The following is a 144,179-nucleotide window of genomic DNA, read 5'->3' on the forward strand; positions in this document are numbered from 1 at the left end:
TGGTTTTTGTTTATTATGCAAACCCAACAGCATTCAGTATTTTTGCACTGTTGGTAATTGCTAATTATAGAAGGAAAAGTTATCTGACTGTCAACCATGGAATCAAATGAATTGAAAATATTCCATGAAGCATCTAATGAAAGTGCAGGGAAAAGACCAACTAAAAATAACAATGAACATGTTCTTTGCATTGAAAGATCATTGGCAGAAGTAAATTGCACAAAATTCAGATCCTTATTGCATAATCATCTCACATTTCATTAGCCACAGCTGTCAATTGTCTTGTGCAATGTGAATTGCTTTACATAACCAAAATAAAAAGTTTCTTAGGCTGGAAATCAGTTTCACTAAGATGCGGCATTGGAATGCAAATATTCATTTTTTAATTAATTCATGACAGAGGGCTTGGCCAACCTGAGCTAATCACATCCCTGGGGTCCTCTAATCCCCTAAAGCTGATTATTTTATGATTGTCACACCCACTGGGAGTTCCCTTTGTCATTAGCAAATTCAAACTGTAGTTCAAAAAAATTAAAAAAAAAACAACTTGTTTTGATGCTAAGGTTATGAATAGCAGCTCCATCTCTAATCCTTTGGCTAGCTGACAGGAGGAAATTAATATGTCTCATTGCTCCTCAGAATTATTGGGATTCACAAAGAACCAAGAGAAAGTAAGCCAGATGGCAAGGTTATATACTGATAAAACAGTTTTTCCCTCAAAACTTAAAGCAGATACCCATAACAAATACATGATTTTTTTTTCCTTTTTCTTAGTGTGTTTGCTTTAATGGCACATTGGTACTGAGTTGTGAAGAAATTTGTATAACATAAATTGCAAATATGCTGTACAACACATTTCATGGTGTCCTCTTCAAAATCTGTCTTCTACCCAGACTGTAGAAGCTTCAAGAGGAAAAGACAAGTTCATAGTATGCATGTGAAACAACTGGAAGTGAACAAGTGACATCCATCTCTGGCAGGTACTCCTCAATGCTACTTACTATATTACATTTCATCAACAGCAAACAAAGGTCAAAGCTTAAAGCCCACTGCTGGGGATATTACACAGTCAAGCCCTGCAGAACACGGTTTGCACATTTATCCACATTGAGCAGAAATTCTCCATGTGAGACAATTTTCCATTATTGAATATGAGTTTTGTGTGCTGTGAAACTTGTGTTGTACAAATACTATAAAATTTGAATTTGTGTTAATCTGGAAAATGGTGCAGAAAAGCTTGAACTGAGGGTAAGCTTTGAATTATTCATCACAGTTGTTGAATTTGCATTGTTTTTACCAGCATTTCCAAGCTGCTGGAATTTGCTTCATACATTATCTGTCTAGTCACTATATTTAAGTGTACCATAGCAACTTTACACTTCCTAATCCAAACATTACTTATCTGTCATCTGAACTATATACATTTCTAATAATTACTGTATTTGTGAGAATTTGAGGAGGGCTCTTTTTGTTTTTTAATTAAAATAAATTCAGGCGGGCAGATTAGAATGTGCAAGAATGTAAAATCTATTGACTTTTCCTGATAATATATGAGAAAAATGCTGGTACTTGTATGATGTTATTAGAAATACTAGTGTGACATACTCTCACGTAATTTATTTTTAATCCATCCATACATGTAAGATTTCACTCAGCCGTAGAGTGTCCAATATGCAGCTTGTCTTGCTCAGGGAGATTCATACTGATCCCCTGAAATTTGTATTACAAGATTTAACAGTCCTTCTGCATGAAAGCTTTTAAGGTGCAATATAACGTGTATTTTGTGAAAACATGTAAAGTGACGTGGAATATACATAACTCAGCTCATAATGTTCTAGTAACATAAAGAAGCATGAGATGTGCTGTAAAAATTTGATCATGTGTAGCTTGCAATTAATTTTGCATGCAACATCAAACTTATGCTACTAAATTCAAGCTCTTTCTTGAATGGGCTGAGAAATTTTTATCAGGCAAGTTAAAGTACGTTACACTTCGCATACTGAAAATCTGTTCTCTGAAGTTGGTCCTGCATGCACACTGCTATTCATGTGAATATTTGCACTTCCCCCAGGTGTGCTCTAGGGACTGTATTAAACACTTCAAATTATATATGCATGCTGAGAAATCTGAGCTACACAATGAGAAATTTGTGCTGAGTTTACTATGATGGTACCACTTATCTCTCCCACAAGATATTTGCAACGAGTGTATTCTAAGATATTGTCATGTAAAGAGGAGAAAAGGTTTTATCAAAGCAAAGAAAAGTAGTTCTGTGGAAAAATCATGTAATTGCTACCCAAACAACGGACACGGATGCACACACAGATAAGAAGATATTGAAGATATCACAGACTTCCCCATAACTCTTACTACCTACAGTAGTAGCAAGATTTTTCCTTAAATCTTTGTATGATTCTGCATGAAATTTCATATGGAAATGTTATTAAAACATTTGTTGGTAAAATTATAATCTCAAACCAGTGCTGTCAATCCTCAATGTTTACAAGTCTTAATATATATGGCATTTCCATACAATCACAACTCCCTACAGCAAACACTCATGGAAGACTTTAAATTTAATTTTAAACAAATTACTTATGTAAAAATTAAAAAAAACCCAAGAATTGAAAATGCAAGGCTTTATGCACATGGATCAAATAAAAATCAGCCACCACCAGAGAAAACTTATTGATTTAAATTGCTTGAAAATGACAGTAAAGCTTTGATGGAAAAATCTGAAATATTAAAACCATTATGTTAAAAGTGATATATATCAAGCAAGTTATCTTGGCATTCGAAATGATGATTTTAAGAGGATGCTTTTCCCCCTAAATTTATAGCGTATATTAAGTTAAAACGGTGGAAAATCTAAACTTCTAGAATCTTAAAAGAAACTAACATTGGAGTGAATGAATTATCAGAACTTAAATATATATCCATTTTACCTTAAGTAGCAGTTTGTTGGTTTTATTTTTTGAAGTTACAGATATATGTTTTAATTGTGTCTGTTAAGACATTGTGAAACTCCCATGGGGAATGATAACACTTAAACTAGTATCAACTGTGTAGTGGTTTTGCCTGGGCCAGGATTTTTGGTAGCGGTGGGGCGGTGGGGGGGGCTACAAGGGTGGCTTCTTTAAACAAAAAGTTGCCAGAAGCTTCCCTTGTAGCTCACAGGGAATTCCCTTGTAGCCAGTCAGTTCTAAGCTAGACCCTGCACCTGACCTAGGCCTGCCCAATTTATGATGGAGGTAACGTATCTGTGAATAACATATTTGTGAAGGAGAAGTTGTTGTGCAGCCGCAAAACTGCAGCAGCAACAGGGAGTGAGAATGTGAAAACATCTCTGCAGACACCAAGGCAGTGGAGAAAGAGGAGGGTGCTTAGGCTCTGAAAGAAAAACTCCCCTGTGATATGTGGTGAGGACCATGATGAAGTGAGCTGTCCCCCTGCAGTCCATGGAGGTCCACTAGGAAGGATAGACCCATTCACAGCCTGTGGATGCCTAGCAGGACCTGGGAGTCTGTAGGGATAGAGGAGTCCACACTAGAACAGATTTGCTGTCAGGACTTGTGATCCTGTGAGGGACTCAGGCTGGAGCAGTTGGTACCTGAAGGACTGTTCTCCTGGTGGATGACCCACGTTGGGTCAGGGTGTGAGGAGCTGCCCCCATGGGAGGCCTCAAGCTGGAGCAGTTCCTGAGGAGCTGCAGCCTCTGGGAAGGACCCACACTGGAGAAGTTCATAGAATCATAGAATCATAGAATGGTAGGGGTTGGAAGGGACCTTTAGAGATCGTCTAGTCCAACTCCCCTGCAGAAGCAGGGTCACCTAGATCAGGTCGCATAGGAACATGTCCAGGCAGGTCTTGAAGACCTCCAAGGAAGGAGACTCCACAACCCCTCTGGGCAGCCTGTGCCACTGCTCTGTCACTCCCATGGTGAAATAGTTTCTTCTTATGTTTAAGTGGAACTTTTTATGTTCCAGCTTCATCCCATTACCCCTTGTCCTGTTGCTAGCTACTATAGAAAAAAGGGATGTCCCAGCCCTTGACACCCACCCTTGAGATATTTATAAATGTTAATAAGATCTCCCCTCAATCTCCTCTTCTCCAGACTAAACAGCCCCAGTTCCCGCAGCCTTTCTTTGTATGAAAGATGTTCCATACCCCTGATCCTCTTGGTGGTCCTGCGCTGGACTATCTCCAGAAGTTCTCTGTCACTCTTGAGCTGAGCAGCCCAGAACTGGACATATGACTCCAGATGAGGCCTCACCAGGGCAGAGTACAGAGGGAGAAGAACCTCTCTAGACCTGCTGGACACACTCTTCTTGATGCATCCCAGGATGCTATTGGCCTTCTTGGCCACAAGGGCACATTGCTGGCTCATGTTTAGCTTATTATCAACCAGGACTCTAAGGCCTCTTTCTGCAGACTTGCTCTTCAGCAGTTCTACCCCCAGCCTGTATTGGTGCATGGGGTTGTTCCTCCCCAGATGCAGGACTCTGCACTTGTCCTTGTTGAACCTCATGAGGTTCCTCTCTGCCCAACTCTCAAGCCGGTCGAGATCCTGCTGAATGGCAGCAAAGCCTTCTGGGGAATCAGCCAGTCCTCCCAGTTTGGTGTCATCAGCCAACTTGCTGAGGGTACACTCTGTCCCCTCATCCAGGTCGTTGATGAAGATGTTAAACAAGACTGGCCCCAGAACCGATCCCTGTGGAACTCCATTGGCCACAGGCCTCCAACTCCATTCTGTGCCATTGATCACAACTCTATGTCATTCAGAAAGTTCTCGATTCACCTCATCATCCACTTATCCAAGCCACACTGCTTGAGCTTTCTGATGAGGATGTAATGGGAGACAGTGTCAAAAGCCTTGCTGAAGTCAAGGTAGATGATATCTGCTGCTCTCCTCTCATCTAGCCAGCTGGCTATGCACTCATAGAATACTATCAGGTTGGTCAAGCAGGATTTCCCCTTGGTGAAGCCATGTTGACTCCCCCTGATAACCATCTTTTCCTTCATATGTTCAGTGATGACATTCAGGATGAGTTGTTCCATCACTTTTCCAGGGATGGAGATGAGGCTGACTGGCCAATACTTTCCTGGGTCATTCTTCTTGCCCTTTTTGAAGACTGGAGTGACACTGGCCTTTCTCCAGTCCTCAGATATCTTGCCTGTCCTCCATGATTGTTCAAAAATGATGGAGAGAGACTTAGCAATCACATCAGCCCGCTCCCTCAGCACTCTAGGATGCATCCCATCTGGATCCAGTGACTTATGAGCCTTAAGCTTGGCCAACAAGTCTTTAACCTCTTCTTCTTCCACCCAGGGCAAGTCCTCTCCTGTCCTGGCCATCCTGTTATCCTTGCCAGACTGGGCTTCCCGAGGTTCAGCCTTGGTCGTCAAGACTGAAGCAAAGAAGGCATTCAGTAGTTCAGCCTTCTCTGCATCCTCAGACACCAGGGCACCCTCAGTGTTTAGCAGGGGGCCCACATTACCCCTCATCATCCTTCTGCTGCTGATGTACTTGAAAAATGCCTTATTACTGTCCTTAACATCCGTGGCTAAATTTAACTCTAGAAGGGCTCTAGGCTTCCTAGTTGCACCCCTGCATGCCCTGGCAATGTTCCTATACTCTTCCCAAGAAGCCAGCCCCTGTTTCCACCTCTCATAGATGGCTGCTTTCTGCCTGAGTTGTCCCAGCAGATCCTTGCTCATCCATGGAGGCCTCCTACCTCCTTTTCCTCTTTTCTTGTGCACTGGGACACACTGATCCCGGGCTTGGAGGAAGTGGTGCTTGAAGATTGACCAGCTCTCATTGGCACTTCTGTCTTCTAGAATCATATCCCATGAGATCATCAAAGTAGATTTTTGAAGAGGCCAAAGTCAGCTCACCTGAAATCCAGGGTCATGCTCATGCTTTGTGTCCTGCCTCTTCCACACGGGATGTTGAACTCCACCATCTCATGATCGCTGCAGCCAAGGTTGCCTTCAACCTTCACGTCCCCAACCAAGCCCTCTCTATTCATCAGTACCAGATCCAGCAGCACACTCTTCCTTGTTGGTTCCTCGATCATCTGCGACAGGAAGTTGACGTTAACAATCTATAGGAACCTCCTGGACTGCGTGTGCTTGGCTGTGTGGCTATCCCAGCAAATATCAGGGTGGTTGAAGTCCCCCGTGAGGACCAGGGATTGTGATCGTGAGGCAGCTCTCAGCTGTGCGTAGAAGGCCTCATCCACTTCCTCCTCCTGTTCAGGTGGCCCGTAGCAAACTCCTACAACAATATCACCTGCCTTGCCCTGGCCATAAATTTTTACCCATAAGCACTCTACCCGCTCCTCATCCCCACCCAGGCACAGTTCGGTACACATTAATTGCTCTCTCACATAGAGAGCAACTCCACCTCCACGTCTAGTTAGTCTGTCCAGTCATGGCAGCTGTCCCACCACGTCTCTGTGACCGCGATGAGGTCGCAGCCCCGCATCCGCACCCACATCTCCAGTTCCTCCTGCTTATTCCCCAGGCTGCGTGCATTGGTGTAGAGGCAGCGCAGGGGCTTACTCAAACACACAGGTTTCCCTAGGTGGGTGCGGGAGGTTCCTCCCCATTTCGGCTCTTCCTCAGGGTGGTCAGCCTTCCGCATCTCAGCCCAGTGTGCAGATGAAGGGCGCTTATCATTTTTGTGAGTTTGTGAGGGACCATCCACCGTGCTACAGTGTTTCCCCCACACTGCAGTAGTGGCAAGTGTGAGGAGGCCTCCCCCTGAGAAGAAGCAGTGGCAAAGTCCATCTGTACCGAACTGACTGCAACCCCCATCTCCTGTACCACTCAGGTGGAAGGAAGGAGAGTCCTGGGAAGAGGGAGGAGTGGGGGAAGGTGTTTTTAAGACAGTTTTATTTCTCATCTCCCTGCTATTATTGTTTCTTTAATAAATCAAACCTTTTTCTCTCTAAGTTGAGTCTGTTTTGCCTATGATGTTAATTGCTGAGTGATCTCTCCATCCTTATCTCAACTCAATATGACAGCAAAGTAATTGATCTGAAAGAACTGAATTTACAATTGTATTGGTGAACTCAAGTCACCTTGGGTACCTCCGAGTGTTTTATGTCTTCAGCTTTTATTGCAAAAATTATTATTTTCTTGATTGCTTTCAAATCTAAATCTTCAATCTGTTTTGAAAATCAAAGATTGCAAATCACTTAGGAATTTATTATGATGCCAGCTTAGTTCTCTAAAGTATAGATGTGTTGAACGTGTGTGTACGTGCACGTATACATGGTTGTGAACATACCTTCCTCAACATGTCACCACAAAATGGACTGTTTGTCTTACAAAGTATGAATGAGCTTCTTCTAATTTAACTACATTACAGAAAACAAAAATGGTGTTTTAAAAAAACTCTCTCACTTCTTTTGAATGTTATGTATAAACCAACAATTTAGCATAGAGAGAGGAAGAATTCTGATAGACAGGACAGATTTGGGTAAAATCTCTTTTTTTTTGGTACAGATTTTTCAGAAAAACTTTGCTCGACATTGTTGTAGTGCTCAGTGTTACCTGTTTTGTATCTACAACAACTGACCTGGAATCATCTTTAATAGTGCATGGGTGAGCATGAAGAGAGAGATATGATTGATGTTCAGTCATGACACATCACATTTCTTCACCACATGCCTCATGTAGGGAAAAGTCTTGTGAGGAAACTGAAGCATCAAAACTGTAGCAGATTGCGTGAATGAGGTGGTAAAAATATCTTCCTAACTTGTGAATGCAACAGTCACATGTACTTATATTTATTGTGGTACAACAAAGGTCTTACCAAAAATCAGGCTCACTTTGTGCAAGAAACATGCTTTTTAACACCAAAGGAGAGAGAGAACTAGATAGCTTATATTGCATATTCAATAGCCAGTTATGTGGACCCTATTGGCTTCTGTATTATTTTGAAAATGCATTCACAATAATATTCTATTTCCACGCTAGTAATGTCAGTGGGAGTCCTGGTAGTATGCTATTTAAGCACATTGAGAAAATAATAGGATTTACAATAGCTGGCAATTTGTTTTCTACTGCCACAGTGTCTGCTTTTGTTACAGTCTTTGTAGCTGTGAGAAATTTCTTTCTGTTCATCTTTTCCACAGAAACATTTCTTCAGTGTGAATCACTCCAGTACGAATTGGAGTGTTTTTGCTGCCATATGTTTTCATTATTATATCTAATATAAATAGTGCAAATGTTTTTCCAGGAATAGTCCTTCACATTTTTAATGTTTACAAGTTCTGTTTGTGGACCTGATGGATGGTCTTACCAGCAGTGGTAGCACACTATTTCAAAAGGTAGATTTTGAAATACTAGTAGCAAGTTGTTTTATTTTTTTCAATCTAAAAAAATTTCTGTGAAATATTCAGTCAAGGAAAGTGAATGTGCAAGGAAGCTTGAGCATCATCAAAAGTAATCAACAGAAGTTCGTATCAATCACTGGCAATCACACATCAGTTGGCTGTACAATTTGCAGAATTCAAAGTAAAAAAAAATACTGCCACCAATAAATATATTAAAGACAATTAACAAAATCTGACATGTTAGAAATCTAGCAAATGTTGTAATCCAGTAAAACTGTACACTCAAATTCCACATGACACCCCTAAGAACAGCCAGGACATCTGAGTTTGTCAGTCCAGTGTTTGCTGCATATTTATATGTTGCATGTTGCAAAGAAGTATATTACCCTGCTCCTCTCAGGTTTGCATATCATCACATAACTATTAACGTTTACTCTAAATGTTAAACTTGTTTTAGATACTTCAAATTCCTGTATAAATACCATCAGATCTGGGAAAATAAATGATACTGTAAGAATCCATAATAGAAAACTTGTGAATTTGCTGTAGATGAAAAAGTATACATTTAATTATGAAGAGATAGAGACAAATACTTTAAAGCTGTTACAAATTATGTGTTGCACATTAATTTAGATAATACAGGAAGTAGTAAAATTAAAACATCATAAAATGCCAAGATAAAAATAATTGAGGTCTAATTTCAGACTTTTGATACTTAGACAGTAATGTTTCAGTGTAAATATCTCATTCATGTATACATATATGCTTATAATTTTTTTATAAGACAGATTTTTTTTTTTTTTAACTTTCCAAGAATAGTGTTGCTAAATATTTGCTGGACCAGGGATCTAGCTCTTCCAACTGCCTCACACTGTTTTTCTAGATTGCCACCTGCTGCATTGTCCCAGGCATGTAAATACATTAATATAAGAATGTGACCTATTAAGCTGCAACTTTAATTTACCCAGTAACCATTTGGCAGATATAAAATGGGGAAGGTTGTCTTCTCTTCCTTATTCACCTCTAACTATTAGAGGGAGCCTAGCCTCCAGGTCTTCCTTCACCTTTCACAAAGCCATGTTGAGGATCTTTGGTTTTTCTATGTGTATTAAAAGATGGAGAGAGGGGAAGGAAGAAGGAGTATTTGTCACATTTTAAATGTAGAACTATCATCCTAAACTTTTTGTTTGAAAGTCCATTCAAATTCCATAGTGAATTGAGCGTTGCTCTGGTTACCTACCACTTGAGGATAATAGTAATTCACTTTTTAATTGCTACCCACTTTCTTCAGGTTAGTTAATTGGAACTGTATTCTTACCTAAGTACCCAGAAGAACTTAGTCTAATGCTTGGATCCACAGACCTAGTCTCAGACCTGTCAGACTCCATCTACTGACAAAATGATGCTTGTATCTACTGCCTGACTCCTCAAGGTGTGTTTCATTCTGTGATCTCATAATTTGACTTACCAACCAAATTTCCAGATGGGTAGGGGGGAATCCAGGAGAAGCCAGAAAACAAAGTGCCCCTGTATTCTGGGACAGCTTTTTCTGATGAAGTTTAGAAGCTGTCTAGCTGAGCTAGCACCATGGGACACAGCATTTGGTCCAAAGGCTGGGGTCTAGAGAGTGATCCCAAGGGCATAGTCTTCAGTAGTACTCTCTGTGGACTAAGGTTAATGGATTTAAATATTCTGGGTTTCTACTCTCAAAACAGAAGGAACAAACACATTTAGTAAAAGCTGATTATTAGAAGTTAATTTGCTGTATTTTTTTCTGCCAAATTAACAATTAATGTAGCTAGAAATAAATATTTGACAGATCTATAATCAAATCCAGAAAGAAATTAGTCTCTAACTATGAATGTGTTAAATTATCTTGGAATTGAGCTGATTATATCAAGTACTCTTCTAGAATTTGAGAAAGTAGTAATAAATTAAATCATAGATTACTATTGATTATTTTTAACTAGTTATCATCCTCTAGATTTTGATATGAATATTGCAAACTGATGTTGACATGTGGTGAACACAGGCAGTGGTTTCAAACAAATATTTACATCTGCATAATAATAGTGTGTTGGAGTTGCATTTTTTTTCTACTATGTATTGCTAGGTATGATGCATTACTGCCAGTCTTTTTAGGCATGTATGTATGCATATATACATAACAGCAAGTTCTCTTCAGATGCAGAAAGATGGCTAACTGAAATGCGGGAGGTACAGAGGAGGAGGAGAAGTACAAACTTACAGCTTTCCAGGTCTCATTGCTTCACCATGTCCCTTTTGAGCTGCAGACCATATGCAGCTATTGCCAGGAAAACTTTTTCTGAAGATAATTAGTACTTTTTTTTAAAAAAAGAAAGGGACCAGTTTTCACTTTCTTTTCTCTCCTCTTCGCCTTCTGATACCCACAGAATGAGTGTAAGAGGGAACAAGTATGTTCTTTCCTTTAAGTGAGAAGGACTTGCTCCAAAACATACTTTCTAAGTTTGCTTATTTCATTTAAAAAGTATAAATCACTCACATAGAAAAAAAGTAGTTATTGATCAACACACATCCTACATACTAAACAAAGATTGCCCAGGTATATAGTTGTGGAAGCACCACAAAATCATTGCAAGGACTGTATTTTAATAAATGTTTGAAGATTTGGAAGTCAGAAATGTTGCTAGCAACACTTTTTGTGAAGTGTGATTACAAAAAAAAGTCCTGAAATGTACACAAAGAAATATTGTTCTAATCAGCAATTTTCTAAATGCCAAGTACTTCTGGTTGCAAAAGCATTTTCTTAATCTACACAAAACAGCTATTGACAGTAGATTTTCTTTAATGCAAAAAACCTACTAGGATAGCTAATATATGATACCTAAAAAGTAATATTCAGGTTATGGCAGTAATTCTAATAAATATACAATTTCTTCTTAATTTGTGGCATTATAAATTCAGCCATTTTACAGCATATGAGTGCTTTATTTGCCATTAAAAAATTACTTTTCCTTTCAGATAGCTCCCTGCAGTTTTGTGTCCCAGTTACAGAAATATCCTTGAATTCAATTTTAGAGAGCCACAGGCCAAACTACATAAAAAGACAGCTGCAGACCATCTGAAAACTGACTTTTAAAAGTGGCCAGCTACCTGACTTAGTTTTCCTGAGTGAATTCGGCCTGGAAATGTAGTCACAAATTTAGGTCCTACAGGTTGCAGGAAAAATATCTTTATATCCTAATTGTCCCAGGCTGTCCATGTAATAAACTTTTAATAGGAAGGGAGAACCACATGCAGAACATTACCCTGCCTTGAGAGAGACCTATGTGGGCCCAGGTGGTCATGTGACTTGTGTACTGCAGTGGAGAGCAACTACAGTTGTCACACCAACAGCAGATACAGAAGCCTCCTACACAGACTTTATAATATTCCACTGTCCTTGGCACAGTCCAAACACACAGTTTTGGCTGCATTATGTCCTTGCATATAATCACCTGGAGGACACAGATGTGTGATGACTAGAATGAAAATGAAGAAGATTCTGAAATAATAGTGAATAGTTAATTATAGTTAATTCTATTAAAGGATAGATATTATATATACTCTGAGTGAAGAACATGTAGGATAGAGCCGGATAGAGCAGTCATTCAGTGAAAACAGAAAGAGTTTACAAAAGCTGAGCTCTAAAATAAAATCTATTTTGCTGTCATTACAGGAAGCTAGAATGTTAAATATGACAAAAAGGCTAAGCAATATCAACTGAAATTTGATCTCATGTATATCAGGTCAAATTACACATTGCAAACAAGATTTCCTATAAGTTTAACATTCATAAATCATTTGTGAATACTTTCTTTATTTGCAGGCATACGCCAAATTGTTCCAAAGCAAGCATGCCACAATCTTCTGCATTGTTTGTGAAATGCTCACACTATTCATAGCAATTGATCATTTAGCTTACAAGCCAAAATTTCCATCCTTGAAAGATGACTTAGAATGTTCAAATAAAATAGAGACTAAAAAACAAAGAAATGATAGGTATGTCTGGATGAATACTTGTATTTTCTGAAATTTTACTAAATATTCAGAAACTGTACAAATATGAAGACCAGACAAAAAAAAGAGAATACACCATAGTGTTCATTGATTAAATCCATAATTAAAAACTGGGGTTTAGGTATGATCCTAAGAATTTCACAGGAATATCATGTAGAAGTATTAAAATTTCCCCCAAGGAAGGAAAAAATAGCATTGAACAAAAACAAAAAAAACCCACAAAACCAAAAAAAGCGCTGAACTATTACTTAATTCCATGGAGAAAACACCAGAAAATAGCATAATAAAACAGCTTCATAAGAAAAAAAAATGAAAAGACACAGGGCAGCAGAATACTACTCTGAAAACCTTAGGTACATCAAGAAAAAAATCTACTTCACTGCAAGATAAAATAATTTAGGCTCCATAGCCTACGTACTTCATAGAAATGAAGATATATCCAGCATTTTTTATGAAAAAGGCCAGCCTACTACAGAGAAACTGCAGAGATTAGAAAAAGAAGTTGCATAAAAACAATTGAAAAGTGATCTAAGAAAACATGAAAACAATTCCGTGAGCACATGGAACTTTATCTGAACAAAAAATCTACTGATAATCCAGGAATGTTTAATTTGGAGAAAGCTTTTAAGGCAAATCTAGAGTATGTGTCAAAAATCACCACAGAAGAAGTTTAGTTTTTGCCAGACACAAATTCTTTCCCCATCAGTCCTCAGTCTAGAGATCCATCACCTTAATGACCTCGTCATCAACCATAATCATCTCCTATAGTGATTATTTGGAATCTAAATTGAAAGCTGTGAAAATTAAAACAATTTTTCTACATGCCAGCACTGCTTTTTTTTTTTTTTTTAAGTGTGATCATCAGCTTCAGAAACCTTGTGAAAATGTTCTGGCCAGAAGGGGAAAAAATTAAGTTAAATGACAAACTGTTAAACAGAACACACTGAGAAATGTAGTAGAGTGATTTTACCAAAAAACTGAAATAATTACAAAGTTTAAGAAGTCCGATTAGTCAGACATTTCTAAAATGGTGTCCTAATCTACAAAAGAGATTTAAGTATCTTCTGCCTAATGTGTAAAATCTTGTGAGATAAAATTAAAGACATTTATCTTATTCCATACTTGTTAACTTTTTCAATAAGTAGACTTAATGAGCCTGTCATCAACACCATATTCTGACTGCCTGTTTTCAGTACAGAAAGAGAGAAAAGTATTTCCCTTTACCAAAGAGCTTTATGAATTTGGGTAAATCAGTGAGTCTTGACATCAATAGTTCTTGGGGTTTTTTTCCTACTTTTTCTTGTTTGCTTTACTCTTATACTGGTGAAATACTGAGCATGAAACAGTGGAAGTAATGACAATCTTGAAAAAGTCGCCTGGCTCAGAAAATATTATATTGTAATGTCCACAACAGTAGAAACCAAGACTGAAATAGCTCTTATGAATAAAAGCCTTGTGTGGATGATGGACTCTTTCTAAGGGCTCAGGACTACTTGTTTTTCTGGTCACAGTGGCCTTTTTCCTTCCTAAAGGACATGACCTCAAAGCAATGGTAGACATTCAAAAGGTTTTTGTGAAGAGCATGAAAAATGTATTAACTTCTCATGCAGCATGACATCTTACCTGCTGTTATTCATTATTATATTCAGCAAGAGGAATCCAAAATTCTACAGAACCTCCCCCACCCCCCTGCCCCCGAATAGATCCTTCAGCTGAAGTTAGTGGAATACTGTTGTGTTAGAAGGTTTAGTTCAGTTCAATTCCAGGGGTTTATATAGTCACTAACACACCAAGAGGGATAAGAATCAAAAGAAGAAAATAGCAACGAGTGGCACAGAGGTAACAGATCATTTTGCAATTGACATTCTAACAGGGTGATGACATAGCCAGTCACCGTTCAGAGCAGCAGAACTGTTTCGGGAACACTGTGCACAGAAGAGGACGTACAGAGAATCTAGCTGGTGCATGTAAATAGGAACTGAAGATAGATAACCATTTTGTTTAGATAAAGAAAAACAGATAAAACCAGGATGCCTCATCCTGGCTTAAAGCAGACCAAAACAAAGTGAGCAGTGTCTTCAAATTCTTAAGCCTGTTACCAGCACCGACATTAAAAAATATTGCACAAATTTGCACAGATTTTTAAAGACATATTTAGGTAGTTTTCTATTAATACGGCACTATTATAACATTGCTATAGCAACGCCAGAGTTATGGTTGAGAAGACATTCTCTAAGCATTTCTACTCAGCTGCTTCTAACTTTTAAAGCTTTTGAAAATGCTTTAAAATACTTACCAGTTCAGCTTAAATATTTCAAGTTTGTTGTTAATTGCAAACACTTTAGAAAAGTTTTTGGAGGCAAAATGTCAGGCTTGATGAATTGCAGTGCATTAATATTACACTTATTGCACTAAGAGGTACATTCAGAAGATGAGGCAGTATTCAGTGAAAAGGAAATGAAAGGCAAGAGATGTTGATATGATGAGTAAGATAATTTTATACAAAACTAAGTAAATTTAAAAATGTGACAACCTCAACACCTATAATGCTGCCCTCAGCAGAGAGACTAACATACTAAGCAGTGCATGCATTAAACAATGAAAGTTAGCAGCATCCCAGCAATACAAAGCACTATGTAAATAAGTTAAGGTTATTTTGGGAAACAATTTCTCCACATGTGTGTACAAAACCTTATGCTGACATAGGACCAGATATACTTTTTGACAGAAATGCATCAGAGATAAGAAGAAAGCCTATATGCCTGTCATTGGGAAGTTACCCTGGTCAACGGGTAGTTTCCACTCAAAAGCTGACAAGTATTCACTTACAGACCTATGTGCAGAGCCAATGGACCAGCTCAGTAGCTCTTCTTGGCAACTTGCTCAAAAATAGGGTTAAGCTATTTCTGATGGGTATATTCCTCTAAATGCTTCTCAGACATCCTCAGCGATTCTACAGTCTCACAAGACAAACCGCTCTATTGTTGTATTACACTTTTAGGGCTAGAAAGCTTTTCTTGATGTCTAACACAAATCTCTCTTCCTGCAATTATGCTGAATTTATCTCTTGAAAATAACTATGTTCAGGAGGAGACGATGTTTGGATGATGTGGTGACTTGTGAAGCTAGACAATCACTCTTTAATGTGCTATTTTCTATAAGAACAAGTGGTTTATATTTTCACTAGTCATCATGTAGCTGACAAAGACATAAACAAGTCCAAATGTTAGTGAAATCTAACTTCCTACTACTAACTTTTTCCTGTTTTACACAGGAAACAATATACATCATTGTATATATTACAATAAAAATATACAACTTCATTAAGGTATTCTTCATGGAATGTTTTCTCTTTGCATATAATATAAATCAGATATTGAAGGAAAAAATGAAATAGTTTTTATTTTCTCTTTGTTCTGGTTTCAGCTGGGATGGAGTTTCTCCTTAGTAGCTGATACACTGCTGTGATATGTATTTAGCGTGAGAATAGTGTTGATATCCCACTGACGTTTTAGTTGATTCTAAGATGCACGTATCTTAAGTGGAACCTTTCTGTTTCCCCGTGCTCTGCCAGTGAAAAGGTGCACAAGAAGCTGGGAGGGAGCATGGCCAGGACAGCTCTCCGAAACTGGCCAAAGGGCTATTCCATATCCTGGAACACTACACCCACTACATAAACTGGAGTGACGTGGCAGGAAAGGGTGCATCACTGCTCAGGTATCAGTGAGTGGTGAAGAATTGCATTGGGCATCACTTGGGTTTTGTTTCTTGCTCTTTTTGTTATACTTCTTTTCATCGCCACTATTATTATAATACCACTATTAATTTAGTTATTACGCTGTTCTTTAAGCACAAGTTTTGCTTTGTTGGTTTTTTTTTTCTCCCCAATTCTCCTCCCCATCCCACTGGAAGCAGAGAGGAATGAGTGAGTGGCTGTGTGTGTTTAGTTGCTGGCTGGGGTTAAAGTGCATCCTGCATTTGAAAACGTTTTCCATATGTACTGAAAAGCCTACAGAATAAGTCCATTATAAGTAGCAGATACATACTAATAGACATTAAGGACCAGAATGTTTTCAAACATCTCTTTGAAAAATTCACATGGCACAAGTTCCTTGATTCCTGCAGAATACACCTAGCAGAGACCCTGCTTTCATAGCATTTGTTGACAGAAAATAATGATTTCCCATTTTAGGTAGGTTGACGTTCTACATTTCCTAAGGTTAAAGTTTCCTAAACACAGCTGTCTCTGGTGTAATCAGAGAAGAAATACATATGGAAAGGACACCAACTGAAAGATTATGTTTCTTCCCTGCTAAGTGAGCAGTTTATCAAAACATCTGCCTTTGTCTTCCTTCAGTAAGAGATGGCCACATTTAATTGGTTAAATGCTTTTCGGACAGCTCTTGCTGCATTTTATATCTCTGGATACCGATTAAACATGACAAACAATGGATGAGAAATGTGGAGAACAATATACAGGCCAGTACTGCTCAGTTGTACATCAGAAAAAATGTCAGATTAGGGGATAGAAGGGGACTCAGACTAAAGTTTTTACATCAGAAACAGTGAGTTCGATGTGTACATCAGCCCTCAAAGAAAAGACTATTGTAGGTTTGGCTGGAATGGAAAGGTTGTGACTAAAGACATCAGCATAGGATGAATGTAGGTCGTAGTGAACATAATCTCATTTTTAATCTCTTTTTAATTGAAGATGCTGTTGTCAAACGTCTATATTCAGTCCTGCCTCAGCAGTCCAAAGAGATGATAACAGCATGAACTGTGAATATAGTTGAGAAAAATAAAGAAGCTGGAACATCCCAGAAACAGAGCTACGTTTCTGCATTGAGGCAATCTGGCAATTTAGTGACACCAAAAGCTGATAAAGCAGGAGAGGCAGCTGACACACACTGCCACAAAGAACCCTTGGCAGTGTAACAGCTCCTGGCAAGGAACTTGTACCCAGATCCAGACCTGCTGCACTGTAATTGCAACTCCATGGAAATCAACCATTTAGACTGTGTAAATGATGTCTGAATCGAATCTTTTGGGTTTTATAGTGTTTTCAAATGCGCCTTCTCATTTTTTCCCACAATAACAATAGTTGGTCTAAGTGCCATCAACAGCACGGAAAGATGATAAGTATCAAGAGACACTCTGGGATTCTTAACAATTCTTCTGTGCTGCTCACGAAGGTGCTGAATTGGTGACAGCATCACCATTGCTTTTGTTTCCTGGCTAAAACGAAAAGTGCTAGGGATTCAGCTAATAGCACACGAAAGAGTGATTATATAGCTTCACAAGTCACCACATCATCCAAGTACTCCCTAAACCAGTAATATGCTGTGGGTTAATTTTCCACATGGAATGCTTCACACAGTATTTTCCGTAGAAAAGGAATCCTCAAAGCAAAAAGAAATCCATTGACTAGAGATGAGGGCTGAGGAGGTGGTGCATGTGTATAAACAGACTGGTTATATTTGTAAATATCTATATCAATCAGTTAACACTGAATCAGAATACATTGTGTTTTCCCCCTCTTAGGATTTAATAAGACCTTTTTCCCTGCCAACCTGTCGATGAAATTCTACAGTGTAAGTTTCACAGAGTCAGTGAATAGTTCGCAAGTAAATTTGATAACCAGTCATTTATTGTGATTTCACTTACTGTGAAGAAAGTTACATAGAATCATGTTTGCTGTCAAAAGTGCTCATTTATCACTTAGATGACACCTGGGAGACGTAAGTATGCTGAAGCATGAAAACAGAGCACTGGAGTTAAAATGTTTTCACTTCTTCCTTTTCTTCACACTTTCAAGTATGATATATGATGTTCCTATTGAAAATCTATTAATACTTGAAACCTATCAGGTCTGAAACATGTTAAACATATTCTAAGTGAGGGAAAAGACAATAAGTAAATAAGGAAAACCATTTATTTGTTAAACCCCTGCAGCTACTGTATTAGTTATTGCAGTGCAAAATGTTACCAAATAAGAACTGTGACATTTCACACAGGTGTCAATGATTAACTGCAGACAGCACCCAGAGTGTACAGTGCACTGCATAGGATGCAAAAAATTTCCCATTTTTTCACATTCATTTTTAACTGTCACTAAATCCACCTAAGTTTAATTTCCATTTTTTTTCATATCTTTGGTTTTGGTTTCTTGTGTGTCTGTGTGTGTGTGCGTGTGTGTGTGAAAATATCTCACTTATACTCATTAGTCTTATACAGTTCAGAACAAAATAGGGTGAGTGACACAGGTGCATCAAGATTCCTCCAGAAATAATTGCATACAAAACCCAGATTTTTTTAAAATGTTTTCTGATGTTGTCTGACTCGGTATTTCTGTCCAGGAGTCATTCCCTGCCAGTTTTGTATGACCTGGGCTCACTTCCTGCTGTCATTTCTACTGTAAAACATAGTCACTTCTCATAATTACACACTACACAGCTACTTTGCTGTAATGCATGTCTTTTCAAATGATTTAGCTATTTTCTACTTTGATTTCAACTGGGATGCTATTACTTATCATTTTTCCATTACTTCTTACATGTTTCGCACTTGTAAATTCTGTATTTCTGAGAAATGCCTGTATTAAGAATTCCACAATACCAACTTAAGACTGAAATGTTCCAAGCACATGTTAATAAAATATCAACTTACTACTTTCAAAAGACAGTGTGACTGAAAGCATGTGCTTTCTTTAGTCTTTCCAAAACATACTTAATGTACAGAAATGTTTAACAACTATATGAACCATTTTTATGACTATTATAGAATCACAGAAACATAGAATGGTAGTCATTGGAGGAGACCTCTAAAGGTCATCTCATCCAACCCACCTGCTCAAGCTGGTCCACCTAGATCAAGTCACACAGAAATGCGTCCAGGTGGGTTTTGAAAAACTCCAGAGAAGGAGACTCCACGCTCTCCCTGGGCAGCCTGTGCCAGAGCTCCCTTACCCTCACAATAAAGAAGTTTTTATCTAAGTCTCAGTGTAACTTTTCACAGTTTTTGTCCATTACCCCTACTCCTATCACTGGGCACTACAAAAAAAAAAAAGTGTTGTCCCATCCCCTTGACAAACACCTTTCAAATACTAGTAAGTATTAATGAGATCCCCCCTCAGTCTCCTCTTCTTCAGGTTGGATAGCCCCAGATCCCACAGCCTTTCCTCTTAAGGTAAAACTTAAGGATTCTTTAAATCCCTCTACTTACTCCTCTTTCAAGATTTGCTAAAGGCATAATACCTTATTCACAGTGAAGGACAAATACCTACTTGCATTCATACAGTATAATCAGAGAGATTTTGTTTCCTGGAGAAACTAGGTGTAAAACTGTATGAAAGAAGCACTAGCAAGGAGCAGTTGTTTCATTATGGAGAGGGTGACAAGGCTGGACAAGCAGATATTTAAATGAGAAGAGTTCATCTAGAAAAAAAGGGCAAGTAAGGCAGTGAGGTGAGTGGCCAACTGGCCAAATGAGAATTTAAGGAGACGAAAACAGAGAAGGACAAGGAGAGAGAAAGATGAGAAGAGAGGGAAGAACAAATGGAGGGGAGCAGGGGAATGGATGAGAATATGGAGAGTAAAAATTGGCTCGTAGGGGAGAAAAGACTGACACTGTTTAACAACTAGTCCCTCTGGAGAACATAGCCTCAAATTATTTGTAGGCATAAATTTGTTCATCTTCATGCAAATTATGCAGGGAAAAAGAGGAGGGCATCTCAGAGGAGATGTTATCCACTCAGTCCTTCCACTTCTCTGAGGAATGAGCATCTGCTCAGCACTTCCAAGGCAAGGAAGTGAAAACTGGTTTTATACAGCAGTTGCACATGTAAACTGCCAAGAAGTCAAAGCAGTTAATTGTTCCTTCAAGAGTCTGAAAATTCACAGCTCCTGTGATCCAACTGAAAGTTTGTTGGGGCCACAACAGTTTGAAGAACTCTCCTGGGAAGAATATAGGTTGTGGGAGCACAGAGGAATGATGTGAGTAATGGAATCTACACAAGGAAAAAAAAATCTCAAAAAAAAAGTCAGTTGACATAAGAAATGGCAGTGACCAGAGGCTCTGAATGTCATTGATTCTCTCCAAGATGGAGTAGAGGGAGCAAAAAAAAAAGTTTCATACCGCAACTACTAGAATGAGAAGCACAGACATTTGAATGATGTTTGAAGATATATTCCAGTAAAAGAAGGGTCATGCTCCAGGATTGCCTTGGAAAAGAGGACATGATGACAGAGGTTTATGACAGCTAATGAGTATGTAGCTACTGTCACTATAAATGGTTTGGAATTGTTATAAATGTATTAATAATTTTAAAGATTCAAATTAACCTGATCTGAGGATGAAAAGGTCTTTCGTTTTATTTAGTAATTTATTGTGGGTGTAATTTTAATTTTAAACCTAGAAATGCAACTGGATTATTTTAATCCCTTTCTTGACACTGGCTTAATGAGGGCCAGGCCACCTCATCAGCTCTGGTACTCTACTTGCTAACAGAAGTGTTGTGGCGAGTAGTGCTGAAGATGATGTAAAAGGCAATCTCCTCCAGAATTGTCCATGTCCACCAAACTCTTCAGAACCATGACAGTGGCATAAAGCACCTCCTGCAGAACTATGGAAAGGCAGATGTCAAGAAAGGATCAGAGGCTACAGTTTTGTTTATAACAGCTACTCACACAGAGGTGAGACCTCTTCACTTCTCTGTTCCAGCAATGCCAGTTTGACCTTCCCTATGACAACAGCTGCTCTTTTTTGGTAGTAAGAAAAGTATATGGTATGGAAGGAAGAGGTAAGGTTGACATCTTATTTTCAGCTCCTTTAAAAACATTCTCTCTTGCCTTCAAAAAAAAAAAATGTAATTTCTTTTTGCAGAGAACAGTCCCATGAGGACTCCAAGTAGTCTCCAGAGGCTTGTTTGTATTTGATGGAATGGGGAGAAGGGGACAAGAACCACAGCAGACAGGACAGCACAGTAGCAGCATTTCTCTGCTTTAAAATTAGACATGTGTTTCACAACAGCTCTTCCTTCTTCTCACTTCTTTAGAGTTGATTATTTCTCAAGAAACTCTGAACTGACAGGAACTATTTATTAAATGAATTTGGCTAGAATATAGATAGATTGGAAAGACAGACCAGAAGACACAGGTTATTATGTATTTCCAACTGGTGGTCTCACCAGTTAAGGCTCAATAAATCTTAAAAATAAGCACCATTTAATTTGAGGACCCTGAAAAGTGAGTAATAACAATCCTCATTTTACAGATGAGGAAACTCAGACACAGAACAGTTCTGTGACTACTAGGGTCAGAGTGTAGCAATGCTATCTATCTCATCTGTCCATCTATGCTGCCCTTTCCCACAGTATATGATCTTCTCTCAAGAATTAATAACCAATATTACAACAGGCCACAAGTCTAAATTCACTCTTTCCCGTCCCCAGACAGGGTTTATCTGACTTATTTCCTCTTCTCACTCTCCAATCTGACCTTTTCTGCTTTCCTCTTTTTCTTCATTGCTTCTTTAAGCTGTGTTCATGGCAGGGCTAAAATAACATGCTATACATTACCCTGAAAGCTGTGAAAGCTGTGATCATTCTTATCTATTTCAGCAAGGGGGTTGAAAGTCTTCTGTGTCTTCTACTGTCAGGAGAACTCCTTGAGGCTAGGAGAAATGCTGTTCTTGAAGTAAAGTAGATGGCAGGAGAGAACATTGTCTGAAAATAAGCTGCTCTCAGTAGTGGCTTAGAAAATAAAGCTTTTGAATTTAATAATGATATCCTAACAACCCCCCAAATTCTGTGGGGGGCAGCCTACAAAGAGAAGCAAATGTCTCAGTGAACAGTTACACCTGAAGACAGGATAGAAAACTCCCTTTTCTAGTTCTTGACAGAAAAAGTCTATTTATTTGTTAGTTGGAAGTTCCATTGTATATGGAAATGTCAGGAAAACTGGTCTAACTTGAGCACAGTGCTGAACAAAATACAAGTTTGTACATGTTTGCTTCTTCAGATACAATCTTGACAATCTTATAGCTCCCTTGCCACGTGCAAAAGCATCCTGCACCAAAGGTGGACATGCATCACCCAAAATCACAAGCAGGCACATTATACATTAGCGAGTACCTTTTCCCAGAAACCTGCTGGTGTCTTTGCAGGATATTAAGTCCTATGCCTGATGCATGACTACTGCCTATTAAAGAAGGTTGACCTGTTCTGCTCATGTCTCCTTACTTCACAGTCCTTCCACAGTTTGCCATTTTCAGCCCAGTGTGAGGTATTAATCCACAGCTTCAAGATACTACAGAGAGCTGATTTTCAGACTGGAGAATGCAGTGATAAAGTTTATTTGCCAGCTTATCTGCAAGTATCACATGACCTGAAAACTATGTCACAAATTGGATTTGCTTTATTCTTGTTATATCTGATAATACTTTAAGAAAATGAAGGAAGAGACTGGAAGAAAAGTGAAATATTTTTACAAGTGCTGTTCACTTGCAGGAGACCCCACATTCTCAGGAAAAAAAAAAAAAAGTTTAGTAGATGCTTAAAGTAATTGAACTGAAAGATTTTCAGTGTGAGGGCAGACACATCAATGTAAGTGAGCAACTTTACTTTTCAGGACATGCCTATGTTTGTAATGGAGTTCCTGACATGACCAACATATATCAAGGTGATTACCTGAATAACAGTCATGTGACTGATTGGATAGATGATTTGAAATTGTCTCAGTACAGTCTGTGTGCATATCAAAGTGTCCTAGCTTCACTAGCATGTAAATCCTACAAGTACCAATCATTGAGAACCCTCTCTTGTGCAGAGATCTGGGAGCTGGCTTAAAGATAAATATATTCAAATTATGCTACTACCTTTTTAACATTTGTGGCTGAATCTTGTAGCACACCTCCTCTCCTTGTTTTCTTGAACAGCCCAGTGGATTGACTGGCACCATCTGAGAGACTTTTGTTAATGAATATCAGGGTAAAGCTCTGAGGTCAAAATTCAGCAGTTTTGGATTTTGCATTCAACAGTGTGATTTTTCTGTTAATAAAGTGAAAAAAAGAAACAGATATAATCAATTAATCTATAATTATTCAAGAGAATGGTGCATTTATGCACCTCAATAGGGGTGTTTTTTTTGCATCAACGTGTAGTATAGGGCATTGCTAACAGGGATCTATACATCTGAATGCTATGGAGTGCTAGATATTTTCTCCCACTCATTTCTAATTTTCTTTTTTTTTTGTTGCCAAGAAGAATGACAGCTTAACATCTGTTAGCCCTGATCCTCGGCACAATAGGTCTTCCAAGTCTGCTGGACATTACTTGTATGAACTATGCTTTTGATTGTTCAGAATCACCCCATTAATAGCATATTAATTGCTAAGAACACAAAGAAAATAGGTTAATTTGCACTTTTAAAACTATTTTTTCATGTACATGTTGAATTGTTGGGTAAGATTCTGTGACATAAATTTGAGAACATTAAGACTGACTTCACTGTTTCTTTGGTACATGAAAACAATGAAAAATAATGTATAATTAAAAAGATTTTTATCTGCTTCAGGATTTCACACACTCTGAGTCACTTGTCTGTGTCACCAAAGTTTGATAGCTATTAATTTGATAAAATGAATCTTAATGCCACCATATTTCTTTATGGAAAGAGATATCAAACAAGTGTTTCAGCCAGAATTATATTAGCACCATACTATTTCAAAGTTAAGTTTGAGAAAGATAATTAAATAGGAAAAATGTAATCTAGAGACTTAAAGTGCACACTGCAAAATGTCCACTGGTAAATTAATAGGCTTTAACTAATTCTGACTAAAGGAATAATTTTGATTCTACACATCCTTTATCCTTGGTTTGATGCTGAGACAGTAAAGTGCCACACTAATATGTCAGGTATTTATACCAGATATTAGAAGATATCATATGTAAAACATTGATGGGAATCACTAGCTTTTTTTTTTTCAACAATCTGGCCACCTGTTCATGTGCTGGCTGTTAAACACTTAACTCCAAATACCTATATTTCAGTTTGATGCTAAATTAGATTAATTTGCTTCCAATGTCCAAGATGTTCTGTATCTTAAAATGTCCACTAGTAGGATTAATATAGTCTACTAGAAAGAACATTACTGTTTAAAATCATGACCAGCCTGGCAGCAAAGGTCAAATGTTCATTTTCACACCAAGCTAAAACAGGAACAAAAATAAGTGGACCTCAGGAATGATAATCTCCATTTAGCTAATTAATTAAAACAATGTAAGGTAAGTTAGGAATAAGAATTCCCCTGAGAGATTTCTTTTCATGGCTTTCAAGATCATGGATACAGTACAAAGTAAAGTAATCTTTTGATGTTAGATAAGTGGAAGCAGCTTCATTGGCATATTTTTTCTGCTGTTTTGAAGTTAGCACCATGTTCTTATTTGTTCTGGCATAGTACAATCTCCTCTATTTTTATTTAACCAAAAAGCACTCTAAAAAACATGGTATGTTAATATTCATATTAAATATTAGTAAGAAAATAGTGAAGTAGTATTAAAAGATATGTTCAAAATTTAAGCATGAACAGGCAAGGCTATAGGTAGACCTATCCAAGCAGATCTGGTATGAATTAAGCTTGCATTTCCTAGTCTTCCTCACCAGTGCTGCACAGAACACAAAAGCATAATTTCAGCTTAACTCGGTCTGGAAACACCAAAACACTTTAAACTTGGGCTTTAACTGACACTTTGTGTTAATTATATTTCAAACTTCCACCTCAAGCTCCTGCCCCTCCACACTGTGCCATTTTCATGAATAGCATATTCCATGACATACAAGGGCAGTCATAAAACCCTCTCACCTGAAGAGATAGAGTAGGTTAATTTACATATTTATTAAACATTGTAAGTAGAAGCACGCACTGCAGTGCCACCTTGCATTGTGACATAGGGTTCCAGCAGCAGCTGGGATTACTGCACTGGAAAACACACAAGTCAGTCTGTTGACATACATGTGAATAAAGGTGGGGAAATGACACAATGAGTATTTAAGACAAAAGCAACTTGAGAAATAACTACACTAGGCAGTGCAGCTGTGCTCTGCAGGAGCACAGAGAACATCCTTGATCTCTCATTCTCTGCTGGGAGTGCACTAGAAACGATAAATGTGGCTGGCCAGGAAGGACACTCATCCATCAGCTGCTACCCAGCCAGCCTAGCAGTAATGAAGGATTCCAGAGGGAGTCTCGTTCAGGTCTCACTTGGGAGGAGGATGTTGCATAAAAGTGTGAAATGGAAATACTCATTATAAAAAGAATCAAAAAGTTTTTTAGTTTACTGTTGAAACAATGGGACAAGTCTAAAATCAGACTGATCTCACACCTGCTAATCATAATTTCTTTCCTGTCCAAAGATTTTGTGCTTGTGAAAAGAGCTACTTGAAGATAGTTACACCCTGACATCACACAGATGGGGGTGATAAAAATTACTGTAACACTAAAAGCAGATAATTTCTAAGTCTGCACCACTTCACCACTCAAATACTTCAGAGAAACGTTTCAACATGCTCAATGACAAATATAAACCCTCCATCTACCCTGCAGGATTCAATCCATTCTTGCCCTTGAGTTTTTCCAGTGTATCTCCAGGGCCTGACTAGTGATCTCAGATGGCTTTAGCTACAATTATTTAAGACAGCACCACCCAGGCTCTCTGCTTAGGTGTGACTGCTGCAGAGGGGAAAGTAACAGAGCGAATACACGGAAGCTCTTCATGCCCTCTCCTCTCCTGTCCTCTCCTCTCCATTCTCATCACCACCACCACAGAGATCCACTCCTGACACACATTTAATCCAGTTTCAACTGCTATGGGAATCACTCTCACTAAACAGGGCACAAGAGAGACTGCTGGGAGTTGCAACACCTACTCCTGTTGCAGAAGGTGCCCAGCAAGCTCAGGAGTCCAGGTTGTGGAAGATCAGCCTTGCCTAGTTATTTGCAGAGGTGTTTTATCATGATCTGGGCCCTGACTTATCTTTCCCGTCCATTTGTGTGGGGTTAGGGCTCCTACAGCAGGAAAAGAGTGGACAAATTCAGATAGTAATGTTCCTAGTCAAAAAGCAAGATGCCACAATGCCACTCCTCGGGAGTCTTTGGTAATCGTGATCTTTATACGTTAAAAAGGGTATTGCTTCTTTATTGTAGAACGGGCAATCAGCCAAGATGGCCTCTTATCCAGTACAGACATGAAAATAGAAATATAATATGGGCCTTATCCTGTAATTAGGGTGCATTCAGAAGTGTCACAGGCTTTCCAGACAGGCAAATGTAAAGCACTGTGACTCATCACTAAAGGGTGTGACCCTTCTCAGGGATAGGTAAGACTTTTTTTAAATGCTGATCAGTTCCTTCCTCTTTGATGGGATGTCAGAAACCAGAATTTGAGGAGCCTGCTGGGGGCCACTGAAGTGTCAAACTGCTGATAAACCAGATAAGGCTGTTTGCATCAATTGTCCCCTCCTCTAAAGGTGATGAAGGAAATCTTTTATCCACCTAAACCCAAGGAAATAATTTAGACTGAAGCAGCAAGGAGCTGTCCGGGATGCTTTTTTTTTTTTAATAACACCCTCAGGACAAACCAATTTAATCATGTAAATTTTAATATTTATTTTTTGAAAAAATATCAATCACTCATGAAGAATACCTGCCCCATGTGTACGTTTAGTTCAAAGCGCAACTCAAGTCAAGCCAGTTTGACTTTGCAATTATCTCACCTTCTCTAGCTGGCATGAATGAAGATATTAGCTCTATTACTACCAACATATTAACTTTCTGCTTTCACTCAAACGTTGGTCTTTTGTAGCCAAAGGTTTTATGGAACTCTAAGCTCCAAAGATAGCACTAAGATATGTGCTTGTGTATACATTTATAGATAATTAAATCCCAGACAGATTAGAGGTGGAGTATCTCTATTTGTAACTGGGAAATGAGACGTTTACTAGGCCTTCAACGTTACTTACTACAACAGCTACTACTTTCACAGTAGAATATCACACACCACTAATTGCAGTGTTATTTTACTATGCCCTTTGTGCAGGAAAGTGGGTTTCTGAGAATGCTGGCCTGCCAGGGCTGTATCTGTACAGCCAAGTTCTCTCTAACTTATGCTTTGCACAATGTGATATACATCATAAAATCAATTTATGAGGTTTATGAAGTTTCTTATAGACCTGTAATTCTCACACATTGCTACAGGTAAAACTCTGACAGTATTTGCATTTTATTCTACTATAATCAAACATTTGTGATACTGTACTAAAAATTAAGTCTGTATTAAAGCAAGCTGAAACTACCCATACGTATACACATCAAGAACATTTTTTCAACCGAAGTTTCAAGGAAAAAAATTATCTTAATAACACTGTTTGCAGATGAATACTGAGACAATGCTTAATTTTAGGGAGAAATATCCTCATGAAGTACAAATTACTATTGTCCAGTCGACAGACCAATGTCACCCTAATTGTACTTAATTTTTCTCAATTTTCTTACAGTTTTCCAAATGAAATGAAAATTATAAAGGTTAAAAGCTGCCTAAAACAAGCTGCTTTCAACAACAAAAAATATATGTTTTTTTAAAAGTACCAAGACCCATTTGAGATGCACAGACACTGGATTCATATGAATGACTGCAGGAACTCCAAAAGGTCCATCATAGTTTTTACTTGCATCAGTCATCCACACATGAGGAAAGAAATTACACAATAGAATACAAAGACACCACAGGAACATTGAAATAAAAACATTTCCATGTGACTCTGGGAAGGAACAACCCCATGCACCAGTACAGGCTGGGAGTCGAACTGCTGAAGAGCAGCTCTGCAGAGAGAGACCTGGGAGTCCTGGTTGATAAAAAACATCAATGTGCCGTCGTGGCCAAGAAGGCCAATGGCATCCTGGGATGCATCACGAATAGTGTGGCCAAGGTCAAGGGAGGTTCTTCTTCTCCCTCTACTCTGCCCTGGTAAGGCCTCCTCTGGAGTCCTGTGTCCAGTTCTGGGCTCCTCAGCTCAAGAGCGACAGAGAACTTCTGGAGAGAGTGCAGCGCAGGGCCACCAAGATGATCAGGGGACTGGAACATCTTTCATATGAGGAAAGGCTGCGGGACCTGGGGCTGTTTAGTCTGGAGAAGAGGAGACTGAGGGGAGATCTTATTAACATTTATAAATATCTCAAGGGTGGGTGTCAGGAGGTTGGGACATCCCTTTTTTCTATGATATCTAGCAATAGGACAAGGGGTAATGGGATGAAGCTGGAACACAAAAAGTTCCACTTAAACATAAGAAAAAATTATTTCACTGTGAGGATGACGGAGCAGTGGCACAGGCTGCCCAGAGGGGTTGTGGAGTCTCCTTCCTTGTAGGTCTGCAAGACCCGCCTGGACATGTTCCTATGCGACTTGATCTAGGTGGACCTGCTTCTGCAGGGGGTTTGGACTAGATGATCTATAAAGGTCCCTTCCAACCCCTATCATTCTATGACTCTATGATTCTATGCATTCATGCTTCAAAAACATTAATTTACCTATTACTTTTTTTAAGTGCTCAATACTAATCTGCCCAGTAAAAACTAGTATTCAACTGACCATTTAGTCTTTTAGCATGTACAAAACAACTGTCAAACACATTGTATACAATACGTTATAACTCAATCTCTACTTTATAGGATTACAATGGAGATTAATTCATATCTGTAATGCTTTAGCACATATTAAGTATTTTTCTATGGATTTAGATACAGCAGTGTTCAACACTGGGATTTTTCTATCCCTCATAGTTTTCCTGTGAAAAGCAGAAAATTCTTTCACCCTAGTTCTGATGCCAGGCATTCAGTTGTTTGCTATCACAGAATTTCATGTCAGATGGAGGAGACAGAGCTGTGAATTCCCATACCTAGAAAAATATTTTCAGATGTCTGTGAAGCCCAAAGCAGTTGTTAAACCTCAACATGCTGACAGTAGCTTCATACCTGTGCTCTGACAAAACAGGGATGGAGACATATCCAGTTGAGCTTCTGAAAAAACTCCCCCATCAACTGCCTTAGGGAGCAGGGCTTGTAAAAAAAGACCCAACAAAATACAAACAACAAAGGCAACTGATTGGGGAAAACAAGTGCAGGCCACACCCACTCCAGAGTGCCCAGGACTGTTCAGACAAGTCTGAACCATCCTTAGGAAGGCTCTGCACTTCACAACACCAGCTGCACTTTCACAGTTCAAGTACTCAATAAACTGGTAGAGGAAAAGCATTCATGATGGGTACATCAGTCAAAAGTACACTGACGTCAAATAAGCAAGCATATGAAAAGCCAGAGAGATTGTGATATGTAGCTTTGTAACAATGGCTATTAAAAATGGCATTTCTCCCTCTCCTTCAAACTGCACCATACCTCAGCAGCATAGTACTTTTTCTATGGTTGACAATGTAACAAACGTACCCAAGGAAAATATGACCTCGGAAGAAGAAAGTGTCATCCTTTGAGACCTGTTGTCAAATGAATGCTTATTCAAATAAACATCTGTTATATCCACATGTTGCTCCAGCAAACCTTGTTTAATAAGGTACAAAAGGCTGGGAAAACATAAAATCCAGGCTGGCTTTTCACTTTGTCTCTGTTAAATGGGCTTTATTTTCACTTTGTATTCTGAAAGCCACAGAAGCCACGCAACGTGTAGCAGCTGATGTGGTACGCAACCCTTGGCCATACTACTTACTTTCATTCTGTAGATGAACACTCTTCTAGATTTTTTGGTTTTTGGTTTTGTTTTTATTTTTTGGATGCTTGTATTAATTTGCACTTGAAATAGAACAAAAATTTAAACACTTAATCCTGATTTTCAAAGCTCCTGAAAGCCTCATCTTGAGCATCATCAACCAAATCAGAGGGGCGGTGGGGAGGGGGGAGGAGGGAGGGAAGCTCTCACTGCTGACTGATAGAATTTTTGATATTGCCATGCTTCCCTTTCACTAATTATGCCCAAATTGCTCATCATGCCAGATACTGTTTATGCTAGGAATTTTCTGCAGCATACCTCGGGGGCAAATTGCCTGTAGTGGTGATTTGGGAATTCTCTATAGCCTACTTAAACAAACAAACCTCCAGTATTCCTCCTCATCACATCATTCAATTCTCTCACCAAACCTTCAGCATACTTTCCCACTGAGCTAACTTCAGCTACCCAGAGAAGGGTATTCCCTGAAACACCGACTGTTCATTCCCTCAAGAGGACAATATATGCTCTCTGATCCCTTGATCCTGCACAAGCTAGGAAAACACAGTAGTTTTAGGTCATTAGGTTGTTGGTAAGGAAAGCCCTTGAGGTAAAATCAGTGGAGGTGAAAGCCTTTGTGCTGGACAGCAACATTAGCCTGAGACTTCACTTAGCTTGCACAAACATTTACAGTAATTGTTAATTCATTCTCTGTTGAAGACAGTTCTCCACAAACTCATCTATTTTTCACAAAGAGAATAAATCTTCTTTTAGAAATGGATTTTATTGCCAGTATGATCAGACTCCAAGTTTGGAATATTTACATTACTTTAATCGGTGGATTGCTTTTACCACATGGTGTGCTCTAGCTGTACAGTGTGACAAGCTGCTCAAGTACACACAAGAACAGTACCTTCATGATGGACCAGAAAATGAACCCTCTATCCTATATTGTCTTCCTGTGACATCTACCTCAACTGCTAACGATTATCTCCTTTGCTCCTTAAAACATTCCGAATTTTGCATGCCAGCTGCTTCTGGAACAACCCCTAATTCTGTTTTTAATCCAGAATACTCCTATTAACAGTGGTGAGGCTGATGGGTAGCACTCCTACTGCAGCAAAGCATTACAACACAGGCACGCTGGGTCTCCTCAGCCCCACATGGGTCTTGGCTGGCAGGACAGCTGGGGTAATTGCTCTGCTGCTCCAGCTGCTGCAGAGACACTGGCAGACACTGGCTCCTCAAGTTCTCATGCGGGAAGATGTGTCAAGTGTGATTTTTTTTGAGGAGCGTATGTGAGGAAGGTAATGGTGGGGTGAGAAACTAAAACTGGTCCCATTCCTGTGGTGTTGGTGGCCTCTGTCCCTACGTCGACACGAAGCACGAGATGAGGTGTGAGGGGCGAGGCTGGGGTCTGTGGAAGCCCCATGGCCCCCATAGGGGTGCAGCTGTCGGTGGGCACCTGCCCATCGAAGGCCACGGCAGTGCCCCGCAGGCTCCGACGGGCCAGAGGCAGGAGCCCGTCGAGACCTGAACGCAACTGGCGACGGTAGAGAAAGGCCGCGGGGCGGGGCGGGGCAGGCCAGGCCAGGCCAGACCGAACGGCCGTCGAGGGCCGCCCCGCGCGCCGCCGCTTTGTCCTTGCCCGGCCCGGAGCACGCGCGGCCTCGGTGGCGGCGGCGGGAGGGCGCCTGCGCGCACCCCGGGCCGGAGGGGGGCGCGCTCCGGCGGCCGCCAGGCGGGAGCGAGCGCCCCCTCTCCCCCTCCCCCCCGCTCGCCGGGAGCTCCGCCGGCGGCAGCCGCGGCGGCGGCGGCAGGCGGGGGCTGGCGGTGGCGGGAGGCCGGGGGCGGCCACCGCCCCCTCCCCCGCCCCGCCGGCGCGCGCCCACCGCCCCCCGCCCCGGCCCCCCGGCCCGCCGCGGGAGCCCGCGCCGCAGAGCGGGGCCCGCCAGCGCCACCCGCCGGCCGCGGGGCCGCACCGCGCCTCCCCCCGTCCCCCCCTGCTCCGGCTCTCAATGTTCCACACTGCCCGGCCACAGAGCCGCCGCCGCCGCCGTATAGCCCCCCGGCCGCCTCCGTCCCCTCCTCGGGCGCCGCGGGCCTGGCCCGGCCCCCCGCCATCCCGCCCCTTCGACCCAGCAGCGGGACAGGACGCCGGCGAAGGTAAGGGAGAGGCGGGCGAGGCGGCTGCCGCGGCGGCTGGGCGAGCGCGGTGGGGGGAGGCGGGGAGGAGGCGGGGGGGCTGGTAGAGGAGCTTTGTTCTTGTTTTCGGCGCTTGCTGCCTGGCGGCGGCCGGGGGCGCGGAGCCGGCCCGAGTTCACGCCTCACTTGGTGCACACGCACGGTGCGGTGCGGGGCTGGGCGAGCCGCCGCCGCCCGCCGCGCCGAGCCCAGCCGCGCCGAGCCGAGCTGCGCCGCGCCGCGCCGGGCTCTCCCCACAAAGCGCGGCCGGGCGGTTGGGCGGCCGCTTGCAGCCTTGCCGCAGCTCCCCGCCGCGCTCCTCCTCGGCCCCCCCGGCCGCCGGGGCAGCCCCCTCCTCCTCCCCCCCTCCGGTCGGCCGAAAAATGTCGGTCTGCCTGGTGAAGCTGCGCGGGGAGCGGCGGCGGGGAGAGCTGTGCAGAAGGTGCAGTTTGAATTATGCTTCTTCCCCCTCCGGCAGCTCTGTGGTGGCCAAATGCAGTTCTCGCTGCTGGCCATGTAAATAACCGGGGCTGCTGCCGCCTGAGTTGCTTTAAATGCATCTTGGGGTTTTTCTCTCTGTCCTTTTTTTTTTTTTTTTAAAACAAACACACAAAAACCCAACCAACAACGGAAAAAAAATCCCTCGGTCGTGTCGTTCCCCGCCTCCCCAACCCAGCCCTTTAAATGCAGAGCAAGTGTACGTTTCCATCTGAAATCAACCCAAGTGTTATTGGCAATATATTTTCTGAGAGAGAGGGGGAGAGGGGGGATCTGTTGTTTGGACCCAATAAAATGCTCTGCTCCAGTGTAAATATTTACAGGGTATTAGTGACTTCTTAAAAAACGTTTTCATTGAGGTCTGTTATTTACAGTATGTCATAAGTTATTAATGTTCATTACCTAAGTACCCTGCTAAATCTGTCTCGTGCCTTAGAACAAAGTTGTCAATTGGCATATTGTTTAAAGTATGAAAAAAAATGCGAGTGGGTTTAAAAATTGGAAATATCTGTATTTTCAGAAGTGTAAATATCGCTTTGCAGCTATCAAACTGTAGTCCTTGGGGATCAGACAAAGTATATTTTGGTTAATTTTTGAGTGTAATGGAGTTGTCACTGATTCAAGTGTTCTCTGAAACTTGGTGAATGGCAAGAGAGAGTCCTGCCTATTGTATTATCTCTACCTCATTTCTTCTCCTTTCCACAAAAAAAGTTCCCCACGATGTCCAGCGATAGGCAGAGGTCAGATGATGAAAGTCCAAGTACCAGCAGTGGTAGTTCAGATGCCGATCAGAGGGATCCACCTGCACCTGAGCCCGAAGAGCAAGAAGAACGAAAACCTTCTGCCACTCAGCAGAAGAAGAACACCAAACTATCCAGCAAAACTACTGCTAAGCTATCTACTAGTGCTAAAAGGTAAAGGAGACACTAAAACATTCTGTAATACTTTTGAACGGTATTTTGGGTCACAATACTTGCATTGCACTTTTCAAGACAGACATTTTTTTCTCATAAAGTTACAGGGGAAAAAAAGAAGAGTGAAGTGATGAGTTTTGTAGCATAGGAGCCTGCCAGGCAGTATCTTCATTAATCCAAGTCTTGTTGAGGTAATAATTACGCAGGCTTGTCATACGTCTTTTGAAAAGTTATTTGGGAACTTGCAGGCTGACTGGGGGGGCACCTAAGTACATTTTGTATTTGCAAAACTGCTCAAGAGAGTGTCAGCATCGGCTGTCTTTTTCAGAGTTAGATTTCCATGCCTGGTTGGTATAGAGTGGCGTTCTCCTGATGTATTATATTATGATTATTTACTGATGACAAGCAGCGCTCTTTAATTAAAAGAAATCACAAAACCCCAGTGGCTTCTGTGGGCCTTATGACTACCTTTTCATGTCAATGCACAGAGAGCCTTACACACCTTGAAGTAATGGGTTTGTTCTGCAGTTCTTTTGGAATAAACTTAGTTTTCTCCTTTAGGATCTCCATATTGAAACCACAGAGTGGCCTCTACCTTTAAATATCAAACTTTCAGAAATCTCCTTTAGTTCTATCTGTTACGTTTTTATTTGCATATAAAGTTACTGACAGTCCAGCTCTGAAGACATACACTCTGATAATTTTCTGTAGTGTTCAGCCTTGTGAAATATGCAAACTTTAAATCTCTTGATTCTGGTGGTCTTTACAGATGAAACTTAACTTTCCAGTACTTTTCCTGGAGTTGCTTTTCTTTACAAACATTTGCAAATACCCTGTAACAAGAAAAGCTGTATAGTAGCTGTAGTAGCTTCAGGTTTTGCTCATTCAGTGTGAATACTGTAGGACTAACTTCTAGGAACACTTTAGTCATTTTGTATTGGACTTAAATTCACTAAATTCTTTTTGAAATGTGTTAAAATTGCTGCACAGTGTGACTGGGTGGCTTTGATGACTGTTGAGCTTGTTGAAGAAACCCTTTAAAACAGAACTGGTTAAAGAAAGAAAAGTTCTGGAGCTACTATGTAGACTGTGTAGTTTGTTATTACTTAACTTTTTTCAAAGCTTGAGATGCAGGCTTTTGAGACTGAGTTTTCCCTACTTGTCTTTATTTCACTTGATTTTTGCAAGTCTTAGTTCCTTACATCTCAAATAGTTCATTAGTCTGACTAAACTTATTGGTAGTAGTGAAGGGTGTGCAGAGCAATTTCTATTAGATTATACTTTGACACTTGGTATTCACTTTAAGTTTATGGTCTTGCTTATATGGGCCCTCTTCTAAAGAGAAGTCTTATTTGATATTTTGAAGAGGACATTCCTGTGCCTCTTTTGAAATTATATCTCTTACATACCTGAATAAAATATGAAATTGACAAAAACTTTCTGTATCGTTACCCCTTGGGAATAGTTGTACTAGAGTAAAGCTAAGCACAGATTATTTCAAGTTATTATATCACTTTTTATCATGGAAATACTAGCTACTGTATAAAGTTGGGGAAGGAAAGGCAGCAGAAGGTGTGGAGAGAAGCAAGTTCATCCAGAGAGATTATTACAGTTACAGAGACAGACTGGCAGATCTGCAAATCCACTTTTGAAACACACTGCAAAGTAGTAGGTAAAATATTATGGAAAGAGTGTGTCTGCAGCCAGCGCAGTTCACTCCTTCAGCTTCAGTCACGGGTCTGTGGCGCTGATTTAAAGTCATTGTCAAATCTGCCTGGGCAGCACCCTCCCCCCCTTGCCTCATTTGCATATTAGCTTGAAAAGAAAATATCTCTGGTAAAAAGTGCTCGGATGTGAAAAAGAGTTACTTTTCAGAATACTTGCGGGAAATTTCTACCCAACTCAATTGTAAGTGTTCTGTTTACATACAGTGTGGAGCAGGAAAAAGCTGCGAAGTTTCTCAGCTGTGGGATTTGGGTTATGCCTCTGAGAACAAAGAGGAAGCAGCCATGTTAGCATTACTGAAGGCAAAGCCAATCTTGCATTTAACTGCATGGTGGTAGAGGGCAGTGTAATTCCCTGATTTATTCTATAGACTATCTCAAATGCTTTGTGTCTGTTCTCATTTCACCAACAGAATCCAGAAGGAGCTAGCTGAAATAACCCTTGATCCTCCTCCTAACTGCAGGTATGTAGCGGTTTCTTAAATTGTGGATGGTGGTAGGAGATGAATGGGCTCAGGATTGCAAATGAGAAACTTAGTTTTTATGACTGGTGACTGTTAGACAAAAATTGCGTATAGCCGATTAAACAAGGGCAGGGAATGTCTGATATTCAAATTTGCTATTTTGTCTGTGTCTTGGAGGTATAGGCATTAGTGATTGATGTACATAGTAAAGTGTATTCAGTTTGGTTATTGTAGCTGGTCACTGCCTTCGTGAAATGTTAATTACATGAACTTCAAAATATGCTGAAGCTTTCAACTTAATGTCTGCATGTAGTGTGAACTGGCTTTTTGAGTGCCAGCTTTATAAAGCTATAATTTCTTTCTGAAGTAAAGGGCAATATATTATTTTTATATACTTTCTCTTAGTTTGTTGCATAACAGTTGTTTCTGTTGGTCGAAGCTGTAATCTCTTGATAGTATATTTTTAAGGAAGTTCCCAACTTGAGAGATACTTCTGTTAGGTTTTAGATAATGAAGTTGTAATCTTGGAAGATGGAGTGATTTAGTCTTAGATAAAGTGATGGTAACTAACGAGTGCTTGATCTGTAGGAAAGTTAAATGGTAGTATAGCTAGCTAATTTCTTTAAATCTTTTGCATATTTTACTTTTGTTTAAAGAATGCATAAAAATTCTCATTAGCTGTGAGCATCCAGTCCTCAGATTTGCAATAAAGCTACATTTAAATAACATTGTTTTCATTTGATGCATCTCAGTAAGTTTTCCAACTGCAAAGTATCTTCAGATTAATATCTTGTATGTAAGAGCGAGCCTTGTATGCAGTTTTAAAAATGCTGGAAGTGCTTTCTGATTTTATGTTGGAATTGTTGGTATTTATGAATAGTTGGAGATGTTTGGTGAAAGTCTTGCAAATTAAGTAAGATGTGAGTTGTTCTATCTGACTAGTCTGTGAGAGCAGGGACTAACCAGAGTTGTATTTTATTGAATTTGTGGTAAAAGTGTCTTACCCTGAGGACTGTTCTGTAGATTGCCTATGGCAGTCTGATGTATTTGCGTGCAGGGTCAGTGGCTCTCCCTCTTCAACAGAGGCAAGCTCTGCCGAGACATATGTCTGTTGAGTTTTTTTAGGGGGGGAAGGGGGTTGTTTTTAATTAATTTTAATAAATTACTGGGATTTGGTTCTGTGATGCTTATGCACTTTATATTTGGACCCTCAAAGTGGGCACGGTAGGACAGAAATACTTAAATTAAATAGAACACTAGCACTCTGCCTTATAGTTGCTAAAAGAGAATTTTAGCAATTTTGAGTACAGCAAGTTAAAGCTTGGCATTTTGAAAGAGATGCCTCCCCCCCTCACTTTCTTCAATACCATCTGATACTTAATTCCTTGAGAAAGCACGTTGCTTTCGTTATTTGCACAAGAGTATTGCAGACAGTTTTTCTTGTGAGCTGGTACTGCCAGATGCCCAGGAATGCTGTTGAGAATGATGAAAACCCCCCGCGTGTCTAAAGTTATTCAAGTTTCACTCCTATAGAGCATAAGGGAAAATATTATTTTTTTTCCAGTTAGGAAGTCAGTGCTTCTGTTCCCCTAAGTGTCTTTAAGAGGAATTTAATGCTTTTGCTCAATGGCAACTGTATGATGACTGCATTTGTACCTAAAAAGATACTTACAAGAGACATTGGCATCTTTAACAGAAATTCTGGGTTTTCAGGATGAACAGTTTGAAGAGAGTTTCAGTGCCCGAAGGATTACTGTTACATTGCAACTGACTTGTTAGGAGGAAGGAGCCTTGCGGGTATCAGGAAGTAAATACACCTGTGTGTTATGTGCAGAACAGTTGAAACTTGTAACACACTTTCTTATAGAATGTGAGGTGGCACAGATTAGATAAGACTGATATAGCAGGCATGCGACACCACTGCTTATCATACAACAAGCAGCAGAATGCTACTTAATACATTTCTTGTAAAAGAACAAGGATTTGGGGAAAAAAAAAAAAACAAAACCCCAAACATTTAAAAGCCTGTGTAACTTGGACATAATCACATGTGCTTTAAAGATTATAAAACCTTGTGTCATAAGTTCTCTCGAGGAGATTTCTTCATGTAAAGTTGTTTCTTCTCCAGCTCTAGAGCACACTCTTATCATTTGCAGTCCACATGTTGCAGACTTTACAGGGATACAACTGCCAAGTGATGTTCTTAGATGCTGATAGTCTTGGTTACTCAGTCACATAAGTGATAAAAAATTACCAATTTTGAAAATATGATAATGCAACATATAAACATATACAGTAACATTAAATGTTACTTTAACAGGATACACTGAAGTTTATTGTTGAACTCTCCTGTATGGTGTTAAACACCGATGGCTACTGTCACTTCTCACCTGCCAGTGTAGCTGCACGTGGAGTTGCTCCAGGGGGTGATCCAGGTTGATACAGCAATGTCTACTGATTGCATTGTGATTCTCATGCAAAAGAGATGCAGGTTTCCTCAGCAGTTAAATTTCCCACAGTCACATCTATTGCTATAACATCTGTTTTATAAGAATGCAGAGCCCCAGGAGAGCCCGATTGCTGGGTGTGTGAAGCAGGCCTGGGCTGCACATTAATTTCTATTTTGGGCGCTGGGATAACAGAATGACAGGCACAATAAAAATGTCTAAATAGCATGTTTTTGCTTGCTTGTCTCAACGGTAGAGATTGATTTCCGATTCCACTAATTAGACAATGAACTGTTAGAAAAATTGTGTTGTCACACATCATATTTGTGAGCAGTGCATATGAACTGCATCTTGGGGGTACCAAATATAAAAATTATTATCTTTATGCTGATAGCTTTACTCTTTAACATACAGTAAATTCCTGTGACTTCAGTGTGGTTTCCATGAAAGACAGAACAATGAAAACAATAAAATTAGGTTTGGTCTTAAGCCACTAAAGATGTTGGAGGGAAGTACTGCCGTTTCTTCATGTTTTCTCTTGTCCAATAGAAGAGGCTAAAACGATTCAGTTGCTGTCCAACATGCACCTTAGTGCCAGGACAGATAGGTAAACTGAGGACAAAGGTATCTATCTGATCCTAATTTTTCTTGATTTTGTTGGCTTAACTCAAAACTGTGCTATTTGGTGCAGTGTGCTGTAGTTAATTTCTTTTGTGCTTTTAATAGCATAAAGCAAAGCTAGAAAGGTCTTGGCCGTATTGCTTCTAGGCAGCTCAATTTCAAACCATGGCCAAGCACTTATACATACTTCAGGGGATGGAAGTGTGCCAAACCCCACCATTACACATTCTCAGAAAAATGCTGCAAAGATCTTGGACGTAATGCGTGGTAAATCTGGGCTGCAGAGATGCTTTTAAATAGATTTGACATATCTAGAATAACTATTTTCAGTTCGTGGCATGAAACTGTTTAGATCAGAGGTCACTACTCTGTATTTAAGGTTATATCTGTGGCTGCTGTTCTGACCTGCCCATCTCAGAGGCTACAGCTCAGGTGGAGCAAGGCACAGCCAGCTATGATGCTCCTTGTACTTCCTGGATTTTAGGGCTGGCACAAGTGAGGCTGTTCCCAGGGGTACCATGATTTATTAAAAGCATCCTTTAGCTGTTCCTGCCTGCTCTGCTGATCCACAAGAGCAAAATGTCTTATTTCCTCCCTTTTCCTCATTTCCATTCCAAAATTAATCATTGTTCATCTTCACGGGAAAGCTTTTGAAGTTCAACCCAGTATTAAGTAACACCCATGCCAGCTTAGTTTATAGTTTACAGCTCATTTCAAAACAAATCCAGTTTGATATAAACTTTGTGGAAAATAAAAGCAAACACCAAAATTAGTGTATCCACTCAGCTTAATTAATGTGGTTTAAAAATAGGTGAGTTAAAACCGTGCATCTTTCCCATGTAAGCAGGAGAATTTAAGCATTTCATTGTGTGCTCTTGTCGGTTGTTGTTAAATATCAGACGTCTGAAAACAAGTGATTTTTTTAAAAAAAAGCAGGGCTAGACAAAACATGTGCTTTAGAGCACTGGTCAGAGAGACAACTTTCCTCCTTCATGGCTACTGGGAAATGGGAAATCTTACTAAGGGAGAGCTGCTTGGATGTCCTAAAGACACCCTGCTCTGTTGTATTCTGTAGCTAGCAAGTGCCTAACCTGATAGGTCTGTTGAAAAGATTTTCCTTATTAGTGATTATCATCTCAATTACTGTTTATTTTTAGGCATTGTATGCTAATGTATACTAATGTGATTTCTTGAGCAGTACTACAGAAAGTAGCAGTTGATGATTTTGCTGTTTGTAGCCTGTCTTGTAGGTAGGTAGTTTATAAGTAGTTAATTTAAAAAAGTATTTTTAAATAACAGACCAAAGTGTGTGGACTGAGCACAATGGGAGTAACACATAAAGAGATTTTAGTATAGGATTCTCCTGCTTCCTAAGGACTGTGTTTGTCCCTTTCATTACTGTCACATCTTGGGCTGGTTCTATGCTGCAGTGTTGCCAACCCAACCCCGTAGTCTGGAGTTTGACACAAAGAAAAAAATGCCTGCAAAACCCTGGCAGATGAATGCTATTATTGGTTTAGTTTTGGACTGATGAATCCAGATGTTTGTAACTGTCTCACTGTGGTTATTACCCCATCAGTGGGGAAGCATTGCAGTATGTATTTAAAGCAATATTGTGAAGGTATTCTTCAGAGCAGCAATTTAAGCTCTTTCAAGTGAGCTGTCTGAAACAATGAGAAGCAGTGAACAATTGTGCTGGTGGTGCTGGCTCTTCCAATGTGCAGAGGGAGCACTGGATTTGAGCTAACACAGCCTTCTGTTAGCAAGGAAGATGCCACAGCTGAGCTGGTAGAATCCTTTCTTTTGTTAACATACTCTATCTAAGGTAAGGTTATAAGCAAATGTTTACTCTGCAAATAGTTGTGCCTATTGAAGATGTTACTGCAAAGCTGTGGTTTGCTCCAATTCTACATGGAGGTGACTACTCCAGTCAGTAAGTGAAGGAGATACACGTGATTACTCCCTAGTGCTCCCTTAGGGAGGGGGAGAGAAAATAAAAAAAAATAAAAAAAAATCAGTTTGCTTAAATGGTTTAAATAGGTGATTCAAACTAACTCTGCTGGATTTTTCCTCCTTCCCTTCCGAATAGACATTGTTCACACAAAGCTTTTTGTCAGACACACCAGGATATGAATAACTCAGTCCATTCCCTTGTCTCTTAAATGTAGTAAGTTTCCATCTCTCCTTTGTCAAAGCCAGGCGTTAGTTCTGTTGCTTTCTTGAAATCAGTAGGAGGAAGAATATTGTGAATGCGGTCAAATACCAGGCCCTTATACAGCAGCACAAACGTGTGCCCAAGTCTTCATATGTACAGTGTTTTTTTTTTTCCAGTCAAGCAGTTGACTTTTCAGATCAGTGGTAGTTCCCCAGTTTTGTGTTCATTCTGTTAGTTTCTTGTTGGGCAAACATCTTCCTATTACTAAATATTTAGTTTCACTGGGGAAAAAAAAAAAAAAGGTCAGTTTTGCTTGTTTCCACATCTCCAGTGAAAACCCCAACTGTGAACACTAAATAGTTCCCTAGAGAAGGAGAAGATGATTAAGGTATGTAAAAGTTTATTAGGAGTGTGTACAAAAATGTCTGTGCTGAAGCTGAATGAGCAAAATTTTAAAAATGTTACCCAAACTCTGCTTGATAATCTATCTTCTAATAGATACATTTTTTATAGTCTCTCTCTGCCAAGTACACTCTAACCACCAAGTGCAATAAATGCATAAGAAAAGAACGGTGAAGTTTGGACAATGGTTCTGAGAACACAAACCCACACAATCATTTCTAACACTCCCTATACAGAAGTTTGCAGTTGCAGTTACAACAATACAATGAAGAGGGTTCATAATTCTTTTAAGAACACATTTGAAGTAGCTCTCAAGTGAATATTGAAATACTACTTTTCAGTATTGTCCAACTCTAAACATAGTCCTGTGATTCCTTCTGAAGCAATTTCTTCATTGTTAGTTGCTGAATGTAAATCAGTGCCTCACAGGGATACAAAGATATGTTTAATCCAGTGATAACATTGATTTATCAAGAATTATTTCTACTAAGTGTTTTCTTCCCTTCTGTTTCTTCCCTTCTTCTTTCCAGAAGAGTAGAGTCTAGGTCAGAGTAGGAAGAAGCAGTGTAATTGAGCACAGCAATGAAAAGTCTTAGTAATTTTATATTTCTGTCCATTTGTAGTAACAGCCTGGTTTTGCCACCTTTATGTGTGCAGAGTTGCTTTTATCTTACTTGCAGTGGTTAATGAAACTGTTTAAGGAGTAGGGATGAAACAAATTTAGAAAGGCAGTTTACTAAAATGTTTAAGTGTTAGGTAGAGCTAGAGTGTACTGTTACTTAACATGCCTATATTAAAGAAGAATCCAACAGTAGAAGATTGTTTAAGTCCTGAATGCTTTGAATTATGAGAATATTTAAATTACTTTCTTTTCAGGTGAAGGTAGATGACTGATCCACTAACTCAAAATGCCTCAAGTTTTAGGTGCTTTTTTTCGCTGTGCTGGTATTGATCTCTTGCAAGTTACAAAGCACTTTTTTTTACCACTCCCCACACAGTGAATTTCTCATGCAAGTAATCTCTGGTGTAATTAAGACAGGATTATGCAACACAAATCAACGTATCTACTCACTGGAGTAGGTTTTCATGCCTACAGATTTTCAGTAGGCACTTGTCTAAGCAGTGGATGCAGTGCTGTTGTACATGCTCTTAAGTGTATGTGTATTATTCAAAAGGTTGTACAAATCTTTTACCAGTTTTCATAGCATTACCATCAAAGTAAAATATATATATATATACATGGCTGTCTTATGTACTTGAGAGCTGCAGAAATAGTTCAAACACTTTTTACACAGCTATGGCTATTACAGAACTGACCCTCATTACACCTAAGTTTTATCTAGAAACAGTAAAAGAGTCTGATCCAGATGAGTTTTTTAAACAATTATTTAAGCAAAAATTTGCAAAAAACATGAAATAATGTGTCCTTAAGCTTGAGGACATATCTGCTTTTGAAACATCCATTTGTATAACTGTACAAACTCCCTTCAGGTTCTGTGATAAAGCGATTTAAATATGCCATGTATGTGTGTGTATATATATATATATATATATTTCTTTTTAAACTCACACCATGCATTGCTTACCACTGGAAGCCTGTCATATTTAGTTTGTGATAAACACTGTGCATGGCAAAGTCCTAGCACACTGGATGTCTCTGCATCAGATTGATTTGGCTATATGTATCAGTTACTCTGATTTGATCTTTACTTTTACAGACATGGGTTACGTAATTTTAATTCAAATTAACTAAGTGCAAATATAAGACAATTGGGTAAACTACATTAAATTCTGTATTTAAAATGAATTGACTACTTCCTATAAAATTGATGTGTGGAGATTTCCTGGAGCTGGTATAACTAGGATTTGCATATATGTGGAACATTTCAGAACAAGTAATACAGACATCATGAGCGGAGTTTCTGAGGTCAAAGCAACATAGGCAGGAGTAAGGTTACCCAGCTGCCATCTAGGACAGGAGCATGCATATTATTGAGGTAGCCAGGAACTATACTGTAACTTTAAATTGATGCCTTACTTTGAGCCTATAGCTGCTAGTGATAAACGAGTCTGAGCCAGCTTGCTTTAATTTGGATTAATTTTCCCTGTGCAGAAGGCTACTGTTATCTAGTTCAGAACTGTGGCTGAAGCAGTTGTTAATTTTAAAGCATTTACTGTAAAACAGACTGGCCAGATTTTTATAAGAACTCAGATGCAGATTTAGTTGACAGTGTAAAGCTGCTGTTGTAAGCATCACTTTCAGAAACAAACAAGGGGAGAGAGTGCCTTGATGAATCACCATGGTGAAGTGTAGTAACCAGTGCATGCGTCACTTTCAGGTTGGAAGAACTTGTAGAGAGAGTCTGTGGAGGACCATACTGCAGTCATTAGGAAGTGATGTTTTCGCTATTGATGTAGATGCTGGACTAGAGCATATAAATATTGCATTTGCAGGTAGCAGCAAGGAGCAAGGTGTTGTAAGCACGCTGGAGGACAGGATCAGAATGCAAAGTGACATGGGCAGATACAGGAAGTAACCTTAAAAATAGCAGGTAATTTAGTAATGAGAACTGCAATACACAGCACTTCAGTAGGAATAATCAGCTGCACAAATCCACAGGGTTAAAAAAAGACTGAATGAGGAGCAGTTCTTTAGAAGAGGTGTAGCCACTTTGAGGATCATGTGCTTTTCAGGGATCAACAATATAAGGCCAGTGTAAGCGACGTAAATAGAACATCACCACAATAGGTGGATGTATGTAAAAGAAAAAAAAAAAGTGTTGGAGACATGGTATATGAAGCCATCCCATTCAGTTCAGCACGGGTAAAGGCCAGCTGGAGTACTTTACCCAATTTTAAGCACAACACTGCCAAGTGACATGGGGTAGCTGGAAAAAATACATTTTAGAGGAAAGCAAGAAAGAAAAATGTTTGCATGCAGAAGAAAGTTGCTGCAAATGAAATAACCACCAGACAAGAGTAGGGTTTGTTCATTTATTTATTTATTTATAGGGTAATTGCTAATTACCCTAACAGAGACCTAATTTAGATGTGAGGAGTACCTAGCTATAAAGACACTATGCATAAAGATGTGATGAATCTGCATCACCAGCTTTTTTTAAGAACAAAGTGGAGACAAACAACTGTCAGGAGCAGTTTAGATATGGTTGTTTCTGTCTTCAAGCAGGAAATGGACTAAGTGACCTCTTGAGGCCCAGTTTGAGTAAGCTATCTGTGATACAGGATTTAAATTATGTTAAAAGAAACTTCATCAGGAAGTGATTTTCCCCTCATTTAAAAACTAAATCAGAGTTCTGCAGTATAACCATCTGGAAAATATATAGACTCTATGATTTCAAGCAAAAACAGTAACAGCAATTGCTGAAGAAGTCACTGGAAGTACAGAGGTTTTGTCCCATTGTGAATTAAGCAAATGTGTAGTGATATCTCTGCTGATCTATTCCAGCCCCTCTCCCTATCCCTCCCATTTTGGCTTTGTTTTCACCTTGGGTCCAATCCTACCTTCCTTGCAAAAAGTTGTCACATGTCATCAATTCTGCAGAGGTGTATCATCTTTGTAAGAATAGCGCTGGTTGTGCAGTAGATCTTGATTTTTGATACTTCATGTGCTCTGTGTTTGCATTCTCTACTTTTGTTCCACATGCACAAAAGTACCTCTAATACTGAGATAAAAAAAACCAAGGAACAGTTTTTTCCCTGCTTCACAGAGGTAGTTTGCAGTAGATATGTAAGTGCTAATACATCTGTGCCAAACACCCCAGATAGATCCAAGCACATTGGAAAACAGGCGTATGGTATACTGCCTCTGACCATGGATCCTATCTCTAAGCACCCTTTGGAGTCAGGGCTCAGAAAATTGTAGTGAAAATATAAGCAGGCTGGCAGGTTTCCAGCTGATGAGTTAATGCTGCTATAAACTTCAGTAGTTCCTCTCTGAGGCATGCCAAAGGGTGCAGGCACTGGGAAGGAAGCCAATGGAGGCAAAGAGCAGACAGCAAAGCTAAAGGCCAGCCTTAAGGAGTCACAGTGTGATTGTCTAGGAGGTAGGTTCCTCTCTTGCCAGAAACCCTTCATGTAGCTTTAGTGGCAGGGCTGGATATCAGTAAGCAAATTAAAGCACATTCAGTGTGAAGCCAGCTTGACTTGTGAATGCTTGGTTATTGTAGCTTGAGCAGTCATTCTGTGACTGGACTGGCAGTACAGGGTGCTGCTGAAAATGGAGGTTCTCAGCCCTGCTGGGTCACTTTACAGAGGTTGAAGCTGCAGTGAGGCAGTTTAGATTTGAACTCAGGTTGTCACTTCACTCTGAAGCCTAGACATAGAAGTCATAAAAATATTGGAAACAGTAAATCAGTAGAGCATCAGTGGGTTATGTTCACTGGTACAAATGAAAAACAAAGGGCAAAGAGAAACATTGGTGTTTTCTGTAAGGACGGTTAACAGCAGAAAGCTATTTTAGTTTGCAATTTGAGTAAACCATTTAGATGGTAAATGCTTTGAGCAGAGTGAGTTGGGGCGGGGGGGAGGGGATAGGGAGTGAAGCATTACAATAGATTAGTAGCTGTGTAATAGGAGATATGTTCAGCTGATAGTGATTCCTGCTATGAAGCTGCAGCTATTGTAGCAGACGCTGGACAACCAGATTCCTCCCCAAACACAGTCACCGTTTCTAACAAGCAAGAGATGTGTCTACTGTGCAGTAACCACCTGAGGTATGTTCATACTTTAACTAGCTTTTGTCCTTCCCCCTGGTATTAACATCAGAGACCTCATCCAGGCTAGAGTATCCACAGGACAAGTGAAGTGGTGCAGGGATGATAAGCTGACGTTGAGCTCATTGTACATCAGTGCTCGTCCTCACTTAGATACCTAAGACATATTTGCATCTACTTCATTGATACCAATGGCAAAAGCTGCAGTGGGACATTACAGCTGTAATGGGACATTACAGATTTAGTGGCACCTCCCTCTACAGACACATTAAGGGCCCGGTGAACCAAACTCATTATCCCAAAGCCCAACTTTGTGTTTAGAGTTTTGGACTTCAGCATATTGGGGGGGAAAAAAAGATACTTCATTTCTACCCTATAAAGCAAAATGAAAGATGAGTCTTAAGAGACTAAAATCAACTTCTAGTGAATGCTGTAACAGACACTATATTCCCATGAAAGTATATTTCAGTAATCTAAGTTATACAGCAGAACCTACTGCATATTAAGCATAGTCTGAATGATTGAACAAACTTCTTATGCAAAAGGTAGAAATACTATACAACTAACATTCTACAGGCATGATTAAACAGTAATCAGATCTGAGAGGGTGATCTTCACATGATAAACTATTTGAAGAACAGTCTGTGGCTGCGTGTTTGCTTGTCTGGAGTAAGATATTCTCTATGATACGTGTAGGATGTTTATACAGCCAGGTGGTGCCTAGCTCCACGTTGCTCTTCCCTCATAGAGCGCTGGGATTGCTGGGGTCATATGAAGAGTTGTAAAGGCAACCTGGCTGTTGTTTGTTCTTTTTTCTTAATTAAGTAACTTACAGCCAGAAGGCAAACACACCATAACTTTTTTTTTTTTTAAAAGAAGCAAGTTGAATTTAAAGAAACATCACCAAAACAGAGTAGTGGGAGAGAAGTGGTTTATTTTGTAATATACAGTGTGGTACCTTAAATAGATTAATACAGGAGAAATCTGTTACTTTTTGCTACTCTGAGAGCAAATATGGTGAAAACATTTTTCTTTAAAGTGTTTTGGTTAGATCTTTATTTTTCATGATAATACCACAGACTAATGTTATTTAAAGTCTCTGTTTTTTGTTACGCTTGCCTGGGTTTTTTGTCTTAGGAAAAGAAGAAACAGAATAATTTCTTACCAGTTAGAAGGAAAGCTAACAGCTGTGGCTGTTGCTACTCTGAAACTATTACAGGCTGAGCACTGAGTGGGTCTCTCACATGTAAAGAGCATTCTGGACAAAGTTCCCATACAATGATGAGTGTGCCCTACAAGAAATTAGTGAAAGTGGGGTCAGAGATGGAAGAAGTAAAGAGAGATGTGAGCTGTACTAACTGGATAACTGTTTTGTTACCACTTTATTTTCTTTCTGTACAGAACTTTTTCTCTGTACAGAATATGTTTCAAGTTAGACTTTGATAATCTTGACCTAGACAGAAAGAACTGAAAACTGTTATTGTCTGTGAATTGCACTTGTTTGTCTTTTGTGCAGTTTTTCTTTGCTTTACATACAGTGTCTGAATACAGCTAGAGATAGTGATTTGCTAAAGGTCTAATAAACTTAATTGGGCCTGGCAACGTGCAAATTACTGTTTAACAGAGTTTTGATGGAGGTGAAGAGGAGGAGCTAGTTCTGCAAGTTGATGCCAAGGTATAGAAGCACCTGTGAGACATTTTGAGCTTTTTTGGTGGAACCATGAGTTTATAGCACTGAAGCTGTAGTTACCAAACATGTAAAGCTATTTTCAGTAGCAGAATCTGTAAAATGATATTAGAATGTTGAGGGTGGGAAAGGCCCCTGAAGTCATTGGCCTCTTCTGTTTCGGCTAGCCACCTTCACCTTTAGCAATCTATCCTTTCAGACTCAATCAGTGAGAAAACAAATTGCTTTTGGCTTGTTAATACAGTTAACAGGTGTTTTCAGAATCTCCATTGTGTTTCTTTCTGTCTTTTTGCTAAGGGAAATTGGTGGCTGCAAGAGACCATCTCTTGTTTGGGTGGTGGAAGTTCTGTGGCTCAGCACTTTGTTTCATGCAGTGGGTGCAGGAAGGCTGTGTGGAGCATGTGAGTTCTGTGTCCTGCACCAGCCACATCCCAAGCTAATTCAAATCCTGAAGAAGCTGATGTAAAATCTTTATTAATTTTTATTTAAATCTGCACCATGACACCTACTTTGCATGGAATGAGGATAATTTTGTACCTTGCATGGGTTACATCACGATTGGCAACTGATGAGAGAAATTGAAACAAATGAAGGACTGGAGGCAGAGGGGTTGTGGAATGGTTCAAACATGTTTTCTGGCTGCTTCTGTAAGGTGATCACCACTGAAAGAGTTATGTGCAGATATTTTTAACTCTCACATTGAGATTTTATTAGAAAACTTGTAATTTCTTGGACTTTACCCCATTTAAGCATGGGAAGGGTGGCAAAGCCTTACTAGCCTAGAAATCATAAGCCAAAATGAGTTTGCCCTTGCAAATATCTAGGCTGTATGTAACATTAGAAAAATAAATCTTTGACCTTGGGACACAGCTTTCTGGATTTCTTGGCTGCTTGGTTCACATGGCTGTGGGCACAGGGCATTGTTGAGCTTCTAGGTACAGCGCTGCCGACTGAAGTAGCCTGCATCCTAGTAGGGTGGTGGGGCTGTGTGCTGGCAGGTTGTTCCTCTCTGACAGGTACCTGTACTTTCTGCAAGCTGCTGAAGTACAGGATTGTGCCATTCAGTGAATGAATGTGACTTCATCCTACTGGATGCTATTTAGGCCATTTGCACTGCTTCTGAGTTGCTCTATGTGCTGCCCTGTGGTGTTAACTGAGGCCGTGCTGGTATTTATGCTGTAAATTGCTACTGCCTGCTTTTCACTCAGGACTGTAAGAGAGGTTTTGGTAACTCTCTGCTTTGTTTTCTGACAAATGCAAATTTTGCTTAATTTTCCTTTAGCCCTTTATTGCAATTCTGACCTTTGAAGCATAAGTGTAAATAAAATATCTTATCTGGGTTCTCAGATTCATCTATGCTTGCTGCACTCTCTGTTTTTAAACATGGAGTAAGGAGAGAAAAGTGGCAGTGATCGTGCCTCTTCCTGCACCTGATACAAGCTGGATACTTCCCCTTAAAATCTTCCATACAGGCTGGGCAACCTTCCAGTAATGATGACAGGTGCCCACCAATGCGATAGCAGCTAGTTAACAGGAAGTGGGAATATGAGATTGTGGTTTGAAAAATACTGCTACACCAGTAGAAATATCACTTTGTTTTTCTGCTTCTTGAAAGTATATTAAGAAGAACAGGTGGTTACAAGAAGCTGTATTGCTCTGGGTCTTAGTCCAAACCCATTTATGCCTAGAAGTGTTCCAGGTTTGTTAGCTTTGAAAGAACCATTGGCGTTTGAAGCTTGAGGGGAAAAAAAAATGCAACACTAAATGGTGCAGTGAGCAGTCCATGCAGTGCACCAAGTGTTATTTCTAGAAGTAATTATGTTAATCTTCTTGTGAAGTCAGTTGCTGATCACAAAACTGAGGGGTCAGTTTTGCTTAGTTTTAGAGTAGATATCATTAGTAATGAATGCTGGATGAGCAGCATCTGTGAGATGCTGTACTTTGACAGCTTGTGTTTTCCATATGCAACATTACCATGTGGTACAAAATCAACTGGCAGAGTGCAAACTACCGAGAGTCATCCTGGTGCTGCTGGAGGGTAGAACTACAGTCTCTAAGCTAGGTGCAAGCCAGACCCTGACTTTTATCGGATCTGTATGCAGAACAGAACAGAGAAGCACAGCTTTGTGCTCTTCTGCCCTAGAGTGGGTGTATAAACTGCAGTATCTTGGGTGCTGTTTGAAATTGCACCAGCTCCATGTGGTCCTAAGTGGCTGAAACCTTCATTAAGGTGTTACTAGGGGCCCCAGCCCTGCCCTGGAGCCATCTGTGTGGCTCTGGCCAAAGGCACCTCTTTCTCCTGGCAAGGAACAACTTCAGCCCAGCCTGCTGATGGTGTAGCACTGCTCTGCTTGTAGCATGACTCAGAATGACTGCAAATGAGTATTGTGCCGCTCAGTCTGTCACTTAGATGTTTCTCTGATTTTTTTCTAGCCTCTATAAATTTTTAATTTTGGAGTCTGGACTGCCACTTGAATAGAAATTTAGGGAGAAGATCTTCCTAAATGAAGTTTGAAAGACAGAAGCTTTACTATAAAACTTCCTGTTCTCATTTTGCTATTTGCAGTAAGTTGTTCCTGGTATTATTAATTCTTCTGGCAGGTAGAGTTAATTTATTTGTGTATGGGTCTTCATGCTGCTGGATGAATTATCGATTTAATTATGGTCCAGGTGCTCAGAGCTTTGCTGTTTTTCTAAACATGAAATATAAAGAAAAAATGAGTAATATTTTGACTTGTTGAATAACTGTAAACATCGGGAAGCCTTGCCAGAGTATAAATAAAGAGAGAATTTGCTTGGCGGAGAATATTATCTACTCCAGAGTGTGCTGCTTTTGTGGGGAGGATTAGTACTCTGCATTTTACTAGGACACACCTTTTTACAGCTACGATATGCAACAGAAGATTAAAAACTTTTACCAATAATTCCATGTATTTTCAAACAAAGTTTCTTTTGCAATTACAGCTGATTACTAGTGGCCAAAGGTTGAATGGAGTTAACATAGGCATAACAAGAAACAGTCCCCGATTCCCCGGTAGGTGTATGTAAACTACCTACTTGTAGTATTTGTCTTCATCTGTGTCACTCAGTCCTTCCTATTCTACCTGGTACAGTTTTATTCACAGTCCTCAAATGCTTTCATATGCAAAGATACTTCTTAATGTTTGTTTCATTTCCTAAACCAGTTTTCCATCATACTTTCCCTTAATTTGTATTAAAATTTACTTTATGGATGATATTTAATTCCATGAGAAGTCTCTTCATAACTATCAGTTCAGAGTCAGGCCAGAATACAAAATCAATGAAGAAATACCTTTTTTATTGCGATCTGTAGGAATCTTAGCCAAGGGGCAAGTGTATGTGCTGAATTAATTAACTGGGACTTACTTCTTTTTATTCCTCTTTTGTTTCTACCTTTTTAATTACTGCCTTTTTTCTTTGTGGCCCTCAGAAAAAGCACACCATACCTTTTTCTCCTTTTTCAGGAAAACCTTTGTGTGTGTGTGTGTGTTTACATGGCCTTCTAAAAGGAGTGTGACATTGCCCTATTTCGGCTGCCTCTAAGCATCACTTGGCAGAGCCCATGGAATAATACGTCTGTGCATCTGCTGCAGCATTGGGGACAAAAGAATTAAAGATTACGCTTCTTTAGTATATTTCACTATTGTAATATGCCATTGAGATATGCAATAGTATGAGATTTTCAGATGAATATCATAGAATCATAGAATAGTAGAGTTGGAAGGGACCTTTAGAGATTATCTAGTCTGACTCCTCTGCAGAAGCAGGTCATCCAGAGCACATTTTTCTTTTTGAGATTGCCTAACAGCTACCCTCAGGAGTCTGCTATTCTTCAGGTAGAAATAACACATTTGATGCATCTCCCGAGGAAGCAGCCAAAAGTGGATGTTCTGACCTCATCTCTAAGCTTTTTCATTTTCTTTGCTGACACTTAATGAAGTTACTATCACAGCCATTACAGATAATTTTGCAAAAGTAGATTACATAATTATTACAATTTCTTGTATTGTTTTTGGTATGAAGTCAAGTATTGAAGCTGGTTCCTCATTTTGGCCCCACCTAGTATGGCAGTGCCAGTTTGCACTGGTTGTTAGATATGAAGTGTGTTTTGCATTGGATATGGAGTTTGTTTTGGGGAAATCTGCATGTTTTAGAGTACTTTGGTATTTTTATTTGAGATAAGAAACTAGGTTAGAGCATCTCAACGGGTAGGAAATCAAGCAGGGGAGCCAAGAGACCCACATGGTTAAATAGGGAACTGTTGGCGCAACTCAAGTAAAAGAAGAGAGTCCATAGAAGATGAGAGGAAGGGATGATTGCTTGAGATGAATATAAGACTGTCATCAGAGTATGCAGGGAGGCAACTAGGAAAGCTAAAACATTGTTGGAGTTGTGCCTTGCAAGAGAGGTCAAGGACAACAAGAAAGGGCTTCTTCAAATATACTGCAGACAGAAGTAACACTAGAGGCAATGTAGGCCCTCTGTTGAATGAGGCGGGTGCGGTGGTGACAGAGGATACAGAGAAGGCAGAGTTACTGAATGCCTTCTTTACCTATGTCTATGCTGCTGGAGACTGTCCTCAGGAGCCCCAGACTCCAGAGGAAATCAGGTTAAAGGAGGATTTTTCTTTGGTTGATGAGGACTGGGTTAAGAATCAGTTGAGCAGTCTGGATGTACATAAATCCATGGGCCCTGATGGGATGCACCCGTGGGAGGGTGGCAGAAGTCACTGCTAAACCCTCTCTCCATCATCTTCAGTAAGTCCTGGAGAACAGGAGGGGTGCCTGAGGACTGGAGGAAATGTCACTCCAGTCTTCAAAAAGGGCAAGAAGGAGGAACCAGGTAACTACAGACTGGTCAGCTTCACCTACATCCCTGGAAAGGTGATGGAACGACTTATCCTGGGTGCTCTCTCCAGGCATTTAAAGGACAAGAGGGTCATTAGGAGCAGTCAACATAGTTTTACCAAGGGGAAGTCATGTTTGACCAACCGATAGCCTTTTATGAAGATGTAATCAGGTGGATAGATGGTGGCAGTGCAGTGGTGTGGTTTATCTTGATTTCAGTAAAGCATTTGACACCGTCTCTCACAGTATCCTTGCAGCAAAACTGAGAAAGTGTGGGCTGGATGATCAGGTAGTGAGATGGATTGTTAATTGGTTGAAGAGAACGCAGAGAGTGATGATCAATGAGGCAGAGTCTAGTTGGAGGCATGTATCTAGTGGAGTCACTCAAGAGTGGGTGCGGGGACCAGGACTGTTCAATATATTCGTTAATGACCTTGATGAGGAAACAGAGGGCACTATCAGCAAGTTTGTTGATGATACTAAGCTGAGAGCAGTGACTGACACACCAGAAGGCTGTGCTGTCATTCAACAAGACCTGAACAGACTGGAGAGTTCAGTGGGGAGAAATCTAATGAAATTCAACAAGGGCAAGTGTAGAGTCTTGCATCTGGGATAAGAACAACCTCATGTACAGTCTGGGGAATGAACTCTTGGAGAGTAGTGTAGGGCAAGTCCCTACTTGGGGGTCCTAGTGGGCAGCAGGATGACCATGAACCAGCAATGTGCCTTCATGGTCAATAAGACCAGTGGCATCCTGGAGTGTATTAGAGGGGATGTGGGCAGTGGGTCAACAGAGGTTCTCCTCCCCCTCTACTCTGACCTTGTGAGATCATATCTGGAATCTTATGTCTAGTTCTGGGCCCCTCAGTTCAAGAATGACAGGGAGCTGCTGGAGAGAGTTCAGTGCAGGGCCACCAAGTTGGTGAAGGGAGTGGAGCATCTCCCTTATGACGAAAGGCTGAGGGAGCTGGGGCTCTTTAGCTTGGAGAAGAGGAGACTGAGGGGTGACCTTATTAATGTTTACAAATATGTAGAGGGCGAGTGTCAGGAGGATGGAGCCAGGCTCTTCTCAATGATGTCCCATAATAGGACAAGGGACAAGAGGTAGAATCTAGAGCATAAGAGGTTCCAAAGAAACCTAAGGAAAAATTTGTTCATAGAATCGTAGAATTCTTTACTGTGAGGGTGACAGAACACTGGAACGGGCTGCCCAGATGGGTTGTGGAGTCTCCTCTGCAGACATTCAAAACCCACCTGGACGAGTTCCTGTGTGACCTGTTCTAGGTGGTCCTACTCTGGCAGGGCGTTTGGACTAGATGAACTTTTGAGGTCCATTCCAACCCTATTCTGTGATCCTGTGAAAATACTACTTCTTAAAGTCTCTGTATTTTACTCTTTTATTTTTATGTTCACTGCAAGGAATAATTTCCAGAAGTTTTGCCGATATCACAGTACGGGTTCTGATTTATCAGTATTGACATTATCAAGAGCTGTGCAGCTATCATCTTGATACCACTGGTGCTCGTGGGCCCATAAGTCGATTCTTATATTTTTTTTTTTAAGGTCTCTGGATACACTGCAACTTTTGGTTAGGGAAGGTACACGTGCAACTTCTTTATTTGAATACATCTGTAATGTGTTTAAGTTTAGAACAAGATTAGGAAGTAAACTCTTCTAGGGATTTTCCTATTACAGAGCCTAAATTTAGCTTCTCTTTTATGTAAGCATAATTTTAGATCGTGAATTATGTACACTTGGTGGGAGGTTGGTGAATGAATGGACTGGGAGCTGGCAATGTATAGACTTTCATGTCCTTCACTCGAGAAAGAAATGCAATTTATTTCAGCATGTTAACTTGATGAAGTACATTTATAGGAGGCTTTATATAGCTGTTAGGGGTTAACCTAAAACCATGTCTTCATTTGGTACATTTGTTCATTTGTTGTGTCCTTAGGTTATTTAATAAAACATGCAGTAAAACACTAGAAAAGATTGTGGACTTTGTCATCCAAACAGCTCTTACTGTCAGTGTTAAGATTCTTCATGTGTCAAACAAAACAATCATTTTTCTTTACAGCAAAAGTATGATTCTGAAGAGTTATTTCCTCTTCGTGTATTTCTATATATTTTTATTTTAAAACCCAATTGTAATATTGGGACTTTTCCTGGTGTTGGAAGTAAAATCAAGTGCACTGTAATTTTGGGAGATAAGAATGGTACTTTATAAAATCCATATTAAGATAAATACACAGATAAATAATTCAAGACAGGGCCACACACTCCTCAGATTCCCATTTTTTCTAATACTGACAGCCTTTGTGGGCTTCACACATATATTTTTGTGTCTGGTTGTATGTAACTGCTTGCAGTGGTGCAGTGCATTAAACAAGGTTGGCTTTGCACCACTGAATTGTAATCAGTCCAATCTCATTATTACTCCTAAATCTTGGCTTGCTGTAAGCACACTATAGATGTTCCCTGTTTAGTGCTCAGGAACTCTTTCCTTCAAAATTGTGTGCCTTTTTAATGTGTCATGGCTCAATTATCACATTTGGTTTTGGCTGCCAAAATAGCTATATATATTGTCTAGCAAGTGACAGTCTAGGCCTTTATCTCTTTCTGGCTGTTTGCCAGCTGTTTAATTGCAGCCCTGTGTTTGCTGTGTGTCACATCTTATGGTGGTCTATTATACTCAGCTAAACCAATATTTTGAAAATGTTTCAAATGTAAGCTAATTCTCTGAGACTTTAATGTCCTGTTATTTACATATCTGCTGAGGATGTAATGTAGGTCATTTCTTTCTCCTATAAAGATGAACATGTGATGTGTATCTCTGATGATCTCATGAATTTCCAAGGGAGAGAGAAAAAGATGAGATGGGGACGCAAAAAGGCTATCTTGTCCCCTTGAGAGATGTAATTAATACAATTTTCCGTGTAATTTTTCACTTGTAGTTTCTGAGGCTTTTTTAAAACCAAATATTCACTTTGTTCTGCTCTTTAGAAAAGACCAAGCATACAGAAGCTGAGCCAAGATCTCAACAGGAGCAGCAAAAGCTATGGGTTGTATTTCTGTTCAAACAGATACCTCGAGTGAAGGTGACGTTGGGATTTCAGTGAATGATGTCTCAGGCAGAGAAGGATGCAGGCGCTGCACACAGCACATTCTTTTTGGATGCTGCCTGCTTTCCATCAGGAAGGGCTTAAGGCTAGTATTATTCATGGTAGAGCTGATTTGTGTCCTAGAGCCTTGCACCACCTGGGGATGGAGCCATGTGAAACCAGGATATTAGAGGGTTAAGCACTCCACAGAGCATGAGGAATCCTTGGACTAAGTAAGAATCCAGTTTTCCCTGCTTTCCTCTTTGTGCAACTCTAAATCTCTTGCTCATTCTGTCTGAGAAGAGCATATGTGTTGGATGAGATTCCTATCTGGTGTAAACTGCTTTAGCCTTGAAAGCAGTGAATGTACATTAGCAGACATTCTTGGCTATGTAGATTTTTTGGCAGAAGCTTTGATTTTCCACTGCTTAAACAAGAAATCGGGATTTGTTCTATTGCTTCATTTTTAAGAACTGTTTAACAAGACATACATGATAAAAGTCTTGGGAAACAGCTTTGTAATTTTAGGTCAGAGGAACACAGAGTAGAGGAGAGCTTAAGAAGGATCCCATTTTTGTGCAAAATGCCAGATTTATAATTAAATAGTAAGTGTTGGCTTTTTAAAAAGGAAAGAAAAAGCCTGTAGGCAGGATTAGACCTACAGATTTTTTTCGTCTTAATTGGAGGGGAAAAGTTCCCATCTAGCTAAAGCCATCTAGCATGCTGGAAGAGGTTTGGTATTTAAATGAGTTCTTTTAAAAAGAAGTTAAATTGTCAGAGTGTTCTTAAATCTGCTTTCTGAAAAGTGTTATATTATGTGCAATATACTCAGGCTTGTGCATGTGTGTTTTTTTCTGGTTAATCTGATAGAAAAGTTCTGCTAAATAACCCTCCACTACATTTTTCAGAAGCTGACCTATTTAAGTAGGGTTACAAAGTGAGTATTGAAAAATATTTAGGAGAAAGATGTGCATATATGGGGCAGCTGGAGTGTGAGCTGTTGTGGCAGTTCTGCTGTGTTGTCACTGTGTGTCTTTTCAGGAAATGCATCAAAACAATTGCTTGCCTCACTTCGTTGCAGCAGGATCTCCATAATTCCAGTAGTTTATGTTGTGACCAATCTAGTGTCAAAAAAAGACCATTCTTGAGTTTCTGCTTGCGTAAACTCTTCCCTGTTCTGTTAAGCTTTCATATAAGTACTGTATTTAGTATATTTTCTGAGAGTTTCTTATGTGTCTCAAATCATGTTACTTTCTGGTGAGTCTGGAAACATCATTGACAAAGTTTTGTAATATACAGATAAAGTAGGTGCTGAAAGGTATCCTGACAGAAATTCATCCCATATACGTGTTCTGAGGTTCGTTAAGGCAGGTGTGCATGCATGTGCTGCTGGCATGGAGACCTTAGGTAACCCCCAATGTAGATGTTTACATGATTTGTTAAGAAGTTATTTCTGAAGAGTAGTTACAACATCTAGTTATAGATACCATCTAATTGAAAATGACTGCTTACGTGTTAGACATGTTCATTGCAAATTAATGGAGGCCCTGGGGAAGTATTTCTTTACCATTGGAGGTCTTCTAGTAGCTCCAGGCATTAGATACAAGGAAGTTAAATCCCAGCAAGATTTACACAAAGCCCAACACTGGCGAAGCAGCCATGACACTTAAACACTCAGTATGTGATTGACAAAGTTTATATGAAGGAGGACAAGATCAAAACAGGTCACAGGAATGCACAGCCCATATACTGCTACAGGCTGATGAATCGCTGAATGTTGAAATAATGAAATATTGATCGAATGCAGAAAATGGGGAAAGCAGAATGTGCAGCAGAGCAGGGTGAGAGCAGACACCTGTGCCACAGTTGCTGTGGTGCTATGGAAAGGTGAATATGGTACAGCCAAAATGTGGAACTGTCATGAGGTTTGGGGTGAGTGTGAACTGGCTGGTGCTTGAGGGTTTTGCTTGGCTTTCCATGACCATATGCTTCCTCTTACATGTCCTGTCTTGTGCTGCCTTTATTCTCAGTTTCTGACTTGTTTCATCTTGTGTCTCCCTCTTCCATCTTCACAGCTGTGAAGTGAAAATAATTGGGGCTGAACACTGCCGTTTTTTTGGCGGAATATTTGTTGTATATTTGTAGTCACTTTCTTTGGGGATTCCAAAAAAAAAAAAAAAGGAAAAAATAAGACATCCTCTCCAGGAACATGCAGCGTGTTCAGGGTTAAAGCAGGCCATGAAAAGGGACACTTTCCTTTCTTGTTAAATTGGCTTTGGTTTCTTAGATCCATCACGCTGGAATGCAGCCCTGAAATGCCAATTCAGGAAGCAGAGCCAATTGATTTAAACTTTCAGTTGCATCTGTTGGCAATTTCCAGCAGAAGCTAATTACGGCTAGCAGCTATTGCCAACAGATGACTGAGTGAATGGTTCCACCTCCCAAGAGAATTTAAACCTGCATAGGGTTTCTTTTCCCTGGAGATTATAATGCTAAGGTAAAATTTTTCAAGCAGGTATTTTACACACACCAACAAAAATCTTCAAAAATTAGATAAATTATTTTATCATACAGATACTATGGAAGGTAATTTGTTGGCATTATATCGTGTATCGTTTCAAGACTACATGGCATGCACATTTAAATTCTGAAGTGATTAACTCAGCTCACTCTCTGTGTTGTCAGTTTGATGAATACTTCAGGGTAAATAAAATGGTCCAGACCTTTATTAAATTAATGCTGTAGGTACAAAAATGCTCACGAGTACTTGAAAATTACACTTCTTGAAACTGTAGTTCCTCTAACAAGAATTTTGCAAGAGTGAAACTTTTTAATAAAAGTGGAGCATGGTTTGGGATTTTTTTGACTAGCATCACTAGATGGCGTTGCCTGGTAGTCTAACAGTTGAGCGTGAGTTAGAAAATAGCTGAAATGAATGTAAATTCATAAAGTAATTAAAAATATTTAAATCTTTCCATTTGCATGTCTCTTTTTTTTTTCCCTTTTGAATTGTGCTTCTAATTGATCAAGAGAGAGCATCTCATTTAAGTGCTACCTCTGCACATATAACTCTTAGGCAAGCAGTCTGCCACAGTTGCTATTCCTACTGTGTTTCTGCTCTCTTCTTTGGTTTGCTTGAAAACTTCTTTAAGTCACTTGCTGGGTGACTGAGGCTCAGCCAGACCACATGCTGCTGTTTCATTCGTGTTCTCTCTGTACACATTTAACCTCTTTTAATTGTATGCTGAAATATTACCAGGAGGACTACTTGGAAGATGCTAGGTCAGACACACAACAACAGAAAGCCACTTGATGGAAAGCTCCTGGGATGGCATATTTTTGTAAAATATCGATGTCCAGTGTTACTACAGGCAATGTGAAAATAACAAAAGTATTGTTTGGGGGCTTTATTTTATTTGTTTCTGTTTCTTTTGTTTAACTTGAATTTTAGATACCATGTGGTTTTATTCTGGCTGGTTTCCTCTGTTTTGTTAGTGGCTAGTCACGCTCCTGGCAGTGTCACTGACATGACACAACCGTACCTGCATGTGGTACGTGCTTGTGCCCGCACAATGTTCTTTGGCGTGCTTTTTCTCTGGCAAGGCAAAAGGAAACCTGCCCTTTGTGTCAGCAACATATTTAGCTGAAAGCAGAAAGACATTCAGGTAGGTGAATTTATTCAGGGAGCATAGTAAGGAGAAACAGTGAGCCCAAGCAACTTTTGTCCAGTGCTTTCAGTTCAACCCCATCATCTGCCTCTTCTAAAATGTAAGTGTGAATTTGACATAAGTTTCCTTTCCATAGTTCGCCAGCACTTTTAATTAAAAGATCTCATGCTTAAAACTCTAGTTATCTTTAAATTCTTTCTTGACCTATTGCAGATGTCTTTATCAATCTACTGAAAACTAAAGAGTAGTTTTTGTCAGGAATTAGTATAACTTGCTTGGTTGTTTTTTTAGCATAAATAATGGTTCTTGTCAATGTCAATCAATTTGCCTGATATTCTACAATTAAATGTAGAGAACGTGCACACCTAAGGTTACTCTTTAACACTTGTTTTTACAAAACAGTGCTTTTAAAGTTTTTATTAGTAGAGTTTTAGTTGTAGGATAATGGTGCTGATTTAAAATAACAGGTTGGACACCTATAAAGCAGGATCAAGTTTTGCTAAGGAATGAGAAATAAAAAAGCCAAATTAAAGAAACCAACAAACAGTAAGCATGAACTGGAACAGTAGGTCACCAAAATGACTGGTTACTTAAGAGATGTGAAACTAAGTGCTAGACCTTATTTGAACAACTTTCTGAACATCGCTACAGTATATTTTTGTAGATTATTGCAGTTTTGTGTGAAGCATCACTTCAGAGAAATGGCAAATCAGAAGAGAGAGTAGAGCAAGGTTGGCTGAGAAACACAGCATGAGGCTTAACAGCCTCTTGTGTGCTGGGAGAGCGGTTTAAGAATACCATGACAGAAGAACCGTTCATCTTCTTTTATTGTGTCCACAGATTTTTTTTTATTGGGGTAGCTATGAAGTAAATCACTTATGGGCTAATTTTTCATCACTTTGTGCAGGTTAATTGATAAAAAAGGTACGAAATTTGGTGCAGAAGAGCACTGATGGGAGAGGTCTACATTCATTTGAACACTGGTAAAGTACTGAAGTATGTGCTTGTCTCCTGTTGAAATCTATGGGTTTTTAGCACATACGAAAACACTTTCCTTAGCTGGGCCCAAGGGAGGGGAGTCAGTTAAGTAGGGCAGAATGCAGAAGGAAGAGAGGAACGCAATGTGGCAATTGCAAGTCAGAATATGTTCAGTTTTTTACAGAAGGCTGTACCTATAGGAATGTCATGCACTGTTAGTATTTTTAACTGATCCCAAAGCCTCATCTTCAAACATGGGGTTTAGCCCATTGTCAGGTCAGCATGTTTGGGAAACTTACCCTTTGGTGCCTGAGCAGGGTGAGGAAAGAGAAAGCGGGAGAAGCGAGACTTGCCTGCCATCCCCTTGCCTTTGCCACTTCTCTTAGGGTGGCTTCAGGAATATACCATTCATAGGAATATTTCAGCCACATCTCCATCCCAGTATGCTGTCTGCAAGAGGCGAGAGGCAGAAATGTGAAGCCAGTAGTTGTCAGGAGCTACTCACTACATTGCTGTTAGGGAAGACTCTGTTTCATGAATGTAAAATCACTTTCAGTGCCAACTTTTTTGCCTAATTTTTACATAAGGGCTGAATGCTCTTCTAATCCTGTTTATTTGGGGGCATTCAGCACATAATACTAAATGTGCTTGATTTTTTTTTTTATTTGCAGGTCACCTTTTAATGGAGCTGTAAAAGTAAGTGTAAACTGCACCTTCTTTTGTCATCAGTAAGTGCTGAAGGATGTGATGCTCAGGGCATGAGTTTCTCTGGGCTCACGTGTGGGAGAAGGGTGGGCAACCCTTAGCATTACCCAGTTGAAAGGTAACATGGGGTCTTGTTGATTTGCACTGTGTTTTCATACAATCCTCCTCAACACTGCAAATGCCTCTTTTTTTTTTTTTTCCTTTTTTTTCTTTTTTTTTTCTTGTCAAGGGACCCTGTGGTGCTAATCCTGATGCAAACACATTCAGAAGGACAATTTTTGCTCCGAAGAGTTTTGTCTGCTGTAGCTAATGGTTCTCCTACTCGGTTGTAAAAGAGGGCTTGAATGGCTTTGTCTTGATGACCTCCAGATCAGATATAATTAGGAAATAGATCACAGGCCGTTACCCTGCACAGGGAGGGAGCACTCAGCCCCTTTCAGAGTGTCTTACAGAGGATCTTAGTCTTTCGTAGAAGTTGATTATGTACATTTTCCACGTGATGTGGACAATTCCTGTGGTCCCATTCTACAGTGGGATCTGGGTATGGGATCTGGAATGTGATCTGGGTGCACTTTGTACAAATAAGCCCTAGCAACTGCTGCCGCTGCCGCAGATCTAGTTCATTGACTCCCTTCCTTGGCAGCTTCTGTTTGAATAGGCAATGTCTGCATCCCAGAAGGTCCGTCCATTTTGGGCATCAGGTCAGAATGGGCAGTGTTTGGAAGTGGATACCCAGCTGCCAGTGTTCCATGTGTCTATCAGCTTGTCCGTGGCTCAGATGTCTGGCCTAGGTGCCGAGCAGCACTATTCCTCTCACCATTTTATGATTGCTGATCAGGATTAAGTTCACATTTTCAAAAGAAACTTTGTGTGGTTGTTTTACGTTGCAACTTTTGGAAAAAAGAAATAACAACAAACCAAAATGTTTAACCATGGCATTTTCAGGAGGGCAGGAAGAATGACAAATGGAAGCAAATGTAGTTTTTAGTGGTTGCAAGAAGCAGGTTTGAGGATTAGAAGTTACAAGTAGCTGCCATCCCTGCAGAAGCTGTCTTCCTCTGCGCACAGCTGAGCTGCCCAGTGTAATGTTAGCATTGCAGGAGATCATCCAAAGCGAATCTGATGTCTTACCTCAGTGCCAGGCACATGAATCCTGTTTGCTTTGGAACAGTTGTAATAAAAAATCTTCAGCTTGCCCTCAGTGCCTGAAACACACCTTCATGATATTGCAGGTGATTTCATCCTGCTTCTGTTTTTTCAGAGCAAAACAGTTGGGATGATGTTTGTTGAGTCTGTTTTGTGAACATGGAAGAAAGTCACGTTAAGTGCCAGAAGCTGGGAGTTCAGAAGGGCCTCAGCCTTTGGGCAGGCAGGGCTGTGGTGAGGGGCACTGTGCCGTCAAGTGAGTTCTTGCGTGGATTTGTGTGTGCATTTGAAAAGTGTAGACCAGGTTTGCAGGCATTGGGCAGCTGCCAGCAGATCTGTCTCAATTTACTGTCTCCTCTGGGAGCTGCTCCCCCTGTGAACTGGGGTGTGTGGCTGCCATCGTTAAGAAATAGAGCAGGGTTGAGGTGGTGGCAGCGGCAGCAGTGAGCTTTGCTTCCTGTGCTGCTGGGAGGAGGGTGGCAGGGAGTGTGAAGCGCAGGTGAGCTGGCAGACCTGACAATACACACTGCAGAGACTGCCAAAAGGCACAGCTTCGCAGAGGGATAGATACTTTAAGGGAAAATCAGCTGTCCTAACATCATCTTGAAGACGGCCTGCTCAGTATGGAAACACTGTTAGATCCTGCAAGGAGTTGTATGAATACATGAGAGACCAACACAACTGAGGCAAGTTGGCTGGTCCCCCTGAGAAAGACTCTGTCTAAGTGCTGCACTTCTGTGAAGACAACAGAAGCAGTCTGAGGTGGGAAGGCTGGCAGAGCATTTCTCAGGAGACAGTCTTCCCTTGCATTGTATCTTTAGTTTTCCAGGAAAATGGTGATACTGAAGTGAAAAAAAAAAAAAAAATCCTTTTTTTTGGACATAAAAGCAAAGTGTTAGGAAAAATCAGAAGGAGCTTCCTGGAAGGAAATGCCTGATTTGTGCAGGGTCAGAGTGGTTGGTCTGGGGTGTTTTTTGTATAGGGCTGCATAATTTGTGTGGTACAATAGGCTCTCCTCTGCCTGTCCCCCAGCTCAGAGGCACTGCGGTGTAGTTTTATTTTCTTCAGACGTTGCATGAATTAACTCAGGAGCAGGAGATTGAAGCAGCAAGACAGCTGTTATCTTCTCCTTGGAGACTAGGAAGTATCAGCATGCCACCAGACCTGCTTATATTACATGTACTAAACACACTGGGTTCCTTTCTTCTGTCTGTTTTTCATCAAAAGGTTAGAGCGGAGGCTGAAAGAAGAGGGACTTTGAAGGGCAGGGCCTCCTGCCTAATTATGCATTTGGTACCTTATAATAAACAAATGAACTGGAAACTGTCTCTTAAGTGGTCTAATTCCTGTTGTACAAACCCACAAAGGAGTAGTTTCCTGCTTTGTTTTGATGTTGAGTGCTCTGCTTGCTCCAAAGTGCCTTCTCTGCCTGGAATCCTGCTGTCTGGCCAGGGAGACACCCTCTCACCCTGTTGGATGTGAAGCAAGGAGGGGAAGGATCTCTGTTTCCAGGGAAAGTACATCTCCTTGGCAGTGAACATTTACCTGGGAGAGGCAGGAACAAGCTTGGGTGCCTGCCAGTCCATTCCAAAGCTGTGATTTGGCAAACACTGGGCAGTTGGAGGGAGGGCACCCAGCAAGAGTGTGGAGAAACACACCTAAAAGACCAGTTTGTCCACTGGTGTCCTTTGGGAGTACCTTGGGCTAGCTGAGAGTCCAAGTGCTTCTTTTCACTCATTGACTCTGCTATGAGAGCAGCAGTCTACTGCAGAAGGTAAGAGCAGATTTACAGCCTTCTCTCTGTCTGGTCCCTGTCAAGATGTGTGCTTTCAGGAGTGGGTGTGAGGAAATGCTTCTTTAGCAGTAGGCTTAAGAGCTATTTCAGTGGCCCATCGAAGCCAAACAAGCATGCTTTTGCTGCCAGCTCTGGATGGTGAAGGGCAGCCCACCTCTCTAACCCTCCCATCTTCTACATGTTCATTCTGGCAGCTTCCACTGTGGTATCTCTTTGCCTTGCAAACGTGCCAGAAGCAGGCTGCTGTGGGCAACGTGACTCTGCTCTGTGATTGCTACCACGGCCCGGGAGAGCCCCTACTTCAACTCCTTTCTTGACCCATTCTCTAGACAACTCACTTTTCTGCATCATCCCAAGGTTTCTGGGATCTCTTTTATAACCTCTAGCTTTTAGCTGGAGGCTCCAAGATTATGTTTTCTCTTAGAGCTTTTCAGATTGTTCAGAGGTACTGCTAGCATTCTTGGTTGGCTTCCAGGTCAGAAATGAATGATAGCTCATATCTCCACTGTCTTCCTTTTGCTGTTGGACAGACAGATTGTAGCCTCGCTGAAATTCTCACTTCCCTGGAGTGACCCCAGGGATGCAGGGAAAGGGCTGAGCAACAACTGCTGTGTAAGGAGAACAGGAGACTTAAGTGTCCACTCAGCTAATAATAGTGACAAATGTTGGGGGAGAAGTACTATTTGTATTTGTTTGAATTAGGAGAATGAGGAGGCATTTACAAAGAGACAAAGAAAAGAACAGTTTAAACATATTTAATGTGTATTTGAGTTTAAAAGCACATAAATGTTTCTAATCAAATCATTCAAATTTACTAAAGTGTACCTTCAACAAGGAAATGTTACAAGCTAAGAGGTTTGTTATTACTTTGTTGATGGAGGATGGACTTTGGTGAGGCTATTACGGTATTGACTTGAAGAGGGTGGATTTGCTAACAGGGCAGGTTATCCTGTGTTTTCAGACAAGGACAAAAAAATAAGTAAATTTAAGAAACTAATGCCAGCTTGTAGCATTGGATGGGTGATCTCAAATAGCCATACTGATATCTAAGCTTTAAAGTTATATAAATATATGAGGGTGAAAAGGAAGATAGTGGCAGCCAAGAGAATTAGTTTACATTTTTATTAGGCATTCTCATTAAGGAAATGGGAGAGCAGGATTTATACTCTTCCTGTCTCATAAGGCTTATATGGGGCATTTCAGTACTGAAATGCTTAAGCATCTCAAACTAATGAAAAGATCATTTCAGGGCACTTGAACTGCTTTATAGCTTGCAGTAACAGAAAAGATGTGTTTATTTCAGGAAAGGCTGTTTAACTGGTGAAGAAATGTGTGCTCAAGCGCTGCTGTAAAGCAGCATGCCAGCGATTGGCCATGTACATATCTAACACAGTAGCTGTTTCTGTGGATCTAACCAGGAAAACCAAATAATAAGATTGGATTTCGCCTTTGCTCAAAAGAATAGTGAATTAACCTGAAGAGATTTTGTGATGTATAAGTGATTGTATCTTATTCTAAGGGATTTTGTATCCTATTTGGAGCAATTGTAGAGGTTCTAAGAGATTTTTCTGCAAAATCGCCCACTAAATCTGAAGCTATTATAAATCAATTTTTATCTGAAGCACTGGAGGCCTGTTTCATTTTCAGTTTTATTGCCTCTTTTTATGCTGTTTATTAATTCATTAGCTATACTAATTCATTAGCTTTACATTATTAATGGTAATTATTGTTAATTGTTAAATGTTCATTATTAATGTTAATTCATTAGCTATACATTAAAGTATTCTTTATATTTCTACTATATGTTTATAGATAAAGGCACGAGTTACTGTCTTTTTATGAATTTTGAATTAAGTACATTAATTCCTACTAGCATTTCTTAGTGGCAAAAATATAATATTGTGTTGGTATTAAGCAACTCCATTAACTTCAATGACATTAGTCAAGCCTCAGATGAGACTAACAGAAAGTAGAATTTGGTGAAAGGAGCTGAGAGCACTTTTTCATTTTAATAATGCTCTGTGTAGCTAATGCCAGCAAAATATTTCCTGTACCAAATAAATATACCAGTGAGTATGTACCCTGCATAGATCCTGTGAAAAGCCACGGGTTAAAATAGTTTTTCTGAAATCTTTTCTACCTCCTTCATTGAGTTTGGGAGGTGGCATCTATCCAGAAAGCATTTAAATAGAAAAATATCTTGAGTTTTGAGTCTTCATAGGTCTTCATTGCCTCCATGTCTCCTACCTTGTTGCACGTTTCTTGGATTTGCAATTAAAAAGCTATTAACAGCTCCAGAGCTAAATCTGCTCACCAGACTGGCAAAGGAGGCAGCCAGCTCTGAGAAACCAACCCTTCCCACTAGATCCTCCCTGAGATCCAGTCAAAATCTCTGATAAATCTTTAAGAAAGGAAAGAATCCTCCTATACTATGTTTTGCATGAGATGTTTCTAAAGTTGTTCTGGCCAACATAAACTCTTCATGTGTATTACACTGATCTCATTTATCATTTTAAGGCTCAGTTTAGTTGACCTCTCACTACTGACATTTGTAATGTTTCCTAGATAATAAAACTGAGCAGCTGTCTGGCTTTCTGTAACCACTGGGAAAATGATCCTCTCTGCTCCTCTCCCTCAATTCCCACAGAACCTCTGCTGACAGCTTCTCAGCAGTCATGTGAAAACCCTCTCTGAGTTTGAACCTGAGCACACAGGTTTTGGTACATTTTTGGACATCCATTCGAGTGCTGCACTCCTAAGGAAGAATCAAGATTGCGTCCACCTGCTCCAGATTACTTAAATTTCTCTGAATGTGTTTTTGTTCTGGAACAGACCCACTGTAATGAACAGAGGAGTGGGACAAGCCAAGTGTGTCCTTGGCAGCTCTGAACAAATCCCTGCCTGATAACATGTTTTGGTTTGTTGTTCAACAGTGGAGTGAGTTTATTGAAATGTCAATGATCATAATTAGGCTTCAAAAGTCAATGTTGCATCAGCATGCAGAAAAGAAGTTGAACGTTGTCTTGGAGTCAAATTTCAGAATTGGCATCACTTGTTGCTGCATGTGTGGTACTTCTGCCAGGACAAAGACATCTGTAATCTCTCCTCCAACAGATATTCCTGTCTAAGATCCATAACGGGCCTAATATAGGGCAACTTAGTCCTCCTTTTGGTGCAGGGTACACTGGGACAGGCCCCCAGGGCAGAAGGAACAGTGCTGACCCTTTTCCAGCCAGACTTTTCCTTCTGTAAAATCCCATGCAAGCACCTTCATTTGATAACAGTTCCTTGGGATACAGTGAGTCTGCTGACATAGCCTAGTTTACTTTGTCAAATAAGCAAATTACTTCCTACCTCAGTAGACTTTATTTTTGGTGTTTCTGAGGAAAGTGTGATTTGAAGAAAACCAACCTCGTAGAGTTTGAGGGTTTGAGGTTTGGGCATTGGGTCTTTCTGGGTTGTTATTGTTGGGTGGTTGTTGTTAGAATACTCATGGCGATACATCTGGAGGTGGTGTTTTGATTTTGAAAACTCCTCTCAGCTATAGAGTAGAGCACAGTACAGGCACTGCCCATCTAGTTGAGGCCGGAATCAGTAGATGTTTTATAGATAGCTTTAACTTCTCCTCGGCACTTACCTGCCTTTTGCCAGCTGAGGAAATTGATTGATGCTATACTCAGACACAAGCTGGCTTGTTTCCAGACTTCCTTCTTGGAGTCACCACAGACTAGGCCAGCTTGTGCTGCCCTCAGCTTCTGGCATGGCATATATTCCCAGAGCAGAGCAATGTTGTGACACTGAGGTGAGTTTTGGAAACTCATCCTCATATTCGTCTGTGCACCTCTTCACTGGTAGAGATTTTCTGCTCCTATGGCTTCTTACCAGTGGCTTCTTTCTACTGCTGGAGCCTGATCATTCTTGAAGGATTTGGTCATGATCTGGTAACTGTACAGAAATCTCTGAGAACATTTTTGTAGGTTTTAATTGAGTTTTGGGTGTTTATACCATTGTGTCTTCCATGAGTGCTTCTGTGTTGCATGACTGGGATGTCCGGCCATGAGCTGATGGAGAATTGTCTTTGTCTGTCAGGGAGAGATGGCTTAGGGATCTCTTTTTGTCGTCTTCAATGATATAGCTATATTTTAAATCTGAGTCCTCAGCTAAAGTAAGAATAAAGTGTCTGGGAAAACATAAGTTTCTGTTGTGTATGTGTTTAAAAAAAAAAAAGGTAGTTTTATTTATTGACATAGAGGGAAGACGAGGTTATTCCTTTGCAGATGAAAGTCATTCTCACTCTTTGGTGGTCTGAAATTATTAAATCCTATGAACTTTTTTTTTGTGGCCCTTTGAGCATTGACATGTGTTGTCTGAAGCTCTGATGTAGATACAAGTTGCAGAAAGTACTAGCGTGTCATGCAGGTGAAAGAAAGTAGGCAGGGAAACAATCTTGTGCTTGACAAGAGTATAAAATTTAATTGTCAGGGGACTGAGAGCAAACAAGCAAGCAAGTCAGCTCTCATAGTGCAGGCAGAGAATTTGCTGTGGGAAAGTCAGAGGGATTTTTATGCCATACCATTTTTCGTCTTTCATGCAAAAAAATGAGGATTCAGAGCGCCAAGCTCAGAAGGAATGCAACTGCTGCTGCTTGGTTAACTTTACAAATGTTCAAGTATAAAACAGGTGCAAATATGAATGTTCATACATACTCATTTTTTATGTTAAGTGGACTTCTTGCAGTATCTCCAAAACTGTAGGTACAACTGTCCTATAATGTACAGTCCCTTTAAATTACTGTTACTCAAATAGCATGGTGCTATTTTTGCCTACATTTTCACATGTGCTTAATACATCCCATAATATTTTCTTTCTTATATATTTGCATCATTCTTTTAATACTGGCATTAGTTTGATGCTTTTTCTAGAAAAAAAATAACCCACACTATTCTCCAAGACTTTTTCTTTCCTGTAAAGGTTAATAATCATATACTGTGTAATTCACATTAGCAGTGAAACTGTTTTCCTTGTAGTTATTTCAGAGGATGTTAGTGGTGAGCTTGGCTCAGCATAGGAGCCAGGTGTTCTCTGGTAATTTTAGTTTTTTGACTGTCAGGAAACTTGAGTATAGACAATTTGCTCTATAGGTTATAGATATAAAAGATTTGTCTTACCAAAAGGTGGTGTCCCTAAAGATTGGGTAGTTTTAAAGGGAACTTCAGGCACATAAGGGTTTAGAATTAAAGTCACTATGTGTAACTTCAAATTTAGCATTTTCTGGTTTGTAAACATTTAATCAATCTCCTCTAAATTTCCTTATAATTTTTCTTTTCTGTTTCTGTTCTTCACTTTGAAATGTTTATAGATTAAAAAGAATGATTTTTAGGAAGAAATAAGCATTGACAGTGGAAATTTAAGCACCATTAACAGATCAAAGTATTTCAGGTAACTCCAAGCAGATTTGCATCAGTATAGTTGTTTGAGATTAACGTGTAAACAGCTAGAGGCAGTGTATCATCCTCTTTACACTTATAGTAAAAACATGATAGATTTTCTATATTATTATGCAACAGGCATAAAGCAATTAAAGCAGCATTTTACCACACACAAAGAGAATCATTGCACTCATTTGACTAGAAACCCAAGACAACTAAATGCTCTAGTTTTCAGTAGTTTCCAATTGTTGTGTTTATCTCAGGCATACTTAGAAGAAAAGTTACATAAGCAGAATTTCTCCAGTGTGAGTATGAGCCAGTGTGAATAATTCTGTGTTAGAATCGGTGATGGAGAAAGATACTTAGATATTTCTGTCTATCTGATGAATATTTTCAATAAACATGAAGCAGATAACTGTCACTTATAATTAATACTTCTTCCTTGAGTCTATTATATTGTCAAGGAAAAGGAATTTTATCTTTATGAGACGAAGATTGTCTTAGCTGTAGGAAGAGTAACAGTTCAAAGAAGTACTAGGGACATATACAGGGGAAGAGAAAGAAATTCTCTTTGAGACTGGATGGCAGGCATTTGACTGAGCCAGATGGAGGGAGAGAGATAGAGTAAATGTGGGCACATTGTAGGCGAACTATGGTTGGTCTCTGCTGGCTGAGATTTTAGTAGAAGACATATACTTTCCTTGCATTTCTGAAGGAAGATTGATAAGCCTATGAATGGAGTGGGAAGGTGTGGAAAAGCTTGAAAATTTGAACCATGAGGAGGCTGGAAGCAAACAGTCTGCAGAAGTAGTACCATAGTTTTATGGGCCTAACTTGTCAAAATCAAATAGCAAGTAGATAAAGGTGGGGGGAAGTCCGTGTTTGAAAGCTGGGATCTACTTTTTTGTAGGGACCTATGTTTAGTTTATTTGTGCTTGACATTTTAAGTGTACTGTGTTGCTTTGAATGTGGCAATTATCCATATCTACTTCACCTTGTGCTTTGACTTCATGATAAACTGCTTGGAACAATGGCTAGAGACTGTTCAGAAGCTAAATTCCAGACTGTGCCCATTTGCTAGGCAGCACGTCATTGAGAGTAACAACAAAATTGCCTCCTGGCTTTTAAACGATTTGTGGTGGAGCTTGACCTTCAGAGCATTAGAGATTTTCAAGGCTCGAGTATTTAAGAGATGACTCTTCTCTGCTCCATACCTCCTGTTTGGAGGGGATGCTGGGGTTTCTGAGGTGCATCTCAGTGTCACTCACTCGCCAGGGCCTTACAAGTTCACCCTTTTCTGTGCTCCACAAAGTTCTCCCCACATCAGACTGCAGGTCTGGTCAGGATTTGTAACTGGAGTGTAATTGATCTGAGCAGATTACTTTTTGACTGTGTAGGCAGTTGATGTTTAAGTGACTAATGTAGTTCTTGTTGTAGGAAGGCTTGGTGTAGCCACTTAGTTGATCTGAAAAGCACAGAAGTGCCAATCTGCAGAGTATATATGAAGCTTTAAAAATGGAAAGAAGAAAGCTAAGAAGCATCATCAGGAATATATCATCATGATATGCTCCACTTCATATTGCTAATCATGGTCTCTATACCTTCAATGGTTTGGTGCCCTGTGTTAAAGATGGACCACTGATGCTCCTGTGGCTCAGAGGAGTCAGTGTGGTTAATGATGTCCTGGGGATGCTGGAGGTCCCTCCAGGGCAGGTCTTTAAAGGGAGGTGCCTGCTCTGAAGCATTTGAGAGGTGCATAGAAGTGTTGTACGTTGACTGTTTCAGAGCATGTTAGGAGATTTATGTTTTCACAAAGCCATGCTTGTAAAATTGCTGTAATAAAGACTTAAATTTGTTAACATTTAAAGAAAATAAGCATTCATAAGTGTTTTAAGTCATTTGGGACAGCATGATGAGCCAAGTACCCCGGAGGAAAACGGTGTAAATCTTTTTTGTCTTTAATACACAAAAACTTAAGGTGAGCTCCTTAGAGCTGGCAAGAGTGACTGTTCCCATTGAACGCAAAAAAAACTATATGCAAAAAAGTCAGATAGAAATTACTGGTGTCATTACCTTAACATTAACTCTCAGCAGGAGAACAGTATCAGATTTTGCAGTCCTTCCTTCCTAGAATATATTTTAAACAATTTATTGCTTTTAGTCCGATAGGAAAAACCCACTGTTGCTGCCTTAGCATTATATTTCTGGCTCCCGCATGGCATACCCCCGTGGTCCTTGAGTTCATCATGGTACTTTAGTTTCAGTAGGAGCACTGTCTTTCAGGTACTATAGCTGCACTTCCATAAATGAGGGCAACTCTTCTACCCTGTTGTCTTTAAGTCATTTGAATGAATCAGGGCTCTTGCTTGCTTTCCACTGAAGATGTAACTTGTTGTAGAAGGATCCAGTCCTCCCTTGCTAAGTTTTGTTGCTTGAGAGCTGTGGCCTTTCAGGTGATGGAGGAACCATGTAATTCTGTGCCTGCCAAAATGGAAGCTTCACGTAACCATAATTCTCCTGGATGGTTGTTCATGCATGAACACAGCTGCTAATTCTATGTTTGCCACCTTTCTTTTTAGCAACAGAAGTTTTGTAGGTAATACTCGTGTTTGCTTGCACCAGCAGCTCAAATGAAGATTGTGATTTGTCACTTGGTTTGGAGCACAGCTGCTCTCTTCTGTATTGGCATTCCTATAAACTTGATGTTTCCTGAATGGTTTTGCGAAAGTAATTTACTGATAACAGCATTTTAGGTACTTATTATGTGGAGGGGGAAAGATGCTATTGAGCAGATGATGTTTAACTACCCCGTAGTACAGTGTATTTTAAGCTTCTTATCTTATGTGTGCATATAAATACATTTAATAATGAGTGATGAAAAGGGTTATTTTTGCACCACATGATCTGCAGGGTTATTTTTGCACCACATGATCTGCAGGATCCACAGGGTAGAATTTGTACAAAATAGAAGTGAAGGTACTGCTTCCAGTATTAGAGAGACTTTGCAGAACAGGTGGCATCCAGCAATCTGGTGAAAATTCTTGGTTTGTTTTGGCCAAAGAGGTTTAGATAGAGCAACTTTGATATTAAACAAGACGTTATTACTATACAGCTAGCAAAAAGCTGTATGTCACCTGTTCCTCTTGGCCCTGGGCACAAGGGACACGTTTCCTAGGTAGTTCAGAGTCATCTTCCATAGCACAGTCTTGGCATTCGCTTTGCAATCAGCTGCACCTACAGAGACATTACCAGGCTTCTGTGCCAGTTCAGATCCCTCCCAATGCTACCAACTGGGAGGAGTCATGCAAGTAGGGGTCTCTACTCCTGCTCCATACTAAATCTATGTGGTTACTTGGTATGGATCACACTGGAATAGGTCAGAGAAAACTGACAGTCTCCTGTGTCAGCAGTACTGCAGGAGCAGAAATGCCCAGATGACTAACTTTTCACTCTTCATAATTTTCACTATATCCCCCAAGAGGAGGAAATTGAAAATCATTTACATTCATGTAAAGTGTAAATTTGAATGCTTAGTGCTCTGCAGAATATCTCTGCATTGCCACTAGCAGTTAACTCTGAGTAAAGTTTTGTGGACAGAACAGTTGCATCTGAGCAATCTGACTTGGTCCACAAGACTCCTTTAAGATTTTCAATTAAGTTGTCCTGAATAAGCACAGAATTTGAATGGCTCTGTGTTTGAAAAAAACACATAAATAATTTACAAGTGTTTGTATTTATTTTTGTAGTTTTGAAGTTGTTTTAAAGAAACAGCCCAAAGCACTTTTTCCAGAATTAATAATTTTTCACATAAATCTGGGAATGTCTGTACTTATGCTCAGAAAAGTGCATTTAGTTCATTAGTTTCATGCTGAACTGTTAACATTTTAGGTTGTTTTATTAGGAAAGAACAAAGAACTCCTGGCTCGTTGAAAATTTGTTATACAAAAATAAGGATGTAAAGGTTCCAAAAGAGCTGATGTTAAGCATTGCAAACTGGATGAAGTTGTGCAGATTTGAAAGATTTACAAGACATCTGGTAATTGGTTTCCAGCTCCTGCAGAGTCCTGTGAGGCTGCTGCTGCTTCAACTGGAGTGGGAACAGGGCTGATATGAACTGTAACCCTGAAAAACTGGGTCTTTGTGTTGACAAATTATCAGTGGGCTACTGAAGAGTCTCTGGGTACCTCTTTGGAAAACTGCCTCCTAAAAGAAGAATATGGCTGGCACCTCTCCCTGTGCAGGATTATGTCCTCTGCTGGCATTTGCTTAGTGCAGTGGGGGAGGGGGAACAAGCTATCAAAGAGCTGTTTATTACTTTTCCTACCTAAGCCAGTCTGCCAGTCTGCCCCACACCAGCTTGCCACTGCGCGGCAGCTGAGAATTGGTGGAGTGTGACTGGTTGAAGTTACCTCCCTCAGCCCAGCCTGAAATACTGCTGATGCTTGGGACTGCTGTCAGGGCTGGGCACCTGGTGAGTAACCTTTTCCAGGGAAGTATGGCAGAATGCTCGGGTGCAAGGGACTCAGAGCCAGGCCACGGAGTTTGATTCTTTCATTATTATTATCATTATTATTGTAATTACTTTTTACATTTCAATTAAACAAGAAAGAAAACTTTCTATTTGGTTTTTTTTTTTGTTAGTTTTCTCTTGGGGACACCTTTCCACACCCTGGTTGGTGGATAAAGTGTATTTGTGCAGGTGTGTTTCTGAAGTACAGGCATATGAACCTTCAAGCATTGAATGGCAATCGCCGAGATCTTGCACTATGGCTATTTGAAAGAGGCTTAGAAGACTTTGCTTTTGTACCTTGTTCTGCTCCTTACCTATACAGCTACTTTTAGCAAGTCATTGCCCTGTGACATTTATTACTCTGTCTGTAAAACAGAATATTGATCTTGTCTTAGACAAATACAGTAACTATTGTCAAGATTAATACAATATATTTACTAGTACTCTTTTTTGTTGTTAATTTAATGAACTAAACATCCGTAATCTGTCCCAGCAGGCTGACTACTAGTAAAAATGTTTATCCTTTCAGCTCTGAGTCTGCTAAGTATAATGAGAAGGCTACTTGTCTTAATTTTTCTAGCAGTGTTGTACTTTAAAATTAGGCATTTGCAGCAAAGAAAGAGCCTTACTGAGATTAGTTCCAGAAAAAAACGTTATTTTTCATAGATTGCACATGTAAGCAAATGTGTAGTTAATGGCTATCACTAAATTATAACTGACTGAGAATAAGCGGGAAGTAGTGTTATGTATGAATATATAATATTAGGACATGTTGGAAGAGATTATGTGTAATTTGTATATAACCCAATGAATTTTGCAACAGTAGTCATTAAGCGTATTCTTTCCACTGATAAATCTTGCGTATGTTTTTTTATTTCAGACTATTTACAGTCTAAACCTTTTCTTCTTGAGATTACAGCTATTCTGTGTCCATGTTGTAGCAGTATCTAATTCCTGAATGCAGTTTAACTGGTACTGCAATCTGATCTAGCACCTAGGATTTAGCACACAGAAAGAGGCCCTTGCTGTCCATGGGCTTTTGCTTTGCCCAAGGTGTCAGAGTGATGGTAGCTGGCGTAGAGGAAGGGTACAGAGCCTTGCTTCCGAGGCCAGCTCAAACCCTTCTGCTCCGTATGCTACAGCTGTCTCCACCAAGAACATTTGTTTGGAAAAGTTACTCATTAAATTACCATTGTTAGGGGGAGCAATAGTTGGGCTGGAGCTATCTTTTCATAAACAGATTTTCCTGAGTGAGACTTGTTTTACGTAGATGTTTATTGACTTTTTTCCCCTGGAATGATTATTATTCTTGTAGTGTACTTTTGTGGAGTAAAATGAGCTCATATCAGACATTGATTTCTGTGTATTTTTATGCATGATGCCTTATCCATTCCGTTGAATTACTGTGCTTTTGGAACTAAAGCTGGCATTTACAGGGGCTTTTAGTACTTTTAATACACAAGCTGTCTCCAATTCTGTGTTATGCAAAACAGCTTCCTATCCTCAACTGCTTTTGTTTTGATACTCTCCAAATATTCATACTCAACTAGTGAAATATACATTGTTGGACTAGTGGTTTAGCACCTGAATTATGTTTGCCTTATGCTCACAGTTACAGCTTATAATGTTGGGTTACTCTAGAGCTTATGCATTAAATGGACAAAGTGGCATAGTAAAGAGACATAGAGAGGATCCTGAACCTGTACTTTTATGTGTAGGGCACTGCAAATCCAGAATTGCACTTGCATTGTGTAATTCCAGCGTTTTTAAAGCCAATTCAGGTTGAGCTGCTTCTGCCCTACTCCCCACTGCAGCTTCCTGCTCCCCTTCTTGTGCTAATGTGGGCATCAGTGCCAGTCTGCAGCCAGCGGCTGTTTACAGGAGCCCAGGCAGCTTGGCAGCAATCCTTGGTCACTTCTCTACCTGTTCATCGCCACAGAGCAATTCAGTATTGGATCTTACAAGTGCTGATGCAGGTGTCAAGGGAGGGGAGAGGGTGGGAAGAGGCATGGGGCAGTTTTGCTGGGGTTAATTGGTTGTGAGATGGCACTGACTGGTCATCTTGCACTCAGAGCTACTGGAATGTGTTGTACCTCAGGGGTTTGTTATATATATATATATTCCGATTGGCAAAAGCTTATTTGCAGAATTGTTTTGTTAAGGATAAAAAGGTAAAGAATCTAATATCAAATAATAGATTAGGTATATAAAAATTGTCAACAATGATAAACTCATGTCCTGCACTGAATGTGAAGCTTTCTATCTTTTGTCTTTGAGTTTAAAGCCTATAGCAGAATAATAATGATCATTTTTGACCATGAATCCTGTGGAAAAAAAAGTTAAAATCTCATTTAATCAGTCCTCAATATAGGAAATTTTGTTAATCAGCGTAAGAATGAGGCTAAAGACAGGCTTTCTGAACATTGAACCATTGCATTGAACAAGGTTCTTATTTTTTGGCTAACCAAATTCACAGCTCTTCAAAATCGCTCACTTATTTCAATTCAGATGAAGTAGCTAGTGACAAAAGCCATGTAGTGACCCCAACCAGAAAGGAGGCAGACTTAAAAAGTCATTCCTGTTGCGTGGGAGATGGGGAAGGTCTTTATGTGTGAACAGGGAAAGGTCAATTTTATTTGTTGAGAATTATAGCCTTTACTAGTCGTAGAGATTTCCATCAGACTTCTATGGCTTTAAGTTAGGCATCCAACATAGAGCTGTGGCACAGCATTTTCCATTTTGTTAGACTGTAGAGTCTATTGTGGAAATTAATGGAGGCAAGAGGGAGGAAGTATTTAAATGTAGTAACAGAATTACATTTGGAAGGAAGCCTGTGCTAGGTTAGGAAGACTGAACCAAGAACCTGAATGATCACAGTACAGATCAGGAAGATGTTCAGTGATTGCTACAGAGAAAGTTAATATGATGCAACTGAATCTAATAGGCATATATTAAAGGTCACTAAATCACTAAGCAGATGCTTCTTATTCAGAGCATGAATGTTCTAATGGAGACAGGCTATATCTGACTGACTGGTTTTGTCTTTTCTCCATCTTTGTGTGGGCAAGCTGTTACTGAAGTTGAAAGCTGTTTTTTAGAGGTTGAGAAAAAGGCAGCTTCTTGCTATATTGCTGTGAAGTGGTGGAGAAGCCCAATCCTGGGCATTCCAGAGGAGGAGGAGGAAGAGAAGGTTCCACTGTGGTAGCACCAGGCACATGGGTATTTGTCTTCTTGACAGGTGGATACACCCACATTTCAATGAAGGTGACTTCCCAGCAATTCTTTCTTTCTTGATCCTTCAGAAAGGACCTGAATAAATTGTGTTCACTAACTTCCACTTTCTTTTTTACCATATTAGAAGAAAAATTTCTCACATTAACAATGTTTACAAGTTTGATCACAGAGTCTGGCTTGAATTGTCAAACTGTGATGTTTCTCTAACTCACTCCTGAATTCGCTCTCTCTAACTGAAAAGCACTGCTTGTAGTTTGAGTTCTTTTCAATTTTTGGCTGAAGATACGTTCCTCAAAAAACAAAGCATAATCCACAGACTAGTGGAAGAGTTTTTAATATATCAGTCAGTATTCGAAATTGTCTAATGCTGAGGTATTTGGGTTAGATTGATAGCTGGGGACTTCATTTGAACAGCTTTAGTTGACTTACAGGCTTAGTCTGCTGAAAATTGCCCAGTTACTGTTCCTAAGCATGAATCTTTATAAGCTTACTACAGTTTTAAAGCCAGCTGTATTTTCAGATTAGTTAGGTCCCGGAGTGAAATTAATTGTTTTAACCATTATTTCTTCCTCTAAAGTGTATACGTAAAGGATGTTAGGAGTAATAGATTTTCTCTGTTGACATTAGAAGTCTCATTGAAATTATTGGTAGGAAGTCCTAAACTGGATTTCACAGTGTCACTCGGCTTTTTAACATCAAGATTTTGCAGTGAATGATGGAGGCAACTCATGTCTAAAACATGTGGATGCCACAGAACTACTGGATAAACTACTAATAGTGAAATCTCGGTAAGGAGATGGCCTGGGATTTGGGAGATTTACATTGCAGTCATATGCCATAGCACACGTTTCTGGGTGATACTAAGCAAATGATCTTGAGTCTGAGTGCCTCCATTTTGTGTATTTGTGGGCAGATGTAGCTGCACAATTCCTCAGCTACTGTGTAGTTATTTTCAATATGGATTGCTAGCACCAGTGTGGAGGCTGTTACACATTGAAGAATAAAATACGAGTTTTCTTTGCATTAGGAGGTCGAGAGGAATCCTCTCTAATAAAAAGCAAAATTTGCCATGTTTGCTAAGTACAAGTTCATCAGTAATTTTGAGTGGAAGGAAAATGTGAGCTGTGTAACTGGTAGAGAAATATACAAAATTATTTGGTCTTAGGATAAATTGAGCTTTATACCAACAGCAAGAAAATATCACATGTTTTGCTACTAGTACTGATGACAAGGAGCTGGTCTTTTATTTAAAGGTAAATTATGGCTTTGTTATTATGAACACATGGCGAAGCCGCAGGAAATGTTTCCCTTACCGACAGTCCTGCTCCGTTTTAATAGGGAGTATGGATAACTTCTGTAGTGTAAGCACGTGAGAGAGGTTTCTATGCAGATTTCTAGATACTTAAACCAAATGTTCGGCATGCACTTTCTTCACACCTGTAAGTCCTGTGATTTCTCTGTTTTCAAAACCAACTCATGTTTGGTAAACTTTCTATGTATTACCTGAGTAGTGTATATTTACAACTCCTCTGTCAAAAGCACAGACAGAAACAATCTGATATGTTTTGTTACCTGGTTTAAATTCAGTAATTCTGTTGTAATTTGGCAAACTACATTCTGGGGTTATTTATTTTTCAAAAGAAAAATTACAGGAATTCTGCCTCCAAGATTGGTTACGGTTACTCTGGAAGTTGGAGAGAACCTGAGCAGACTTCTAACAGCAGCAAGAAAGGTCCTAGGAACTAGCAGGATTACAAAGAGGAAAGTGAAGTTGAGCTATTGTAGCAATGAGCTAATTTAAGGGAGCTTGTGGCAGTGGAAAAACTTTCAGCTTTCCAAATATGTTACTTGAGTTGCCTGTGTATTACAGCTTCGATGGAATTACGCAATGATTTGTTACCCGTCTTCCTTTAGTAACAGCAGTGTATATTCTTCTACTAATGGCAAGTTTAGCTCTGGAGGTTTTAATCATCTAAAACACTACAATCTGTCATCTTTCTCTTTAGGGTGATTAATAGCAGATCTGTGCCAGATTAAATTCCCCTAATGGTACAACTTAATGTGAACCAAATACGGCCACATGATTACATTTCTGAGCCGGACTGTGCAATCTGAAGTTTATGCTGTCTTTGCACTGGCTGCAAGAAGACAAATGATACCTGATTAAGCATAAAGCTTGATGTTGCAAAGCTAATCCATTGACATTTTTGGAACATACAGTTTGACCAAGTTAGTTTACATTTGATCAGCATTTTGCGTTGAGTAGCCATGCTGCTTTTGATCTGGTAGGATGAGCTCTCAAGTTGGATTTACTGTTCCATCCAACCATGGCCTCAGGCACAAGTCTTGCACTGCTTTACAACCAACTGAATTAGCATAGGATCCATGAGTTAAAAGTAGGCCTTTTTTTTTCTAGCAGTAATTTCCTGATTTCAGTCAGTGTACAGTGAACTAGACTCTGTGTGTCCTTAGTTACATATAGCCTCTATGGATCTGCTAGAAGCAGTAAATAACCTTTTTTCAGCAAACATGTAGGAGATAGTTCACTAGTAAGCTAAAATAAGAATGCTTGTAGCTTTATAAAGAACACAATAGACTAAAACTTTTTCTTTGTAAGAAATTGCACATTACTTGGAAACCTTAATAATAGTGAGTACTTTATAAAAAAGCATTTTCAACTTAGATTTGATATATCACTGTAAACAACTTACATGTGTCCAACATTAGAAAAATGCTATAATCCAAAAATTAGGGTCATACTTGAGTTTCTTGCCAGTGAAACCAGTACACTTTTTGTGTCTTGAGGATGTATTACTCAGATTCTGCAAGTAGAGGTGCTTTGGCACCAGTGCTAATAATATTAATACTGAAAATAAGTGCTCTCCTGAAAGCCCTGTAAATGAAGCATTGAAAAATAAAGAAAATGGAAGTTGTTGTCCATACTTGTCAGTTTTTAAAGGTCACGGGACTAAAACCCAGAAATATATGTATCTTAATGTTAATTTTCTTTCTTGTGCACTGTAACCAAAACTACAAGAGCACCTCCATAATTTGGAAAAGAAGAATAAGAAAAAAATGTAATGGATAAATTTTCTTTGAAGTGTTGAAAATACCAAAGCAGGAAAATCAGCTGAGCATCCTTCCATTGCTGTGTTTAGCAACAGAATAGGACTCCTGGTAAGCGATTTGTGCTCTCTTCAGGCTTCACTGAGTAACACTGAGATAACTCTCAGACAGCTTGCACCAGACAGACATCTTCTGGTTCCTTGTGATATTTCTTTTCTTGGTTTGTTTTGGGTTTTGGTTTTTTGGGTTTTTTTTTTCCAGTTACCAGCAGCATGGCAGTATGTATCTATATCTAGAAAAAAAGCTGATGTGCTACAATGTAGCATGTGAATACAGAGCTAGACAACCCTTTCTGACTGCATGGAACATGAAAAGGATTTTCTAAAGTACTGAGCTTAGAGGCTTGAGTAAGGAGCCAAGCTCTCCAGTCAGTCAGTGAAAAGTAGTGTCACCAGAGGGAGATAGAGAATCTTCATATTAGAGAGTATTTAGAAGAGTCACTGATCTCTCTACCCTGACTGTCTAGGAAGTCTGCGGTGCAGACATGAGCATTCACACGCAAGGTATGAGTCCCCACCTCTCTTATAATTTGAAGTTACCTAAGCACTGGGCTTTCTTCTTCCACTGAAGATGAGCTCATCAGGCTCAGAAACTTAAGACAATGAGACAGGCAGACTTAATACATATGGAATTTGTGTATTTGCCTGAATTGCATATGCTGGTAGGATCTGTTACAACCCCGTTAGCCTCTAGTGACACAGTACTGAACTAGAACATCATCCAACAGCTTTAGCTCAGACATTGCTGTCCAAAACAAAACCTTTCTTGCTGGCAACATGCTGAGCTCCTTGCTTACAGAAGGATTTGTGAGACTCAGTTCTCAAGCTGTGTTGCAGATTTTGCAAAACTATATACATTTACGAAGTGGATTTATCAAGCACAAGGTTGTGGAACATACTTAAAGGCATTATTTCTTCCTGTCCTTAGCACCTTCCCTTAAATTAAGAAAAATAAAAAAATATATCTTCTTTCTTGACACAGAAATATCTTCACTTAGCTTGGTGTAAAAATTGTAATTACACCATTGTGACAGAGTCACTGTGGTTGAGCGGTCTGTGAGGAGCTTTGGAGTTTTACTTTTGCTGAATCTCATCCTGAGACGAAAGGTTGGAGAGGATGATAGGGGCTTTTTCCTTACCTAACTCTCACTCCAGGTACTCTGTTTGATTTGTTAGCTGCTGCCTTTGTGATACTTGCCTGAGTAGCAGACTTAAAGATGGAGCTTTGAAAATGAGAAAGTGGGAAAATATTCCACCACTTAAATCTTTGCTATGTAGGTACCTCTGACAGCGTATATATATATATATATATCTTGGCATATAGACCAATACCTTTAGATTTATGGTACCAATGACATTTCTCGTAAGTCTTTAATTTTAGAGTATGACAGACTTCACTGTCAGGGAAGCTTCCTCAAAAACAGACTGGGATTTTTGTCCCCCTCCCCCCACCATTGTATTTTATTACAGACCCAAATTATTTCTTGTAATAAAACATAACACAAAGTTAACATAAAATCTTGCTATATTACATTTTTCTTCATCCTATTTATTATTCATTTTCACAGTCTCAGTACTATGAAGTTGCATTCTGTCACCAAATTTAGAGCCCTATGTTTCAAACGAGTGCCATTGACAGGAGAAGAGCATTTAGCAAGCATAGAAAGCACTGTGCTACTAGCATAATGTAGACTGGAAGTTTCTTATCCTAGTTTCTCATCCTGCAGCTAGTTCCATATGGGCAGCTTTAATGCATTTTGATTTAGTCAATTGTAATAAATGCTGAATTCTGATTTCTGTAACTGCATCGGGAGTCTAATGGACTTGGTGCTGGTGTGAGTGCCACTGCAGCCGTGTGAATGCTCATAACACTGTGCTGGAAAAGCTGTTCTTCATCAAACCTGGGAGCCAGGGTTCAGCAGAGGTTTAAAGGATCTGGTGTGACCCTAATGGGCCCTTAGAGTTCAACTTCACATCTTCTCAATTTCACCAACTGAAGTCACACAAATTAAATCTGTTTAGCAGACTGGCTTTGAGAGAGCCTGGTTATAAATCCTTTGTCTTATCTGGATCAGGTATATATCCCTCAGTGAAGTGGCATAATGAATATTTACTTAAGAAGCAGATGTAGCCAGTTAACTTTAATCTGTCAATTTATCTAATTTAGTTTTTTAATCAATCCAGCTTTTATGTACGAAGTAAAAGCTCCTTATTTTGCAAGGAATGTTTTGTCATTTCAATTTGTTTTGTTATTCCACCTGAGAGTTTTTTAGCTCCTATTTTAAAACTTTTAATCAGGTGGTTCTTTTATTGAGGATATACTGGTATTGCCTTTACTGAATTAGGGATGTTCTGTAAGCTTAATTTAGGAGGGCAACAGGATGGTAGTGAACTGCACATGTATGCTATGTAGCCAAAACACTGAAGTTGGCATCAGGTCTGTTGCTCCATCAAGATTTTGTGTTTTCAAGGACAGAAGAGAGGAAAATTTTGTGTCCATATAGACTCCATGTGTAAAGTCAGTGATGGAAAAGGGAAGATGGTGGAAGTTCCTCCTTGTAGCACTCTGCCTGGGGTATTCTGTGCAGTGTGGCAGACAGCGGGAAAGATTCATAGGCTGTCAGTCACCACAGCTCACAAGGTTTAAGGTGAGATGCTTGAAGCCTATGCTTGCAGTAGTAGAGTGAGTCTCTTGAGCGGAGAATAAAGAGCTGAAGTACAGCCCCTAGAAGCACCTTCTCTGCCAGCCCTTTTAGTGCCCAACAGAAGGAAGAAAGTATTTCTCCTGGGTCTATGAATGAAATAGAAAATTGCAGACAAAGTTTCCTTAATCCTAGTTTACAGCCCAATTTTTTTCTGATGTCCTCTGTGGGAATGGAGAAGTTAGATTTGTACCAAGGTGCAGTATTTCCCTCCTTGTGGGCTTTCTGCAGCACTGAGATGATGCCCAGTGGTGATGGAGAGCCAGAGGCAGCAGCTCCAGCGGGGCTCTGGTACTCACTCGCAGCTCAGTGCACAATTGAGGTGTTGCCTGAGGCAGGACTGTGCTTTCTGCTCTTCTCTGCAGTTGTCTAAGTGGGTGTACCCCCACTGTCTTAGCCTTGTGGAAATCAGTGCAAAGGCCAGCTGCCATGAATAGATCTGGTATGTTTTGCCGAGCCTTAACAGTGTGTGACTTTATTTATTTACAAAAAAGATTACCTTGGTATGTATACAAAAGACAAAGTGTGGTACGACTGGCTAAGGATGATCCCCAATGAGAATATGCAGGTGTTGGAAGCCAAGAGTTATGTCTTGTCTCTGTGCTTTAATCTCACATCTCCTCAAACCAATAGTGTTGTAATTGCGGGGATTATCAGGTTGCTAATAAAGCAGGGGTATCTTTTGCACCTGGAAGTGAGAGACCACTTCAGCTGTTAAATAGAAATTTCCACAAACCTCCATCAGGTGTAATGAAATTGTTCAATTTACGAATTTTCTCCTTTATCTGAGTGCAGTTATTGTTACAGCTTCTTGTTACTTTTGACATTGCAGCAATCTTTTCTCAGCAGTAGGAGGGATTTCAAACACAGTGTTTTCTTCCTTTTACAAGGTTAGGAATTCCTCTTCTCATGTTATAGCCCAATTCTTTTATATGCTGCTAGCAGTAGCATAGAAGATAATAGCAGATAGTAATAGGCAAAGAGTTATTGCACTTAGCTTCTGGCTACCAGTTGATAGATGCCCTTGCTCTGACTTGGTGAGTTATTACCAGATAGTTTGGCATCAGACTGATGCCTCACTTAATTGTGACTGATTCATTGGTCTGAAATATGTCACTAATTTAATTCAGCTATTTCACTAATCTGATTGAATTGCATCCAGTTGTTAGAGGTGTACGAAAGAGAAGTACCTGACACACTAGGCAAGAGCACTAACCTCTGCATTAAACTGTAAAACAGTCATTAGGACATCTAATGCTGAAATTGAATTGCTCCATAGAAATTTGGTTTCCAAGCACAATGCTAATTAGCTGTAAGCTTGATGAATGTCAAGAATTAATTAAAACATTTCAGTGGCCTGTGTGGGTTTTAAATATTGTCATTATTGCCCCAGTATTTTCAGTTCTTACACTAATTGCTTTTTAGAGATCATGAATGAAACTATCTTCTGGAATGTCTGAGGATATAAATGGTTCATTACATCATTGACAATGGACCTTCTTGCTTCTGGATTTCCCTTTTTTTTCCTAAAATGTACCTACTGTCTTTTTTCCACTTCTGTGCATGCATTGCATGCAGAAAAATAAGATCAGTGATTTTTAGACTTAAATTTTATTTTGACAGTGCTTCTGATTTTTCCATTTTATCTGTACTCTGGAGGCCAGCACAACATTGTTACCTACTTTCATTTTGGCAGCAGAAAAATAGCTACAGCTCCTCAAACAATTTTTTGGTTTTAATTAAATAGGATGTCAGCCAAATCTGTGATTGTTTTGTCCTGTTAATGAAAGGCCTGCAACAGTTTAAACATTTGGTACATGAAACATCCACAAAATAAAAAACATGTTGGGAAATTATGAATTGTACACGAATTAATAAGTCAGCTTCTGGTTGTGTATTGAATACAATCTTAATATAAAAAATGCAAAATTTTTTTTGTGTGGGAATTGCAGCCCAGTGCAGATGGCTTGTATTGCTTGTCTCTGATAAGTGTCTCTACATGTGTGGATACATAGCAAGGGTGAATGTCCAACATGCCATGTTATAGAGTGTAGGTAGATGTATGACAAATGCATGAAGTGTCAGGATATGGAAAGAGCCTTAACACTTGGTGGGTTTGTAGAGAGGTTCCTCTGAGTGTCAAGCAATGCCAGAAACCACAAACTCCCAGGATGCAGCTTGGTGTCGTGCTCTGTCAATTTCTTCATGTGCGATCACAGGACAGTCCTCAGTGCCTGTTTGTCATGGTTCGGCCCAGCTAGCACAGAAGTACCACGACAGTCTCTCACTCAGTGCCCCCCAATCACCCCCACCCTCGTTAGGATGGCAGAGGCCCCAGCGAAATGGGAGTAAAAAAATAAGCAAGGTTCTTGTGGATTAAGACAAGGGCAGAGAGGGCTCGCTGCCAATTATGGTCCTGGGCAAAACAGACTCCAGTACTTGACTTAGAAAGTAAGAAAGTTTATTCTAAAATAACCAGAAAGGAATAAAAGCAAAAAGGGAATAGGATGATGAGAAAATTACAACCAGTACCTTAAGATCTCCCTCCCCCAACCCTCCTTTCTTCCTGGGCCCAGCTCACTGCTCCCAATATCTCTACCTTCTCTTCTCTCAACAGCTCAGGGAGTAGGGAATGGGGGATGTGATCAGTCTCTCACAGATGGGCTCTGCTGCTTCTCTCTTCTCAGATGAGGATGACTCCTTGCATTCTTCCCCTGGTCCAACACAGGGTTCCTCCCCCAGGACACAGTCCTTAACGAACTTCTCTGGTGTGGGTTCTTCCCAGCAGCTGTAGCTTCTGCCAATACAGGATCCCTCACACAGGACATAGTCCTTAGTAAATATCTCTGGTGTGGATTCTTCACCACGGTTACAGTTTCTGCAGATACAGGGTCCCTTCCTTGGGACTTTTCTTCTGGGCATAAGTTCAATGAGCTGCTTTGTCATGGGTTCCTCCCCACAGTTACAGCTTCTGTGAATATTGGGTCCCTCCCATGGGACATGGCCTCCTCTGGCCGTAGTCACTGTCCCTGGCATGGGGCCTTTAATGAAGCGAATCACTGCCCCTGGCTCGGGGTTCCTAGCAAAATGAGTCTCTGCCCTTGATTTGGGGTCATTATCAAAATAAGTCTTTACTGATGATGCAGGGTCTTTAGCAAAATGCAAACAAATCTCAGCTTCACCAGTCCTCTCTGTAGAATGCAGGGGAGTCTGCTCCAGCACACCTCCTCCTCTCCTCCCTCACTGACCTTGGAGTCCACATGGTTGTTTCTCTCACTCTTCCCATTCTTTGCACCACCTTCTTCTGGAAGAAGAAGGGATGGGAGAAGGAAGAAACAGGAAGAAGAAGGAGGAAAAAACCAAGAAACCTCCTCTTCTGGCTTCTTCTTAAAAAGTGATCGTGGAGGCGTCTAATTGGCTGAGCCCCAGCAGTGGGTCTGGCTCAGAGCTGGGGAGATTTTTGAGCAACTTTTTACAGGAGCCATCTTTACAGCCCTTTCCCTCTTACCAGAAAAGGCTGTCATGTCAAACCATGACACTGTTCCTGGGAAGCACAGAGAGAGAAGGGTGGGGACACTTCACCAGTTGTCTCTGAGATGTAGATGGTGCCTGGGAAGCTGTGGAGGTGGAAAGAACTGAAAGGAGCTTCTAGAATGCCATGTTATTGACTTATCTGCATAGATGTGATGAATGCACCATGCCTCTGTGAGCTCAACAGTGCTGTTTTCCATAGCAGCCAGTTTGGATCTCAGTAGTTCCAATTCAGAACCTTTTGCAGAAGATTGGGTTAGTTTTTACCCTTAGCCTTGCTTTGATTTTTATTTTTTTGTGAGGAGGTTACATGGTTATTGTGAAATAACAGCATTAAATATGATGGCTCAGAAGGTGAGAAAATGCTTGCTCATTATCCCTTCTTTCACAGCTTTAATAAATTATGCAATAAGCCTTCTTCTAGTGAGAAATGCTTTCAGTATTGTACTTCTTAAAATGAACTATTTTTGGCAAGTAGTCTCAGTGCTGATTGCCTGGAGGCATAACACAAATATATCCTGAAGAAAACAGTTATGTGGACTGACAGTGCTGTAAGAATTGCGATTTCAGGTTACTTGATTCTGTCTCTCATCCCCAGTTTTCCTGCCCCAGGGTGTAATGATTAACTCTAGCCTGTGAAACAAGTGGCGATGTATGTGTATCAATGTATGTGTAAGTCACATTTTTTATGAAGGAATCATCCATTTAATGCCTGGAGAAAATGTATATGGTCAAGACACACAACTCTTGCATGATGCAAGGGCAGAAGCTCAGAGCAACTACATGCTTGAGAAGGCAGATCTGGGAGTATGTTTCAGGCAGTGACAGTCCTGTAGTCCATTGTCACACTGTTTAATTGCTGGATCTTCAAAGGGACAGAGGAATGCCCAGCATTGTGCCTGTTTAAAACACTGAGCCTACTGAAGTTATGTGGAAATTAGGCATATGTTAAAGACAGGCAAGTGGTTTCTACTAAACAAAATGAATGTAGAAGGAAATCCATAAAATGCCTCTCCCAAAGGTACACCTGACACTTTCTTTCTCATCTATTTTACACAGTGCCGGTCCTAAAGGGGATAACATTTATGAATGGAGATCTACTATACTTGGACCTCCAGGTTCTGTATATGAAGGAGGTGTTTTTTTCCTGGATATCACATTTTCATCTGACTACCCATTCAAGCCACCAAAGGTAAGGGTACACTTTTTATCAAGTTTTATCATTTTTCCATATGTGAGAAGAATGCAACTTGAAGTGAGTGCTCATTGCATTGTGAATATAAAACTGATTTACAGTCTCTTGAAAACTATAAGACCCAAAAACATAGCTCGCAATTTCAGAAAAATCCTCTAATTAATTTCCCGATTACCACAGTCAACACTAATTTCCAAGCTTTACCCAGTGATAAATGAGATAATAGTTCTGATCAAGAGTTAAGATTCCAGAAATTTTAGTTTTAATAGAAGCAGCACAAGATGTTCTTATGATTCCTTCCTGTTCCAGCTAGTAAAATATATGTATAATAAACCTTTTACTGTTACAAACCAGATTCTATGTTATATATTTTCATGTAATTTTTAGCAAGATAAGAGAAAGCTAAAATAAGTTTAGATAGACAATGAGAGTGTTATATTTTAAACTGAAATTGGATAAATTACTGAGATGATTTTTATTTTTGTAAAATTTCAGTCTGTTTACTGCTGGTAAAAAAAGCAAAAGCTCTTCTGATTAAATGAAAGTAATCTTATCCAAAAAATTCATTTTCTTGTTCAGGAGCAGTATGGACACTTAAGAAATTATAATTTACTAACACATATCAGAGGAGTTAAAGATTGTTCCCTTCTCCTCTCCCTTAATGCCAAATTACAACTCTTGACCGAGTCACTGGAAAAGACACTGCTGGTACTTGTAAAAATGAAAAATATTCTACCACACAACATTTCTACAACTTAGGGTGATAATGTTGTTCTTATGTATCAAACACTTTTTTCTCGTTCCCAGAAGGATTATAGCATAACCCACAAATTATAATGAAGTGATGTAGTTTTAGACAAATTCCTCATAAAAATTTAGTAGGACTTGGTGGGTTTTTTTAGAGCATGATCATTTTTTAATTACCAGTAGTCTCAGAGAACATCATGGAGTTTTTTCTCTCTGCATTAGTATGAAAAAGAAGATTTTCCTCATCATCTTGAGCTTATGTAATCAAAACACTTAAATATTTCTGTCTTCTTATTTGTGCAGAACAATGCTTACATGCTCTACCAATGTTAGCCTGAAATCACTTGAAAACAAGGATGGTGTTAGTGTGATAACATTGCTTTGGATATATATTATGTCCTGCCTAATGAAGGATAAGGCAAAGACCTTGTCGCTAATTTGAACAAGAATAATAAAATACTCCAATTTTAAATATGTTTTCATGGTTTGTATTTAGGCTTTTCAAAGAAAGTAAAAGATCAGCTAATCGTGCATGTGCAGCCAAATTCTGTTTACTTCTTCACCTTCAGAAACCACAGTTAAGTTACATTTGTGATTACACAGTTCCCAATATGCAATATGTTCATTAAATAGTGTACAGAGATACAAAGTAGATCTTAATTTTTGTGGGTACCAGACAGAGAGCTCATGTGAAAGCAGTTTATGTACCAAAGATGTCCGTGGTAGGTATCTTGAAGGTAGCCACGACTACAGTTAATACACAGTCTTCTGTTAAATAGTGTGTGTTTTAGGAAAGAGCAGAGAGGAGCTGCCTCCACAGAAGTTCTGTAGAACTGGGAGAGCCCCAGGTGCCGCTGCTGCTCTGAGACAAGGGACAGCATCCCCAGGCAATAATGAATGACTCTTTTGTCTTTTCTGCTGTGATTCTAGGTTACTTTCCGTACCAGAATTTATCACTGCAACATCAACAGTCAGGGAGTCATCTGTCTGGATATCCTGAAAGACAACTGGAGCCCTGCTTTGACTATTTCAAAAGTTCTGCTGTCTATTTGTTCTCTTCTGACAGACTGCAACCCAGGTAAGGAGCTGATAGTTTATTGAGCATCCACTCTTAGTTGTTTGACTTAGTTACCATGGAATGTAATTTTTATGCAGATTAAATAAAAATTACTGTTTTTTAAACTGGGGATAAAATGCTCCCGCTTGGATGTTGTCTCACATTTAATGGCGCTTTTCATTCCTGTGGCACAACAGAAAATAAACACCGTTAAGCCCTTTTTTTCCCAAGATAGGGTTGGTAAAATAAGCTGATGTCATTGAAGGTCTGTATTGCAGGAGCTCCAGCAAATGTGTGGTTTATCTATAAACTCATAAATCCTGCAGGTCAGAAGAGACTGCAGGAAGTCCCTTCTCTTAAGACAGCAACTGAAATATTTAATCTTGAAACTGTTCAGAGAGATTTTCTTCGCATTTTTCAATGAGAGTTCCTTGCCCCTGTTGGGAGGGAGGAGCTCCACTGGAATCAGTACAGTTTCTCAGCAATGACTATGTGACCAGTGTCATTAGGCAATGAGTGCTAATTGCCTATGGTCAGGGGAAGAGCTGAGCAGTAGTGCTATGGAGACCAGTAATCATCAGGGAGAAACAGATTAACCTCTTTGATAAAAAAGTTTGATGACTCCTGAAACAAACTGGATTCCCCTGGTATGTGTCCTACAGTGCTAATACCCTAATTTACACTAGTCTTGTCCAGCACTGAGAGAGAGTTGTGTCTGGCTGCACTCGATGAACGTTGCCCAAACCCAACGGCCCTCCTGGAGGGATGAAAGCAAGGCACCTGGCTGGGGCAAAATTTGCTCATATGCAGATGACCACAACAGATTTTTCTGTTTAATTTTTCTGTTCATTGTGCCTTGTGTGCTTTCCCTTGGAAATGTCTTGTGTGGTAAGAGTGCTACTATTTATCATGGTGTTGTCTGGCCTAAAAAACACTGTATTTTGGAAAAGAGTCTGTATTTTAAATCATATTTAGTTTTCCTTTTTGCTCTTGTGGAATGGTTTCTAATGCATCTTCTGCCTCTTGCAGCTGACCCTCTGGTTGGAAGCATAGCCACTCAGTACCTGACCAACAGAGCAGAACATGACAGGATAGCCAGACAGTGGACCAAGAGATATGCAACATAAATGACAAACTACTTGTGCAGTGTGAAGGTGCAGAAGGCAACTTTGCAGTGTGCAACAAATCTTTATAGCCTTTACAATACGGACTTCTGTGTATATGTTATACTGATTCTACTCTGCTTTTATCCTTTTGAAGACTGGGATACTGACCCTCAAAAAGGTAAATGCTATCAAGAGTAGAAATTTGTAGCTGTAGATTAGTTATGTTTAAAATGCCTACTTGCAAGTCTTGCTTCTTTGGGATATCAAAATGTATTTTGTGATGTACTAAGGATACTGTTCCTGAAGTCAACCAAATATTATAGTGCATTTTAGCCTAATTCATTATCTGTATGAAGTTATTAAAGGTAGCTGTAGATTACTAGGAATTATGTCATTTGTATTAAACCCAGATCTATTTCCAATATGTGGTACATGCTGTTGTGAAAACTGTTTTAACTTTTACCTTTGTCAGTTTGTAATGAAAGGATTTACTTTTTCCCTTTGTAGCTCAGAGAGCACCTAATGTATCATCTCAAACACAATAAACATGTTCCCCAAGGAGTAGTTTCTTTGTTTTCCTATTTTAAATTAATATTTGAATAAATTTAATTATAGTAACAAGGCAGGGCCAATATATCACAGATCCCTGTGGATAATCTTTAAATTAATATACATAAGCAAAAGCTTACTATTAAATGTTTAATGCACACCTGTGGATTAAGTTTTCCCTCTTTTGTATTTTAACAGAACAAATGTCATTTCTACAATTTCCTTAAATTTAATACTCTTTGCCTCTTTCTCTGGTTAGAATGAGAGCATTGCACATGCTTCCTCCAGAAATTAATGTAGCTATTTGCTTCAGGACCAGTCCATCTCTCATAACAGACTGCCTGAGTCCTGCTGCAAATTTTCTTCTGCAGGACAAGGGCCAAGTTAGAGATAGTCTGGTGCTTTTGTTTCCGAGTAAAGCAAGTTGGACTTGCTGATCTAGAGAACTACAGTAATCCATTGACAATGGTCTTCCAAAGCATGATTGAACACTATATCATCTGTCCAGAAAAAAAGTAGAAGAAATCTAATCAGATTTTTATGACTTAAAAATAGTTGTGGAGGAAATGAACCTTTGTTAGTGAAAACAAAGTCTCTAAAACTTTTACACTACGTTTCCCCTCCTTCACTTTCTGGCTTGGAAATTTTGTAACACCTGTAAGTAACAGAGATATACAGCTTTATAGTACACACAATTTAAAAAGTAGAGTCACTAATAGTTTTATAATTTAAGCTTTTATAAGTTGCCAGTCACAACGTTGATTGTAAAAAAAAAAAAGACTTGATCCACTAAATGATTTTTAAAATTACACTTAATTTAAAAATTTACAATCTCCCTTACTACCTGGTGTTTTTGGAGATAATGTAGCACTCCCATCAATAAGATACTCTGCTCATTTAATATATGAAAACTGAATGTTGAGTTTAAATGGCAAAGCAATAGAAAAAGTGTTAAAAGATTTTGATCTAAAGTTAACTGTCACTATATAGATCCCTGTTTTTTGTATCACAATAGCCTTTCACCATGAATTGTCCACCCTACTTTAAATATTTCTACAGATTCCTGAAGGTGGCTTGAAGAACTCTGTATCCCAAATATCTAAACCTAAAAGCCAGTCTCTCTTGATAGCTACAAGATAGCTTTAGAGTTAAGGTTATAAAGTGCAAAAGGGAATGAGAAACGGGATCTGGCAGGTGAATATGCCTAAATCAGGTAACGGCCTAATGCCAGGAGATGAAGTGCTGGAAATCACTGCTGAAGGTGACCAGAGTTTCTCATTATGTCATTGGACATGTGAGAAATAGCACAGATTGGCAAAGAAACAAGGGGCAATCACACCCAGGCTGAATGTCCGCAGTCTGCTCACTGCTGACTATCAGCGTACTCGTGGCTGACATGGTGCTCGTACACCACTCCAGTGACCTTCCAGTGAAGAGCAAACTATGTATTTCACACGTTGACTGTGTTGCCTACAGAATTTACAGATATTTATATCATAAAATATTATGGTATAAAAATACAGGTTTTATTTTAATGTATTTTGGGTTTGTATTGTACCTACAATTTCAGATACCTAGGTGTACAAGTGGGATGCCTTGTTAGTGTTGCCCTATCTTGCCTTCCTTGCAATTGGATCCTTTACACTGAATTCCCATCCTTTTTTTTTTCTTTATTTTTTTTTTGTTGGTTTGTCACGATTCTGTTATTTTTTAATGTAGGGGTTTTTTGTGTAAATTTTATATTTACTGAAGTAAAGGTTGTTTTTGTGTAAACATTTAAACTTTAAAAAAAGAAAAGAAGCTAATTTTGTTTCTCAAGTTCTCTCTGCTAAACCATGCAGTAGAAAGAAATTTGTATTGTTAAATAAATCAATTAGTTGTTAATGAGAATGTGTGTCTGTTTTCATGGGGAGGGGAGAAATCCCTGCTGGAAATGTATCCAAAATACCAGTTGCAAAGAGCATCTGGTGTTTTCAAACTATTTCCTTCCTGGCTGTGCTGGAGTGAATACTGGACACTACCAAAGCACAGCACTGGTCCTGTTTGACAGTTTTAATTTTCAGTTCTATCTTCTTAGCACCAATCACTGGGCTTTCTATTTTGGAAAAAGTGAACTGAAATGGCTTTTTTTTATGACAAGACTAGATAGAGATATCACACTTCTCCTCTCCCTCTCCATTGTGGATAGGCTTTTCTTGTTCTGATATCTTTGGGATTTGAGCAGGGAATGCATGCAGCTGACTGGGAAGGTGCCAGAGTCAGGATTCGTGGTCTCTAGGCACAACGGGCGCTCATACCAGAATCAGCTGTCCGAGCTGTTGATGCTGCTGAGGAGCAGAGGGCCAAACCAAATGGGCAAACATGGTCACATCACTCTGCTTCTCAGCTGATGTGATGGCTGTACTCAGAGCAGATACTTTGTCATATCAAGGGGGAAGGGATGGATGAATATAAAAATATTAAGTATATATAAATACAATGGAGAGGCAAATATGTATCAGCCTTGTTATTTCTGTACTAGCATGCTTATGGTGTTTGCTTTGTGCTCTGCAATGTCTCAGCTATGTGTGGGGTGCTTTATGTGGAGATGGTCTTGCTTACTGATCAGGGTTGACTAGCATTTCAAAGTCCATAGCCAGGAAAGGAAGGGTGTCATATGGGGCTAGAAAGCAAGAGTGAAGGGTAGCCTGAGCCACAGGCCTAGCTTGTACAGTCTGGTAGGGAAAGCAGGAATGGAACTAGGTCTGGTTTATGGTGTGCTCCTTCTCAGTCTTTTGGGAGAAAAGGAAACTGCCACGCTTTGCTGAACACAAATTCCTGCCCTGTACCAGTTTATTTGTGGCTGTGGGTAGTGCAGGAAGTGAGACCAAGCATTTCCCTTTCTTCACCTTCACATCTTGGAACCAGTTTTGTGGCCTCTCAGTAGCATCCCTACTTGCCTGCACCACAGGGGAGAAGTACACAGCTGAGGCTGTGGGCCTTTGCACCAGCTGAGGCAGCTCTGAGCCCATGGCAGCCCCAGCTTCCCCACAGCACCACCACACTAGAGGGTAGGAAACTGGAGACTGCAACAACTTCTACATTGATTTCGTGGTCTTCTGCCCCTGGGGTTTCATCTCTGGAGGCGCAGACAGCAAAGGAAGGACTCCTGACTCCAAGCTGAAGAGTCAATTTCATCTTTCCCGCGTTTTCTTCAGCAAAGCTCAGCACTGGATATTTATGTGAAAAAAGGAATCCTATGCAAGCATCCTGAACTAAAATAGCTTCAAAGGACAGCGACAGTAGCATGACTAAAATGATTTGATTCAGCCATAAACCAGCATTGTATTTCTGCAGCCTGTGCTATAGCCAGGGAAACAGATGCATGTGAGAAACTTGGCACTGCTTCCTGTACAGCATCCCTTCAACAGTGGCACCACTTGCTTTTCTACTGCATGGTAACTTCTGAAGCTGATCCACCGCTCCCTTCCCTCGCTGATTGACTGGTAGTAGCTGGACAGGATTCCAGGACAACAGGAGAGATCATGTAATAGAGCACATGTGTTTAAGGGAGAACAAGTGAGACAACAGCATGGCTGCTTCTGCCACTGCCTGACCATGCTGATGTCCATGATGCTTAGACACATTCAACTGTAGCTTAGGTGGAAGATAATGCACTTGGAAGATAATTGTTGGAACATTTGCAGCACATAGGGGCTTCTACTTTTTATCCTTAAAGAGGTAAACGTACTTCAGCCTGTCTTTCCCCACCTTTCTGCTTGGATGTCTCTGAAGTGCAGTTACAACTGCACTGCCTCTGGGTAGAACAGAAAGCATCAAACATATGACCAACAATTTGGGGGATCCTTAAGAACTGCCAGGAACAGATAAAGAGGAATAGTGTGAAAAAATGTACATATCTTCCCCTCTTGGTAACTACATCTGAGCACAGCGTCTACATCTATAGGGATGTTATATGGGGTGGGACAGTGTGCATGGGTAAAAAAATGCTTATTATTTTCTCTTTCATTGTTGTTGCTACTGCTCTTCTACAGGTGATGTGGATGGCCTTATCTGTTTATGTAGTGTTTCCAAGTATTGGGAAGCATTTTCTAACTTTGAACCATCCAAAATTGTTACCCTCCACAACATCCTTTGATGGTGAACGCTATAGTTTAATTATAAACTTAGTGGAAAAATACATGATTTGTGATGTGATTGTTTAATGTTATCCGTTATGTCAACACTTAATTTTGCCTCTCCTAGTTTTATACGGTGAGAAATAACAAATAATTGCATCTGTTCTCCTCCTTGAGTCCATTTACGATTTTTTTTGTGCCATTACTATCAACCCACAATAACCTTTGTTTTTTTCCAGGCTGGAAAGTTCTCATTTATTTAATCTCTCCCTGTATGGAAGATGCTCTGATTATTCTGGTCACACTTGTCTGTAAATTTTGTAATTCTGCTCCAGCTAATTTAAAGGAATGAGAGCTGCACGCTGTGCACGAAAGGTGAACTCACAGTTCATCTGGAACAGTTCTCTGGTCTGATCCGCTTGCCTAGTGATTTGTAGCACTGCCTTTCTAACCATTGTTTATTGCTTAGCTAATGTCTTTGTTAAGCTCTGTTCAGAGATGCTGGAATCTCTTCTCTGAGCAATAGCTAATTTAACCTTTTATATAGGTCTAACAAATTTGTCTTTCCCATATCTGCCGCTTTGTACTTCCCATGACTAAATTCATCTGTGATCTTATCTCCCAGTTCTCAATACTGTGAAATCCTTTATGACTCTTGGCAGTCAGTTTTATTTCAGTCTGCCTTGAATATTGACTCTGTGTGTGTGCTGCATGCACCAGGGGTGGGAGGTAACTGCAAAAGTAATAGCAAAGTGCACTGGACAGGTCTGTCTGCCAAGAAGTGATGGGCCCCTGAGGACAAATTATCATCTGACTTCTGAATGGCACAAATGAAAGCAGCTGCCAACTGTTTTCATCAGTCTGGGCTTTGTCTCCCTCTACAGAACAAATGTCAGGTCATTATTTAAAGAGGAGCTCAGCGTGGGTAAGCTTTCCAGAGTGTTGAATGAGCTGTCATCCCAGAGATTAGTTTTCTGGGATATCATATAGGTAGACAGGGGTGAATCACAAATCCTGCGGGAGACCGTTCCTCTGAACGTGGCAATTGGATGTAGCTCTGAAGGATATGGTTGGGCTGGAAACCTGCCGTCTCACCTTGAATCACAAAGGCAGGCAGCAGTAGAGGGGCTGCAAATGCAGGAGGCAATAAATGTGAGTGGAATGAAGCTGTTAAAGCACAGCAGTGCGTGATGGCATTTTTACACAGAGGAAGGCAGCTTCTTGCAAGTGTAGAAGCCTACAGTTGTGTTTATGCATTCCAGCATTTTAAACCTGCATACATTTGTCAAAATTTGAAACTCTTTTGTGACTCTTTTGACTGCATGCTAAATAAAGAGGTTACCAGTTTTTACAGTTCCTAATTTATAGGCAGTAGGATTAAAGCGACAAATTATTTCAAACTTGTTGTCAATTTCTGAAGAGAAATATTGATACAATCTCTGTTTTTCTGCCATTGCCTGGGTTTCCCTGGTAGCTGGGGAGCTAATGTGCTGTCTTTTCACTGCTGGAATGATTAGTTATTATATACAAGCAACATTTTTCATTCTGTTCACTTCTGAGTGCTGCTGTTTCCAGTCAATTTTTTCCCCTAAATATGGATGTAATGAGGAACTAAAAAGGTATCATTTAAGCTTCATTTGTTGATTTAGTTGATATTTTACAGTAAAATAACTTGAATTATCTTTCTTGACTGAAGTGAGTAAGAATTAAATTACACATTAGTTCTTCTGGAAGATTGTGCCATTTATTAGAAGGCTGTTACATGATTCAGTGCCTTATATAGGTAAATCGTGGACTTTGCTACAATTTTCCTTTGCATGCTGCATAGTATTTGATGCGAGCTTTTGTAAAGTAGCAGATGGAATAAATGAAAAAGATCAGGTACTGTGGAATTTTCTTGGAGTGAGGGAGAAGGAAAATAGAAATTGTCACATATATAAAAAGCATTAAATGTCTAGACTTTGCATTAAAGGAAAACTAAGGCTGGGATAACTCAAACCAAACACCGGCCTTTCCGGCTGAGCTGATTTCCTGCTAATTTCCACGAGGAGATGCAGAGAATAAAATAAATAGCCAAACAAACACCAAGCCAAGGAAATAGCTAAATAAGGCATTTGAGACGTTTTTCCTGGAGTAGGCCACCTGGGCCCGGGTGCCCGCAGGTGCCTCCGGGACAGAACCCAGTGCCTCGGGCTCGGCTGCCTGCGGCTCCGCTAACGCCAGGCGCCCGGTCCCGCCGCAGTCGGGGCGCGAGTGGCCTCTTTCGCAGGGCACCCCTCCGCTACGCCTGTCCTGCCCGGCGCCGGCAGCTCGCCGGTGGACGACAGAAGCGACTGCAGGGGCAGGCCGCTGAGTGACGGGAGGCGGCGCCGCGCCGGGCGGGACGCTAGGTGTCGCTGCCGCACCGGGGACCGTTGTCGCCCGTCCCGGGCGAGGGAGCGCAGAGCCGGGGGCGGGAAGGGAAGGGAAGGGAAGGGAAGGGAAGGGAAGGGAAGGGAAGGGAAGGGAAGGGAAGGGAAGGGAAGGGAAGGGAAGGGAAGGGAAGGGAAGGGTTCGGGCTGTGCGCTGCTCCCCTCAGCGCCCGCGGCAGTGCCGCCCGGGGTACGGCAGGCGGCGGCCTCGGCTGGCGCGGGTGCCGGCGGTTGGCCTACTGCCGCCTTCTGACCAACGGCCACTGCGTTGCACCCTAAGGACAAACAATTTGTTTTAAAATGTGTTTTTTATGCCCAAATCGATACAAATAAGAAACTACAACAGATGATTTTAAACAGCTGCTGCCAGCCTGGTACTTGATCTCTCCCGAGTTCATTAAGATACCTTCAGCTCCACGATCTTTGGTATGGCTTCCTGAGGTGTTGGTGTGCTGGCCAGTGCCTCAGCTCACCTGACTGTCCTCACTGAGCATTTCTTCCGTTCTCAGAAAGAGTGACCACCGATTTAGAACAGTGGCGCTACACTTAGATGTCACTGCTTCCAAAGAAGAGCCATTTAAAATAAATATACAAGTTAAGGAGATTTTCAAATATCTTTCAAATTTAACTCTCTGTAGACAGATAGATTTAGTCCAGGGGTACTGAAATGTCACAATCAGTTTCTGTTTTCCAGATTAGATTAAATATTATTTTTCCTCTTATAAGCCATATTCATTCACATGTCCCACTCTGAAAATGGGCCTGGCAGACAGCTGATTTTCTTTCAGCAACAAAGGGTTCTGAGGGCACTGCTGTCTTGTCTCTTTTGCACAGCCTGTTGTGCTTCTCAGAGGAGTTTATCCAAACCTATGGCAGCTAGGGGGGACTACTGTTCTGTAAGCCAGCAACTTTTCTAGGCCCTATACTTGTGTTTTGCCACTTGAAGGGTGAACTCAGCTAAACATTATAAATCGAGTAATGCTGACAGAGGTGACTTGTGACTTGCTCAGCCTTTCATCTCTGGTGAATCACTTGCATATTCAGCTGCAGTGCACTAAAGCTGCTCCTCTTACTCCTCCAGCAGCAGTTCCATGGTGTGACAAATCGAATTGCACTGCTCTGGCACTGTCTTCTTAAAAATGATGTATGGATAAATACTTTACATTTTAAACTGTTAATGATTTTCAAAGACTTTAATTGACCAAGTAAAGCTACCATTGATTTTTCAGATCTTAACCTACTCTGTAATGCAGAGACTCTGCAAAGGATGTTATGCACAATCGGATTTAGCCATCCTTCAAAGTAAGGCCTGTGCAATTATCATCACAATAGTCAGGTATTGTGTTTGCCTTATTAACCTACATTAGGAACCCATAGTGAAGCTGTAAAATAGCAGTGGTCTTAAGAAGTTTCCTGTGATAGGGCTTTTACTAAAGATATTTACAGAACCATAAACTGTGAAGCGGAATGGTTCATGCAAATTGTCTTTGAAGGTGGTGTAAATCTGCAAATGTGCTGGAAATCCTACAAAACTACTGCCAAGTCCCAAGGACTGCATTGGAAAGAACCAGTACTTCCTGGTTGTGAACTTTCTAAACATTTAACGATTTAAACAGTCAGCAGTGGTGCTTGACAAGTTTCTTAAAAATGACTAGGCTTTTTCCAACCAGGGTTCAGATTGGGAGTTTGGCACAGGACAGCATCATGGGGTGCTCCCATGGCACTAAGCATGCACCCCAGGCACTTCATGACCCATCTGCTGCATCCATCATAGTAATGCTCCCTACAGGCAGCTGCTGCTTCATGACGGAGCTTCTTGCACACTCCCTTGGGATGGTGGACCTTCTAGCTGCTGTTCTGTCTACTTTGCCTTTAGGAACCTTCAAACTTTAATTTAGAGGGGTAACTGCAAGGACAGGAGGTACATTTCATGACCCAGACTAATTTATTTGTATAACAGCAGTCATCCAGTGCTGAGGAACATTTGCCACACAGTAAAATAAAAATGCTCACAAAAGGGTAATCAACTGAGAGGCCTATTTGAGGACAATTTGAAAGTGTAGTGACAAGCTAGTCCTTGGTATTTAACCCCCATCTCTTCAAAAGAAGGGAGTGGACAAAGTCTTTGCAGTGCCCAGAGACTCAAGCAGTTGGGAAATGGGAAGCTCTGGAGAAGGTAAGGTTTAAAAGTCCCCACAAGTACTACTTGTTCCAACCTGCTTGAGCTGACTTTTGCTGTGAGGGTCTGTGTTTCTTGGAACCTAAGATTTGAGGTGTTGCAGAAAACAGAGAGCTCTTTTCAAGTCTTGTCCCCATTTATTTTCCTGCCTTAGGTTTGCAGTGGTTCTTGCTTTCCTGCTTTTTTTGCCATACAACTGACTCTGTCCTGCCTGGGCATTGTTTGGGACACATTGGGAAAAGCATCTTTTGAGAGTTGCTTCTGCTGATATAAGACCAAACAAGTTATTGCAGCAAGTGGCAAGTGGGCTGCAAGCACCCAATGAGTACATCTTCGTGTTGTTTATACTGTGCACCAGTACGAACTATTTTTCTCCCAAGACTATCCTTCCAAACCTTGCTACTGCTTTCTTTTCCTTCCACTTTAAGGGTTTTAAAAGAAGAGATAATTTCCTTCCATTTATTATGAAGAAAAACTGACTAATGTGAACCTAGGGGTTCAGTCTTGAGTTAATATAAGGTTAACGCTCATGGCAGCTGAGTGATGGGGAAGCAGAAGTGACTCTGGCTTACACTGGCTTGCTGAAGGTCCCTGGAGGCCATCACACTGGCAAGAATTATTGCTTGAAGGGCAATTACTTTGGCAAGCATCAGCTGGAGCACTGTGCACCCTACTTTCTCACCTCATCATGCCAATTTGTGCTGCCAGCTTTGTTCTGACACCCATCCTCTATCACAGGAGAAGGTGGCAAGGAGCCAGCTATGCTTAGCATGGGGTTTCTGCTCTTCAGAGACCCAGTAACCAAGGGCCACTCAGCCTGCCACTGTGGCTGAAAAAATCCAAAGAGCAGAAATAAAGCCTGACTGAATAAAACCCAAAAGCTTGGATCAGTCTAAAGGACTTCCCTGGTAAACAAGAGGAACAAGACAGTGGGACTGAAGAAAACAAAACTGACATGCTGGAGCTAGGCCTGACTGGTGGCAAATGAACAGATGGATGGCTCCACTCATCCTCATCTTAGTGAGAGAGATGATAATTTGACTGTCAGACAAAAGATGCAGACAGAAAGATGCAGATTTCCCCATCCTGACTGCCGGGCCTGCTGCCTTCTGAAGTGGCCATGGTCCCACTGGGCCTCCATTGCTCTTGTCCCATTAGGGTTAGGGATGGGGTTGGGAGACAGACAAAGCCTCGTGCAGGGTTGTAATGCTGCTGGATGGAGGCCACCAAGGGAGAGACTGCGTTGCCCAAAGACTTGTCCCTAGATGAGGTTATCTTCTGAGACATGGCAAGGAGTCCCAGGCTCAGCTTCAGCACCAGACAAGGAGTAAGCTTAGACATGAAGCTGGTCCTGGAACTGTGGGATTATCCACTTTTTATTTAATTAAATGTCGTGGTTTGGCCCAGCCATAGTTTTAAAGAAGAAAATCACTGCCTCTGATGTGGGCTCATTATCAAAATGAGTCTCTACTGCTGATGCAGGGTCTTTAAAGAAATGAAAATAAATCTCAGCTTCACCAGGTCTCTCCATAGAATGCAGGGAGTCTCTGCTCCAGCACACCTCCTCCTCTCTTTCATCACTGACCTTGGAGTCCGCATGGTTGTTTCTCTCACTGTTCCTACTCCGTGCACCACCACCAGCCAGAAGAAAAAAAAGAAGGGGCAGAAGAAGAAAAGAAAATAGAGGAAGAAACCTCCCCTTCCGGCTTCTTCTCAAAAAAGTGATCGTCAGGGCGTCTAATTGGCTCAGCCCCAGCAGTGGGTCTGGCTCTGAGCTGGGGAGAGTTGCGAGCAACTTCTTACAGGAGCCATCTTTACAGCTCCTTCCCCCTTACCAGAAAAGGCTGTCATGTCAAACCATGACATTAAAAAAGTGAACTATGAGAAGACTGAACGACTGAGTCATCACAAAAGGTACTAGTAAATGAAAGAGGGGAGAACCAAAACACCACTTGTTGCAGACAAAATGCTGCTTTTGCAGAGCTACGCTGTAACAGAGCCCAAATTATACCTCTGTTCAGCACCCATACTGGAGCTCCCGAAACTGAGACATCTTTGGAAACAGAAAATTTAAAAAAATAACTACATGAAAGTGTTGAAGCCTGTGTACAGTACACTCAAAGTAGTAAAATCATTATCAGCAGACTGGAAAGGATTTAAAGAAACCTGTTTCTGTTAAGAAAGCATAATGGGTTTCAGAGCAAAACTCTTATCAGGACATCTTTTAAAAAATATTAAAAAAAAGAAGCTAGCTAGAAGATGAAACTATTAAAAGCAAGCAAGAGAGCGCTGAGTACTAAGTGGACAAAATTTGGTGCTGATTTATAGTTATCCAAAGTGGTTAAGAGGAAAGACAGCTGTGAAGAACTATCAAAATTACTTACAGTGACCAGGATTTAATACAGCCAATGAAATTCAATATATTTAAATATAAAGTGATAAGCAGAAGAAAAGAGTCTGACTTTAGGTAAATGATGGGGCCTGAGCTTCTGCTTGCCATCCATGAGTGGTGCCTGGGACTGATGATTGCTCACTGTCTTGCCTGATGCCAGGATGAAGAAAGGACAGACCAGTTTCAAAACAAACAGAAGACATTAAGTCATCCTCAAAGCACTGAGGAAGCATGTTAGGAAACCCCTCAGGGATGTTGTTAGGAACACTGAAAGTCTACATAGGCTTAGAGAAGGTCAAGGAACAACAACAACAAAATATTGCCTGACACCTATCTCTAATTGTAACAGCTTTGAACCAGAGATTGTTGGGGTTTTTTTCCCCCACAAAAGTATTCGTGTGAGCTGTGACCACAGACCTGACTTTTCCTTGTCGTTAAGGCTGGGCAGGTGCCATTGACTGCTGCCATATGCCCCTCAGTTCAACTCAGAGCTCAACTTCAGGTGGAGCAGTGACAGATTGTATCCAACACCTGAGATTTGTGTCACTTAGTCTTTTATTACAAGCCTGGGAATTTCAGTTCTTTGTTTATTTCTCTGACTTCCTCAAAAGATGCAACAGTGAGAGAAGAATTTTTAATCCTATTACTTTTCTCCTGTCTGTTGAAGGTAAGGATGGGCCTTAGCCTTTATGTTAATATCAACAAGAAGGCCTTTGAAATCAAGTTGTATGCTGATAAACGATTGACCTCATAACATTTTGGAATATAAATTTGGAAGTTTTGGTTTAAATATTCTCCTTCAGATTCTTCCAAGAATCCTGTAGGTGGCTTAGTGTTGTTATGTTATGCTAATCTCATCATATACTTCAATCTTCACCTTATCTTCAGCTTCTATAAAGTCATAATTACATTCAAGGCCTTTACAAATCTGTGCCAAAGATGTGGGCTACCTCAGGCTATATATGTATATACACCAATGCTCCAATCCGAATATTCTGCACTTCAGTGTTTCTCAGCAGTTTCAGAAAACAAAGATAGCAAAGAACAAGAAATAGATTACATGCTGGGCTGATTTCAATGCCTGCTCAAGTGTTTTGGAATAGGAGCTGTTGCATAGGTAGGAATGACACTAACAAAGAAATCAAGTCAATAATAGTGTTCCTCAGCACCGGAGACTCTCACTCTCCAAAATTAGAGATAACAGTGGAAGACTATTTCTCTGTCTTATGGTGAAACTGATCTCCTGTCTTTTGCATGAACCCAGTTACACACTCCTTCCACACTAGAGAGCATCCTACATCCTGCACTGTAACGCAAGTTACGCTCTGTCTGCCATGCATCAAAAACACACAAAAAGGCACTCTATTCCTCATAAGCTGCCAGATAAATCCTTGTGCTAATTGAACCTGCTAGTGCTTCCAGGAATGACTTCAGTCAAGTACTACCTATTCTTTCCTGTTTTACTTTTTGTGCAACAGCAGACAATGACCAGCATGAAAAGCAGAGAAACATAGAATCATAGAATGGTAGGGGTTGGAAGGGACCTTTAGACATCATCTAGTCCAACCCCTCTGCAGAAGCAGGTTCACCTAGATCAGGTCACATAGGAACATGTCCAGGTGGGTCTTGAAGACCTCCAAGGAAGGAGACTCCACAACCCCTCTGGGCAGCCTGTGCCACTGCTCTCTCACCCCCACAGTGAAATAGTTTTTTCTTATGTTTAAGTGGAACTTTTTGTGTTCCAGCTTCATCCCATTACCCCTTGTCCTGTTGCTAGCTACTATAGAAAAAAGGGATGTCCCAACCTCCTGAAACCCACCCTTTAGATATTTATAAATGTTAATAAGATCTCAGTCTCCTCTTTTCTAGACTAAACAGCCCCAGTTCCCACAGCCTTTCCTCATACGAAAGATGTTCCAGTCCCCTGATCATCTTGGTGGCCCTGCACTGGACTCTCTCAAGAAATTCTCTGTCCCTCTTGAGCTGAGGAGCCCAGAACTGGACACAGGACTCCAGATGAGGCCTTACCAGGGAGCATTTCCTGGGAGGAGAGCTGCCAGCAGAGAAAAAAGTCTCCCCAAACCTGTGGATTTCCAGATCATGCCTTGAGACTCTTGCTAGTAGCTTAAATCAGGGGGTTGCAATAGCAATTAAAAATGAGCAAACAAGACGACAGACAAACCTATGGAGTCTCAAGCCAGCAAAGAAGCACTCCATTTAAAGAACAGAGAATACATAGTTTCATAGTAAATCTAAAACCTGATGAATATAGCAGTATCATTTCAATTGAGGACGCTGTATGTGGTCTGGATGTAAATCAGAAGCATCTGCCACCAGGCAAGAAAAAACAATGGCCACGATAAAGAACATCTTCCCAAAGGCCAAGGCAGCATGATGTGAAGTCATGATACAGTTCAACTCCAGGCAGGGCTGTTTTGCCTGGCCTCTGAAAGGGGAAATGAAAATAAAAAGAAAGGATCCTTCAGTGGGGGCAGTTGCCAGCAGCTGCAACCTGACGCAGAGTGACTTCAAGGCAACAGTTGGAGCAATCAGACTCTGGTTCCCCAGAGACTGAAAGCTGAAAAGTATGTCACAACTTCAATGGCCCTGTGGGAAACAAAGAGCAGAGCAGCATGCAGCTTAAACGTTTCTCCTCTCTGCGCAGCCTTACTGCACCTGGCCTTGTGACCAGCTGGAACTCATTCACCCAGACATGGCGTAAGGTGTGTGGGCGCAGAGACGGTCAGGACGAAGCAGCCCCAGAACGGGCCTGAACGCATAGCGCAGAGCCGCTCTGCGGCCCAGGCACTGCCACATTGAGCTCCACAGGTGGATGGTATCTTTGCACAGGTTCTTTCTTTCTTTCTTTTTTTTTCTTTCTTTCTTTCTTTTTTTTTCTTTCTTTCTTTCTTTCTTTCTTTCTTTCTTTCTTTCTTTCTTTCTTTCTTTCTTTCTTTCTTTCTTTCTTTCTTTTTCTTTCTCTTCTCCTCTTTCTCCTTTCCTCCCTTCCTCCCTTTCCTCCCTTCTTTTCAGCAAGCCTGTGTTTTTAAATAACAAAGATATGTGTTCTTCAAGTTTCCCATCTCACCTGTGTTCTCCCCATGGCTGTCATCAAATCATCCCATGCTTCCAGGCAGGAAGCACTTTGCAGTGCCAGAATCAGTCTTTTGTCTGAGAAAAATAGTTATTGCCATACATAATAGGTGAGAAATGTGTCAGGAGGTTGATTTTATACTTTGTTTCCTGATAGAAAAGTGAATGCCACAATTTTAACCAGATTTAAAATCCTTTTTGTTGGCAAAACTGTCAACATCAAGAGGAGCTCTACTCTAAGTCATAATCCCCAAATAAGGCTCCTCTTTGTGTTGATATATCAATACCACTGTTTAGTCTGCATCCCGAAATGTTGACATGCCAATTACTGGCAATTTGCTTGCTCTCTACATCTTTTCTAAATGCCTTCAACATTATGAAATTAGTGTTGTTTTTTGAAAGAACTCCATCTTTGCTGGAATTACAGAGGCAAAAAAAAGTAGTAAGAGCAGAAAAAGAGAGGTTTTTTTATTTTACACATTTGTAAAGCCCAGATGTCTTTCACAAGTGATTCAAACATCACTAGTCTAATTTTTCTCTTGAGGATTTCTCTTCTGGGTCTATAACCAGCTGCACTGAAACCAACAGATACTGCACTGGTGCAAATGTGGGAATCAGACCCTACACTAAATTAAAAAACAATCACTCAAAATACATCAGGAGTCACACTGTTAAATCACTGTAAGAAGTCCCACCAGCCCCACTCTGCCCCCTACATTTGGATGGCTACTACTGTGTGCTGAGGCCTATGGATCATATCTACCAGGAGCTATAATTTCTCGCCCTGTGACAGCTGAGAAACCAACCATGGGCCAACTCAGCTCATTAAACCATCAGGCAAGGAATACAGGGGATAAAAGATCTAGTTTTCTGCAGCTGCATTACGCCATATCAGCTCAGTTTGGGGTCAAACAGGTGCCAGAGCTCATGCACAGTCATTGATGAGACTGCATAGCTGTGAGCAGGGGCAGAGATGCAGAGACAGGGAGGACAAGAAGATGTCTGCCCTTCTCAGTGACAGCAAAATGAGCTGTTCTCTTTGTTCAAAGTGGTTAGCTACTTGCTGAAATCTAAATTAATCTTAACTTGCATCCTGTAAGCTCTTTGGTGTGGAGACTATATCTTCTGTCTTGCAGGTGCTCTACACTTAACGATAAATTGCAGGACACTTCTTTCTCTTATGTTGCCTTCCGATAATATTCAGTTGTGTTGAATCACAAATAACCTTGGAAAACTGGCATAGCTAGGTCGTATTAAATATTACATTATCTCCACTTCCTTAACAGGTAAGTCCATTATCTCCTGCCAGTGGCTGGTCAATTTTCCTCTCAACTGAATGCTTCTGTTTCATGATTAGAGCAACACATCCCAGCCCGGGCACTTCTGGGATGTTATTCTTTACCTGTCTGTGATGCCTGAATTCTCTCATCATTTAGACTATGTGACTCATAAATGCACTCAAGATACACACTGAAATAAACCATTTTTCACTGTTTTGATATTCATAACGTTTTGTGTTTATTCTTATTCAGACACAGAGTGATGCCAGCAGTGCTTACTACCAACTCCGGAAACCGTGTGAGCTTTTCTTGAGTAGACTTGTATGAAAACACAGCTACATTTTTTTCTTTAGGCTGCGAATTGCATATTCTTTGACAGCATCAAACATTACCCTGTGTTACACCTATAGCCTAGAGAATGACTAGTAGCACCCTCTCCCATTTTAACTTCATCTCCTATTTTAACTTCACTTTGTCTCTGATACTTAGAAGTGGATCTGAATGTGTACCTGCAGTACATGTACAGGCATCACATCTCACTCTTGTTGACTTGTGAGTGGAAAGCATTTTTCAGTGTGCATTCCCCTCATCAATTCTAGGTATTGGGCAGCAAGTTCCAATGGACAGAGATCAGTAGGACAGGTTCACATGTTCACTTTTTTTTTCTTTCCTATATGCCTGGTGACCACAGTGCCAGGCACTCCAGCCTCCAGTACACACTGCCAGGTACTGTAGTTACACACAGATTGATGCTCAGCACTGATACTTGGGCAAGAAGGTTTCCTCTGAATGGGTTGCTACAATTTAGTTCAGTTTTTCACAAAAATATCACATTCGGGTCCTATGTGTTCAACTCCAGAAGGATGGTGCTGTAATAGATGAAACAGAAATGGGAGCCCACAGAAATTGGCAGCTGTTAAGGACATCAGTGCAGTTGCAAATTAAGGGAAGACTTGAAGACCAAGTCATGTGGATAAGGAAATATCAAATAATAAAGTACCATCAGGGCCCTTGCCTAGGATTTGGAGCAGAGGCTTTCCCAAAGTTCACATTGTCTTTTTTTTTTTTTCCCCCTCAATTCTGCATAATCTAGCTCCAAACATTGAATCTTACCTGAAGTCCTGCTCCAGCCTATTTTTTTCGGTCCATTCACACCAGCTAAGTTGGGTAATGATCTGGTTGGTTTGTGTTTTTCAAACTGAACCTCTGAAAATCCACCTAAGCATCTCTTCCACTCCAAAGCCAACACTTTGCCAATTAGCATGAATCACAGGGACACAACCTTTGCAAAGCAGTGCTGATGCACAGTGCATTTTAAAACACTATTCAGTTACCATGGGATTTGTAGACAACATTGTTATAAATATGCTCTTGCACAAGAGAAGCATGGCTAAGCAGAAAACCTTATCTAATCCTGTTTTATGCCACATGCCATATAAAATGTATCAACTGCTATCATACAGGATCCAGATGTAAACATGCTGTTGACTTTAACTGTATACTAATTTTATATGTAAATATAAACCCGATGGCTGAAATATCTTCAGTTTTCTCTTCCACATGCTGAAATAACACACCAACAGCTGTGAAATAATGTTTTCAACTATGGCACGGAATCTTATTGTTAAAAAAACTGTCCAGACATAATATCCAACAGAAGAGAATTTTAAGCCGTGATTTCTCTCTGCCTCTGCTGCACCAATGTGAACAAATAACAGGCTTAACATTACAGAATTTCCTGTCTCAAACAGAATCCCAAAACAGAATGAAGAGTAGAAATTTTGAAAGTCCAAGGATGGAAAAAACCCATGCATTTTGTGAATACCAAAGGGAAATCATTCGGGCATTATGCTGAGATAAGATCAGAGTGCTTTCTTTTGATGTTAAAATCTGCATAAAATCTTCCAGAGCACCACTATCAGCATCTGAATGAGGAGATAAAACAAAGCAGCTTCACCTGACCAAAAAAGAGAGAGAGGATTCTGCATAGTTTCCTTGAAAGATAATATTGATGAACATCACATGTTCTTTAAAATATTTTGATTACATCAAACCTATATTTCCTCGAAAAGGAAACAAGAACTAAGTTTTCTTCTGAGAGATAAGACCAGGATCAGTCTATTGTGCAGGGATGTTTCGAGGCAAAAGGTTTTGCTGATCTTGCAAACAATGCAAAATCAGACCAGTAAACCTCATAGCCCTACTAATTTTTTCAGTACATGCATATGTCACCTTCCAGGGTGTTTCCCTTCACCACTGTTTTGTTCTCATCCACACCTATGTGAAACTAGAGCCACTTCCCCCAAGCTGTTTTGCTTTAGATATTTTCTTTTTTGTGTGTGTGATTTTTCTGATTTCCTCTATTTACTGTTTGAATTTATCTATTTCTTTAATCCCATTTACAGAGTCCTTCTTTTAGTCCTACTTCAATTGCATTGGAGATTTTCATATCCTGTTATTTCAATGAAAAAAAAATCTTTCTCTGATTCTATTGTACTATTAATGTTGAATTTACAGCTACACTCTGCAGTAAGATGATTTTTGTGGTTCTTTTTAGCTGAAAAGTACAATATAATTTCAAAGAGTTAGCAGGCCCTGGTCTGCTGCTCATTTGAGGAGTGTTAAACTTTGCTGAGGGAAAAGGCCCTTCCCATATCTACCAAACCAAACACACAAAATAGTTTTCTTCTTTTTATGGACTTTTCATATCCACTTCTTTACTCATCAAATGAAGGTTCATACCGTCTCTTCATGGGTATAGTCCCAGCTCTAGAACATCTTCTGAGCTCATCCTGTGCATGAAACTCCCTGGGGAGATCTACCAGCATCCCTCATCCTTCAGCTGAGCATTTACCAACATGCTGTTGCCTACAAGGAGCTAATGAACACATGTAGAGTTAATACCTGTCCCTTACCTACTTTGGGCTCTTTTGTTGAATCCTGTTTTTCTTAGTGCAGCTCCCATTTTCAGCTCCTTGGCACAGTTTTTTGAGAGAGGTGTATTTTTTAAAAACCAGATGTACAAATAAAATCTAGGACAGCTGCATTCTGGGACCTGGAGAAGACAAATCCTACAATTATAAGACAATCTCTCACTCATATTTACTATCTTTGACTGTCTGAACAAATGTGATCCTGAAGCAGTGAAAACGCTGTCACATCGCCCTTCAGATTCATGTTTTCAGTATCTCTAGCTATGCCATTAATAGCGATTCTCAAATCACCCTCTTCCCACTGGATTCCACAGGAAATACAGGTGCACTGCCCTTGTAGGTGAGGCCTTGTGCAGTTCAGTGACTTACTTCTTTAACTTCTTGCTTTCCACGATGGCAGCACTGTGGCTGTCATGGCTGTTTGTTCTTATGCGAAAGTCCCGTTCTAATCAGGAGGGAAAAGGATGCAGCATGCAAAGGCAAACCACTGTCAGGAACATTTTTTAAAATAAAGCCATTTTTGGCTCTTGCCATAGATATATACCACTGCTCCTCTGCAGTCTAGTAAGAAGAGTTAGCTGCTTACCTAGTAAATATTTAGGGCTGAGGCATACCAGCATTTCTGACAATCAGTAGTGTAACATTAAAGGTCTATGTGCTGTCTTAACCAGTATGGATATACAAACTTGGACAGCAAACATGCTAAAGTACATGAAGCAAGAGCAGTGAGGTTCAAAGAACAGACTCCTGAATTTGCAGTTTGGATGAGGCTGAAAAAACCCAAAAGCACAGAAAGGTCCTGAAGACCTGTCTGGGGATTTGCTTCTGGGCAACACAATCCAGATTTCTCTTTAGCCCACAAAGTCCTTTTCCCTTGTCATCCTTAGTTTTACAACCAGTCTCCCCAAAGGAAATATGTAACTCCCCTTAGTCACGCGTAGTGTCTCCTTCCTGCTCCCAGCTGATGTAGCTTCAAGCAACAGGCCTTCCTAAAGCCAGACAGACGGAAAAGTCCCCTCTCCTCCTCTCTCCCCTCCCGTTCCCCAGCAATGCCCCGCTACCAGATAGGCAGGAAGGTGGCCGTGGCACCCCTCTCGCCTGGGCAGCGTTTGCGATGCAGCCGGGCAGCTGCGGGCTCCGCGGGGTTTGGGGGTTCCCTGCAGGCCATCCCCGCTGCGCACCCGGCGGCGGGAGCGGGGAGCGGGCGGGCGCTGCCGCTGGGGGGCGCTGCCGCTGGGCGGCGCTGCCGCTGGGCGGCTCTGCCGCTGGGGGGCGCTGCCGCTGGGGGGCGCTGCGGCGGCCAAGGCTGGCGCGCGGGGCAGGGGGGTGCGCGGTCCGGAGCTCTCGGTGGGTGGAAGCGCCCCCTTTCGGTGCTGGTGGGGCCCCTCGGGCAGAGGTCGGTACACCGGGTGGCGTCCAGCCATGTCACCTTTTGATATCACTCCTCTGCATCTACATGTTTTCCTGCCTGTTACAATTACATCACTCGGAGAATGGGACTTTCTTTTTCATTTGATTTTGGCTTTCTTTCCAAATTGGTTTGTCAACAGATTGTAGTAGACGATAATTAGAACAGACTGACCGAAACCCAGAAGGGTCAGGGCTGAAGAGAGCTCCAGAGTTGGCCCTTTCCCCACCCCTGGCCTGAGCTGGGTCAGCTGGAGAAAGCTGCTTGCTCCCCTCCTGACTGGGCTTTGGCTATCTCCAGGGCTAGCAACTCCGCAACCTTTCTGGGCAACCTGTGCCAACCTTTGATCACTCATCCTCACAGGATGAAGGGATTTTGTGTACGCTTAAAGGGAATTTCTTGTGCTGAAGTGTTTCAAATAACGTTCCTGAAACATGTTGCTTTCAAATGTGAGAAGAGTGTCAGATGGAAGAGGACACTAACACCCTGAAAAGCACAGTCATGATTCAGTCAGTGGTACTGACTGATATATAAAAGCCACACAGAGCTTTTAAAATTAGATGTGGCATGTTCATTCAACAGTTCTTTATGTACACGGATCAAGTGGAAGACAGTTTCTTTATTTTCCAGCCTTTATACAATCCCTGATGCTCAACAGCTTGAAATGATCCTTAGGTGAGCTGCTGTTTCTGCTGGTTAACAGGCCATTACCCTGTCATCTGTCACTGTGGCTGCTGAATGACTTCAACATGCTTGGTATAGTGCTGTAAATATGAAGACAGTATGTCATAACATTACTGTCAGATCCTGTAAGCTCACCACTTGCATGGCATTCTGTTTGGTTTTTTTCACTGAAGATTTCATCTGAAGATTTTCACTGAAGGTTTGAGAAGAAAAAATACATTATTTCAACCAAACTGGCAGAAGTTACCTGGTCTACCACTAAATAAAAGTGAACAGCTCTCAGCTAGCAGAAAAGGCTCTTAATTTTCCTTTTTGATCCATCTTGCACCATTTAATCTCAGGGACGTTTGTTCTTGATTTACACCAACCAGCAGGAGGATCAGATCCACTAATTCCACAGGAGCAGCGGTGGACTGACTGGGTCTAGCCACAGCTGCCCTAACGCACAGGGTCAAGTGCATCTGATTTCTCTGTTTTACTGGGCAGGATAACAAAGCTTTCCTCACCAGCAGTATTTAAAGCAAGTGAACTATGCAAAATCTCTCCCTTCAACTGCTATTACACAGCTTGCAACCTTTCCTTCAGGAGACTAAGTTTGCATCTCTACTCATTATCTCTTTGTAATTGGAAAACTTTCGCTTTGACAGAGACAATGTGGCAGCCTCCCTGCAAGGCTCGCTACAAGCCAGTGCTGAGTGCCATCTGGAGAACCGATGCCGAAGTCAAGCAACAACATCCTGTTATATTTTATCTGGAACTTTGCAACAGAAAAACTAATAACATCTTAAGCTTCACTTGTCTGGCTCTCTCGTGCTCTTGGCAGAGGTCACAACCAGTAGTGGCTTTGCTGATTTGCTGCATCAAAACTAATTAGGTTACCGAGCTCTCTGACAGAGTCTCCCTTAATGTCATAAAAGCTTCTGGATTTAACTGTACTCATTATTTCAAAGTAAAGTTTAAAAGTCAGAAAACCTGCGCCTGTAAACTTTAACATCTATTAATGGTGCTCATTCAGCTTGATAGAGCTTCCAACCCCTTAACTTCATTTTTCCCTTCCTTCTTTAAAAGTACTGCTGGTGAGAAGCGGGGCTCAAAGCACGGAAGTGCATGCATGAAAGCACATGCCTGATGTTGCAGATGCAGATTTCCAAGTCCAGCCTCTTTACTTTTTACATACTTCACAGCAGCAAGCATGCCCCAAACAGACTCAGTGTGGTGTGTGAGTGAACGCATTGAAGCTGCCTCTTGTCTGCCTCTGAACAGAACTTAGTGTAGGTGACCTTTTTACCGTTTGGATTGGAAACCTAGTCTTTTACCAGACACTTTCACAGCTTGTCTTACTCAATGAGTCAGTCTAAAATTCTGAGTAAAATTAAGATAGCCGTTGCAGAAGGTTAAAATTAGGGCAATGCTCAGGGTAAAAGCCAGGGCACATCTTAACGGCTCTGAATTCAAGTGAGAAACCAGCAGGAAAGAAGATCTCTGTCTTTACAGAGGGTAAAAAAGAGAAGTAAGGTTTAACAGTTTCCTGCTTAAATGTTGTAAAACATGTCAGCAGGGTGCTGTGACAGTAAGAAGAATTGTACTTTCTCACAGCAGGAAAATGGCACTTCACTAGACTGGCTACATTGATAATCAAGATGAGGCCCTCTTAAAGAGCAGGCACAGAACTTACATGTATTATAATGTATGGAAGAGTCATGATTAAAAAAGACAGCACTGTGTATTTGCTCTAAGACTTTCCACCCACTACTGCTTGAGGAGCTTACAGTTAGTGGTGAGGTCTCATGCAACGTTTTTCTTTGCTCTTGTCCAACAGAAGTATCAGCCAAATCTAAGGGATGGCTGTCATTTTTGCATTGCACTGTGTAGAGATTCTGATGGATCATCTATGTTTGAGAAAGATCTTCAGATTGTGTGAGAATGAGGTTAAATAAGTGTTTATGTATCTATTTATTTATTCATTTATTCATCCTATGCTCAGAGTTATTACCTCGCTATTACTTTATATTCTTACCTTTATTTATTTATTTGTTTATTACAATTTTTTTTTAATAAGGAAAACACCATGAAATTCTGGATTTTCTAGTGCTCTTATTTGAGAGGCTTTGAATTACATTCAGTTATTAATTCCAATTTAGAACATTGTAAGGAACACTGATCCTTTAGAGTTGCCTGGTTTCTCTTGGTGTATAATGCTCATCTCTACCAAACCTTCTTGCTCTTTCTGTCTTATTTAATGTAGTTTGTGCATTATAAAAAAAAATACTGAGGCATCTTTTTTTTTTTTTTGAGCAATGCACATCTATTCCAGTGTCATGAAATGAAACATATGCTGCTCACCCCCAGGAGCATTTCCAGTTGGGAGCTGTATCTTTCTGAACATGGGTACCTTCTGTACATTGATGGTTGTGACAAACCGTGTGAATGAGTCTTATATGATAATGGCCAGATGTGAAGAAATAAGACTTGGAATATCATGTTCATGTTGGGATGATTAATTAATAGAAGGGACTGGATATTTAACAAGAAGTTGTTACTACATGATTAATGACCTGGATGGATTGCATTCAGAAAGCAGACTAACCTAGGCAAATATGTAGGTTGACAATGCAGCCTTTAAGGTGATTATAGCTGTCTGAGTTAGCAGATATTTGAGGAGATTCAGATACCCAACATACTAGGTGTGTATACACGCTTCTTGTTTTTTGTGGCTGATGAGTGAAATTTCCTTGTTTGGATCATAAAACCAAAACAAAGAGACCAAATTATTAAGAAAAACAGAACAGCAACCAGGACACACCCTAAATGGGGGTTTTTTTGGTGTTTTGTTTTGTTTGTTAGGCATTTACCAACCACAACCTTCACATCCATATGTGTCCCTCCAGACTGATGTTTTGCACTGATCAGAACAAAGCGATATCTTATTATTGGTGGTCAATAGGATCTACAGGTACAGATCATTTAATGTTTTAGGAATAGACATATGATGCTATATGACCACAAGACAATATGTCAGCTAGCACTTCTGATTTGAGAACTTAAAATCAGCTAGTAATCCTCACTGTCCTTGAAGTATTACTATTATTTGATTTTAGAAACATAAAATTCTAAGATTGCTGTCTTAGGACAGAAAAATGAGCTGAGAAAGATCATCATGAACAAATAAATATACCCTAATTTGCATATGTGCAGTAATACCACTGAATAGTCAGCAAAAAAGAACCCCAAACCAAAAAACCCAAACCCAAACTCCAACACTTGGCTGTTGTATACTTATTTGGTAAATTTTTAAAACCAGAGTTTTAAACAGGAATGGTGCAACACAAATCAAAACTGTGCATACAGCTCTAATTCTGAAAACGTTCTTTCAGAAGATAGAAGTATTTCGTTTCCTATTTTTCTTACACTGCTTGGCTGAAATATGAGCTTTAAAACAGTTTATCTCAGAGAAAAGGGTATTGCCTAAATTTTCTTACCACGTTAGAGAGGTTTGTTGTGACAAAACCTAAGGGAGCCTGAATGAGTGTCCATCGCTCACGCCTCCTTCCAGTGCATAAGTGCTGTGAGGACCATGTGTAACAGCTGCTTTGTCATGAGGTAGCTCAAAAAGGGACATAATCCAGCCATAAATTCACAACAAAGAATCCCCTGCTGTACAGGAACGCTACTAGATATAAATGTGCCACAGTCAATCTGTGCAGAGACATAAAAGCGAATTGGAAAGGAGGGATTGTGCCCGAGGCACAGTGGGGTGATGCTGCCCTCATCTCACTCCTGCATGTGCACCGGGTGCTCCTGCCGCCGGTGTGCGTGGGACCGTGCCGATGCATGCCACCCAGCACGGCCCTTTGCTCTCTGCCCAGGACAACTGTGGCTGTCTGAGGGAATGGCTTTTGCAAAGATGAGAGCTCTGGAAACTGGGAGGCTCCTACTCCACTTGCCTTTTCCCTTGAGTTCTCACATTACACGGGAACAACTCCTCACATCATTTATGCAGTATAAGCCGATGATGTGTGCTGAAAATTACCTCTTTCAGCAATGTCTTTGTAAGTCAGTGGTCTGACCAGAGAAATTGATTTAGGTCCTGTAAATTTGTAGTGAAGATCACTGTAGTGAAGATCACTTCAGATCACTGTCCTCCATGGTGGAAGGTTGATTATTGATTCAGTTTTAATACACATCTTTAGATCAAAACAACCCTGAGCAAACATTAAGAACCTGATGGTGGTTACAGTTTGGATACTGCAAAGCAGATCCAGAGAGTAGTAGCTGTTACTGATAGAATAGCACAGACCAATTAAAATGGAACTGAGAAGCAAAGCTGTGGTTTAGATTTCAGGGTTTGAGGATAAAGATCATTAGGTTCCCACCAAGACAGCTGTAGCCACCTTCTGTTTCTTGTTTTTGTAAGTTGCCTCTCTACAGTTGGAGATGGGTGCCAAAGAGACATTGCCAGTACCCAGCCTCTCTGTCCCAAGTGGAACTGTTGCCAGCATTGTGCAGACTTGATTTGGCCTCTAAGCACCAATTGTGTGTGTTCTGCATTAATGATTTTTTATGTATTTATCTTCCCTCTAAAGCAGGCTGCTTTTTGCTGAGGGATGTGTCTGCAAGTGGGCATTACGAGGAAATACTGGACAACATGGGGTCCAGCGCTGGAGCAAGAGAGTCCTCGTGGTTTCCCTGAGTTCACAGTGTGCTCATACAAGCTAGATTAGTATTGCAGTTTCATGTTTCTTACAGGACTTGGTTCTGACTGCACTGTTTTCTAAGCCCACTCAACTGACACCATTATGTGATGAAGAACTTTTAAACAATCTATTTAAATGCAACACATTTTGTTTGCAAATTAATTTGTACCATAGACTGTTGACATGGTTTAGCACCTTGTCAGCAGTGTTCAGAGTTCAGTATTTTCCCACGCTCCGTGAGCACAAGCTTTTTCTTTAGCTAGCATGTTGCACAAGTATGCTCTGTTAAAAAAAGGACAATACTCCCACAGCCTGAGTAAGGAGAGGCAGTTCAGATTGCTAAGAATGCCAGAAATAAAGAGATCTATCTACTGCATATCTTCTTTAGGATTTTAGAGAGATCTAGAAGAAGCATCAGCTTTGGGCAAATGTGATGTCTCTATCTGTTTTTATGTTCCAGAGAGCCCTGTAGCTCGAAAGACTTATCTGACTCAGGTCTTCTGGCTTAAATAAGGGTGCCAAGTGCTTGGCGGAGGGAGACTTTTTCTCAGTCCCTGATATTTCTAATACATACTTAATTGTTCCAAAACCTCTTGCAGAGATTTTGTCTTTGGAGGAGAATTTTTCTTTACCTCTGCTCTAGTGTAGCTGCCAACAAGCTTCTAGACATGGGAAGAGGCAGAACTCAGAAAGACAGTGGCCAGTCAGTGGCACTGACGATTCAGTTGGGAGCTGGAGCACAGCACTTTCTCTACCCATCGAACCAACTGTCACACTTACCAAGTGCAAGCACTGGTTCCTATATTTTGCAGGGCTACACGCTAGATTCACAAAGGCCTTCATCTGAGAAGGTGGAAGATGAGGAAAAGGCTTTTTCTCTTTGTTTTTGCCTACAGATTCACTTTAAAAGTAACTTGCACCTGTTTTTTACCTTTAGCTCTTTTTAGCTGCTCTCCCTTTCTGGAATGAGTTGTCGAGTCTTAGAAGTAAAGGGCATTATGAATTTTGCTGGTGGTCTTTCTGGCTGCATGAGAAGAGGCAGGAGAGAGAGACAGGTCTAAGGTTTTTACTGTCTCTAATTTTCTCTTGCACTGAGGAAGATCTGTCTTAGGGGTACACTGAGGAATTAAATCATAGGTAAATCCATGCTAGACTCACTTAAATGCCCTTTGTGTTGAGAAATATAGTGGCAGCCTGCTGCTTAAAGCTGTATCTGCAATTGCCTTCGTTCCCCTGTGTGTCCCTCTAACACAAGAGCATGCTGACAAAAATGTGGAAGGAAGCCACTTATTTTGCCTTCAAAAAGCAAGTGTAAATGTTGTCATAGCAACACAGGAAAGCGGAATGCTACTTTATAAAGGTGGCAGTAGAGAAATGAGGGAGGGAGGGTGAATCAGGAATTCACGGAATATGCAAAAAATGACAATTCCAGGAGAGTAAATGACCAGAAATGTGCCATGTGACATCTTCAGCTAGTTGCAGGAAAGTTTTTTTGTGTCTGAAACACAAGCGATTCCAGTGAACTAGGTAACATATCTAAACAAATCAGAATATTTTTATCTCCTGTGTCTTATGAGACAAAAAAAAAGCTGATAAACCAGGGGTCAGATACACCCTGAACTTACCCAGGTCTATTATTGGAAAAAGAGACTGATGACTCACAGTACCTTTCATTTTTATAAGCAGCTTGTGACATCCCATAGCATGGTTAAAATGTGAAAGACTTCACCGAAACTGCTAGATCTTAGTTATTACAGACAGAAAGAGCTATCAGGGCAGATATTAGCCTCTCTCACACTAGACCTTTTGGTTGTAAATCCTTTTCTTTTGCTTGTATCTTCTCTGGTCATGTAAAAGATGTCCCATTCTAGTGTCCCAAAGGCTAAGGTTTTAGTAAGTTTGTCAGCTAACTGAATAAAAATGGTTTCAGAGAAAGGAAAAACAGGTAGGAACAATTAAATAAATTCTCTTTTAGTGTTATTAAAAATATCCCTCAACAACTTTGTTCTCATCCAGTAAGAAAAAGCTGTGTTTATTTCCAAAACACAGTTCAAATTATCTTACTGTTTTAAATGTTTTGTGTGCATCTGTTTGTGTAGGGAGTGCGTTAGGGTGCTGCAGACTAGAAAAGCTGCTGTCGACAAACCCAAGGAGACAAGAAAAAGCCCACGGCCCTTTGGTGATTGACAGATTCAGTCACTTAAATGCTGAGCCCAGAGCTGAAGCCTGAGCAGAGTCTACTTCACAGGACTACACGAATGCCATTGGAAACTTTTTTCATTTTAGCTTGTCATTTAAAAATATCATCCATCTGAGAAAGATTCATTCCCAGGATTTTATATAACATGCAAAGTACTGCAAAGGGAATATTTTTAATGCATCTGCAGTTTACTTTAATATCATAGAGTGAGAAGAATGTTTTAATTACCTCGCTTCCCCCAGTTCCTGTAGCCTGTACCATAGATACAGATCATACTATTCAAGAGGGAACAGAAGGTTGCGTTTTCATTTGGAGCTGGCAAGCGGCACATAATTTCCAGACTTATGAAGGTGAAAAGCTGTATAAAAATAGAAAAATTTCTATTTGCCATATTTACAAGAATAAAATGCTGTCGCTAAACGCCTTGAAAACAGAGAGAAAAAATGTCTATGTAAAGAAATCATTCAGGCAGGTTTTATCTTTTCTGGTATGTCTATCTTTCTGATAGATTTATGTAGTTCATAGATCCTTTTAAAACAGCCATTGTGAAAGGATCTGAAAGACTTACAATAATCTCTTTAGGCCCTCATCTTCATTATGTCTACAAAAGCTAGGGTGCTCCTAAGTAACTGATAACTAAAAGTAGGGAAACGAAGCTGACAGCAGCCATGGTATCGCATGTGTTTTGGCTAGAAGAAGTCTCCATTTCCTCTCTCACTCAGCAAGTCTTGGCTTAAGGTGGTGATAGCTGGAGATCAAAAAAAGTAATACTGAAGTAAAACTAACACAGTGAAAGTCAAGTGCAAAAAGTGATAAAACAGGAGTCTTCTCAGTCCCTTTCATAAACATGATGATGGCTATAAAACTGTCAGGAGCTCTGCTCACCTGGCTGGGAAGAGTAATTTCCAGGTTCCCTACAAAGTCAAGAATTTACTGTCTCCCCCTTTTTCCTATAGTAACAATTCCATTTTTCACTAGCAGTAAAATAGACTGAAGGAATTATTTTTTGCTTCATTATTGTGTAATGTGGCCAGATGCCAGTTTGCAGGCCTGTCCTGGATCATGAACACAAGATAGGCATTAGTATCACATTCACTCACTGTGAGTCTAGCCAGAGAACCCTTCAGAGTGACTCATTTGCCACGTTCGGTGGTATTGGACGTGAAAAAGCTGTTGTTTCCTGGGAAGCATGCAGACCTAGCTCTATGACAGTTTTTATAACAGATTACAGCCCTGGAAAGCCTTTTTCTTCAAAGCCACCCTATTACAGCAATGTCAGTGGGTTCCCAGGTCAATCCTAATTGAATTCCTGTACACATAAATAAGCTGGAAGCAGCACTCTCTCACCAGAATATTCGTGGTTCCGAATTCCTGATTTGTAGTTCTTTCTAATGAGAATTCTTGCTCACATTTTAAATGCTTACCAGCCTCTTTGGTTAAGTGCAGATTTGGAGCATCTTGAGTTGTTCCCTGCTCAGGGAAGTTAGAAATGATGCCTCACGGCCATGGGAGGAGGCTTTTTGACATTTTAATGGGTAAAAAAAAAAACAAACCCAAAATAAACTAAGAAGCAAGAAACAAAGCAACTGCTACTGCCACCTCTGCTCTAGCCTCAAATTGTCTCACTTGGTTTCCATTTAAATATTGAGCAAAGCTGTGGGTGAGTTATTCAGTATGAACTATTTAGTTCCTCAGATTTGACAATACTGAGCTTTACAATTATAAATTTCAACAAGAGTTTGTGTCATTTTATTTCTCATTCTGAATATTGTGCAAGTAGATAGATTATTTTAAAAGCTCTTTGAAACAAAGAAAGGGGTTTCTTTCAAGAGCATTGGAAGTAGAATCACATCTAAGTTTTTTAAAGAATGTCACCTTGGCTTCTCATCCTACAGCCATGCTTAGAGCTCTCTGTGGCAGGTAGGTAAGGGCTGCTGTCGAAAACATAGCTGTATGCATGTATGTTTATAACTTTTGAAAGATGATCATGTCAAAGGAAACTGTCTTTTTGAGAAGCTCAGTTTAAAAGTATTTTTAAAGTATGTCTAAAATTGCTAAGAAAACTAATCTTAGAGCTGAAATTACGAGCCTGAAGAAAAGAAAAGCTGCTGGTTTCTTATGGCAAATGAGTGCTCTGGCCACTTGAACAGACTGTGCTGCCTGTACTCTTGTACTCCTAATTGCCACATGGTCTCACCATCCGTCTGGAGCACCAATGCAGCACCTTGTGACACAACACCATTGGGAGCCTTCTATGAAGCAGGAGGACAGAGCACTGGAGGAACTACAGCAGTATTGCAGCTCAGCAGCTCCTGCAGCTCCCAACCAGCCTCACGGGGCAGAATGAGTGAGAGAAAACCCACTCCTGCCCCATTAGCATGTCTTCATTGCTTTCTCTTGTAGAGATACCAAATATCCTTGCAAACAGTGTGTTAAGATTGTTACATGAAAACATATATGTGACACCTTTACGAAATATGCACAATACAATGCACTGGGCTATGATCTGATCTGTGTGTGTATTTGAAAGTCTCTTCCATGCTTTGGTTAGAGTACTGAACATTTCTGACAGTTTGTTTGAGGTAAACAGAACCAATCTGTCAGCATGATTCACTACCAGCACATCTGATAAGTATGACTTAACTTGCAGCAGACTTGCATGTTTTTAAAGCACTTGCCTGCTTTGCAGTTAGCAAATTACTGTGGGGCAAGGCAAACATGAAAGGAGATAACAAAAGGAATTATGGATCTGATCACATTACAGAAGAAAGGGAGTGATAAGGAGGTTGCTTTACCTAGTTCAGACACCCGGAAAGCAGAGTGTGTGTCTCAGCTGCATCAGAAGAAGTGTGAACCAGGAGCCCCATGCTGTGCACAAGCATTGTAACAGGAGGCTGTCAGCACATACTGTCCCACATTCCCCTTTTATATGGATTTCCCTGATTAAGTTTCTGTTTTGACAGCTTTTGAACAGTAACACCGTTCTCTTTTTGCCTTTGAATTTACTCCCTCAAAAGCTGCAAATTATGGTTTTACTGTGGTCTGTTAGAGGTGTAAAAAAGCACAACATTGCCAAACTTGAACAATCTTGTAGCGAAATATCAGGACTGAATCCTATTGAAAGATAATATGTGTTTATTGATGAGCTGAGGCTAAAAAGTGGAAGAGATATGTGTGATTTTTTTTGAGTAGTAGGAAGTTCTCCATTTGCTTAGCCTGGGAAGTGGCAATGCTGAGGACAGGGAAGGCACAATCAACCAATGGCTGAATTCTAGGAAAGAAAGATCTTTTGGTGGCATTTGCTACAAGAAAATAGTGTTTGTGTCCTTGCTTCACTTGACTAGGGACAAGTAAATGCATCGAAGTGTAAAAGGTGTAACTCTCATTTCTTGCTTCTGAACTTACTTTGACTTCTCATTCTTAGTATTACAGACATTCTGTGCCTGATTCAAGCAGCAGCACTTGTGCCTGCTGTGATATGGAACAGAAAACCACTTCCTTGACCACAACTTATCGGTGTTTATCATAAGCACACATAAAATTATCATTACCATATTGCAACTTCTTGGTGCTAAAGGCAGAAAAAGAGAAGCACAACCACATTTTCTTCAAATTTTTTTTTTTAAGACTATCATGGAAATAGACTAAAAGAAATGGATGAGTGTGGGCAGCTTTGTTTCTGTATCTTCACATTATCAAAAATGAATCAATAATGGTTAGAATTCAGTAAGAAGACGTATATTCTGACCTGCACTAATTTAGACACAAACAGTCCAACACAGAACATTCAATTACACATCGCACATCCTATTTTCACTTGCATGGAGACAGAAAGCAATCCCTTTTCAGGGTAAAACTCTTGATGTTTAGCCACAAGTGAAAAGGAACATTTGTTTTGAACTGAAAGGAACACCTTCTATTTTCACAGCAGGAACAGCAAGAGTTTCTTTTGTTACAGATTTAAAAAAGGTTGTTTCATCCTCACTTTGAAAAAGCAGAGCCTTTCTGTAATGTGCCTTCTGACAATGCTGAAATGAGCCTGGCTGAAAAGGAGACTTAATCAAACAATTTTTAAAATATTTTTCAAATCACTGCAGTATGTTCTTTACCTTCATTTTTTATTGAGAAGTTTAACATCTTGTTAGAACCCCCAAAAGAATTGTAAAATCTGTATGAAAACAGACAAAATTACTGGCACATGAACCCTTCTTTTAGTTCAGTTTAGCCTCAAGAACACATGCTACTTTTTCACTTTCTGTTTTCAGATGCTCTGACAAAAGAGATTGGACTTGCCTGCAAACAAACCCTGCTTCTCCTGAATTAGCAGACTATCATGACTGGTTGTAATGCTTTTACTAGTACAGGAATTTTATTACAGGGCTATAAAGTCCTTTCTGTGATATCAGGGCATCATTTTTCCCTATTCAGAGTGGGAAGCCCATGGAGCTGAGATTTAACTAGTTGTACGCAGGAGCCTGTTAAGTTTCCAGCGTAACCAGACAGGAAAGTCTTTGCAAGCAAAAGCTGCCAGTTAAAAGTTTGGCAAAATAAAGCTGTGAGCAGAGAAGAAAAATCCACATAATGTATTTTAAAGAGTTCCTTCCCATTTCTGGTAAAAACATGACATACAAGATATATTGGGCTTTGTTTTAAAAGAAGGATGTGCTTTTACCATTTACAGTCACAAATATAACCCAGTCACAATATATCACTCCTTACTTCTGTTATTTAATTCAGCCTTTTGCAACAGTTCTAGGTACTCCCGTATTGAGTTATTTCAGTGAGATATGAGCTTCAGTGGTTTACTGAGGTCCTGTAGATATTTTTAAGATTCACACTTTTTTCTTCTTCAAAATACTGAGAGGATAAACAAACAACAGGCTATGTTTAAAATTCAAGTTTTAAAATCCAAATATGTAAAGTAAATTCAACTAAAAGTTAAGATTCTAACATTTTATATTTTATTGCTTCAATTTATCATTACTGTAGCAGAAGTACGAAGGAATAACAACCTCTGAAGAAACATGCATTTTTCTGTGTTCAATGCTACCAGATCAACAGTTTGTAGTAGAAAGCTTCATATATCCCAAATCTGTTGAATTAGCAGAGAATTACTCCCTTGTTTAATAAACTTCACACCATCACTTTTTAGCAGTTAGATAGATGGGGGGTAAAATAGTTGTTGGTTTTGCTAAGGATGCATTTCTGTGAGCAGAGATCTCTCAGGTGACATGCATTCGTAGACAAGAGAGCAAATTCCGCTGGGCCCCCTGGTTTGGAAACTGTTAGTTAATTTTTCTCTTTTGTTCATTTTAATTCTGTCCTGAGTAAACTAGTTCTGCAGCCTGAAACATTCTCTCAGTGCCACCAGGTTACAGTCCATCATGTGACATAATGCATTTTGCCATTTCCAGATGTAATGTGATGTATATGTCACAAGAAATAAAACAAAGCAGAAGCATTTAATTTTTCTTCTCCTCAATGGACTTGTAAATATCCACAGGTGGTCAAATTTTTCCTTCTGTATGCCCCATTCTCACTAAGGAAATAGAGTAACTGAGGGTAGCTATGGGCAACAGCAGCCTGTAGGATACCCTGTGTTTATAAAGAACTAACATTTGTACAGCCCAGCAAGCCCTGTCATGCATGTTTAACTGGGTACCACACAGCTGTATGCATTGTGTTACACTGAGGCCGTATCAGATAAGTTTTCCTCCTTTATGTTCTTGACACAGAATTCAGTCAAGCCACATCCATGCTGATTTTAAGATCCCCTCTGTAGACAGCTGTGACTGTAATAAGGCCAAGCAGATATTGCTACAGCCAGGACCTGACAGACAAGTTTTCACTGCCCTTGCTGGATGCAGCAAAGCCTTTGGGCATGTCTGCGACTCTGTTAGAGGTGTCCTGAGGGTTGCTGGGGTGAAGGAAGGGAAAAACGAGGCAGACACAATTTCTTTCCAGTCTACGGTGCCCCATGCAACAAAGACGCAGTCTCAGCTCTATGCATCACTTCCTGACTAGTAGCAAAAGCAATAGCAGTGTGTTTAGATGGAAAAACCTGTAAGCATTTTTTTCCTACAGATACCAGGCATTACTTGAAGCTGGGAGTCGGACGTGACAAGTGCACTGCAGTATTATTCTTTTTAGTACAAAAAAACTGGGGCAAAAGAAACCTTTGTTAGCATTTGAAACTAGTTGCTAACTTCATAGGTGCTGGCAATATAAAAGAAACCATACTGTGAAGAGCAAGTTTTATATTTTTGTTCCTTACTGAACACAAACATTTTGGGGGGTGGGAGGAGCTTTTTCTTCAGATTTCAAGACAGATAGCATGACTAACAACATGACCAGTAGCCAAAAGATTTACTCCACTTTCTTTTCCCCATCTGGGTACTGAGATACAAAGTTGAATTTATCAGCAAGGGAAGCTAATTGTTTTTTTCTTAGACAGTTGAACTGAAGCAGATCACAACGGATAAGCAGTCCCTGATGCAGCTCCATGCCTCCTCCAGTCCTCTCCAATAATCTGAGAATTGTCACACTTTTAAATTAAATATCTATATGTGCAATAATAAATACTGCTGCTTTTTTCAGACTGAATGTTTACTTGAAAATGTTACCTGCGCAATGCTGTCCTACAGCTTCATGCTGTTGCTGGTGCAAGCCAGCAGTTCTGCATGGACAGACATGTCCATGACAAGAGAGCTTCATTCATGAAACTGATACCATTCCAGAATCATATTGAAATTACCTTTTTTAAGTGTTGGTTTTGTTCCTTGCTTTGTTTTAAAGGCAGAAAAAGGCAAACATATTAATTGCTACACAATGAATGGCATTTGATCAACCAGGCAAGTGTCTGCAGGATTTTTTTTCTTTTTGCAAGAAGTGGTACTTCAGCATTATATCCCAGATCCATTTGTCATTAAGTTTATTCTTCAGCAAAAGTCAATCTAGAGAGAAAGAGCATGATTTTCACTGGGATTGAGATGTCAAGTGGTTATGATTCCAGTCGAAGAGCTGAGGGTTGTAAATTGCTTCATGTCAAACAGTTCAGGGATTTCGAAAGGTTTTTTTTGGTGTCTTTTCTTCTCTCTTTTATTTCATTTAGAGAATCTTATTATTTGTTTGAATGATTTTTTTAAAGCTTTATTTTCCTGGGAGCTGCCTGAGTGGCTGATTTACAGGCAAATTAGCTTTTAACCTGTATTTTTAATCAGCTACTGCAGAAATCTTAATCCACAGTGATTCAGAAAAGGAGATAGTTAATTGTCTTAAACACTTCTCTCAAATACATTATGATACCTTTCTTGGAAATTTAAATCACTTGATCTCATTAGTCTTTGTACATTTGGTGAATAAAAGAGTTTATGTGTATATACACATGTATTGCTATAAACAAACACTGTGGCCATCTGTGTTTACCTGTTCCTGAGCAAAGGACATTGGTCTGAGGTTAATGGACTCTGTGTCCTTCCCTCAGACATTATCAGCTCAACTGTGGGTATTTGAATTGCAGGGAAAAGATGTGATGCTCTTCTCCTGAGAGCTTGGATAGCACATCTGCTTGCTCACTACTCCTGCTAGTTTGTGGTGCCAAGCTTATATACATATACACACATGTATGTGCTCAAAAAATAAGTCCTAATGTGGGCTTATTAGGATATCGTTTAATGAGAGGCATAGGGAATCTGTCAGTTATTTCTATGTTCTGCTGCCTCTACTCTAGTGTTCATTTGAGATAGGTAAACAGTTTTATTCTATATGATAACACATTTCAAAGAGACTTCAGGGGAAGAAAAAATTATATGCTTTGAAGACAATTTCATTAAAAATTCAAATCATCTCAACTGAATCCACTGAAGAAAGAAAACTAATCAAAGGCTATGATCAGTGTGCTAGCCTGATGAAAAAACAGTAGGCACTGGAAAACTTACACAACTAAATATTGAACCTTGGAAACAAAATTTTGAAAACACTCAGGACAAAGACAATTCCCATAGAAAGGATTTTCATTTTATACAGGAAGTAACATCAGCCTGTAAATCTCTACTCTACTCTCAGAGATGTTTCCCATATGGATCTGAAGACATTTTTATTTCCATATATCCTGAGATAATTCCTCAGCTTCTTATCCTGTAGCAAACTAGGATATCAGCTACAACACAGCCAAATGTTAGATGGGATGTTTATGAATTTCTGTCTTGTGAAATGCTTAGAGGGAACTTTTATCTAACGATCCAAAAGTATTCCTTTTGCTTTCAAAGCATTTCCATTTAAATCAGCATACCAACTTTTTTTTTTTTTTTCTGGATTAAAGTCTTGTTCTCCATTACTCAAGGAAACATTTCAAACTTCATAAATGAAATGTTATTATTTTTTTGGTTTTGAAAGTATATCAACCATTGGAATTTTGGCAGAAAATATATTAGCTTAAATAATGTTAGAACATTTTTGTAGAAAACTGTTTTAAATGGTGAAACATGAATGCTATAGGGCTCAGTCATATGGAAAATGATCTCCACAAGATTTTAGAAGAAATCAATGCCTGTCAAGTTTTAAATGAAACAACTAAGTCACTGTGCTTGATATCTAATAGAAATGGATAAATTATTTTGAACAAACTACAAAAATGCTCAATGAAAGATGTGCAGTTGCAGTTCACAAAATCAAAATGAGGGTTTCTTCTTTCCTAAAGGTTCTGGGCTGACATCAGATTTGCTAATTTGGTGACACATCTGAACTATTCCTGTGACTCTATTTTAGGAAAAGAGGTTTATCTTTTGATGGACAGCGTCACAGTTGTTGAGGAAAAAAAAATAGCAAAAGTTCCAGACCCAACTTTGGCAGTTTATCCAACAGGAGTCAAAAAATGGGATGGAGGTTAGACAATCTTTAGGATGTCAGCCACTATCACACTCTGATAGTCATATGAGAGAATGAGTTAGAATCATAGAATGATAGAATGGTAGGGGTTGGAAGGGACCTTTAGACATCATCTAGTGCAACCCCCCTGCAGAAACAGGTTCACCTAGATCAGGTCACATAGGAACATGTCCAGGTGGGTCTTGAAGACCTCCAAGGAAGGAGACTCCACAGCCCCTCTGGGCAGCCTGTGCCACTGCTCCCTCACCTCAACAGGGAAATAGTTTTTTCTTATATTTAAGTGGAACTTTTTGTGTTCCAGCTTCATCCCATCACCCCTTGTCCTGTTGCTGGCTACTACAGAAAAAAGGGATGTCCCAACTTCCTGACAACAACTCTTTAAATATTTATCAATGTTTATATGATCTCCCCTCAATCTCCTCCAGACTAAACAGCCCCAGTTCCCGCAACCTTTCCTCATATGAAAGATGTTCCATTCCCCTGATCATCTTGGTGGCCCTGCGCTGGGCTCTCTCCAGAAGTTCCATGTCCCTCTTGAGCTGAGGAGCCCAGAATTGGACACAGGACTCCATATGAGGCCTCACCAGGACAGAGTAGAGGGGGAGAAGAACCTCCCTTTGACCTGCTGGCCACACTCTTCTTGATGCATCCCAGGATGCCATTGTCCTTCTTGGCCATGAGGGCACATTGCTGGCTCATGGTTAGTTTTTTATCAACCAGCACTCCCAGGTCTCTCTCTGGAGAGCTGCTCTTCAGCAGTTTGACCCCCAGCCTGTACTGGTGCATGGGGCTGTTCCTTCCCAGATGCAGGACTCTGCACTTGTCCTTGTTGAACCTCATAAGGTTCCTCTCTGCCCACCTCTCAAACCGATCGAGATCCTGCTGAATGACAGCACAGCCTTCTGGGGAATCAGCCAGTCCTCCCAGTTTGGTGTCATCAGCCAACTTGCTGAGGGTACACTGTTCCCTCATCCAGGTCGTTGATGAAGATGTTGAACAAGACTGGCCCCAGAACTGATCCCTGTGGAACTCCACTGGCCACAGGCCTCCAACTCGACTCTGTGCCATTGATCACCACCCTCTGGGCTCTGTCATTCAGCCAGTTCTCATCCACCTCACTGTCTGCTCACCCAAGCCACACTGCCTAAGCTTTCTGATGAGGATGTAATGGGAGACAGTGTCAAAAGCCTTGCTGAAGTCAAGGTAGATGACATCTGCTGCTCTCCCATCATCTAGCCAGCCGGTTATGCACTCATAGAATGCTATCAGGTTGGTCAAATAGGATTTCCCCTTGGTGAAGCCGTGTTGACTCCCCCTGATAACCATCTTTTCCTTCATATGTTCATTGATAACATTCAGGATGAGTTGTTCCATCACTTTTCCAGGGATGGGGGTGAGGCTGACCGGCCTGTAGTTTCCCGGGTCGTCCTTCTTGCCCTTTTTGAAGACTGGAGTGACATTGGCCTTTCTTCAGTCCTCAGGCACCTCACCTGTCCTCCATGATTGTTCAAAAATGATGGTGAGAGGCTTAGCACTCATATCAGCCAGCTCTCTCAGCACTCTAGGATGCATCCCATCTGGACCCAGTGACTTATGAGCCTTAAGCTTGGCCAACAAGTCTTTAACCTCTTCCTCTTCCACCCAGGGCAAGTCCTCTGCTGTCCTGGCCATCCTGTTATCCTTGCCAGACTGGGCTTCCCGAGCATCGGTCTTGGCTGTAAAGACTGAAGCAAAGAAGGTATTCAGTACTTCGGCCTTCTCTGCATCCTCAGACACCAGGGCACCCTCAGCATTTAGCAGCGGGCCGACATCTCCCCTTACCATCCTTCTGCTGCTGATGTACTTGAAAAATGCCTTATTATTGTCCTTGACTTCCCTGGCTAAAGTAATTCTAGAAGGACTCTAGTCTTCCTAGTTGCACCCCTGCATGCCCTGGCAATGTTCCTACACTCTTCCCGAGAAGCCAGCCCCTGTTTCCACCTCTCATAGGTGGCTGCTTTCTGCCTGAGTTGTCCCAGCAGATCCTTTCTCATCCGCGGAGGCCTCCCAAATCCTTTTCCTCCTTTCTTCCGCACTGGGACACACTGATCCTGGGCTTGGAGGAAGTGCTGCTTGAAGGTTGATCAACTCTCACTGACACTTCTGTCTTCTAAAATCATATCCCATGAGACCCATCCAAGTAGATCTTTGAAGAGGCCAAAGTCAGCTCGCCTGAAATCCAGGGTCCTGGTCCTGCTTTGTGTTCTGCCTCTTCCACACAGGATCTTGAACTCTACCGTCTCATGGTCACTGCAGCCGAGGTTGCCTCCAATCTTCATATCCCCAACGAGCTCCTCCTTATTCGTCAGTACCGGATCCAGCAGCACACTCCTCCTTGTTGGTTTCTCAATCATCTGCGACAGGAAGTTGTCATCAACAATCTGTAGGAACCTCCTGGACTGCGTGTGCTTGCCTGTGTGGCTATCCCAGCAAACATCAGGGTGGTTGAAGTCCCCCATGAGGACCATGAGTTAGCAAAGAACATTAGGAAAGAGGTGACATTTAAACAAACGGAGATGAGCAGTGGCTGTGAAAATAGTTTCCCATTATGCAACTGTAGAAATCTAGTGGCTGGCACATGTTGTCAACAGACAAAATTGAGTTTTGACCATCCAAAATCAAAGCAAACTCAAAGATAGGAATTAACATTAGACAACTATGCTGCTTAGGTGTTTTTCAACACTGAAATCTGGAGCAAGCTCTTACTTTCACCTGAGCTCTTTTTAAGAATGTAAGAGTCATCAATATGCAATAAGACATTTGCAGCCATGAATAAATCAGCACAAAACCAAAGAACTAAATGGACGTAATTCTTTCATTGAAACAAAACAGTGACAAAATTCCATGCTAACCTAGGAATGACTTTCTCACCAATCTGTGCTCTTTTAGAATGAATCAGAACATGTCCAAATGTTTCCTGAAACTTTTGCCTTCTTCGTATACTGCTCTGTAGTTTGAGAGAAGTCTGTCATCTCAATGGCCTTTTTATTTAAATAGTCACCGAGAAAATGAGAACACTAACTCCAAAAACCATACTTTAACTTTTCAGTCATTGATCTGTTTGTTCATTTATTTTCTGTTCTTCAACTTGCAATATCTTTTAATAATATGTGTTTTTTTCAAAGAGAGGTGCTGTGAGGGTATCAGCCCCAGTGCAGCTTCCTCTCCAAGCACAGAGAAGTCTCATGGGCATAAATGGTTAAAGACTTCTCCTGTATATAGAAGCATCTGATGTCTCCACAGATTCCCAAGGCAGTTCTGTTGGTGACCTTGGAGCTGCCCTTGGCCCTCTTGTGTGATTAAGCTGCATAAGGTTGTCTGGGCTCCTTTAGTCTCTCAGTTACAATTTCTGTTACTATATCCCAGATTCTGAGAAATTTAAACAGAAGATATTGTAGAATCACAGAATGGTAGGGGTTGGAAGGGACCTTTAGAGATCATCTAGTCCAACTCCCCTGCTAAAGCAGGTCCACCTAGAAAACCTCCAGAGAAGGATTCCATTTGCTTTCTTTTATTAAAAGAAATAAATAGACTAAAGACTGTGGTTATATTCTTTTTAACAGGATTTCAGGAGCCTCCTCTGAGGCCAGAGGAGGTACAGTCACATTTACTATGTAGAAGAGATGACATCAACAGGGAAATTTAAGGCATATTCGTGTTCAAGTTCTGTGTGTTTCCCTTTGCATCAGATATGTCATATATCCTGTGGAGAAGAGTTAGGGTGCCTGAGGCTCACACAGAGCAGCTCTGCAATTCCAGGGACTTAATCTTCATCAAGGCTGTGGTAAAGCCTGAAGAAAAGGAGCAGTTCAACTTTATGAGACAGCTGGACTTTTTCAAAACCTCAGGAAATGTTTTTAGTTTTTTTGTTGTGCTTTTAGTTGCAACATAGGGTTGGTGTTCAGAAAGATGCCCAACACATTCAGCATACCATTGTACACTCTGCTGATAATTATGCAGAGAAATGCTATCTTTTTAATCTGTGTGGCATTTCAACCTTGTGTAATACTTGGTAGAAATAACTGAGCATAAAAAATGATTAATCAGTCTTACTGAAGGAAAATAAAGCAATTCTCACAGCAGCTGTTGTAATCTTGATAGTAAAAGCAAGAGTTTGTGCAGATGTTCCAGTCTTGGGAGCCACAGAGGCAGATGTATCTAAGGAAGTATCAGTATATGGTTTTGCTTATTTTCTTCTCACTAAACACAGCTGCACTAACACCTAATTTTTTGTCCATCACCCTTTTCTTTCACCAATGTTTCCTGTAGTACATCAGCACCATTCAGTTTCTCTTCTATTAGCTGGCACCACTGTACAAGAATGTAGCAATGTTGACATATATCCACATCTTTCCAAAAAGTGAATTTTGCTAATGAATTTTTCTTCCCTTGAATAGGACACCAGCAGTTCCACCATCTTCTGCACTGACTTCATAGGTAATGAAATAGGTTGGGGGTGTTTGATGTTGCTTGATCTTGCTGAAACAGAGAGAAGTATCTCCTCAGAATTGTATAGATTGCATTTATTTCACAGGTCTGGGCAGAAGTATCAATATAAAGAACCTCTAAATGGTTCCATGTGTTGGTCTAGAAATATATTTAAGAAGGACTATTAATTTCTTTAACATAGGAAGTTAAGAGGTGTGTTATCTTGTAAGCAGACAGGGGGCAACCAGCTAATCAGTAAAATATAATTCCCTACTGGATCAAGACTCAATTAATTCCATATCTACAGTAATTGATTACTCGTGAAAATTATCTATCTTCAGACATACTCTGCCCTCTTATACTAACACAACTTTTCATGATTTCCCAGTTGAAAATGTCTCATAAAGAATATATTTCAAGAGAAGATACACGAAGATGATGATCTAAGTTCACTCCAGTCTCCAGGAGAGGGAGGAATTGTAAAAACAAGAAGCATATGTAAGAATTCACAACAAAAGAAGAGTAGGAGGGTAGGAAGTGGGGTAGGAAGAGCAGAAGGAGGAAGACTAGGAGGAGGGAAGACAGATGATCCTTGCCAGTGGGTAGAAATGCTTGCCATGCTCTCACCTTGGTCCAAGTTCCCATTTCACTCCTGTGATGACTTCTCACACATTCTGTGTTTTATTCACACATTTTGTAAATAGAAACAGAATTTAACTCAGTTATGGAAAAAATTAACATTAAACAAAAAATGTCTGATGGCCATTTTCTTTTTAGAGATGAACTTTCAAAACAGTTTATAAAAGTTTTAACAGCAATGTATACCACAGTATATAGAAAAGTCAGAATAAATAGCATTTGAAGTAACATGACTAATATCTACCACACACTGTTCATTATTTTTCATTCTCTCCCTAATGGAAAAACTTAGTACTTGAGAGTTTCAGGTTTCTTTTTTTCTTTTTAAATAAAACAGATCTGTCCCACCACATCTGTATAAGAGAAGATAAATCACAGAGCTGCACTTTTCACATGAGAGGAGGGCAGGAATTTCTACAGTGGCTTTTCTCTTCTATGTGTATTTGTTCTTTAATTTTGGATTACTGCAGAACAGCTCTGTCTTCTGCATAGGCAAGCTTTTGCCCTATGGTAGGGATTTCTGCTGTTAATCTCAAATATCTTCCTGAGTTTTACAGAGAGAAAGAGAAAATGAAGGGTCAGTTGCGAGCTCACTGGGAGATGGTTGGTTTGGAGACTACACTCAAATTGTGTTTATAGGAATATTGCCAGGGCTTACTGTCATAGCACCACATCTTAAGGAATACTCAAACATGTTGATTTGGAATAGAGAGCATACTTATCGCTGTAAAACTTTGTAAAAATATTCATGCCACTAGTGTTAATTATGGGTGAGCTGCAAAGCAACATCTAAGTAACCTGCAGTCACCTAAAACTAGTTTGCTTGTGGCCTAGATTTAATTAAAGATGATAGAATCACAGACTGGTAGGGGTTGGAAGGGATCTTTAGACATCATCTAGAACAACGCCCCTGCAGAAGCAGGACCACTTAAATCAAGTCACACAGGAACATGTCCAAGCTGGTTTTGAAGACCTCCAGAGAAGGAGACTCCATACTTTCCCTGGGCAGCCTGTGCCAGGGCTCCCTCACCCTCACAGTAAAGAAGTTTTTTCTTATGTTTACGTGGAACTTTTTGTGTTCCAGCTTCGTCCCATTAACCCTTGTCCTGTTGCTAGATACCACAGAAAAAAACGATGTCCTAGCCTCCTGACACCCACCCTTGAGATATTTGTAAATATTAATGATATTCCCCTTCAGTTTCCTCTTGTCCACACTGAACAGCCCCAGTTCCCGCAGCCTTTCCTCACAAGAAAGATGTTCCAATCCCCTGATCATCTTGGTGGCCCTTTGCTGGAATCTCTCCAGAAGTTCTCTGTCCCTCTTGAGCTGAGGAGCCCAGAACTGGACACAGGACTCCAGAGGAGGCCTCACCAGGGCAGAGGAGAGGAGGAGAAGAACCTCCCTTGACCTGCTTGCCACACTCTTCTTGATGCATCCCAGGATGCCATTTGGCCTTCTTGGTCACGAGGACACACTGCTGACTCATGGTTAGTTTATTATCAAAAATGATGGAGAGGCTTAGCAATGACATCACCCAGCTTCCTCAGCACTCTAGGATGCATCCTATCAGATTCCATGGACTTATGAGTGTTAAGCTTGTCCAACAAGTCTTTGACCTCTTCCTCTGCTGCCAAGGGCAAGTCCTCTGCTGTGCAGGCCATCCTACTTTCCTTGCTGGACTGGGCTTCCCAAGGGCCAGTCTTGACTGTAGAGACTGAAGCAAAGAAGACATTCAGTAGTTTGACCTTCTCTGCATCCTCCGTCACCAGGGCACCCTTTGTCAGTGATTAGTAGCAGGTCCACATTCCCCGTCATCTTCGTTCTGATGATGTACTTGAAAAACTCCTTCTTGTTTTCCTTTGCTTTCCTGGCCAGGTTTAATTCTAAAAAGGCTCTAGCTTTCCTGATTATTCCCCTGCATGCCCTGGCAATGTTCCTATACTCTGCTCAAGAAGTCAGCCCCTGTTTCCACTTCTCATAGATGGCTGCTTTCTGCCTGAGTTGTCCCAGCAGATCTTTGTTCATCCATGGAGACCTCCTGCCTCCTTTTCCTGCTTTTCCACATATAGAGACACGCTGATCCTGGGCTTGGAGGAAGTGGCACTTGAAGATCAACCAACTCAATCTCAAAGATTATTGAGAATGAAATGGAGCATAGAACAGAACCTTGGAAAATTATGAACTTTCCAAGTTGAGAGTTGCTGTCTTTCTAGCCAGAACAGCATTAGTCTCCCTTGGTTAGTTTGCAAAAGTGAATTTTGATTTTGTGTCCTGGACAGTTCTTGCTTACTTTACCTAATTTAGAAACAATATAGGGCTCTTGGCAAAGATTTAACTGTCAGCCTCTTCTAGTCTAGTGCCTTGCATTAATGAGTCTTCATGTTGTGGATTGCTGAAACACACTTGTCTTCTTCTTTGTGATTTAATAACCTTGTTTCTTTTTACTTAGTAGAGGGTAGCAACTAGGAAATGGGAGAGTTCTGAGGGCTCTTCCATGTCTTTGACATGCCTCTTCACATGATTTTGGTGTGTGAAGGTTTTCTCTGCAAAAGGAGAAAGGTTTTGCCTGAAAACCAGTGACACCAGGCAGAAGATTCTTACAGTTACTCAAAGTCAGGCTGCCACAGTTGGATTAGCCCAGAGAAAGACTCTAGCAACCATCTGTACTGGAAAATTTTTACAGGAAAGTCAACAAATTGTAGGCTGGGTTAACCTTGCTCAAAATTTTCTGCAGATTTCATGGGGAAAGTCTGCTGGTTTCCCTCTCCTTGGTTCATACTCTTTTCACTTGGGAGATCCCCAGATATCTCAGACAGGGTAATAGGAAGGGAGTAGAGGAGAATGGCTTGGAAAGCACTCTTTCCATGTGTGTCTCCAATGGATAAACTTGCCAGATACCACTACCTCATAAGAGTGTATGAACCTGTTCTATTCACTATGTTGAAAATAGCTCTCTGACAAATTTACTCATAATAAGAAATTCTTATATATTTTTTCCTTATTATTTTTTTTATTATTGTAGTGCTCAGTGATAAATCTACAGGAGAAAACACAGGCCACACCTGAACTGCTACATCATTACGTAAAATAATTTACAGAAGTCAGTGCTTCCAGGAAAAAGATTAACCAGTGTGCCAGTTTTTCAGGTGTTTGGATCCATGCATGTTGTCTGTGTTGTGCTGTCTAGTCAACAATTGAAGAGTAGTACCACAAAAACTATACACCTTTGGAAGATAGCCCATTAAAAGAGCATTTTAATTTCTCAGAAAAGATTCTACTTTTTCTACCATTTTTAAAAATACATCCTGAAATAAGGTATTATTTAGATCAGTTAATATAATGCAATATAGTGGGGAAAAAAGCCTTAAATTATGGTCTCAGGCTCATAGCCAAAATCTAAAATCACAGACTATTTTTATTTCAGAAATTACTCAGTTCATGTCTTTCCCAGCTGTAATTGTGCAGCTGAATGAGAGAGGAGAAGCAGATGTTCCCAATATGAAAACTTCCTCTGATAGTTCATGAACTCACAAATGTGTATGATAGGAGAGTAGCCTGTTTCTATCATAGATGGGAAACACCACCACCAAATATAGCTTGATATACAGTCTGAAAGAGTTCTAGGGGACTTCCCAGGAGACAGGCAAATCCCAAGATATTGAAACATATATTTTAATTGACATTGAAACTGGCATGATTTTGGTTTACAAAAATGTATGTGTGAACATTACTTTCTACATACATGCAATCCCTAAAATGTCTGTGAGAGGTTTTTTAAAACCTCATTTGGATTATATAGCTATTGTAGTTGTTATTATTACTGTGGTTCAGGTGCAGAAAAGCAAGCTGGATTTAAATTCACTTCCAAATCTTTGCATATACTGCCTTTTGGATACTGTGATAACTTGTGTGGAAGACTCAGTGACCTGAGACTTCACAGAAGCAGGCAATTAACAATAGCACAGTATCTAAGTAAGATCAGCTCAGATACAGATGTATGATTTGTAAGCACTGGATCATTACTCTTCCCACAGATGTTGCTTGATCTTTTAATTTGAAAACAAAACAAAATTAAAAAAAAAAAAAAAAGAGAAGAAAGAAATTGTCTCTGTTTTAGTAAAGTGTGCTTGCACAGAAACATTTCCAGCATTAAAATCTGGGTGATTCCACAACTGTATCAGCAACTTGCTTGCACAGGAGCTGTGGTACTCCTACCACAGCTGCCCATGACCAGTTGCTTTCCCTGTTGCTTCCAGCACCACCAGCATTAGGTATCCCCAACTGTGTCATCATGGGAAGATCACAGGTACGCAGTCTGAACAGAATTGCAGCTGCCTTGCTTTTGCTGGAGTGGAGATATTCCTCAAGACCCTACACCTTCAAGGAAAGCTGGTCACCTGCCACACTCTCCAGACAAGCCCTGTGCTACTTTAGGTTCCATACCAAAGAATTATGGAATCATTACAGTTGAAAAAGACTTTTAAGATCCTTGCATCCAACCACTAACCTCACAATGCCAGGCCCACCACTAAACTAAACCATATTCCTCAGCACCTCATCTACCACCTCCCTGGGCAGCCCATTCTAATGTTTAATGACCCTCTCAGTGAAAAAGTTCTTCCTAATGTCAGATCTACAAAGGAACTCCCTTTCAGGTAGTTGTAGAGAGTGATCATGTCTCTCAGCCTTCTCTTCTCCAGGCTAAACATCCCCAGCTCCCTCAGCTGCTCCTCATAAAATTTGTTCTCTAGACCCAATCAGCTTCATTGTCCATCTCTGGACACATTCCAGAACCTCAACATCACAGATATCAGACCCTAAAGCAGAGTAGCCCACATGCAAGATACTGCTTCCCACTTTCTGTGGGTGTAGTCTTGCTCTCCTACTTAACGTATCTACCTTGGTTCTGATTTTGGGTAACTTCTTCCTCCAGTTCCCTCTGTATGATACTGCTTTACCTAAATGTGTCCTCATACTACGAGTCTGATTTTATTTCCAACTTCCAACTATATTTCCTGCCCTCAAGATTTTAGCGCAGGTTACAAACATGTGATACTAGTAATTGTATGTTCAAAAAAACCTTAACTGAAGAGAGTTTGAAGAACATGAACATACTTAAGTTCCCATTGGAGCCAAAAGGTTATTAAAATTCTTTCTATACTTCCCCTTTGAGTTCAGTTTTCCAGAAAGTTGGGGTGAAAATCATTGGCTTTTTTTTTTAATATAATACTTTTTCCAGATTGGTTCTAGGTGGTTTGGAATCTCTTCACTTTTGCAGAAATTATCTCAAGTTACTACAACCTTCAAGCTTTGTAAACGATGGAGGAGGTTCATGTATTTAAGGCAGTGAGTCAGGGTCCATCCAGTTCTCCATACTCCTCTCACCTGTCTACTGCTCCTTGTTATGGGAAAGGCAGGGCAGAGTTGTCCAAAATACGTCCAACCTACTGGGTGCTTTCCAATCAAGCATATAAAACTTCCTGCTCACTTGTGTCTAATTATTCATCACATTTGCCACTCTCACTGGTTTCAGCATTATCGACACTTTATTTATCTCTCTCTAACAAGGAATGTTCTTGCTAAAGTGAAACTAACATTTTTATAGCTTTAGACTGTATAATATGGGAACATATATAACATGCAAAAAGGATCAACATGCTAATAACATTCTTGCACACTCAGTTCAAGAACAACTTTCTGGGAAGAATCCTCCAACCTCACACAACAATAAGTCATCCAAAAAGTCTGGATACATTTCTATTTCTCCAAATGAGATGGGTTAAAAGTGGTATTTCCCAATGGCATCAACTGGTAAGACAGATTTCTGTTAGTGTAAAACTAGCATGAACTTAGAAGTGAAAAAAATAAGAAAACAATTTTCAACCTAAGCTAACATCTGCTCCTATTCAATGTTATTAAAAGAAACTGAGATAGCCAGCTTTTAAATGTTTGTTTTGCATATGTACAAAGCACTGCTTTTAGACAAATTTTTATTAGGAGCAGCATGAGTTTGAGTTCTATGATTGGCATGGTTGACCCAACTTGTGGTCTGTTGTACACTTAATATTGATCACAAAAATTTTGCTAATTGGGTAATTTCTACTTTATCATGTAGACCTAAAAGGACTGTAATTACATGATAATCATCCACAGTCAGCTATAAAAGAGCTACTACAGAATGAATAGCTAGTATTTGAACCCAAGTAGCTATAGACACTCTTTATTTACAGAGAGCAAAAGGAAAAAGTAGAAGTGTTAATGTTTATCTGCTCTCCAGAAGCCTAAAGAAAATTTAGTGTAAAAGAACCCCAGGAGACGGGGCATTGATTTCCCCCCACACTGGATGTTTTTTAATTTTTGTACATTTCCTGTGGGAACTGGAGAAACACAGTCTTGTTCTCCACTTACCATTATATTAGCAATTCTCAGAATAAGAACATTTACAAATTAAAGCAATAAAACTACAAAAAAGCCTAGCAAACCACACAATTAAACCTTCCAAATGATGAGGAACGGATTTTATGTCCACTTGTAAATCATTCCCTGTCTAATCTCATGCTGAATGTCCCTTCATCTCCTTAAAAGTGCAAAGAGACTTTAATAAAGAGGAGAATAACATCAGGAAATTTCTGGTTAAAGAGAGTAATACTAACTGACTTGGTATACAGCTATTTGGGTCTACCTTATTTGTACCCTGCAAACATGTTTCCTAGTACAGAGCAAAAACCCTACACTGCCTGATGTAGCTACTGTGTTTTATATAGCAGGTGATACTACTCGATTTCTGTATAAATCAATAAATACTCTCATTAAAAGATTATATTATTTGATCAGCTTAAGAGATTATTATATCTTCATTCAAATGTGTATGTTTATGAGGTTTTCCTCATAAAAGATTAAAAATATATCTTAATGTCAGTCTTTTACTATGTGTGGCTATAACTGAAATCTTTAGAGGAATATGTGAACAAAAGATCACGTTGCATCTCCTGCATATCTTGAGCCAGGGTCCATTGATCTATGTGCACATGTGTATTTATTGTTTTCCACCTGAGAAAAATGGGAAATATTTATTCCAAGAAAAAGAAAGAATACTTGCTGTACTGGGAGAATGAAAAATACATTTTAAAAGGTAATTAAAAAATGAAAGAATTATGAAGTATGAAAACATTGTTGAGGGATCCCCAATCTTGAAAAACTTATCTACACAAGAATGCAGATAAGCAGAAACTTCTTTATTATGCAGCGTTTTTTTTTTTTGGGGGGGGGTATGGCTCCTCCATAGTGCTTCTGTGTTAGTTACCATTTTCAGGGGTTTTATACAGCTCAAACGAAAGAATCACATTTGCCAACACAAGTATGCATAAAATGTCCATCTATCAATTTAGCCCTTCACCTTGATTGGTTCCCAACAAACACAACATTTCCAAAATCACAGTGATTGGTCAAAAAAAGGTATCAATCCCTTTGTTTTAGTAACAACTAAGGTAACAGCCAAGGTAACCTAAAGAATACATTTACCAGGGTCTTGTAGTTAAGGTAACAGCTAAGGTAACCTAACAAATACATTCACCAGGGTCTTGTAGCTAAGGTAACAGGTCCCCATCAGGTGTGGTATCTTGCAGTTTGATCCTTATGTGATACAAATGAATACTTACTTAATCAATAAGTGTTTGAGTTATTTGCAAGTGCTTAGCTAATTGATTGAACTATTACTAGGTGGTTAACAAGTGCTTAACAAGTGCTTGACTAATTGTGATGATAAGTTGTTAACTAAAATAATTGTGTATCTGCAACAACATGATACAAGAAGCTAGAAAACTCGAAAATGGAAAATGTTTAAAGTAGCAGAAACACGAATAACCTTAGGAGCTGTCTGCCGATATTATTCAAAGCAAGCAGGAAAACCTAGTAATGATTCAGGAAAGACTTGACGAATCGTTCTATTCTGTACTGGGAAACAGGTCAACATAGCCTTCTACAGCTAAGAGAAACATTAGACATAAACATTTTGGAACCAGTTAGTCTAACTAATCTCTGGGAATGAGATTTTCCCAGGCAGGTGTTTAGCTGCCCACATCTCTGAAATGGCTGATGGGCACAAGCTTCATTGTACTTTCTGGCTCTGGAGACTCAGGAGTGCAGCCCGAGAGCATGAGCTATCTCTGATACCCAGTGGCCATTGAGGGAGTTCCCACTCTCGCTCTTCCTACTCTGCTGCTCTCCTTCTCTGCTCCTGCCTTGCAGCTCTGCACAGCCTCTGACATTTACAGCATCCTCCTACAAGCCACTTCCAACAGTACAGTGGAAAACTCTTCACTTTATTTTCTTCAAGATTTTTGTGCTGCTTTAGCAAGTTGCAGCATTTCATGGCACTTCAGAAGAATATAATAGCTGGCACCATATGAGTAATGAAAACAAGTGGATGGGACTGTATAGGAAAATGTTTTTTCAGAGGGGAGGCTGAGACTACTTTCAGCAGTGGTGGCCAGTTGGATTCATAGAATCACAGAATGATAGAATGGTAGGGGTTGGAAGGGACCTTTAGATATCATCTAGTCCAACCACCCCCTGCAGAAGCAGGGTCGCCTAGATCAGGTTGCATAGGAACATGTCCAGATGGGTCTTGAAGACCTCCAAGGAAGGAGACTCCATAACCCCTCTGGGCAGCCTGTGCCACTGCTCCATCATCCTCACAGTGAAATAGTTTTTTCTTATATTTAAGTGGAACTTTTTGGGTTTCAGCTTCATCCCATTACCCCTTGTCCTGTTGCTGGCTACTACAGAAAAAAGGGATGTCCCAACCTCCTGACACCCACCCTTGAGATATTTGTAAATGTTAATAAGATCTCAGTCTCCTCTTTTCTAGACTAAACAGCCCCAGTTCCCACAGCCTTTCCTCACAAGAAAGATGAACTCCAGTCCTCTGATCATCTTGGTGGCCCTGTGCTGGACTCTCTCCAGCACTTCCCTGTCCCTCTTGAGCTGAGGAGTCCAGAACTGGACACAGGACTCCAGAAGAGGCCTCACCACGGCAGAGTAGAGGGGGAGAAGAACTTCCCTTGACCTTCTGGCCACACTCTTCTTGAGGCATCTCAGGATGCCATTGGCCTTCTTGATCACGAGGGCACATTGCTGACTCATCGTTAGTTTTTTATCAATCAGGACTCCCAGGTCTCTCTCTGCAGAGCTGCTCTTCAGCAGGTCAATCACCAGCCTGTACTGGTGCATGGAGTTGTTCCTTCCCAGGTGCAGGACTCTGCACTTGTCCTTGTTGAACCTCATGAGGTTCTTCTCTGCCCAGCTCTCAAGCCGGTTGAGATCTTGCTGAATGGCAGCACAATTCCAATGTTCCTCCCTCTCCTCCTTCATATTATCTTCATACTTGTTGAGAAGCACATCAAGCATATGCTGGGCTACCCAAGAGATGCTGCTACAGGTAATGGACTGCAGTACATGGATTTTGTGTGTCTCACATGGTTTGCAGGCAATGATTTCCAAAAATTGCTCAGTCAGCAATCACTAGACGAATAAACTGGAAAATAAATCAAAATGAAGCTTCACAGAAAAGAATTCCAGACAAAGTGGTCATATGGGTCTGCTCTGTGCCTTTTGGGCCTTGCTTTCACTGGAAGGGAATCATATGTAACGGAAGAGAAGAGATATGGGTAAGTGAAACAGTTTTCAGATCTCCATCAGTCTTACCATTCTTTTTCTTTTTCCTCATCATATTTAACCAAGACTTAGTGTTTAAATCCACTCAAACAGACATTTACTGATGTTAATTAAACTCATTAAGTGTTAGCAAACATGCAAGTCAGTCTTGCTGTTTCCTACTGAAGGATGCCCAGTTCTCCCTTTTCTCTCCCACCTTCTCTGATCTAATAGCTAGTCTTTGCTGATGGCTTTTTCTCACCATTTACACAGGAAATCTTTCCGTTATAGTGACCCACTATTTTCATATCAGCATTCAAAATGTGAAATGTTGGAATCACATAGCCAGGAGCAGGAAGGAGCATTATAATACTTATAGGCAGAGGCTCAAAGTGAAAAAGGAACCCTTTTCAGTCTTCTGGAAAATTTCCATGTCCAGTTTTCCATGCAGGATTTACGAGGTTTTCACATCAATATTCACATCAATGAATTGGAAAGTACACATAAAATCCTGGTGAATAAAAGTTACAGATGACCCAAGTTACAAAGTTGTGAATCTTCACAAAGACAGGCTGGGCAAAGTGTGAAGCTAAAGTGTATTCAGGTACAGCTAAATGAAAAATACTTCTGGGGACAATGAATGCAAACCACGTGGCTAGCACAAGAGACTGTATCTTGGAAAGTAATGACTTTTAAGAATTAAGGTCAAAGGGGACAGCAAAACAAACCCTTATACTCTGACTAAACAAACTCTTATGCTATCCCAAATAGATATGTGCAGGGTGAAAATAAGAGAGAATTTGTTTAAAATCTGAATCTCTTATTGACAAGGATGATATGGAAACAATTCATTCAATTCCAGTATCCAAATTTTAAAGACATATTGAAAGTGCAAAAAAACCTCACACAAATGGGTGAAAAAACTTTTTTTGAATGAGTCAAAGAATTCAGTCTGTTCCCTGAAAATATTTCATTTGACTATTATGCACAAATAGCTGCTGCATAAAAAAGAAGTAAGACATATTGTAGCTTTTTTAACCTGGTGGAAAAAGCCATAACAAGAACCAATGCTTAGAAGCTGAAGCCAGGCAGATTGAAATGAGGCATACTAGTTGAACCTTGGATGAACATTAGATGTTATTAGATAAACCGTTAGAATTAGTTACTTTTGGAGACCATGTACTTATAGTCACACATTTTCTTCAAATAAAGAATTGATGATCTTCAGTAGGGTACTCTCTAATTAAATGAAAGTTACAAATAGGTAATTACCAAAACATTAGGTTAAGGGGCATTTAGCAGGTTATGGGATAGCACTATCTGATGGTCTTTTCTGCTTTAAACTCCATGATTACATGCACAAAGCTGAACACAGAGGCTTTCTTTTTAAAGTCTGCTTTCTAATGATTTTTTACTTTTTCATTTTAAAGTATTTTCTGGAGTGTCTGGCCAAATATCTTTGAAAGTTATCCAGTAGTATGCAGAAACCAGAATATATAACAAACATGCAAGCACAAAAAAAAAAAACCCAAAAAACTTGCATGTTTCAAGATCCAAACTGTGTTATAAGATCTGTACAGAAGGATTGGTACTGGAGTTGTGAATTTTTGGTCATTAATTCCACATTTTTTTGCCAGATATGACAGAAACACCTTTGGAAGGTAAGGAACTCTCTTGCTTATTCATTCTAGACTTTTCCTAAAGCCCTTATCTGC

General features: G+C 40.3%; 1 protein-coding gene across 1 annotated transcript; it reads left to right on the forward strand.

Annotated features, from left to right (window-relative positions):
* Positions 1 to 32,086: 32,086 nt before the first annotated feature.
* Positions 32,087 to 93,309, forward strand: UBE2E3 (ubiquitin conjugating enzyme E2 E3). Its single transcript, XM_062005006.1, has 6 exons — positions 32,087 to 32,316; positions 33,544 to 33,746; positions 35,884 to 35,934; positions 87,831 to 87,963; positions 89,644 to 89,791; positions 90,800 to 93,309. Exons 2-6 carry the CDS (start codon positions 33,553 to 33,555, stop codon positions 90,895 to 90,897), a joined length of 624 nt encoding a protein of 207 aa, XP_061860990.1. The 5' UTR covers positions 32,087 to 32,316; positions 33,544 to 33,552; the 3' UTR covers positions 90,898 to 93,309.
* The last annotated feature ends 50,870 nt before the right edge of the window (positions 93,310 to 144,179 follow it).

The sequence above is a fragment of the Colius striatus genome, chromosome 11 (assembly GCF_028858725.1).
Source record: "Colius striatus isolate bColStr4 chromosome 11, bColStr4.1.hap1, whole genome shotgun sequence".
Lineage (NCBI taxonomy): Eukaryota > Metazoa > Chordata > Aves > Coliiformes > Coliidae > Colius > Colius striatus.

What these genes read in the sequence shown, in the direction of transcription:
- UBE2E3 (XM_062005006.1), top strand. Translation starts at nt 33,553, where the DNA reads ATGTCCAGCGATAGGCAGAGGTCAGATGATGAAAGTCCAAGTACCAGC. An exon ending in GATCCTCCTCCTAACTGCAG is followed by an intron (nt 35,935 to 87,830) that starts GTATGTAGCGGT and finishes TATTTTACACAG; the next exon opens with TGCCGGTCCTAAAGGGGATA. An exon ending in TCTGACAGACTGCAACCCAG is followed by an intron (nt 89,792 to 90,799) that starts GTAAGGAGCTGA and finishes TGCCTCTTGCAG; the next exon opens with CTGACCCTCTGGTTGGAAGC.